Source organism: Homalodisca vitripennis, chromosome 1, assembly GCF_021130785.1.
Source record: "Homalodisca vitripennis isolate AUS2020 chromosome 1, UT_GWSS_2.1, whole genome shotgun sequence".
In the NCBI taxonomy this organism is placed as follows: Eukaryota; Metazoa; Arthropoda; class Insecta; order Hemiptera; family Cicadellidae; genus Homalodisca; species Homalodisca vitripennis.
The window spans coordinates 187975023-188119201 of NC_060207.1; the positions used below are offsets into that span (position 1 = coordinate 187975023).

The following is a 144179-nucleotide window of genomic DNA, read 5'->3' on the forward strand; positions in this document are numbered from 1 at the left end:
ATAGTGACTTCATTATTTTGCTTCAGGATTTCATTATCTAATAGAAAGGTAAACTAATTTTCAAATTCAAAATAGGGATACCATCTTCCAAAACTATCTGTATTTTACTCAGCTAACTCAATACCTTGTACTTATAGTTCTCGATCCTCTCTAGCGACACATATTTCATCTTCAGATTCATTACATTCCTTCAGCCTCCGAGCCTAAAAGGATGTCCTCAGTTTAAATTCTAGTTCTAAGTGGTAATATTTTGGCATTTCCTCGTCACCCATTATTTTACAGTTTTATCATGTAATTAAAAAATTAAAGGAATTAAAGAAAACATATTTTAACACATTCAGTGCTGACGACGCGTAAACTCTGCAGGTAACCGAGTCATGTGCGGGAGACGCGTAAACGTGTTCTTGCGCGCGCACCTGCTTCCTCCTAATTGGTAGCTTAGCTGATTGGTTTATTGTAAATCAGACGTTACGACAGTGAAGATTATAGGTTACCTTACTCGAAAGTTAGTTTCGTTTTTGATTTATGTGATTTTGAAGTGCAGGGTTGCTACAGGAGTCCAATAATGAAATTCCCTGACTTTTCCCCTGATTTCCAGACCAAATTTTTCATTTTTCCCTGACTTTTTTCGACGCAATCCCCAGGGTTTTTGGCAATTAAACGGGTGGAAAAAAGCAGTGTTGAGGCTAACAGGGTGGCAAATATAAAAAAGCAAAAAATAAAGTGAACACAGTTTAATACATACAAAAAGATTGACTTAAATGATCTTTTACAACACAGAAGTAAAATATGCGCCGCGTCGTCTGCAGGCTTGGACTCGGCGCGGCGGCGGCAGTAAGTTTATTTGTGTAAAGGGATTTTATATTTTTCCCTGACCAACGTCGAAATTCCCTGACTTGAGACCGGATTCCCTGACTTTTCCCTGATTTCCAGTCCTGTTTTTTTTCCCCTGACTTTTCCCTGACTTCCCTGACCTGTAGCATCCCTGAAGTGTTTTAACATGAGTGACAAAGATCCAACATATTTTCGTAATCCTGATAATTTAACTATCAGTGAAATCGACAGATATGCTCTTTACGACTCTCAATCTGATGAGTATAGTAGTGGCGATAGTTTTAGGCCGAGTGGAAATGAATCAAGTGATGAAGATGAGTTTGATAACACCACGCTCGAGAACAGTTCTGTCCTTGACATTACTTCAGCCGAGCCCAATAATGCATCACCTGCTGCCAGTGATAACGATCTTGCTATACCTGGTCCTAGCCATATAAACAGTCTACCCTCAGCTAAACCAACTTCTCGTCGAGGGAAAAAAGCTTCTCGTCCTGTTTTGCAATGGAGTGAATTGCCCCAATTAAAAACATTTTTATTTAATGAACCAACGGGTTTAAGAATTCCTCCACCAGGTAATAAACCAATAGATTGGTTTAGACTTATTATTGATGATGTGTTTCTTCAAAGTATTGTCAAAGAAACCAATAGTTACGCAGAAAAGGTGTTCTTATCTGAACAAACTAAAGAAAAGTCACGAATATGTCAATGGAAAGATCTGACTTTGCAGGAATTTAACATATTCCTTGGTCTTTTGTTTCATACTGGAATTGTCCGTTTGCCACAACTACAACATTATTGGAGTACAGACAAGTTATTCAAAACATTTTTTGGTGAGTACATGTCACGAGACCGATTTTTGTTAATTTTAAGATGTTTACTGTGATGAAAATAATGATCGATTACATAAAATAAAACCTGCTGTTGACTATTTCAACAACAAAATGTTGTATATATACTCACCCAGTAAAGAGTTGTCGTTAGATGAGTCTATGGTTCTATTTAGAGGCAGACTTAAGTTTAAACAATACATTAAGAATAAAAGACATAAATATGGAGCAAAGCTATACATTCTTGCTGAACCAAATGGACTAGTAATGAAGTTTGCCGTGTACTCAGGTGCTATGGACATTTTGTCTGGAGAAGGACATGCCGAGAAAGTAGTGTTACACTTGATGGAACCATGGCTTGGAAAAGGGTATTCAATTTTTGCTGACAACTTCTACAACAGTATTTCTCTGACAAAATCTCTTATAGAGAAAAGAACCTACATTACAGGAACCCTACGATCAGACAGAGTAGGTGTATCAAAAGATGTGATAACTAAAAAACTTAAGAAAGGCGAAACGGTGGCAAAATACCATGATGGTATAATGGTAGGGAAGTGGAAGGATGTAAGAGAGGTGGTTTATATTAGTAACCAGTATGAAAATGACATGAATCTGTCCGTGAACCGATGGGGTAAGGAAAAAATTAAGCCCTTACCTATAATAGAATATAATAATTATATGAGTGGAGTGGATAGGAAGGATCAGCTCATGAGCTACTATCCATGTGAGCGGAAGACCATGCGATGGCACAAAAAGCTGCTGATCCACATTTTTACAAATGGGTATCCTCAATGCTTTTATTTTGTATAACAAGTTTGTTATTGGCAAGAAAATGACAGTGCTGGACAAGATTGGATATCGTGAAAAACCTTCTAGGGCCTGACAGGGAACATCAACATGAAGAAGAGGAAGACAACGAGGGGGAAGTGAAGCACCTACCTACAAAGCTGCCTTTGAATGACAAAGGAATCAGAGCAAGAAAAAAGTGTAAAGTGTGTACTCGTAACGGACGAAGAAAGGATACAACATACCAGTGCAAAGCTTGTCCAGAAACACCAGCTTTGTGTCTTCAAGACTGTTTTGCTAGTTATCACGCCTAGAAGAAACGTTCTGTATATAGTGTAAATATTTGTAGTGATGAATTTATTATTGTGTTTCGATCCAGAGATGTAAGTAAAAGAAATTCCATTCTATTATTATTATTAAATCAAGTGCTATTTGTCACTTAAAGCTCCTGGACTCGTTAACGCGTCTTCATCACATAGCGTCAATATGTGATGCTATATATGCTGCCGACGCGTTTACGAGTCCATTATTAATTTTTTTCTAATAAGGTAAAATTCGTAATAAAGTTTATTTTTGTACCCAAGACAAATATTTTTGAGTGTCTACACATCGAAAAGTAAAATTTTTCTTTTCAGCACAGCCCAACTCATAGGTAAAATTAGTCAGCAGTTAATGTGTTAAGAGGAAATTTATTGCTTTGGGGTTGAAAGTAAATGAGGGCTTTAAGTGCTAGGAGGTGTCACAGGACACATATTCAATTCTGATGATATCAACCTTAACTCATTTAATGAGGTCATATACCACATATGTTATTTGTAGAAGGATATGCTTAAATCCTTGTATTATCATTTTCCACTAGTGTTTTGATCCATACAATACTAGTTACTATGAATGTAAATTTCATTTTGGGTAGTATGATCTAGAGTATTTACACTAAGTTATAAAATTTAGGAATAAAATGATTTCTTCCAAATTATTTTCTTTCACAACACAATGCTGTTACATTTGATGTCAGTGACTCAGCACTTAGAAAGTGTTTACACTAACTATGATTGCCAGGACTTGACCTGATTAGTCAAATTTGTTGAACACAGGGGAATCCTCGATCAGAGCATCCTAGGTCCTGGGAGGAGATATTTTTTTTTTTTGTAAGAGTTAAAGCAGTTTAATGAACTTAATTTCTGAATGCAAAAGGTTAGAAGATGCCGGATATTTAAAAAAAGTCATGATTAATTTAAAAGCGTCATTTTTATTTCAACAGCAATGCCGGTATATACATATAAAAATAATAATAGAAACAGATAACAATTACTCTATTGTATATAAATATATACATAACAATTGTAGCATGAGATAAATAAGTTTTTCATGAGTGTGCGTATATGAACATGTGAAGTGTAATAATAATAAAATCTTTAGTTTAGTTGCAGTCAAGACTTGTAAGCCCGTTAAAGTAATACTGAATTCATAAAATTAAAAAGATAACAATCTTGTAAAAACACTCAAAAACATAACATTTAAATTAAAATAAACTAGGAAATCTTTAACCAAAACCTAAACAATAATATAAAGGAAATAACCTAAGTAAGAATAATTAATTAAGTAGTTGATAAATAATCAAGTAGTTACAATATTAAGTATAATACATTGAGGTATAAATTAAGTAAGGTGAACAATGTAGACATATTATTACATAGTACACTCTCAATAAATCAATTCTTAAGATAACACCACAGTTTATTGGTGACATATAATTTGTCTTCTGTATAATTAGTTAGCGTAAAATTTCTTTAATGAGATAAAATGTCACTAAGACGAGCACAGACAGTTGCTATGTAATTCTTTATTCCAACAGTTTTTTTGGAGCACCGAGGCCTAATGGAAGTAATAACAAAACAATTTTGTACCACTACTGGTCTTTAATTTAATCCTGAAACTGGACAGGTCTATTAGTTGAAGTATGTTTTGGAAACATTGTAGATCTTAATTTTCTTTGTATTCACATATATATTATATATAATTGTATTCAGAAAGGTTTCAGAACACTTTTTATATGATATGATAACGAGAAATTTAGACAATATACTTTATTCATAAGCAACAAGTCTATAATGAATAATAAATAGTGATTGTACAAAACACATGGAAGTCTTATTAATTTGTTGTGCGTGTGGTCTCCATTCCATGAACTCCTGAATACTATAGATCTAGTGTTGGAGAAGGCAATATTTTATATAATTCTTGAAGTTTGCTGTAGAAGTTTTCTTCATATAATTTTGAAGGGCGTTAAAATAGACTGCTACTTTGTACAGAGGATTTCTTTTCAACTAAACTGAAATAATGTGTTTCAAGAGTGAAGATGAGTATTTTTTGTGTTGCAGTAGTGATAGTCTCCTTAGTTAGTTCAGTTGTTACAGAATGCACAATTGTTCTAAGGAAATTTATTACTGCTAGAATTTTCAGTTCCCTGAAGACTTTTCTGCCTAGTGGACTTAACCAGCATTAATGCTCTCTGTGGACATGTTCCACTCCAAATAACTAATCCATAAATGGAAGTTACAGAGTGATAAGCTGTTTTAGAAATATATGTATTACTAATTTGTTTAGTATGTAGCCTATCACTCTACACGAGTCCTATTTTAGAAATGGATCAACTATTTGGAGAGTAAACGTCCACAAAGAGTATTAATAACACAAAAGAGAACAGTGCTAGTTGTAGCTGGATTAAGACCATGAGATAGAGAAGTAATTAAGGAACTTGAGAATTTTAATGCCCATTTATGTCACCCATTATAATCCCACTAATATCCACACCTAGATTATTTCACTCTCATTAAGAACTAAAAAATGAAGGTTTTTACATATGTAGGCCTACTGCTGTGGAAAATGAAGAGAACATGCACAGATTTACAAAATCACAGCTTGTCATAAATGTAAATCTTCACCCCCCATAAGATTATCATATCACACAATTGGTCCATAATAAATTCTAAATGAACCTGACATATTAGTTTAAAAAAATTCATTAATTTGAAAATATATTTTTACATTTTTACTATACTTATACCAATTTATATTAATACCAATCATCATGACCTTTCCTATTTCTAAATTGAATTGAATACTAATTTATATTTTAGTAACTTCACAAGGTATTTTAAAACTCAATAAACAAATATTCTGCTGAGTATAAACGTAAAACAAATAATTGTAAACTAAACATTCCTCTATTCGCTAGTAGCGATGCTATTTTATTATATTTTAAATATATAAACTACACATGAAAAAACTATGTTAGACACGATACTGAGCACAGCTATTTATAACACAACAAAAAACCAATATAAGGTGTGCCAGATCCTTGGTTAATAATACAATAAATTTGAAATATTTTGCTTTATCCTTTCAGGCTGGAATAAAAATATTATTTTTACAAAATGTTTAAAAACTATTAGTTACTGACAGTTGATTGTAAGAACAATAATGAGTGTTGCAACTGCATGTATCTTATTTTATAAACAATGTTAGGAGTTACAACAAACTTAAGGAAAACTATAAAAAACAAAAATTAACTGAACAAGGTGATTAAACAAAGTAGATTTCTATTTAACATAAAGTTGTAATAATTTGTTCCATGCTTCACTACAATACTATCATGTTATCCTGTTTTAGATGAACAGGCACTTTTTGAGAATTGAGTATGTTCTGGTTGAATACAGAACATTAATTAAGTTATGTGTTCATATTTATAATAATATCAGACTTATAAGTAGTTTGTTCAGGACCCACATTAAACTGTTTGTCCCTCAGTCTCCCCTTGTCATAGGGCTGTTAAGTAATCATCCTTTACCCGGAGTATACACTATCAGTACATAAGTCGGATGAGAATGGCAATTATTAGGAAATCACATTATATATTCCATAAATCATCAGTATTATTATCAGTCCTATCTAATCCATCTATCAAATTCAGTATTAGTACTTTATTATTTCCATAACATTCTCGTGTCATATTTAAACTAAACAAAGAAGCACCTTTTTGTATAAAAACAAGTTAAAAGCTAAAAAGTTTGATACTGAAAAACCAATCAGATTGTCATTTTCACAAAAGAATTGATTAAAATATAGTGAAGTGAATAGTAATATTTGTCTATTCACTCTACTCTACTGTGTATGCAGCTTAAAACAAAAAATTAACTCCTACCTTAAATCTAGAGAGGGCCCATCACAGAGGTTACCTCCAGGTTGTTTTGTTTTTCTTTAAAAAAGTTACTTTCTGTGTGTTGGCAGCCTGGCATATTCTGTGAGCCTCTTTCTAAGAACTAGAATCAGTCACCCCCACTGCCAACTGTACCTTTACATTAGTCTGAGTCAAGATAATGTTGTGAGCTGGAAGTAGCCTCTGTTTGTGCCCTTCCGTAGTCCTAGGCATTGAATAACTTCCGTGTGCAACATAATTTTTCACGCATCATTTTATTGAAAAAGTCTTTATATGCATATGAGTTAATACTGTACATATATAAAATTTGTGATTGTTAGTATTCTTTTTTATTTAGAAAATGGATGTACTATTGAATATATAAAATATAAAGACGCTGGCAATGACTAAGACAAAAGGTGAAAGTTATTTGATGCCTAGTTATTTTTCAGTAGTATTACTAATTGTACATTACTCAAAATGACTAATTTTGCTTTATTATGACCAAATTTAATTTGATTCATTCTAGTAACAAATAAACCCTTGCGCATGTACATATTTTACTTGTAGGATTTTTTAAACACCTCTTTATATTTAAATGTATAATTAGTACATTGAAAATGATTGAAAAAATGTAAATAATTGTTATTTAAAAACGTAGAGTGCTCTCTCATGTTTAAAATTTGGTGTGTCTTATTAGGACTAATAAAAAGCTTGTTTCAATAGTGTTATAATGATTTCTCAATTAAATAATTGTTCTGGAATAATTTCTTTTGGATTTGTTTAATTATTTACTAAAATACATTGTTTTATGTCATTACAAAGTTAAATATTTATATACTTTCACATTTAACTAAAGTATGATGTTTAATCAATTAAAGAGCCAAGTTGTGTTGTTTTATTATAACCTTTTCTTTAACCCAGATACTGGTGACCATCGCTGTAGTGACTGCTGGAGCTTCTGGATCTACATAGGCAAAGAACTGCCTAACAATATCCACGATGTACTGTTGGCGTACACATGGAATGTTTTAGTAAGCTAGAACACAGATGGAGACCAACTCATTAAGGAAGAAAGAGTAAACCTTCCAGCAATAATGAATCTGATTAGACCTAGTGTAAGATCTCAGTGTCCCTACCTTAACTGCCGAAACTCAGGTTTATCATTGTACATTTTTGTAAATAGATTTTTATAACGATTAGGAATAGGTGTTGACAATACTGAGTGTGTTGTCCGATAATACATGTAGATAAATACATTTTTATTTTTACAACATGAGAAGAAAATTTTAACTTTTGGAGATATAAAGTTTGGTGTGTAAGAAAATTGAAGATTTTCAGGTCTATAAATATGGTGTTTTGCTACATAATTTTGTTCTTGTACTTGTTATTGATAAATTATATGTCAATGCTTCTCTTAATGTGAAATAATACTGTTTATTGCATAGAAAAGAATATGATTGTTGTAATATAAAATTTTACCAGGGTAATGTAAAATAAATTTGATAAAAATGCTCTGTTGTAAGTTTTTCCAAAATATACGCAACAATTTATGAAATAAGTCCATCCAACGACATATTTTTGGAAACTAGTGAAATCTGCAAATAATTTGTATATTTTGACATTTTTATTTAGCAAATATATACCACTTCTGTAGGTACGGTCTCTCCTTGAAAAAAAAAAAATATTTTAAATATTCAAATATTAAAAAATGCTTACTTATAAAAATATGCATAGTAAAAATATAGACTTTTTATGAAAAAATACCTGACAATACATAATCAAATAATTTTGAGTATTTATTTATTATATTTTTATCAAATATCCTTGAAAACCCAGGAAAACTGGTCTTCCAATAGAGGTAATTAAGTTGCCAGTTCTTGAATTAAATTTGACTATAATTTCAAATAAATTAGTGTCAACTGTACTTTAATTGTTGCATGGCATAATCCAGCTTAGTGCCAGTGTAATTAAACTGTTTTCCTATAAAAACAGCAAGTTTGAATGTGGATACAATGGGTTTGATTCTGCACTGTTTACATGAATCCCTTGTTAGTAAAGGATTTAAATAACAAAATGCTGTTAGCGAAATGACCATAAAGGACCAAATTCAAACCGGAAGATTGCACATATTATTAAGAACATTGGTAAACACAGACTAAAACTAAATGGTTAGAGAGGTTCCTACATTGTGAATACAATATACAACACTGAAAGCCTCTTAAATATTGCTTAGTGAGATGTGTTTAAGTTAACACATTGACTTCTGAATAACTTTGAAAGCACATGCAGTGTTACATTAAGGCCGCATTAGAGGAGGTCCCTGTTTGGGGGGTGACAGTGCTTCGATGATCTGTAGGTGAAAGTCAAACAGTTGCATGGTGTTGGCATCAATTACAACATTATGTAGCTTAAGAGAACTTACCTTGACCATCTGAAGAAGATGAATAAAAATCTTCTTAGACCAAAATATTGATTTGTGATCACTAGGGTGGTAGGACAGCAACCCCTTTCATGCTAATTTGCGCAATAGCCAAGGGTTTTTCTCTACACACAATTCGTTGTGAAGACCATGTTGTCGTCAAGTTTCGTAAAGATGTATGACACAATGTTTTAGCCCTCCATTTGGCCACCATGACACCTTCAGCATATCGTGCAATTGTTTCCATTTTTTTCAGTTTTGCCAGTTTTACATCTGGAATGTCTCCTATTCAGTCTGAGGTGCCAGTTTGGTAGGTTTTGTTGAACAGCAGTTTAGAAGCAAGAGAATAAGTTGTCCATGTATAAGGTGTCTTCAGTCCTCCTCTCATCAGATATATTACTACATTGGTAGTGTGATATTTGCCCCCTAAATCCTCTTGACTGTCAGAGTATACAACAAATCAAGAAACTAGTCCCTGAGACTCACATTGAGAGAGTACAATTTAATTCCATGTTTATGGCGTTTTCCCTTTATGTACTGCCGAAACACCAAAATATAGTATTCACAGCATCAATCCCTTGTCAAGAAAAAGTTCCTTACATGGGTAATAAACATCATCAATTTTCTGGTTGAAATACTCAACTGGCATTTCCACTTTGTTTAGCCTACCCTCTGCTTTATCACCATCACATTCCACATTGTTCTTTGAAGCATTTGAGATCAAATATTCGTGATCTTTTCCAGTAGTTCTGGTTCTGACAGATTCTAATTGTTCCCTTATGAAGCACAATACCTATGAACACTTTAAGTCCTGGAACTGTCACATCTTGCCAGGAATTTTCTGTTGGATGGCTTTCAATCCTACAAACCGCACAATTTTTGCCAAGCAATGCTAGCTGGCAACTGATACAATAGTGGTAGGTGGGTTAAAGTGCGAGAAATCCTGCATACCACACCGATATGACTGTTCTGAGCACAGGATTTCCTGCTCGCCGCACTCAATGTGTAAAAAAAAGTTCTTAACAAGTTAAACATAAAGAAGCCCTACTCCAATCTGAATAGAAACAAGACATTTAAGTTGTGAAATATTCCACTGAAGTCTCGAGAGTTTCCAACAATCAAGACAATTAATAGGAGTGTACGACAATTGCGTATCACTATTTTACTCCTTTACTTAATGTCTACAATACCAAGAAATGATTTAAAATTCATTCATAAACTAAAATAATGGTGAAATACATAGCACCACACTTTTTGTGCATTATAAATTAAATTAGAGTTTTAAATGTTTATATCAAATAAACAACATACCTTGGTACTCGTAGACTGTAAAAATTACCACTGTAATACTGAATCACTTAGTGATAGTGCAATCTGATAGCAGCCTTTTGTAATACTATGAAGAAATCCTTCCAGTATGCCATTCTCTATCACAAAGCTGTCACAGCTTCTTCTATCCCATAAAATTTTCTCAGTGTATCATACTCCATTGGGAAAGCCGTATTGTTTGTAAAATATTCTTGCATTTCTGGCAGCTCTTTTCTATGAGTTTCTGGGAGGAAAATGTAGATGAAAATTATAGAACCAAAGGAAACTGCAGCAAAGAACCACTGAACTCCATATTCTCCAAGAAATTCACTGAGGAAAGGATAAATCTTAAGGGCAACAAATAAGACCAAGTTTGCAATAATAGCAAGGAGGCTTTGGGCCAATCCTCGCAGTTCTACAGGGAACAGTTCAGCTGACATAGAGTATGGAATACTCATGAACCCGACAACACCAGCACTTGTGAAAACCAAAATACACATCATTGGATTCCAATATTTTTCCACATGTCCTGAAACAATAATAAACAACATTTAGTTTGTTTTATCATTCGAAAGCTAATAAATCTAGCCTAGTGCAATATGGTTCAAGAAATGTAATATGAAAATTTATTCCTTTATTACGCACAGCCTTTTATTTTTTCATTGATACAAAACCACTAAGTATGAAATAGTAAGTAAAGTACTAGTATAAGTATAGTACTAGTAATAAGTATAGAACTAGTAATAAGTATAGTACTAGTGTATAGTACTAGAATAAGTACAGTACTAGTATAAGTATAGTACTAGTGTATAGTACTAGAATAAGTACAGTACTAGTATAAGTATAGTACTAGTATATGTTTCAAACATATATTTATTGCTTGAATTGCTGTTGATACATTGATAGATGATAGTGGATATGATATTTGTAACACTTATTTATTGAATTTTTGGATTTTGTTGGCATTTATTTTGTTGGATATTTATGTTTCTTGGATATTTATTTAATTATTTATTTGATTGACTATTACAAAATTTATATCATAAATGTATTTATTTATTGTCACATAAATGTCATTATAGTTATTTATTGTCATGTTGGATTATATACATCACTTAGTTATTTATTTATTGTTAGTAATTTATTTCTATGTTATTCTGTTTGTTACTGTACTTTATAGAGGTACGGATATATTACTGTCCTGTAGTCATATGAATGTATAGGTGAAAGTGTGTGTTTGTCTTGTACATAAGTCATATATATTAAAGACAAAGTAAAACTGCAGCCAGCTGAAGGACTCTGATATAAAAATAGGTGTGTAATTTTTTTTCATTTCGCATGTGCCATGTTGGCATATGAAATGTAATAATATATTATGTAAATTCTTAAATAAATACAGATTTTTTTGAACTTGAACTTAAGCATGGGCAATTTGCTTTCCTGCAACCTCAAAGTCTCATATGTCCAGAAATTTATGCAATCTATTATAAATCTATTATAACTGTACATATTGGTACAGTTAACACTCAAGAATACACATTAGCCACAAGTTGCACCAACCTTCAGCTATCTGCTTGGTGTAGTATCCACAAGTGAAGATGGATAAGGCCATCGTGGCACAGCTCAGCATGAATAGTGGTCGGCGACCAAACTTCCTCAGCAGAATTATGGTGACTATTCCCAGCACCACTTTCACCACTCCTACACCAACTGTACAGATGTAGGGGTTTATAGGGGTACCTATATTCTGTGTGAAAAATATCAACAAAATTAATTAAAAAATGCACAGTTTTCAAATTAAAACCTATGTTCCTATGAGTTTGATGTTTTATACTAATGTTTCAAACATTCAAGTCAAATGTAACATTCGTAGAGTTAATAGTTTTGCACGTATCACAGTGTTTACTTTTAACAGCTGGAATGTGCTGAAGGAAACAAGGTGGTTAATATAATTTCACATGTGGAGAAGCATACACATTATTGTCCACTAAATATGTTAGTTCACACTGAATTATTTTACACTATCATCGAGAGAGTTGGATTATTTTTATTTTACAATTTAAATGACTCATCGCTATTAACTCTTTTACTAGTAGACGTTTTTATTGACTTGCAACAAACAACGGGCCAATACTGACTAAAATGTAATGATTTCTACTAAAATAATAGATTCATTATTTTCCATCATAAATTTATAAAGTTGGTCTTGCTGTTTCCTTATAACTTATATTTTGCTGTAAGAAATTACTACACCTTTTCTGTAATTAAAGAAACATATATTTTATTATGAAATCATGATTTAAGATTAAAAGTATTTTTTTCCAGTTTGCACTAAAATAACTAGGTTTAAATATTAAACCATCATAGTAATTATAACCTTTTTGTGTACAATAATTATATATAAACAACCCCAACAAATTCAGGAATATACATAAAATTTAGTCCAGTCAACATTGTTTAAAATATTTTCTTTAAGCATTGATATAATCTTTCATTAGACAATAACCTTTTACTTAATGTGTTGCTAATGGTTGCTAATATTTCTTTTCCAAATATAAATATAACCAAAACACCGGCATGGTCTGACATTATATCCTAATCAATTAATGTAAATGATTCCATATTAATGTTTATAGACACATCATCAAGGGAGGCTGATGATTTACCCAAAATAAACGTACTGATTTAAGGATATTAAAGATACATAGCACCTCAGGCATTTTATGTTTCAATACGTCAAATCTATATTAAATTTTCTAGATTCTTTATAAAAATATTATAATTAGAGCTAGGATTTATATATTCATTTAAAACAACTAAATTATAATCTAAAAGTAAAATTATTTTTGTGAAGCTGAGGCTTCACAAAAATAATCAAGGCAATGTTTTGATACATCCATAAGCTCATATTTTAGGAATATTTTTATTAGTATAGATGAGTCTTCATGAACAAGGGGAGTTTTCCTACTAAAGCAAGATGCTACAATGTACCCTAACAGTATGTATAGACAAATCTTCTTCTAACCAAAGTTCATTAATAATAACTACATCAAAATCATTGAGATTTAAAATTATTTTCCAAAGACTAAATTTTGTCATTCACAAAAATAAACATCTCTTCTATATATCCAGTTATTATTGTATAAATTATCTTAAGACGAAATTTACAAACTCCGAACAAACCTTAAAGAAAGTTGCAGTACAATACAGTACGATGTAAATCCCAGAAAGTCCCTGGAGAGTGAAGATCACAGTAAGAAGTAGGACTGGTTTGTATCCAGTTGGTTTAGTGAAATGGGACAGAAGATGGCCAAAGGTTGACCTCCTGATATCAGACTGAGTTGCTTTGTTATGTTCCTCAAGTAAAGTTGACAGTCTCTGCTCGGCTACACCTCCCTGAAACTGTTTGTTCAACATATTTGTATTAAATTTACTATTAATGGTGTTAGGTTGTAACCTGCGGTTACAAATAGTAATGCTGATATGTAATTTTATACAACAATTCGCCTCGACATCGTGTCCCTTCAGGACTGGAAGACTTATTGCTGGCCAAATACTTATTTATTAGTTCGAAAAATAGTTAATTCTACTCCAGAGCTGTTTCCCTAAACTAAATTACTAATTAAAATCACACCCAGCTTTAATGAGGACCTACAAATAATTGAGAATAATAATCATCGTGTAACTAATTTAGTGCTGGCTGATTCCTGCCGATTCCACATGGCCTGCTAATTTTGAACTGAATAATTGTCAACTACACAACACCTCACCCCCGGGACTCTACCCCTAATTAAAGTGAATAAGAACATGGTATTAATAAGTTACTACAATCTTAAACTAAGGTACTCATCCGTCCGCGATCTGCACACCTCCAGAGATTGTCCCCGACTCCCGACTTTATCGCTATAACCCCCCGCCATTCCTACTCGTGACGTCATTTGTACCTTGTCCTTTTTGGACTTACCGTGGCTCTGCCACAAGGTGGAAAGTATGGAACATTTACGCACTACCCCAAGTGCAGACCCCCTATCACAGCAAATGTGTTGTTAGTTTCCTTTTTCACCTGTCTAAGCAGAGCTTCACATCTGTCTTTACAGGAAAATTCGCTTCCCTAGCAGTACCTATTAAAGAAACATCTATTTCACTAAAAACTGTCCTTAATTTCAAAAACTTGTATATTTTACCAAACTATTAGCATTACCATATTTGAATTTTTATTGGCTGAGTGTTAGTACTAGCATATCACATAAAGGGGCTGGAAAAATTTCACTTCTGTCTGTCTGTCTGCAAAATATCTTCAGAACAAATCAAGCTAAGGATTTGAAATTATGTCTATTTTGATCAATAAGAGAACTGATGCCATTCCTCTTATATCTGTCTGTCTGGTTTCCATATAATATCTACATAATTAACTGAGCATTGGACTTGAATTTTTTTATGTAATTTCATTACTACGTAATGAAAATTGAGTTAGATGATGATGCATGTCCATCCATATGATTTAGGTGGGCATTAACAAAGCCTGCAACTTAGAGGGATACCTCAAGAACTAATCAAATTATATACTTTAAATATAATTTTGTGTGAAACTCATAACAGAGTGGTCGTAAAGACAAATCCTGGTACATAGGTTCGTTCCTAAAATTGGTTAATAAAATAAACATAAGTACGAATGCCTCTCAGTTTTGTAATGGACTAGACTGGTTTGCTTGGGTCTGTTTTACACCACCATCTAGAACTGGCACAACCAAAAAAATTCCAAAATAATAACTTGTCTAGATGAAAAAATCAAGTAAAAGTGAGCCACCCAATCTACAATCTCCTCAGTGTTTGAGTAAGTTTAACCCGGATCTGTCAAACAACTAGTGACTAGTTGCTTCTCCAATATCAAACAACTAGTCACATGTCGTTTTTGCAGTCATCTCTTTAATCAAACTTTTGCTATCAAAAGTCAGATTTAACTAGGCCTAATTGTACATCAAATTAATTATGATGTTTCACAGTATAATTTGATGCATTGTTTATAGAACAAAAACATGTAATAAGTATGCACCGAAATTATAAAGTTGCAATACAAAATGTTGGTTTGCCATTTCTGCTCGCCCACTTTAATAGAACGCAAAATAATGGGATTTCGTCTTCTACTTTTACACGGGAAATTTCGTTCAGGAAAAAGGTTGGCTTGCGGCGAGTGCCGCTACAGTTTTGAATTTGGCGCGCGTTATCCGTCTGTTGCCGCGAACGCTTTAGCCAGCTGCGCCGACCTCTAGCCTTTAGCTCAAACAATAGGAGCCTCCTACCATCCGGAATTCTTCCGGACAGGTTCTGGTAGGATGGTTCCTGCTAGGTTTTCAGGCTGTGACCGGAGGTTGTGCACACAGAGAGTCGTTGTGCAGCTTTCGAGCAGGGTGGACCGGGAGAAGTTAGCGTGGGTGGTCTAGATTATAGTAGTATTTTGTTAGGGAACCTTTCGGAACTATACCCAAATTATTAGTATTTATTTAATCATCAAAGCTGGTTAGGTTTTGGAATAGACGGAATCTAGTGGCGGATCCACGGATTATTCCTCTATAAGGTCCCACCTTCCGGTCGCGACGCCACGAGGTCGCAGATATTGGTAGCGCGAGCCGTCCGCCTCGGATTCCCAACACCATTCCTAACCAGCATTAATTTTAATTTCACGCTTTCCGTCCATTTTTTTGAGTTTTTCGAATAGCAGTGGTAATTTCTCAAACAATGGCGTAAAACACCCCAGGGCAGCGACCGACGCCACGAGGGAAGCAGCGACCTTCACCAACAGAATCAGATAACTAAATTAGTTCTAGTCATTTAAAATAAGCTTAAAGTGTAAACCGTTATTACTTGAATTAATTTAAACATTTATTTTATTGTTCTCAGTTTAACTTTAATAGAATTTCATAGTTCAACCTTAATAATTTATACCGTACTTTTTTGCCCTTTTTATAAAGTATTTCTTAAATATAAATAAATTCTTAAATATTTCTTAAATAGTATTTTTTTAATAACTAATAACAGTAAAGTCTCATTGAAGCTTTAACTAAGCAGAGTTACGACTTGTTTAACCAAGTTCTATAGTTTTCTTTTATACTAGTAACCTGAAGTACACTTTGTATTAGACTGTAACACCATTTTTTTCACTAATTATAGGTGTTATGCAGTATTTTTCTTTGTTAACGTTTATTGACATAACTGTCCATTTATTTATTACAGCCACAATTCCTTTTTCAAGTTTTTCATAAGGATTAAGTCTTTTAAAATTTATTATCACGGAGTTCGTAATTTCCGTCTGTCTGTCTGTTTCAAACAAGAATTTCTCGTTTCGTTTTAAGACAGTTTTAAAATTTAAATTTGTCATTTTTCCTTGTAATTATACTTATAGTTCTAAGCTCGCAATTGTTATAATTATTTTACTTCATATTTTTATCCGAATTAGATCTTCTTATTTTTGGAACTGCAGTAATATTTTTCGACACAAGTTTAGTCAGTTTGCCGTGCAAGCACGTAATTGCGTAAGCAGAGTTCCTCAGATCCGGTTTTTGTATCACTCCGTAGATAACGAAGTCTAATTATTTTAATCTACTTTATAGATTTTACTACTACAGTTAAGTACGAATATCTTATAATTTCCGGTCAATGTTTTAAGGTACTACGTAAGTTATCTTTGTAAGTAAACGGTAATTTGTTTTCGTTTTCACTTAAATAATTTGTAAACCGAATGATTTCTTTAAATTATTTTACGACTTAGCCTTATATACGTTTAGATGTTGGTTATATTAGTTAGTGTTAAACACATAATAATAACTGGTGCTTTTGTTTTGTGTAAATTACAGCTTGCGACGATCATTTGTAACTAACCTTGAGTTACGAATACAGGTAAGGTAGTTGGTGACTTTGTTATTTTTGTTATAGCCAATATTTTACTTTCGGTAGAATCTTAACCTTTGTGTTCTAAATATCACTTCGCTTGGAAATATGTTTAATGTTGGATTCGAGCATTTGTTTCAGGTACTTAAACTGTTGTTACAATAATTATAAGTATAACAATGCAATTTGAATATAATAACTTTTTATTTATTCAAAAGAGATATACAAGCTAATTTACAGAGTAATTATTATAAAAATTAAACTACTTAAACTTTTTTAACTTCAATATAAAACTAATTTATAATTTATTAAAGTAACTACCTGATTTTTTCCCTCCCAGTAGGTGTTGGTTTGCTGTATTTTTCTCAAAGCTAGGTCAGCCCAAGTTGTTTGAAATAATTGTTTTTTACTGTTATTGTTTTCAGACTCCTCTAGTCTAATAATTACAAAAGTAAACTTATTGGTACCAGTTTCCCTTGTTTAGCTTATTGTGTTCTTATTTTCGCTCTCTTTAAATATGAATAAACCAGACACCATCCCCAAAACTGTAGCGTGGATTAAAGAGTTAAAAGCAACTCAGGCCCGGGATCAATGCTCTCTATTGGGCATCACACCAGCAGGTACACTTGAGGGAATGAGAGTTCAGCTTCGTGCTTATATTAAAGAAAAATATAAATTAGGTGAAATCGACTCAGACGAAAATATTAATGAATCCAAATTAGAAACTACAGCAGCCTCGACTGATGTTACACCAACAGTCACACAACAATCTGAGGTACAGTCCAACATAACATACACACCTTCACAAACAATAATAGATCCGAATATACAAAATTTGATAGTGGCTATGCAACAACTTACACAAACGACAGTTGAACGCACTACAGAAGTAGTGTCTTCACAGATTGCCGAGTTATTCTCAAGCCATAATAGAGATAGTGATGCGACATTTCCTTCTGTTGTTCGCGAAATGATTAGAGCCCTGCCTATGACTTCAGGTTCGTCCCTCCCAGACCTCGTACAATTTGTAATTAAAGCTACAGAAATATTCAACTTGAACCTTGTAAGTGACAAACTATTTATTACAAATACTATTCCGCGGACTGAGGGTAGACTTCATGGCATATGGTTAAATGCTATCACGTCTAATCTTAGTTGGCTCTCACTGGTCCAGACTATACGTACTTCACTCTTAACTGATAGAACACTGAGGGAAGCTCAGAATCAGTTCTTGTACCGCCAGCAAACTAACTCAGAGTCCTTAGCTGACTATGTACACAGCATTAGTGCCATGTTTACATTTTTAAACCCTACAGTTGATAATGCAGTTGTCTTTACTACTATTATGGCAGGTCTCAATCCCTCCACTAGAGCCTGCTTATCAGGACTTATAACACCACACTGCATTAATGATCTTTTAAAATTGGCCCCCACAGGAGATGACTTACGTCTTACATATTATGACACTCCAGAAACCAACATACCCCCACCTACATCCCTTCATAGTTCCGTACCATATAATCAAAGTTTTCAACAGAACAACAGATTGTTTTACAACCGAAGTATTGGCCACTCCAACCATACTAACGGTCAACACCACTACCAAAATCACCGGTCACGTAACTTTAATCAATATAAACCTCAAAATAGTCGTAATGGCGGTCATTCACACTTGGAATCAGGGAATAACCATTCAGGCCAATATAGTACACCAAAAAACAACACAAGTCAACGTAACTACCAAAACGGTCAGCAGAATAGGCAAGCTAATTATTCTGGTCAGTCCAATTCCAGGCCGAAACATTTAAACTTCCCAGGGAGGCATTTTTAGACAGGGAAATTGTCTCCCCTAAACCGAAGGTGAATCGCCCTGTCCGCTCTTTGGCACCTTCTTTACCCAAAGTAGATCCCCTTACTATCTGGCTATCCATAAAGGAAATCAAACTTGAAGCACTAATTGATACAGGCTCCATATACTCAATAATATCTGGGTCAGTCTTTAAGGACCTACAGAAAGGTAAAGGGTTTTACGTCAACTCACTTAACACCAGAACTCAAGCCATGACCGAATGGTACTTACATGAATTTCCAAAAACAGATTAAATTGCATTTTAAAATTTTACACCTTTCCTGGACTTTTCCTTTCTTTGTATCAGATAGCCTACCGGTGGCAGTTGTTTTGGGTTTGGACTTTGTAGATCACAGTAAAATGGTGATCAATGCGGCTCAGCGTAGAATAACTTTTTCCTTTGACACAACCTTAATTATTAATCAATTCCAGGATCAGTCAACTCAACCTAACATAGAATCAACTCATACAGCACCAACATTAGGAGAAAACTTGAACACAAAACAAAAACACATTTTAAAAAACCTATTGCAGCAGTACCCGGATACCATAACACCATGCCTTGGCAAAACCAACTTAATATCTTATACCATCCGTATAACAACTAATAAGATCGTCCGCTCAAAACCTTTTCATTATGCTCCTCCCAAACTGAAAGAGCTAAACAGCCATATTAAAGACCTGTTGAGTAAGGGTATTATTCGTCCTAGTGACTCTCCATATTCAAGTCCGGCGTTTTTAGTCCCGAAAAAGAATGGTAAGAGTCGCATGGTGGTAGACTACCGTCTCATAAATAAGATGGTTGAGCTGGAGAACACTCCCATGCCAACGGTGGAGTCAGCATTCCAGTATTTAGGGAAGGCTTCTCATTTTTCCCACCTGGACCTTGTAAGCGCTTATAATCAAATACCTCTTGATGAGAATTCCAAAAAATACACGGCTTTTGTCACAAGCACAGGTTGTTACGAGTACAACTATCTGCCCTTCGGCTTAGCATCCGGTGGCATGGTTTTGGCAAATCTACTTGACAAAGTCTTTGGAGATATAAAATTCAAATCCTTTTTGTTTATTTTGATGACCTAGTTGTCTTCAGTAACAGTTTCAACGAGCATGTACAGCATCTTAAAATAGTTTTAGACAGGCTTAGAGATGCTGGTCTGACTGTTAGTCCTGAAAAAATGGTTGTGGCTTCTCCTAGAATAGAATTCCTGGGTCATATATTTCATAATGGTAAAATCAGTCTAAATCCTGACAGAAGTAAACCTATCGACTCCTACCCAACACCTAAGAATTTAAAACAACTTTCTAGGTTTCTGGGTATGTGCTCATATTACTCGAGATTCATTAAAGGCTTTTCTCAGATTTCGGAACCTTTAAATTCTTTAAAAAGGAAGGGCGTTCCATACTTATGGGGACCTTCTCAGGAGGAGGCATTCAAAACACTTAAAGCAATTTTAGTATCTTCACCTGTTTTGAGGCTACCCGACTTTGAAAAACCCTTCACGTTGCAGACCGATGCCTCTGGCACGGCTGTGGGTGCGGTCTTGTCCCAGGAAACTTTGGATGGCAGCCTAGCACCTGTTGCTTACGCCAGTCGTGCCCTGAACCTCCATGAAAAGAACTACTCAACCTTTGAACTGGAGGCTCTCGCTGTTGTGTTTGCCTTGGAAAAGTTCAGAACTTACTTAGAGCATAGAGAATTTTCTCTTTTTGTGGATAATAGTGCTCTTTCCTGGTTGCTGAACCACCCCAGGCAAATTGGAAAAATAGCACGATGGATTGCCTTAATAAACACATTTAAATTTCAAGTCAGTCACATTAAGGGCAAAGAGAACGTTGTTGCAGACTGCCTCTCTCGTTTGTACGAGGAAGACCCCACAACTCCCCAACAACATGACACAAGTTCAACACTTTCAACAAACAAACCCAAAAATCCTACCTCAAAATGTTTAGTTCTTTTCTCTCTACCAGAAGCCTTCCAAGACATAAGAGAACATCAAGCCCTAGACCCAGAATTAAAAAATATAATTAAGTCAATTAAGTCTGGACAACACCCTCCAAACTATGAAATAATTGATAATGTCTTAGTCTATAAAACCCCTTCCCAGAGCAGACCGCGTGTTGTTGTTCCCAAAAAACTACACCACATGCTATTTGCCATGTATCACACGTCCCCAGTTGGAGCACATTTGGGAATCTCCAAAACACTAAATCGGTTAAAAAGAACATTTTACAGTTCTGATCTTAGTACAACAATAACTAACATGGTTAAATCATGCTTGCAGTGCCAGCGCTGTAAGCAAGCCCCAAACACAAAATATGGTTATCTATCGTCTGATCTAGCTCAAAGACCTTTTGAAAAGATCATGATTGACTATGTTGGTCCTCTCCCTAGAACAAAACGTGGTCACCAGTGGCTACTAACCATTGTAGACGCGTTTAGCAAATTTTCTGTCATGATCCCAACTAAGAATTCAACAGCTTTAACTACAGTAAATGCCCTTAAACGAGGCCTATTTTCCTACTTTGGGTTTCCCCAGTCTATTGTCTCCGATTCTGGCAGTTGTTTCAAATCTCATCAGTTCAAAAACATGTGCGATGAGCTTGGGATTAAACACATTAGGACTTCTCCTTATTACCCGAAAAGTTCGCACGCTGAACGTGTGAACAAAAATATCGGAGTTGCCTTGCGAATTTTCCACCACAAAGACAATACTCAGTGGGATGAAAACCTACATTATTTTCAAACCGCCTTTAATTCTTCTAAGCACGAGAGCACTGGCACTTCACCCTCTGAAATATTTTTGGGATACACTATCCGCACTCCTTTGGAAAATAAATGGAATCTTGACCAACTTCTAGAACCTAATTCTGAACCAAGAAACATGGAACAGAGATGGAGTAAAGCTCTAGACAATCTGATCCGTGCTAAGGATAAAGTATCCAAACAGTATAATAAAGGTCGAGCACAGGTTCCCTTTAGAGTGGGTGATACAGTTATGTATCGACTATTTAACCTGAGTAATGCACCCAAACACATCTCAGCCAAGTTGCAGCCTATGTGGTCTAAACCTTTGGAAATTGAGACCTTTACCTCCCCTGTAACAGTTGCCTTGCGTGACCCAAAAACCAAGAAATTTGTTAGGTCAGCACATGTATCCCATATTAAAAAGTGCATTCTCCCAACTCCACGACAATGATCTGCCACTGGATTTTTCCTCTATTCCGAAAAAGCCATTGTGATATTAGGTTTAATTTGAGTTTATTTTCATTCTTCTTTCTTATTACACCTTACAAATAACATTTCCTTTTCTTTTTCTACTCTTCTTTGGGACCCTGCATTGGTGGCTGTGCCTGACACTGAGGTGGATTTGGCTAAGGAGTTCACCTGCGCGTGCTCTCCTCTTGTTACCTGGTGTTGGGTTTGGCAATTCTGATGTTTGGTCCAAACTGTCTACTATACACTTACACGGGGATGGGTGGTTATGAGATCTGCCATTAAAATTTTTTTTGTTTGAAGTATTTACAGCTTCCTTGATTTAGTATTTATTTATATATTTTTTTCTGTAATCATTAATGGGAGCAGCGACAGTCTCATTGCCTCCTATGCGCAACCCCAAACACACTTCATTAACACATCTTTAACTATCTCTATCCTATTAATTAATTATTTTTGTTGTTGTTAAGTTATAACTTAAGGCATTTAGGGATAGAGAATAATTTGTATCGATAAATGCTTTAGAACCGACATTATTTAGCATTTCCCTTATAGTCGACTGTTCAACAAAGTTTTCTCCTATATACAACTAGGCTAAAGCTTTAGCGAAGCACTCACGCCAGTTAGTCAAACCTTATTTATTGCTATAAATGTTTATCTCTGTGTAATTTAGTGTTTGTGTATGGTTTTTCGTGATAGATATTACTTTGTATTTTCGAGCATGCGTGTTACGACCTTATAATGGTCAGTTATATGTATATTTATTTGTATGTGTTAGTTATATAGAGTGGTTATCCTATCCACATATTAATGGTTATTACCAATCATTTCCTGGCCTACTAACTCTGAGCCAACAGGAGTTTTTTTTTTTCTCTTGAGTTATTGTTTGTTGGCCCATCCTTCTCGATCTGAACACTCCATTTAGGGAAAACTACTCGCCATATGTCACCAAACTATCTTGAAAAACTAATAGGGTAGATAAGTTTAAAGAACTTGTTAGCAGACCAATTCTCCTCTTTCCTTGCCTCTTATGACTGTAGTCACTAGGAGACCTCATCATTTAGATTTGGATTTATTTCTCCAATGGCCATTTCATCTTTTCACCACCTTTCCTATATTTCAAATATTGAAAGAATATGAACAAACTATTAATTGTATATGTTCTTCCAGAGAGGTCATGGGGACCTTTCACTCCCTCTCATTCTGCGTCCGGTAGATTGGCTTGTTGGCAGCAGGCTTGTCTCCCGCTGCGGGAGGGGGGAGGGAAGTAAGGGGAACAGGACTAGGATTATGGCCAGCTACGATGGAAGAAATATTCTATGAGTTACACAAGAATAAAATTTCCTTAACTTCTCCTTTCCTACTTGGCCTATTCTTGGAGGGAAATCTGAGTCTGATGATGGGGCTGAATGAAGGTCGTGATTCTCAGTCAAACACGGTTTCCAGAATACTGATTCCTTTTACCTAGACTATCTTCTATAATTTAATTAAACTTTTTAAAGAAGCCCAACCTTAACCTTGGAAGAGTTAGAAGTATTTAGCAGGTATGTGACATATTGGTGATAGATAGATCTTAGTTGCTTTCCACTTATGGGTTGAAGTTGTCTGTGGTTGAGGACTGGAGCTGTTCAGCGAGAATGGGCGCGGTTTCTGCACCGCCTTTCTGCATGGTAGTGTTATTTGAATATTTTAGTAAACTCTGCGTTCTAGTTTAAGATTTTTGGCTCAATTTAACTTTAACTGGTTCACTTCCAAATAACTTTCCTCTCACCCTTTCTACCACTCTTAATGGCTAAGCCTTCGAACTCCTCGGAGAAGGAGGGGAGGATGCGGCGAGTGCCGCTACAGTTTTGAATTTGGCGCGCGTTATCCGTCTGTTGCCGCGAACGCTTTAGCCAGCTGCGCCGACCTCTAGCCTTTAGCTCAAACAATAGGAGCCTCCTACCATCCGGAATTCTTCCGGACAGGTTCTGGTAGGATGGTTCCTGCTAGGTTTTCAGGCTGTGACCGGAGGTTGTGCACACAGAGAGTCGTTGTGCAGCTTTCGAGCAGGGTGGACCGGGAGAAGTTAGCGTGGGTGGTCTAGATTATAGTAGTATTTTGTTAGGGAACCTTTCGGAACTATACCCAAATTATTAGTATTTATTTAATCATCAAAGCTGGTTAGGTTTTGGAATAGACGGAATCTAGTGGCGGATCCACGGATTATTCCTCTATAAGGTCCCACCTTCCGGTCGCGACGCCACGAGGTCGCAGGCTACATCACTGTATTCAGAACAAGAGCATCAAACATCTGTTCATAACTCTCTTGTCCTTTTCAAACATGGTTAGCAGCATTTCTATAATGTCAAATGAATAGTTTTGATTAGTCACTAGTATTTTGTTATTTTTTATTGTATTATAGAGTTGTGATTGTATCAAGTGACATCAAATGTTTTATCGTGAAGTTTCCCATCAAGTTGTACATAATGGTCCCAGTTTTAAAATATAATAACTATATTGAAATTGTTAAGAGTGTTTGAATGTGAATATGAAGTATTTTTACAAACACAATATTTGACTATTTTTATAAAATTTCAGACAGTTTGTGGAAAGTGGAATTTTTTCAATGTTTTGCGTAAAAACATTTTGTAGACTCTTTGTATATTTTGAACAAATAAACAAAAAACATTTTTTCTTTTTTATGTCTCTACTTTGGAATTTGATTTGTTAATCTTTTAAAGCCAAACTAATCCTAAATTAAAATACAAAAATACACCCAACTGCATATAAATGTTCCTTGTAATGTACTGAAAAGGAAAATATGTACTAGTACTTTACTTCAATAATAAACATTCTTCATATGTTTGAATGATGATATGCACATCTGATAGAATGGTGCCTGACATTATAGGAATTCCAACTGCCAAATTCAGGATTAATATATGCAAAACTCTCCACTACAACTGAGTTCTAAACAAATACCTTGCTATCACTCCTCTGGAGGAATTTCAGAGATGTGAGTGCTAGTTCAGTCTTGCCCTGAGACACCAGCCAGACAGGACTCTCTGGAGACCACCAGTACATCAGCAGGAGAGGCAGGACACAGTAGGAGATGGATATCCAGCAGATGGTTCTCCAGTAAATGAAAGCTGCTTTAGCATACATCACAAGAATACCTGTAAAACTCTGTCAGCTTCATTTGTAACCAACTTTATATACCAAAATTAGCAACCATCATTCAGTTACACAATTAGTTCCCTTTGCAAATTGATTTATAATCAAAATCTTCTGTCAACATTCTTAATCAATACTATTAAATTCTAAAAGCACACAATATTAAATTGAGACTATTGTGAAAGTATAAACCCTCATATGAGGTCAACGAATTACCCAAAGATGCCAGAAAAGGTGATGTACAAATGAGGGCTCCTCTGTGGTCTGGTTTGGCAACTTCTGTGATATATACCACAGCTGGGATACAAGCTAAACCTGCAACAATATTTTGAACCTTCATTAACCCTGGAACTGGCAATCGATATTATAATGTTGACCTGAATTGATTCTGATGTGGCAATCCACATAAAGCCGATTTGACAAGCACCCATTTTGATAGTTCATACAGTACATAAGTCTACACTACCAACATTAATTTTTATATACCATTTCAAACAAAGATAATTGCTGATTTCAATTGTGAAATGTTTTTTGCTGTTTTAGTAACAGTGATGTCACAGTAACATAAACTTTTTTGAAGCATGTATCCAGGCCCGTGTGCATGGGGGGGGGTTTTTTGGGGTTCAACCCCTCCCCCCTTGAAGATTGGGATATATCATATTGTTTCCATATATCAGTTTAATTGTGCTCTATTGCGCCGTCAGTTTACGCGCATGCGCGCGCAAATATTTCCAATCGTTTGAATGCGCGCGCTTTCCGCCTGATTTGTGTTATATACTGTTTAAAAATTGGAGCTCCGACGCGCTACACAATTGGTTGCGCGGGACCAAAAACGGAGCGCGCATGCGCGGACCAGAGCGATAGAGCGACGGAGCGTTCTACCATGAGTGAAAATCGATTGAACGGATTGGCATCACTGAACATTCATCGAGACATTGAAATAGATGTGAACTCAGTATTAGATGAATTTTTTTTCTGTACCTCGACACATCAACTTATTGAAAGAGTAGATCACATATGTTTTTATTTGAAAAAGTTTTTACTTTTAGAATGAGTTACAAATGTATTAAAAGTATGTAGTTTTACAATTTTATAATAAACTCATTTTCCATACGTATTAATTTTTAATCTATTACTTATTTAAGTTTCTTCTTTTTTATTTCATAAAATAAGTATAGAACCCCCCCCCTAAATAAAATTCTGCGCACGGCCCTGCATGTATCAGTCTGTTTTGCTCTTTAGACATAGTCACAAAAGGATTTATTAATTACTTATAAATGAGTTTATTGAGGTTTTTTAATCAATACATAGTGTTTTTGTTAGTAATTTCATGGTTTTATATGTGATAGGTTGTATTTAGTAACCTAAGGTCAATCTAGGCTATTGTGCAGTGCAGTGAAAGTGTTTGGGAGCCACAATATTATATATCTTGACAGTGACACCTAGGTTTCACTTCATGCTTTCTGGAACCCCAAACTAAGCCAATATTTCAGTAAAAGTTAAAAATTAGTATTTATTTATTGTAAAAATAATTAATGAAATATTTACAAATCAAAATTTACTTTTTTAACCCTCCATCTGTTAGACGACTAGTCACTAGTCGCCAAAAAATGTTTCTCCAATGTTGAACGACTAGTCACTTAGTCGTTCATGCAGTCATCTTTTTAATCAAACTTTTCCTTTCGAAAATAAGATTTTAGTAAGACAAATATTATATCACATTAATTTGGAGGTTTCACAGAATAATTTGATGTATAGTTTATTGAATAATAATGCCTAATAAGTGTGCACTGAAATTATAAAGTTGCAATACAAATGTTCGTTTGCCGTGTCTGCTCGCGCCCATCGAGAGAACGGAAAAAAACGGGATTTTTCCCTATACTCTTGACGAGGGAAATGTTGTGTGGGAATGAGCTTGGCTACATCACTGCGTTCGGAATTCCTTTCTTTACAAGAACATCTGCTTCAAACATCTATTTTTAGCTCCACATTGTGAAGAAAGACCTTCGAAGCGACCATTGTTTGCGACATTTCTGTAATGTTAGACGACTAGTTTGACTAGTCGCTAGTATTTTGGTGTATATAATACTATTATTAGTGATGTGTTTATATCAAAGTACATCAAAATTTTTTCGTTGTGAAATTTGCCACCTAGTGATATGAACATCTTCATGGAATTAATCAAGTGTGTGCGTGTATTTGATGAACAAACTTTATAAATTTCGAGGGGACTGTGACCGCCATATTGATTCACCGGCATCACTGACTGTGCATTTGAACTTGTGTTGTAAGTTCTAGGATTTTATTTATACACAGTAAGGTGAAGAATGGTTTTTGTTTTTGTTTCATATATTGCATAATAATTTATTGACATACACAGGTGAGCCTGTAGGCTAAATTTTTAATTATAAAACTTTTATACACAGGAATAGGCCTAGTTTACAAATAGTGTTTATTTTATTTATTTTTATTTATTTATTTTTATTTATCGAACAATATGAGTGACCTAGTAAATAAGTCAGGTGAACTCAGACAATTACTCTTAGATGATGAGTTTCTAACCGACAGTGAAATTGATTGAAACGCCCCCCGTAACATCAACACCAATTCACCCTGGGCCCCAGCACATCTGCAGGGATTTCAAGACTCTCGTCCTCTCTAGGCCTAAGGGAGGTGAATTCCTCCGATATAGAGGTGGCAAATGAATCGGAGAGTGAAAATGGATTCTTTGATGGTCGATGACATCTTTGCCCTGTCTGAAAATGATTTGGATGTGTCGCTCACAGACTTTTCGAGTGGTAGTGGGGACGATTACGAACCACTAGAAGGGGAGGAAGAAAGTTCAAGCGATGATGCCCAGAAACGCCCCAGAAAAAGAAGACGGCGACAGCCTTTGGCATCCCCGCCACCTACTGCGGAATTACCATATTTAGCTTGCTGAGCCACCGGCTGTACAACCCTCACCACCAGCTGCGGATCAACAGGCAGTACAACTCCCATCACCAGCTGCGGAGCCACCGGCTGTACAACCCCCCATCACCAGCTGCGGATCCACCGGCTGTACAACCCCCACCATCAGCTGCGGAGCCCCAACTTCCTCCTGTCCAGCCATTGTGGTTGAGGGCGTATCCTCCTGAGAGGCCAAGACAGGTGAATCTAAATTTAAGGTTAGAGGCCCTGGACCTCGACACACCGAAAGGTGTTCGAAGCCAATAGACTTTTTTTATCTGTTCATGAACAATTTTGTTTGGAACCTGATGGTTCGGGAAACAAACAATTTTGCTCAAAGACACATTGATTCACTACGAGCTAGAGGGAGGCTTCGTCCCAGTTCACGGCTTGCTCTCCTTGGGTCAATGTGACTGTTGAAGAGATAAAGAAGTTTTGGGCTCTACTAATCAGCATGGGGCTTACGAAAAGAAAGACTGTTGAATCATACTGGTCGACCCACCTAGTCTGTTCATACCTTTCTTTTCTAAGGACCATGACATTACGTAGGTTTCAACAGATCCTAGGCATGTTTCATGTATCGAATCGTGAATCTCCAAACAAGGGCCACCCTGGGTATGACCCTTGGGTGAAGGTGCGTGATTTTATCGATCACATGAACGATGCCTTCAGGTCTCACTTTGTGCCAAGCCAGGAAATCTGTATTGATGAAAGTATGATTGGCATGAAGAAACCGTTGTACTTTTATTCAATACATGGCTAATAAACGGCACGCAAGGTTTGGCATAAAGAAATTCGAACTTTGTGATTCTGCGACGGGATATGTCATGCAATCGGCATTATATTCAGGCAAGGACTTTTTGGAAGGTGGATCTGATCCATTTAACCAAAAAGTTGTGGATGACTTGATGACGAATGCTGGCCTATACCGTAAATATTACCACCTGTTTACCGACAATTTTTTACACAAAAGTCCTCTTGCAAAATTTTTATTCACAAGGAAGACCTTTCTTACAGGCACTATCAGTAAAGGAAGCAGATTTATTTCAAATCTTGTAAAAGAATCTAACATATCAGTTGGCGAATCCCTATATTTCAGGAAAAAACAAGGTGCTTATCGTGAAATATAGGGAACGCAAAACTAGAAAACCTGTCATGCTTAATCACTACGGCCTACCATGCAGAGGATCAGGAGGTGGTAAGTCGTAGTGGTAAGCACAGTATCAAACCGGTGGTAATAGCAGGATACAATCAACACATGGGGGGTGTTGATTGCAAAGATAAAAGTATTTTTTCACTTGACCTGCAGCCGCACAACCAAGCGATACTGGAAGAAAATTGTATACAATTTTGTTGATATGGCGCTCCTAAATGCTTATATCTTGTACAGATACCACTCTGAAAAGCCTATGAGCAGAATGGGAGTTTATGAACAACATTGTAGACAGTCTTCTTTTAGTTGCTGCTCCAGTTTCCTCAGGGTGATGCACCTCTACATCAGCGCCCCCTCCCCCCCACCAATCATACCTTGCAATCCTTGCCGGGGAAAAAACAATAGAAAGTGTACAGTGTGTAATAAAAAAACTACAATCTGGTGTGCCGATTGTAAAATTGGAATCCACTACAAGTGCCAACCCAAGTTTGAACACTTACCTCCTTCGTCCTGAACAGAGAAGACGTCGAGTGGTCAACTCGTCGTCTTCCAGCGAGTCCGACTAATTTTTTGGATTAAAAAAATGCCATGGATTTATGTATGTACATATTTTTTATTATTACAATAAATTTTACTTCATTTGAAGCATTTTTCTGTCAGTATATTGTGTGTTTTTATCAACTTTTATTTCCTGGAAAAAAAACAATTCTCAGAATTTACAACAAAATTTTTTACATATAAACATAGAAAATAAGCTAAATAATATATTTTTCTGTTCTAAAATTTTATGCTCTACAACATAGAGAATGTCTAAAAATATAATAAGCATACAGAAAATATCTAAAAATGTTGGAATGTGATTATGTAATTTTTTGTAAAAATACATCGATTCACAATTTACCAAAAATAATGTAAACACTTTTGGGAAAGTGTAATTTTTTTAATGTGTTTTGCATAAAGAACCTTTCTTAGAAGATTTTGTATATCTTGAAAAGTGATAAAAAAATTATTAATATTTTTTATGAGGCTTTACTTTTGGATTTTTTTTTTTTTTTTTTTTTTTTTTTTTTTTTTACTTATAATGAAAAAAAAGTACTAAATAGAAATTAAAAAATTACTCCAACTGCATATACATGTTTCTGGTTTCATACTGAAAAAGAAAATATATAATAGTGTATACTTTACTTCAAAAATAAACATTCTACATAGGTTTGAATGAAGGTGTGCACAACTAGCAAAATAGTGCCTGCCATTATAGGAATTTGAAAACTGCCAGATCCAGGGTTAATCTTCATTTTTGAAAACGATTGTGTCTATAGTAACAAATTTAGGTACATCCTATCAATTTTCAAATATAAATATTAAAAAATAATATATTTGGAAATTGGTTAATTATATTTGAAAATTTGTTATTAATTTTTTTTATTGTTTTGGAGTTAATATAATTCTCTAAATTCTTGTATGTTTTGAGAAAATTTAGTGTAAGATTTGTTTTTTAATTTTTTTTAAAAATAATCGTATGCATAGTAACAAATTTAACCTTTCGTGTACCATTTGAGGGTTTTAAAATATATTCAATTTGTCTTAAAGAGAACCTGGATACCATTATATATTTTCTAAAACTATATAAAATGAAGAATAAATTGGCCATCTCAGATTATGATATTTATTATATTAAAACATTTTACCAGGTGCAGTCCCACTACTTAAAAAAAAGAGAAAACACTTATTTTGGGTAGTCATATATATTTATCTATATTATTATGCAAAACCAATGTATTACACATATAGGTTTATAGTAAAAATGTATTTTTACAACACAGCACACAATTGTGGTACATGGCATATTCAACTAGTGTTTGCTTACCACAAAGATTCAATTTTGCAAATGATAATAAAACCACATACTATCATGACAGTTTTTACTTCCTGCAGTTGGTTGCAGTGACTAATATTACAGAAAATTGTAATTTTTATAACACTGGATATTTTATACTGTAGTACACCAGGTGTAATATTTACTGTATTCATGTGAAATATAATAAGAAATTATACAACTTAGACTTATCATATAGTACTATTTAAAATACTAAGGCAAATAAAATGCACAATAATTCATCTACGCTTACAAACATAATATATGATATTTGTTATGTATTTTATTGCACTTTGCTAATATATTGTGTATTTTAAACTGTTACTGTATGCACTTAAACTATAGCACACTACGTACACTTAAAAGTACCTGTTGAAGAGTGCGGGCGTGCTGACACTTCTACTGTTGCCTGACACAAAGGAGTAAAGTGCTTTTACACTTTCGAATAGTGAAACAAAAACATCACCCAAACAACTCCTTTAAATGATCAATGAAGTCAAAAGTAGTGTTTTTATTATGACGTCTCTTTGATGGCACGGTTATGTGCCGCGTGCCTACAGCACAACACTCTAGCACACAACACTGTCACAGGACTTATTCCCCCAATCGTTCCACTGTTAGGTATACAGTTTATAACCTCTAAATACTGTTTATAATGCCATAACAGAGATAATTATTTATTTACAGTCCTCAAACCTCCAAAAACTAGTTTTTATTAAATTTGTCAAAACTACAAATTATAGACAAAAATGTAAGTTGTCCTGGACAATCACTGCACAAATACGATGTGAGCTTTTTTTTCAATTCATTTTCTGCATAAACCATGCACTTTTTTCTTTTCCGATAATCCTTCTGGTATCGTTCTTCATTTTGGACTAGGTGGTGATGAGAGTTCCCTTGGAAGAGTTCTGACAGGCTATACTGGATTTGGGGAAAAAGAGCATCTACCAATTTGTCTCTAAAATCTAAAAATGTAATTTTTTCCTGCCTGCATTCATGTTCAGAAAGAACACACAATTCACCAAATACATTTGAATAAAATGTACAAATATCTTTTGTACCACCTGATAAGTTTTTTCTTTCTATAGGGTAGTAAGACGTTTAGGGTAGTAATAGGGTAGTTTCTTTCTATCAGTTGGTCTGCTCTGTCCACTTCTTTCATATGGGCATTATAATGTACTATAGGTTTAGGTTTTTCTTTTTGTTTCTCTCTTTCCATAGTATTTTCAAACTGAGTACAGATGTATAGAACATTCTGCTAATCTCTCCATTTTCCCACTAAAACCCCATTTCCATACTGGCAGGTAGTTTCACCCTCATTCAATTTGGCTGTAGCAACGGGTCATAGGTTGAACTTTCGGTCAACCCGTAAGGTGCCCATAGAATAAATTTTGTGGGCAATGAGTTTACTTGCAAGTGTCACGCTGTTGTGAAAATTGTCCATGTAGAGAGCATGACCTTTGTTCAAAAAGTCTTGCATGAGGTGCATTTCAAAATTTCCTGAGTGTCCTTCCTCCCCTCCCTAAATCATACAGACTTTCAGAGTACTACAGAGGGTGTAAAATTTTATCCCATAGTTATGGCGCGTTCCTTCCACATACTGTCTGGGGGGCAAAAACAAACTCAAAATTAATTGAAATTTTTCATGGCTTATTTGTTCTCAAAAAAACTGCAGATCTTATTTCATGTCAGTCTTCCAGTAATATTGAATGCAGTTTATTCTAATTGTTCTAATGTGTATCAGTACACCAATACAAATTATTAATTTAGGAACCTTCAGTTCTACATGTGTATAAGAAAGCTTGGCATGGTTTTTAGGTCACAAAAAAGTTTGATAACATTGGTGTATCAGTAGATTTCTTCCAAAAAAACAATATCTTCAAAATTATTGAACCATTCAATTGTTTCTGGAATAGATATCAGTAGTTTGTTGTCTCCAGTAAAAGGAATATCCCTCATTCCAGGTGCTGAAACATGGCCCCATGCCATGTTTCAGCGCTACATCGAAGGCCAAATCATCACCACTGTCAGGAGAGTCAATGTATTGTCGGTTGAATTATCGTCTGAATCACTCAGTGGATCGTCACAATTGAAGTCATTCTCATTCGCACAAGTAATTTTAGGTATAAACTAAAAGCAAACCGTACAGTCATACACGTGACACGCCGACATACAAACAAAGGAGGTGCTCGCTGAAACCGTGCCACGTAACCAGGGAGAAACCAACACAATTGTAAGGTTATGCTCAATATTAGAACAGAGCACATACATTCAACCTTCTACACTGCAAGCTAAGCTCGCACTGAAGTCATTTGTGTTGAGCGACATGGTGGCATAATTCCATAGCCTGTACCAGACCTGGTGGGAAAGGGTGTGGCACTTAACACCCTTTTTTTCGTATAAAAAAATTTTACTAAACATACTTTTAGCCCTGGAAATGATTACTGACATATAAATATTTATTTCATTAATTACCTCTATCATTCCTAATTTTTAGTGTGTTAACATGATTTGTGTTTTGATTTTAGAACATCATCCCCATTTGGCTTTGATGGAAGCCTGAGGACGACATTCTAATATCGAAAAAACGTATAGCCATGCTAACAAATTTTGAATGTATGACAAAGATAATTAATTAATTTAATATTTATATAAAATACATTTTTTGAGAATCTTAACATACAAATAGAGTTCTTTGACAGGAATAAATGAGTATTAGATAAGTTGACTTTTAAATACATTACATTAATCAAACTAAAAGGCAGTTTAAATGATTTACGTTACACATTTTATAGTTCTCATTTACGTTTTGAAACAATTTTACTTAAGTGAGAGGTAAATTAATAAATGTTTAATATTTTTCCAAACTGAATCTAACTATCTTAATAAAATTAAGAGACAGTTCAATGGTAAACAAACATCCTTTGCAAATCTAACAAAAATTTATAGCTTTAAAACACTCAATTGTGGACAGTGAATTTTAACAAAATGTCAGCCATTCAAGTGTGTTGAGTGTCCACGAATACTCTCATAGTACATGCACTCTCAATCAACATGTGTTCAATTACCAAGATGAAAGTCATGTGTTGTTCTAAAAACTATATCCTTATCCTGCAAGGATGGATATAGTTATGTTAGTTATATAGTTATGGATATAGTTAATGTTATAACAAGTGTCTTTGTACCCATAGAGAAGACAGTGAGGATCCTGCCAACCACGAGAAAGGGAACACCAGTCGCCACTGCTATACAAAACCAGCCTGTTACATAGGGCAAGATGGCAACCCTGATGGTGTTGAGACGTCCGATCTTGTCTATGATACACCCCGCTACCATGGACCCCGCTGGCAACATCAGTGCTACCACACTACCTGAACAAAACCAATGTGTGATAGAGCATCAGAAATACTTTAATGACAATAGATAATATAATTTAGTAGGCTAATAAAATGGTCTTATTACATTATAAAATCTAAACAAAACTAAATAAAAAGTTATCCAAGAACTATAATTTATATAAATAATCCGAATTAATGTAACTTAAAGTATAGCAAATACTATTTACACATCTTTGTAATAAATTATAATTTATTATGTCTTGAAATTTGACAAAAACATTGGTTTTTTTTTATTCTACATTACAAAGACTTAACTCTTTGTTGACAACTGACGGCAGAGAAATTATTGAGTCAGTATTATAACATTTATTATTGTGCATGGGTGAGTCCTTGCTTTCCAAGATCTCTGTAATAAATATAATTATCATACGTTACAATTTAACTACTATCATTTATATACCCAATTTTTTAATAGTACCACACAGTGTGTACTTCAAAATATTAATATCATCATATACTTTTATTTTCAAACCAAAAGTGGTTTTGTAAACTTTTTATTTTATGCAATATTATATTTTAACTCAAATTATTGTTTTGCATGGGTTAATTTTTTTTATTTAAAAAATGTAGGTACATTTTTAATTACTTTCTGAAATAAATATATAAAATTTCAATTTTAAGCCGAATAAATATTATAATTATTTAAATAAACAAGGTATGATAAATATTGTTAAGCTTTCGAATATTTCCCAATGCCAACAGAACAGTTATTTTATTTGTGATTTTGGTCAAACATCCTTTTTTGTGGGACATAAATGTTTTGGATACCGAAAAATAATGTTGGTCTTAAACGAATTAGAGGAATATTTTCTTTGCAAAACACATTCATACTACCACATATATTGTGAAGACATCAGACAGTCCAAATGAGGTATTGTTTTCCAAGTTAGAAATGGACTTAGAACTAATTGGAAATTAATGACTGCAAGTTGACAGAGCAAACTAAAAAATAGCCCTTTCAGCTCAATGGAAAGAAATAGGTAGATTTTGTAACAACTAAAGTATTAATAATAAATTTCTTATGAGAGTTAGTTACATGTAACTAATGTCTCGAAAAAAGGTTTGAAATGCAAAAATTTGTTTATTATACAATGTTTTGGAAATACAAGTATTCTAGAACGCTTTTTCTTTCTCTAGGTCTACACATAACGGAGCTAAGAAGTAAAAAAGTTTAAATGGGCGCCATATTAGAGAGAAATGGCTTATCAAAATGGCCAACAAACTTAGCCAAGAAATTTTAAAGTGTAAATTTGTAGACTACGTTTAAGCTTTTTAGACAGTTATTGTTTCCACAAGCCATGTTACATAACATATATATAACAGCTTATCTAGATTAGGCACCTTCCATAACTATTCAACTAGACACCGTAATCAATTGGCAGCTCCACAGATTAATTTGCAGTTCACAAGGAAAAAACCAATAGTTGCAGGCATTAGATTTTACAATAATTTACCTAAAGATATTTTAGCAATTGACAATTTTCAAAACTTTAAAAATAAGCTAAAGCAGTATTTGATCAGTCGACCACTTTATTCATTTGATGAGTTTTTTGTCTTTAGTTAGTAGCCTTAAGGACTAAAATGTAAAATACACAAGATAATCTTGTACATAATGATAACCGTTATAATGACCGATTTGTCATGGGCCTAGAATATAAATTTTGTAGATTGAGTAGGCATTATGCACCTTGTATTATCTTATGATACCATAGTTATTGTAATGTATGGTATATTGTAAACTGACGCCATTTTATGTTTGTTACATGTTATGTACAAATTATGAATAAAGCGAATTTGTATTGTATATATATATATATATATATATATTATGTATATATATATATATATATATATATATATATATATATATATATATATATATATATATATATTAATGTAATGAAAAGTAACAAAAACCCTTTTAAAAATCTTTTTATTGATACACGTGTTTTGGTTTTTAACCCATTGGCCATGTATCACGGAACGGTTCCGTGACAGCTAGTCTGGGCTCAAAATTTATATCACGGAACCGTTCTGTGACAAGTACAGCGCCATCAAAATAATTTTTTTTAAACTCCTTTTTCAACTAAATGTTAGTATAAATTAGACTAATATTGTTGTAACACATAAGAAAAACTGCAATACTACAGTTAATTGAAATTTAAATGAATAATAAGTTACTATAAGAATATTAGTGTACTACAAGAGAAAAAAATCAATATTCTTGAAATTTTCAGTATTTAGAAAAACATTTATTCTGATAAATTATGCATACACATATTATATATATACACATATTCTAGTATTGCTAGGTAGAGAAATACATTTCAAATAAAATAAAAGCAACAATGGGGTATTTTATTTTATATTATAATATAATATAATTTAAAATTTTAAAAATTCTAAAACTTTTTTAGTTTGTACAGCATTATTATTTTTAAATTATGACCAAATATATCACTATTTATTTATTATTAAAGCCCATTTCATGTTAATCCAAAAAAGATATAAAATATAACCAAATGACTTGAAAAATAAATTTTTTATAAACATATAACAAAACTCTTATGTTTTTAGCATTTTTAATACGATAACTCCAGTTGAGCTGATAGTAAAAATATGTATAAGCCAATGGGTTAACCATCATCAGTGTACATTAACCTCTAAATAAAAAATATTCAGTATATTTATATACTCAATATATATATATATATATATATATATATATATATATATATATATTTATTTATTTATACATATACACTTTGAAATGGGGGATGATTTTGGGCTCTGGGAATGATGTTGGTAAAGTTATGTAGAAAGTTTCCTAAGTGCTGCCATGAGGACAATTTTATTGTATCAGGCAATTTATGCAAAATCTACGTTATAACTGTGAATAACATATCTCACCTAGCCAAGACATGTCTTCTTCAGTCACTCTTATATCTGATTTTGGAGATTCAAGATATGGAATCACTATGTAGGAGAATCCTACAACTGCCCCTACTGCAAAATGTAGAGATGCTGCTGATAAACAAGCAAGTATCTGGAAACAAATTACTACATGTAGTTATCCTTTCACAGTTGTACATCTAAAGGCCAATTAAAAAGATACATGACAATAACAAAGAATTATCTGCTACAACAGATGTTACAGATCTTTGTTACTGTTTACAATTCAAAACTAACTTGTATTTAATTAAGATTACGCAGCTTTAGATTGTCATTAATAAATGTTCATTTTGAATGATCAAGGTTTACATGACATTTTTAATTTCAGATATTCTACATTGAATATTGTGAATTTTAAATAAATGATTAAATATTACAACTATATATCAATCAAAAAAGCAACATTTTTAATCACTTGGTGATAGTTTTTGTTAAACAATTACAGAATAAGGCACAATTTTATTACTTTTTGTTTTGTAATTGATTATACTGTCCTTTGTTCCCACTTGCAAACATGACACTATAAAATAGTGATATATGAAGTGGATTTAAATTTGGATTCCTCTAACAGAATAGCAATTATGTTAGTTCAATATTCTATTAATAATTAATTTCAATGCGTTTTTTACTGATAAGACTAGTGAAGGGTTTTAGCTGAAAAACCATTCCCTCCCGGTCTTTGCAGTAGGTACGATTCCAGCCCTGCCAATTTCATAAAATATTAACTATAAAAATATTTACTTCCTCCTATCATTTTAGAGCTGTAAATTTCAACTACATTAATCAAACCATTCAGTGTACTAAATTAATGTAAACTTATAACTGAATGTTGATTTGTGGTAATTTTGGCAGTCCCACAGCCATGGGTGTAATTTGGGGTCTTAGACTGGAGGTCAGGAAGGAAAATAAATGTGCCTAATTTTCAGAACCCTTGAGTTTATAATATCAAAAACCACTGTTCAATTAAAAAAAAAAAAAAAAAAAAAAAAAACTGTCATTGGTAGTATGAAAAATACCCTTAGGTATCATACTTATATTGCATTCTACTTATTGGTGACAATCTCAACTTTAATAACTGTTGCTTATTGAATCACATTATTAACATAAAGTTGACTGTACCAACAATCAATCAGTGATATATCCAGTGTTTGAGGTGCCCACATCCACCATCTCATACTTCACGGAGAAGAGGGGCAGTGGCGTATATAGAAAATTGTTTCAGGGGGGAGGAGGGGGCTGACACTCTGGGTGGTTTAGGAACTATAAAATACCTCCTAAAAATAGGGGCACGTGAAATTGTTGAACTTTAAGACCTCATACATTTGTTCTAGCTTAAAACAAAATACTGGGCAATTTTAATGTTTGACTTTCAAAATTTCATGGAGACTGGAACCCCTTCCCTCTTATATACACTCATGAGAGGGGATTAGATTGATCTCAGTTTTTAAATTTAAGACTATGTATTGAAGATAGTGTTTTTGGAAAATGTTGATCAACACACAAGAACTCAAATCTCTGTGTTGCAGAGACTAACTAGCAAATTTAATTTCTCTTAATCTTATATTACACAACCCTCTCTATGAATACCTTAGAGTAGAGTTACAACTGCAATCCAAACCCCTAAATGCAATACACATTAATTAATCATGACCATAATCACCTTTATTTCCTCACATTTGAATTTGATAACGTAAGTACAGTATACTTCTTGTGTCTAACTACAATAATAATGTTGTAATAACCAGGAAAATGTAAGAACATGCTTTAAGAAAATAAATAGGACCTCTAAGACAAAGCTTATATAGACAGTCCATCATTGAAAAATGTTATTAGTTTCAGCACCAGAATAACAATTACAACTAAAATTATATAATTGTTTTGCACAATACATCAGTCATCTCAGAATGTAATATAATCATAACAAAACAACACAGAAATAAGTAAAGAAATATGAGATAGCTTGTAGAATTTACAGTTAGGTATATTTTAATTAATATATAAACATTTCCTCATTTATTCCCTTTTCTAACCTGAGGCCAGAAAGAAGACTCCCGCAATTGTGAGTTGACTTCATACACAGCTGACTTGCCTCCAACTGCTGACATCTCAACTGTTTCCTCCAATTCAGCATGCATCTTGATTGTCAGCTGTTCCTACTCCTAAGCACCTATTTAAGATTTCAAACAAATATAATTGAAATAAATCTTGACAATAGTTTGAGATTTTATTAATTTTTTTGTTATTTAACTCTGAGTGACAAGAGCCAATTTAGTTGGATCACAAGTAATTCCAAGAAGTTCCACGGGACAAAGAGGTCAGCCTGCCGGTATTTAAAAAAAGTGGAAAGGACCAACTAGATTTACTTTTTTAATATTTCTTATTCTGGGTTAAGTAAATGTTAAATATGGCATTATAACGTCTAATTTTACAGATAATTAAGCAAATAAAAATAGATTATCTATCTTGATTTGATTTGTTACAGCTGATAAAAGTGATTTGCCAAGTAAAAGAATCGTCTTATATACAAGTGTAAATTTTCAACACTGTGCACTAATATATAAATAATTATAACTCAGTTATAACAGATATTACCAACAGATGTTTGAAGGCTTTTTTAAACTTGGTATATTTGTTCCTATTTACAAAGGAAACAATAAAAAAGGTGTACATACAAATAAATTAAGATTATAAAATTACAATATTTATATTTCAAAACAAGGTTATGACTTATTTAGTGGAATACTACATAAATGCCAAAAGAGTGCTTGGTACTGAGGGATACCACCTGTCATATATTCTTTGAAATAACTGCACCACCCGTTCAATAAGCACTTGGCACTCAAAGAGTTAAGAGACAGGCAGAGATAGGTACCTTACAACTCGACAAACAGCGTCCACTTTATGAAAGACCTAGATATCACTTGAGAAAAATAAACCATAAGAATTTTGGTATCAATCAAGGGGTTTTATTTGTTTTTTAGACGTTAAACTTCAACATTCCAAATTAATTAATTAAATTCGGGTCCGTCACCCCTAAGAGAGGAAGTAAACCTCATTTTGTTTTCTTTGTTAGAAAATTGGTTAATAAATGTTTTTTCCTGTATTTTTGTATTATAAATCATTACAAGGCTTACAAATAATCAGTCATAGCTTATGTTTTTCCAAATATATTTTTGAGACCTCTCCCAAAATGTTATAAATAAAGGATATAAGGTGTATTGTTTCTTGATTACACGATTTTCATACTAAATGTATTATTTTAATAATATCATTCAAAGTGATTCTAACATAATAATTTATATGTAGTATTTTAGATAAGTTGATATTGATTCATAGATCAACGAAACAGCATCGTTATTGTTCTATTGTTGGTGTTATTCAATGTATATTTAACCACTTTAAGGACAAGCGGGCTGTCTAAAGCCTGTCTTTGTTTGAATGTTTATGAGTCAGAAACATTGTAAAATTAAGATTCTCTACACTATGTTCTATGACCTTTCTACAAATATTTTATGATGTCATATTGGTAATATAAGTCATCTACATTTTGTTTATCGCGTCATGGCTGTCCCAACATCACTGTAGCTGTGTTGTTAGACAAGCGATACTGTTGTGTATTGTGTTTTAATCCTTATTTTCCAACAAAACATCAAATTCTGTACTCTTATGAAAAATAGAGTAATAAACTGGAAAGTGTTGTTTCCGACAGTAAAATTATTTTTTGTTCATACGGTAAAGTAACTTTAAAAAAAAAATTAAAACCAAAACACAGTCAAATCTTTTTGTAAGATTTTGTATCTAATGATATTATTATTAAATTGTGTTATATTATACACAAATGCATATGAAAATCTTTTTAATATTATACTTATAATACGTTTGAAATTTTCCTATTTCAACTTTGTCTTTCTAGTACACCCATCAGAAAAAAGTAGTCACTTCAAAAGTATGTACCAAGAAAATTTACAATAATGTTCATCACCCAAAAAGAGTTTTGAAGTGTGACTATTATAATGAGTTATATAAAACCTGGCTCCACTTATCGTACTCAGCTCAGAAAATCAAGTGATAAATTCAGTTGGAAAGAATTTGTGTCGGTAAACTGTAAAAATAAACATCTTAATAGCCTCAGGCTAATACAGGGACAAACAATAATGTTAGGCTAGGTATTAGATTATAACAAAACTTGAGGTCACATGAACTTATAGCCTAGCTGTGTGTAACAAAAATGTAATACATATTTACTATGTTAAAATCTATATTACAGTAGATAATCTTACTTAATTATTTCTGTAAAAATTACCTTTAAATGTATAACCCTTTTAGTGCCAACGTCCTGTTATCCGTACATCTAAAAAAGCTATGCATAGTGCCAACATCCTGTTTACCGGACATCCTACATGCCACGCCTAAAATGCCAACAACCAACAACATGAAAAAAAATCATTAAAGATTAAACATTTCATTTATTTAAAAACGAGTAGACTTTAATAAGCGGCCTTATTCGATTGCTATTATCGAATGGTTCGATTGTTTATATCCTAAGGATAATTCGATGTTACAATTTATTTAAATTATCATATGATTTCATCTTATTAGTCATTTTAACATAAACAATAAATAACAAGAAGTAACTAATACCTTGAGACTTTGAAAATAGCGATGAATATGAGGAGAATATGCAAGATATTTCTCACAAGTGAAGAGATTTGTTTAAGTAGCTTCAACATGTGGGTTTGGCTCCTGGTAACACATGGGGAGAATTCTTTTCTCCATTTCACCAAAGGGGTTACTTATTGATATCAAGCTGGGCAAGTTATAAATATTGTACAGTTTCTTTGATATATAAGTCTAGACCATAGTTGCTTTTGTAATGTAATTGTAAAATTTGTGTATTTAAAATTGTAATGTTATTTACATATTTAACATTACATAACAAGATTCTTCTTGTTACAGTAATTTATTATAATTCCTATTGTGTACAATTTATACATACATCGAAGTTGGATAGTATATCGAATTGTTCGATAATAGCAATCGAATAACGAGTGTAGGTCGCTTATTAAAGACTTTTATGTAAAAAAAAGATTTTACATTAATAAAAAAAACATAATTTAGTAAATATGTATAAGATCTTATTACATTATGTGTAAGACAGTAGGTTTTAGAACAAGAGTCTAGGCCAAATGTGGATGACCTAATAAATATTATACCAAGATGTCCTGCCAGAGGTTCCGAAGAAGATACAAATACTGACATGTACTTTTGAAAAAATCCCAATGATAGGGAGAACTACTGTATTTGTACTGCAGCCAGCACAAAGGCTGGTAGGAAGAGAAGAAAATCAACATTTATGTGCAGAAAACATAAAAAGGATTTACATCCCATGTGTTTTCCTTTTCATCACTGCTGTTTTTGGGTTTTTTATTTTTTTGTAAATGTTATCCCATTTAAGAAAAAACTAGATAACTTTTACTATACATAAATTGATAATTTAGTTTTACTTCTGTTTGATAATTTTATCTGTATTTTTCCTTAAATTTATGTTTTGTGTGAAATAATAAACTGTTCGTAAGACTTCAAAAATGATGTCGTTAGATTTAAAAAAAAATTACATAGACTAATTTTTTTTTATTTGTGAACACTTTACAATTAAATTTCAATTAATGTGTTCATAATAACAGCGAATTTATTGATAGGGCCCAACTATTTTTTTTTACATCACCATGAAACAAAAACTGACAACTTTTTCATTTAAATTTGTTGTAATAAAAAATATTTTAATTTGAGCCAAGTTATGTTTAGTATTTTATTCCAATAGATTGATTTTTTAATCGATAGTTATACTAGATAAAAAAATATTAAATTTGTGTAACAAATGGCAGATACAAATTATTTACCAACACATCGCAAAAAGGGTTAGAAACCTGCTGGCATTGGCAGGTACACACTTCTAATAAATGCTTGGTACTGTTAGAGCACAACTTGAAAATTTCTTTGACATTAAAAGGGTTAATCAAAAGTATTATTAGTAAACCTAATTTCAATAATGGTGTCACCTTATTAATATTATCCAGATTAGTTTTATTTAGTAAACCATTTACTTTACAGATAGTGCGGTCTCCTTATGACCCTTGATTACAAAACCTTATGAGCAAGCGTAAAACATAACCTCACAAATTGAAATAAACAAACTACTTCTTACCATCACACCAACTGATAGAGGAATGTGAAAGTGTAGACTGGACAGAGGACAGTGACAGTTTAGTGTGTTTGTTTTGGCACTGGCGGAGGCTGACTGGCGTCTGGCACTGATATTTTTTATTTTTATAATGTGTTAATCTTATTAGTATTAACTACCAGCCATGAGGTGTGGAACGCACGGGAGACATTTTAGGAGCAACCCAAAGGTGTAATAATAATATTCTTTATTGCAGGAAACAATTAACAATAATTGTATTACAAGCGTCATATAGAACTAAAAGTCCTAATCTAATAACTAAAACAATTTTGATTATAAATAAAAATAATAGATAAGTAAATATAAAATAAAAATTACTTTTTGGGTATGTGACACCTGTCGCCGTTAATCATTCTTTATATCAGAAGAAGAGTTGGACATTTTTTTAATGTTAGTGAAGACTATCCCAGCGACCCATCGCAAACTCGTCAACTGAGTAAAATGCCTTAGACACGAAGAAGTGTTTTAATCGAGATTTAAATTTGTTGTGGTTATTGACGCCTTTGATCTCTTCAGGGAGTCTATTGATTAGCCTTACACCAACCTGAGATGGCAAGCATTCAAAAATAGTAGTTCTGTGCTGTACCATACGAAAGTTGTTCCCCGAAGGCCACTTTACACGACTCTCTTTGATTTAATTTGTAAATGATTCTGACAGCTTTCTTTTACATTCTAAACACTCTATTAAATTTGTATCTAGAACAGCTACCCCACAATCTTAGACAATAAGCTAAATGTGGATTTATTAGGCCAAAGTACGCTGTCTTCAGAATATCCAATGAACAGAATTTTGCCTAATTGCGTAAGACATAAATGCCAGAAGCAACCTTTGAACAGACAATCTTAATGTAATCGTTCCATGTCAGCCCTCGATCAAGGTGCATCCCAAGAAACTTGGTGGATTCTTCTTCTTCTATTATGGTTTCATCCACCATAAATTGGTCGGATTTCGTTTTCATGTTGCCGAAAACATAAACTGATCACGCTTGTTTTTGAACAATTTGTTTTCAAATTGATATTGGAAATGGTCAATGCATGAGTTGAGTTCTTCAAAGGCTTTGATTTCAAGATCTGGTTTGGTTTTTTTATCTAATGCAGAGAGTCGTATCGTCAGCATACTGAATCATCTTTCCGTTATGGATTGATGAACTCAATCTGTTGATGTAGACGAGAAATAGGACAGGCCCTAGAATCGAATCGATCCCTGAGGGACTCCATAGGGCATTTTAACTTTGCCTGAGAGAGTATTCGCGATCTTCACACACTGCTCTATATCATTTAGGTATGACGAGAGCCATTTGTGAGGCAAACCACGAACACCGCTTGACCATAACTGGTGCAACAGTATTTCATGATGCACACAGTCAAAGGCCTTTGATAGGTCGAGAAATGTGCTAAGCACATGTTCTCGCCTCTCCAAACCATCGACAACAGAATCAATGAGACTCGTGACAGCATCAATAGTCGATTTGTTTTTTTCTAAATCCAAATTGTTCATGACAAATAACTTAAAAACGATTGAAGAAATCTTCTAATCGTCGAAGGAAGGCTTTTTCGAAAATTTTACTGAGGACCGGAAGAATGGAAATAGGACGATAGTTACTTGCGACATAAGGATCGTCCTTTTTAAAAATTAGAATGACTTTTGCTGTCTTCAAAGTGGACGGGAAGACGCCTTGGGCGAACGACAGGTTAATCAATTTTGTGAGTGGTACTGAAATGTGCTTAAAGCAGCGCTTAAGTAACCACACAGACATCCCGTTGATGTCACCAGACTTTTTCGGCTTCAGCTCCCGCAGTATACGGACCAACCCCGCTTCGCTCACAGGAGACAGGACCATGGACGAGACCGATCCCGTCAACGAGTCCTCTCGGGTGCTGTTCCCATTAAAACATGGGTCCGGCTCAGCAACCGTGGAGAAAAAGTTGTTAAACTCACTTGCCACTTCAAGCGGATTTTGTAAGATAATATTAGTTGTCTATGATGACGTCTATGCTTTACTTACTAATAGGTTTAATCAAATTAGTCTAAGTATCCAGCTGCAGAGCTTTGTTCCAGTCTGCATCCTCCGAACGATGTAGCTTCTCATCTTTACAATTATATTTTGTGTTGCAATACGCGTATATATTGTGATTACAAATTACCAAACATTCCCTTATATTTAATTAAACTGTGAAATGATGAATAATTTTGGATAAATCTGGTTTTATTTAAAATTAATTACAAATAGTGTTACGCCTACTGATTATTACTATTTTGTCATAATTTGAATTTTATTGTTGTTTTTTACTATCACTGTTTTAATGTTCAATTGAATTAAAGTTCATTTTAAACATTTATTAATATTCAAAAATAATATATTAATATATTAATATTAGTTATTTATTTATTTTATTAGTATTAATTGTTAAAATATACTTGTGCTAAGCTTAAAGCTCATCCAAAGAAGAATACACATAAGACATAATTTAATGTATACATATGATTAAGATAACTAATTTTTGTATTTGATTCATAAATCTGTGTTTATATAAATTATGATATTTTAACTAAACTCAAGGAAACAATAAAAGTGTTTTTTTACGACACACGCGCGCGCGCGCGCGCGCGCGCACACACACACACACACACACACACACACACACACACACACACACAGCTGACAAAAAGCTGTATCGGTAGAATAGTAAATAAATCAAATACATTGGGATAAGTGAGTAAAACCTAGCTAGCACTTGTTACGTCTAAGAAATTTTCAAGCAACTGTTTGGTTTCAAGTGGATAAAAAGCTAGCACTTGCAAAGGGCTAGCAACTGCTAGGACTTTTCCGGAAAACTAGCACTTGCTTACGAATTCAAATGAATAAAGAGAAATTGTCTAGGTCTTAAAGTTAGCAATTGTTAGGATTTTATTAATTCACACTCAGGACATGTTAGCTTTTCGTTAGTGGATAGTTTTACCTCAGATATGGTGGAATTGATGCACGGGCGTTAACCAAAATTGCGAGTACTATACTACAGTGTAGTACTCGTAGAGAAATAAACGAGTGTAAAGAACAGTTATGGTTTTAGATGGAAATCGTCGATTTTTTTAGCCAGAACGTGTTTAAATTCAAGTGATAATCGCGGGGATGGACTTTCTCCTAGGAAACAAATGGAGATATTATTACGTTTTGTGGCCAATCCTGGTTTTCAGATAGGCATTCCGAAGATGTAGGTGTTCATAGATCTGCAGCATGCAAAATTGAAAGCCGTGATAATCTATGATACAATTTTATTGATAGAGCTAACTTCTGAATCTAATTACCAACAACACCAATAAATGTAAACGAAGCAAAAGTTCCGTGGCAGAGAATCACTCGTTTACTTACTGACATTGGTGAACTAGACTGCACGAACGTACAGATTGAGAAGCCTACTGGTGACAATTATGGAATTTGCGCTAAATATTCTGTAATACCTGGTGTCTGAAAATATTAATGCTTCGTCAGTTAAAACAAAATGTTCGTAACCATATGGATGAGAAAATTTAGGACTTTATAGACAACTTTGATCGTTAATTTATAATTGAGGTAAGTTTAGATAAAAATAGCCACTAAAGTAAACACAACTTTACCACCTAAATGTACATTGGTAAGTCAACAAGAAAGGTACAAGTCAATATTAAGTACTTATGAATAAATCTTAAGGCATAAATTAAACGTATTACAAATCACCTGCACTTCAGTCACTCTTGTTGATTGGTTTCCGTCTAAGCTTCTCTGCAATAAAGCCGTTTATGATGTTCTCATGGTTGACCTGTCTCAGAATGTCGTGTTCTATACTAAGCAAGGCCAAAACGTATAGCCTGTCTTCTCACATAGAGGTCCGGAGTCTGTTCTTGATCAGCTTTAGCTTAGAGAATGATCTTTCTGTAGACCAATAGTCACCATCAAGGAAAGATACATTCTTAAAGCCACTTATACATTAGGTAAACAATCTTTTACGTGGTTTTCTAACATAATTTAATACATCTACCTTTGTTTACTAACGTGCTTTTCACTTATCTCAAATCCATTTTGAAACTGTTTGGAAATATTCTTGAATTGTAAAACTTTGTTGCACAATTTTTTGTATAGATCTTCGTTGTAGCTGTCTACTAACGTTTTGCTTGCTGCCAACACCTCATCATTGCGGAGCATGCCAAATTTGTTAAATAACTTAAACCTCGTATCTATAAGTTCGTATGCTGCACCTGCAACTACCAACATGAACCCGTGCTCGCAATCACGCAAGTGCTGCACCCGCTGCCCGCTCCTCGCACTGGTAAAAAGTACTTAAAACGCACGCCACCCGCTGCTCTCCTCCCAATGCCACACTAGCCCTGTACGTAGAAGCATGTACGTATAACGTACTATATACAATAATAAAACATGACCAGTGACATAATTTTGTAATTGTAATCATGGTGCAGGCCTATAGGCGCACTCCTGTGTCACCTATGCTTAAATCCGGCCCTGTCTAGCGGGTAGATGCTAACGAGTAGAGTTTAGGTTTTATTCACTTTACCCAATATCATAGACAAATAATGTAATTTAGCTCCTAGATGTATGTTTTCTTTAGGCTTCACCAGTATTACCATAGATAATAAACATACTCGGATTACTACATTATTAGGCTATTACAGTATTTGTATTAGTAGTATCATAAAACCTTATTATTATAAAACAATATTACTAAGAAGGGTATGTTTTTTCTTTAGTACTAATGACATTGAAGATGCAGGGGTGAGTCAGTAAACTGACAGAATATGTCAAATGTATAAAAAAATATTTGATGTTTTCGAAAACTGATCGTATTGTTACTCTTAAAAGGTAATTTTGATCTTGTGTTGCTTAGTTTAAATTGAAATGCAGATCAAAGCTCAGATCTAAGAGCTCTCAATATTATTTGTTTGGAATGCAAAAATTTAATATTAAATTAATATTATTAACTAACTATATTAAGATTCTAGTTGTTAGCTTGAGAAATATTGATAGTAAATATTGGCAACAGCCAATAGCTTTAGTACCTTATACATTGTGATAGACAAGCACCCATTGCTTAGTATAAGCTTTCTGTCAATACAAACATCTAATTTTAAAACATGTCTGTTGTGGTGAATGCATGATGTGTTTTTGTGGCGCATCTGTGTTGTGCTGGTCTTTTTCATTCTTTTTGTCTTGATGACGCTGGATTTCATATCTAGGGTTTATTGTTTTGATGTAGAACTTTGACTTTGTTGTGTTCATCACATGTGCTGTAAAATTTGACACGTGACAAAGGTAGGAGAAGTCCTCCTCCGTAGACTAGTGGATACAGTCACAGATCTCTAATTAAGAGATCACGGGTTCAAATCTGAGGGAGGTCCAATCATGACAGGATTAATAGCCACAGTGATTTAAAACAAGCCAGCATAGCCTATAAAAGTGGAGGCTTATAAGAGAAGAGATAGCAGAATAATAATTAATTATTAAATGTAGTGTTGTTGTAACATATAATCATGGCAATACTGTCATCATTTCCACAGATGCGATGTCCACACTGTCAATACTGAACATTCTAGAAAAGATAGTGTGACAATGAGAACAGTCATCTTGATTAAACTTAATTTTTTAGTCTAGATGTCTCTTCCATCGAAACAATGTAAAAACTTTCAGATACCAGAAGTTGTCTGAGACACTTGTAAAATATATTAAGTATTTATAGTCATTTTATTTGATTTGTCCTTTAATTTAACATTTTAATAAACAGAACTAAAAATGTGTAGATGAGAGAAAAAGTTTAATTCGTGAGATAAATATTAGGACATTAGTCACTCTTCAAAGTGCAAAAAAATTTAGGGATTATAGATGAGTGTATAATTTCAGACTCTGTACTAAGGGGAAGATGAAAAGGAGCTGAACTCAACATTCACATTAAATCAATTCTTCCCACGATATCTGCGATAGGTGTAGAAAGTCAATTTGTCTTTAGTACAGATTTTCAGTACTTCATTTCTAATGCAATTGGATTACAAAGATTGCCCTGACTTTTGAATTCGACCAAAATATATGTGTATACCATTTTTTTACACAATTTTTTCCTCAGTTTTCCACCCTCACTTGTGCGTAGAGTCATTGCTTGTGTTCTTTCTCATTAACCTGAACTTCATACTATTGGTGTACTAGACAGATCACTTCTTAGTAGGAGTTCAGTGTTGCATTTTCAGTATTTAAGTATTTTGTGCATTAGTATTATTTGACACCTGAATAAGAATGTATTTACATTCTTATTGAAATTTTTCTATCCTCAAAATGTAGTGGTATACTTTTTGTATCATATGTAATGGCAAATGTCCAAAATACTATTATTCTTTAAAAGTGACTTTATAAATACAAAAATGAATGAATAAAATAAATAGCTTGCAATAAAATAAATAAATAATTATTGAGTACAAAAATATTTAAGTTATTTAGTAAAGTCCATTTGGTCAGATGTTTAAAAATAATTTTGACGATGCCACATTTTTACACAAGGTAATGATAACTTTGGGAAATGGAAATAAAAAACATCATTATTTTGAACATTTTTGTTTGCTGACTCTAAGGGCAGAAATTAACATAGTGCTTGGAGATAAAAATGTAACATGATAATATCATTAAATATAACTGTACATAACATAGCTAAATAAAAGGCGGGAGGGGCTGATTCAATATGAATGTTGAGTTTAGCTCCAGTTTACCTTCCTCTTATTGCAGCTTCTGGAATCTGATGCTGGCACAGACTTGACTCCTGGAATCTGGAATTATGTTCATCTGAAGAGATCTAAAAGAAGTCAGCAATGAAGAAGCTCAAAATGAACTATTTAAATCGTTTTGGTTGCTCTACCATTCTTAGAGATTGTGTCTAAAACATCGTAGTGCACTCAATTGTACAACAGATGAGACAATGAGAATATCTCTCCACCTACATTACACTATATTTTGTAGTCTAGGTGTATCTGACGTCAAAACAATGTAAAGACTTTATTTTGAGATTTTCGTCATCAACTTCTTTTGGATCTCTTCAGACAAACATGACTTCTGATCCAGGAGTCAAGTCTAATTCTAAATGATGCAGTAAGGGAAAGTGAATTGGAGCTAAACTTAACATTCACATTCTTCACTATACTAACACCTGACAGTCCCATTATCAGCAGATGGCATCCAGTGTGCGACTAATATTCAGAATTGACACTTGATTATCAACAAACCAGAAGTCTAGGAAAGAAGTTTAAAAAATTTAAGTTTAAAGTTATTGTTAATAATACAATAATCACTGTTAAAATAAAGAAAGAACACTTTATAGCACATTTTAATTACTGATAATATTTTTTCTTTGTCTGATAATAACTAAATGAAAATACACATCAGTCAATAAAAATATACACAGATTAATGATTAATCATTATAAAAGACACCACTGTAATTAGTTTGTAGCAAACAAATGTCTGCAGTTTTGATAGAAAGTTCTTTTACTCTGCTTTAACTTTTGTTCTCATAAGTTAAGAAACTCTGTCCATTCTATATAATATGAAATTATATAAAACTAATTAGATTGTTTGTAGCATACAATTTACTTATTTTATAATAGGAAATCTATTCTTAGCTCTGAAAACAATAATAAAAATCGTCTCTTACACTGTAATAAACTAACCGATTCAATATTTCCAACCAATTATGTGTTATTTATTATTTTAGATCATTATCCATACTCCCATCTCTATTCTTAATCATCGTCTTTTCTTCTCAAAACATAAATAGTATTGTACCTAAAGTACTCTTGGATTTCAGACAGTGTCTTCTTATGGGTTTCAGGAAGGAATAAGAAGACAAACACAACTGTAACTAAGGAGAACACTGCGAAGAACCAGTGCACTGCATACATCCCACCCAAAAAGTCTGTGAGGAATGGGTAAATCTTAAGGGCAGAGAACATGAGGATGTTGGCCATGGAGATGCACAGGCCTTGTGCCATTCCACGGATGTCAAGGCTGAACAGCTCAGCTGTCATCGTCCAAGGGATGGTTAGCAGACCGACGACTCCTAGAGTCATATAAATCAACAGCGTCACCATAGGTAATATAGAGGGCTCCAAATTTCCTGAAAATAATTTTAAAATCAGTTAAGACATAATTTTAAAATTAGTACGCTACATTAAAGTTGAACATGATTATCAATTTCTGCATGTTTAAGTTTTGGAAAGTCTTTTGATTTCCTTTATTTCAAAGATACACCACACTAAAAAAAATATTCTCTTCAATTTGTATGTGATATAACAAAATACTTTCACGTCTAATATAGATTTATGCTTATATAGATTTAGTAGCTTCATAATGGTTGATATATGGATAAAACCTTTATATACCACACTTTATCAATTGTGTGATAATACAATGTCACATTTTCCATAACAGTTTTAAAGTCTATTTTGCTTTTAACTTCTTAAATCGACCACTGACCAATTAACCGTGTGTTGAATATACCACTGAGCTCAGTATGTAGTAATAAATAATTTCAAATGGGTTTTCTCTCATGTTAGCACTAAGCACACTTACTGCACATTACATCCCATCCAGAAAGATAAAACTAGTTATTTTTCAACAATGCATTATATCATGTCCACTCTATTGTGGTATTTTAAAAAGAAGAGTGACTAGCTAAAACAGTGTCCTCAAGTTATTAATTTTGTTTGGCTATTTATTCATTAAATTTTTGAAGTAGGCCACCAATCGGTAATAGGGTTTCCTTTCTTCACAGTGTATCTCTTATGATTGAAAGATTATAACTATTTTATCATGATCAAAGATAGCACAACCCCTAGAGCCCAAAATTAATTCCTGTACATGTTTTATATAATATATAAATACAAGTGAACATAACCTTAAATCATGTGAAATTGAAAATAGTACACTAATACCTGGATATACTCTTGAGGCACATTTCTGTAGAGATAAACAAAAATGGGAGGAGTTGCAATATATGTAGAGGAAGAGCTAAAAAAAATCCCTTTAATATTAATGTTACCCAGTATTGTAAAGAACTCATATGTGAAATGGCTGTGGTAACCTGCATTTACATTATGGGTACATACAAATCACAGTCATCCAACTTAGATGAAACACTTGATATTCTTAAAAAAACAAATTATAACATTAAACTGGAAAACTCAGAGCTTCTAATCGTGGGACATATTAATGTGGACATTTTAAAACCCAACAGAAGAGCAGGTAAATTAAACGAGACCTTGGCTTCTCACAATATCCATGGGCTGGAGCTACCGCCCACTACATGGACCTCCAACACCATCTCATCAATTGATTGGATCTGCACTAACTTACATAGAGAACAACTAACTCCAACGGTGCTTCATTCTGGTCTATCGGATCACACAGCTCAAGTTTGTACAATCAACATAAAACACACAACAGAGAATTTCAGTAGCTCATATCCCAGTTTTAAGCCAGAAAACTTCTATGATCTAAAATTTCTACTTCAACAGGAAAACTGGCACGACATGGAACAAGTTGACACTGCTGAAGAACCCTACGATATTTTTATAAGGACAGTGACAATGGCTTTGTACACATCCTGCCTCAGAAGATTAAAGAAACCTAAAAAGAGACTAAAACCCAAAGCCATGTGGAAAATAATTAACAATGCCTGTGACAAAAATAAGAACTCTGCAGACGACATAATTCTAAACATAAATGGACAACTTTCACACAACCCTCAAGAAATCAACTATCTGAATTTATTTTTTGTCAGTGTGGCAGAAACAACACTAAAAAATCCTAGCAGATGAGAGGAAACCATTGGAACCAGTTGAACCACATGAAACAGCATTAATGGAAACAATAACCGAAACAAGCATCAAAGAGGTTAAAGACATAACCAGGAAACTTAAATAAAAACACTCAGAAGGTATTGATTAAATCTCTTTCGAAGTAATAAAATTCTGTGCTGATGAACTGGCTCTACCATTGGTTACCATATTCAACAAATACTTTAAAGAAGGAAAGTTTCCCTCAAAACTAAAAATTTTACTAAAAAAAGTTATCCCTAAATTTAAAACTGGTTGCAAACATGATGCGAACAATTATAGACAAATTTCACTAATTCCAACATTCTCAAAACTATGTGAAAGAATTGTACTCCAAAGACTCCTTGATCATTGCACGCAGCACAACCTGCTAAATAAAAACCAACACGGATTTACAAAAGTGAAATCAACTACCACGGCATTGATCAGACTAATTGATTCCGTCACAGGTAGCATTGAAGAGGGAGAATTGACCACAGCCTTGTTTCTTGACTTAAGCAAAGCATTCGACTGCCTCAGCCACAACATCATTCTGAAGAAACTAGAACTGCTTGGGATAAAAGGAATAGCAAATGATTGGTTTTGTAGCTACTTCAAGGACCGTACACAACTAGTGGAACTCAACCACTCGTTAAACGGCATTACAAAGGCAATCAGGTCAAAAGCTCTTCCAGTGCTGAGAGGTGTGCCACAAGGCTCCGTATTAGGACCAGTCATTTTCATACTTTTCACTAATGACCTTCCCCAACACTTAGGAAATCATTGCACACCTCTTATGTATGTCGACGACACCACCCTACTCCTGAACCAACTACCTGCAGATAGTCTTGCCATCGCATCTTACATAGCACTCAACATGGCCATCCAGTATTGCTATGGAAATGATCTTGTAGTAAACCCATCAAAGTTAATTAGATTGCTTTTGGAAGAAAAGCACTAGAAGTCCTAGACATTCCTGATGTCAGTATTGAAGGGCAGCTGAAATTTCTTGGCATAACAGTAGATACCGACCTAAATTAGATCAAACATGTAGAAAACCTTAGCAAAAAGCTCAACACCGGGCACTTTGTGGTTAGACAAATTCTTTCTCTCAGTAGCCCAGAAACTGCAAAAATAACCTACTTTTCTCTGTTTGAATTCCACCTCCGTTAGAGTCTAGCTGCTTGGGGCGGAACTACTGCTTCAAATCTTCAACGAATACTAATCATACAAAATAAATGTATTAGGACACTGGCTAGTCTCCAACCTCTTGAAGCTGTAGAGAGGCATTCAAGTCTCTGAAGATTCTCACTGTCATTTCACTTTACATTCAAGATGTAATAATGTATTCTGATGGGGAAAATCTTCCAAGAAACAATGTTGTACACCACTACAATACCAGAAATGCTAAACTCTACAGCCTTCCAACACATTGTCTGAGGCTTTACGAGCGGAAACCTTCATACATGGGTGTGAAGCTCTACAACTGACTACCACCTCACCTGTTGTCCAAAAGAGGAAAGGAATTGAAGACTGCTCTACATGAATGGCTAACAGAACGCCCATTCTACATGCTAGAAGAGTTTCTGCAAAAATCCTTCCCCTAATGTTAATATATTTATGACACTATTTATAATCTCAAAGATTGTAAATAAAGATATTCTCATTATCATTCTCATGCTATATAACGTGGCTTGTGGAAATGATAACTGTCCAAAAAAACCCAAACAAGTTCAATATTTTTACAAAAAATCTTATAAATGTCTCAGTTAAGCTGTTGGAGCATGGTACGCAATTTTGTTTCAAATGATGTGGTGTATAACTTTTTAAAATGCACAACTCCGTTATTTATGAATCTAGACAAAAGACAAAAAACCGTTCTTGAATGTATATGAGAATTACTAAATATCTTGTACGGTTTTAAAAATATTGATTATTTGTCAATCTCATAAGAACTTTTCTATCGCCGAGAATGATCTATAAAAATGCCAAAGCAAGAATAAACTTGGTGCAAAAATTGAATTTTAAATACCTAGACCAAGTTCATTGGCCAGCTTGAGATGTCATTTCTTTCCATTATGATGGGCATTTAAAATTTTAAAAAGTTCACAACTCGTAAACTCATAAAAAGTTATTTATGAACCTAGAGAAAAAACTAAAATTGTTCTGGAATGCTTAGAGCATTTCATACACTTTTTGTTATAAACATTTTTTTGTATCTTGAATGGTTTTCAAGATACTGAGTACATTGAGTTCAATGAAAATAAATAATATTTCAGGTGGCACAAAATCTATCTGCTTCTTCCAAATGAACCAAAGGACTGTTTTAATTTTAATGCTACATGAGCGGGTTTTTAAATTGAGGTATTTGGATATTATATTGACAAATGAAAAGTTTAGTGGTGCCAGTTGTATTAACCAGCATTTATTCAAAGCTAATTTAATTAGGTATTGTTAAAAACTATAGGTATTATTTTTGTTCAATAAGTTCTCAATAATTGTGGAAATAATCAATGAACTACTTCCAAAAGCAGATTTTTGTCCACTTACTTTTACCACTAGTTTACTTGGACATTTTCAATATAACAAAATAGTACGTAAATCGTTTCTAACCTGCAGCCACCTCCTTAGCGAAGTATCCTGAAGCAAACATGGAGACAGCCATTCCCATGCCACTCACCATACAAAGTGGTCTTCGGCCAAACTTACCCATCAAAAGAGCGGTAATTAGTGAGAACACCAGTCTCACAACTCCTAATCCGATGGTACCGATAAACGGATCAACATTGCTTCCCATTTCCTGAAAAATATTTTATTTTTCTGTATTGTCTTTTATATATATATATATATATATATATATATATATATATATATATATATATATATATAATGTCAATAAACATTGAATCACAAAAAGTACTTGCTCCGCCGGCATAAATGGCAATAGCCTTATTTAATGTCAATAAACATTGAATCACAAGGTATAATTGAATAACATTATACAATTTAACGTAAATAAAAGTCATTTGACAGGTATTTGGTCTTCCGATCATATGTTAGTTTGCTTATTTAAACACATATGTGACAGATACGGCCAAATACAAAATAATTGAATCGGAAAAAGTAAGCGCTCTGTGGTGTAATGGTAGCACATTCACCCGGCAAGTGAGAGATCCGGGTTCGACTCCCGGCGGAGCAAGTACTTTTTGTGATTCAATGTTTATTGACATTAAATAAGGCTATTGCCATTTATACAATTTAACGTAAATAAAAGTCATTTGACAGGTATTTGGTCTTCCGATCATATGTTAGTTTGCTTATTTAAACACATATGTGACAGATACGGCCAAATACAAAATAATTGAATCGGAAAAAGTAAGCGCTCTGTGGTGTAATGGTAGCACATTCACCCGGCAAGTGAGAGATCCGGGTTCGACTCCCGGCGGAGCAAGTACTTTTTGTGATTCAATGTTTATTGACATTAAATAAGGCTATTGCCATTTATACAATTTTTATGTATATATATATATATATATATATATATAATATATGTGTGTGTGTGTGTGTGTGTGTGTGTGTGTGTGTGTGTGCAAGTTAGAACTTACTGAAGTGTAATATGTTTATTAATAGACTGCTAAGAAATGGAAGACTTCTTTTTTTTCCTTAGGAAAACTTACCGAAACGAATGAGACAGCATAGAAGAGAGTTATGTACGTGCCACAATACTGTTGTAAAGCAAAGACTGTGGTCAAAATGATCAAAGGTTTATAACCAGTAGGTTTTGCTAAGCCTTGAAACAACTTGCAGATTGCTGAAGATTGCTGCTCTGATTGATCCAGTCTGAAATCAAGTTCTTGGGTCATCTCATATATGTATTGCTCCACAAAGTCTGGCTGAAATCATAGAAAATAAAATAATACTTACTTTTTACTTCCATTGAAAATGAAACGTACAAAATTGATGATTGAGCAAATTGATAAAACTATTACCTCTTTGTTATTTCTCTGCAAATAAGATACAGCCTTCTCAGCATCCCCCAGTCTGTTCTTGGACAAGAGCCAGATGGGGCTCTCCACAGCCCATCGCCACATAAGTAAATTGGGTACCACACAATAGGATAAGGATACCCAGGCCACAGTACGCCAGTGTAGCAACGCACCCATTATGTACATGAGTAACAACCCTGTCACATTCTGTAGTTTCATCAATTATTTAATCTTAAATACTATTAACATAAATTAAACATAAATTGAGATGTACATGGTTAAGGACGCCTCCCCAAGCCGTTGGAGAAAAATAATACACATCAATCATGTTTGCGCAAAAAATGTCCTCAGGCATTTATGTCTTGAGATCCCTTAGCAAAATACCGCCCAAGTCAGGTACTGATAACGGGGTATTATGGCTTAATTTACCCCCATTTGTCTTACGGAGTGGTCCTGTGGGGAGCGTGCGCAAGCTCTCAGTTTCAGAGAGCATTCAAACTCCAAAAAAAAGCTATTCAAATAATTGCAAAAATAAAATTCAGAGAGTCGTGCAGGCAAGCTTTTAAGGAATTACAGCTGTTAACTCTCCCGTGTCTGTACATTTTAGAAACCACTTTGTTTTGTATGTATAAGTGTGCCTTAACCAGAGGCCGGGACATACATACGCATGAGACACGAGGTAGAGAATTACTACGAACTGCTAGCCACAGAACAGTGGTTTTTGAACACCTGCCCTCACAGGCAGGTGTTAATTTTATTAACAGACTGCCAAATTCAATCAAAAAATTCCCTAACGCCCAAGGCGTTCAAAAGTCGCCTTAAACACCTCTTGGTGTCACAAGCATTTTATAATGCAGGGGAGTTTTTAGCATTTAACTGGGAGACCGCCCAATTACACGACTGATTCTGCTGTTTAAAGTGGGATATATTGGCGAAGGATGAAAGGTGCATAAGTGTAAATTTGTATGTGTAAATGAGAATTTTGTGGCATGAATGTAAGAAATTTTAGATTAAAATTTGTGACGTTTGCTATACATTGTAATATTGTCGCTGCAATAAAGCTGATTTGATTTGATTTAATAACCAACTTCCCCAACAAGAATGGATCTAACTAACATTTAATCTAATTGTCCAATTTTAATTTATATTTAGTTTTAAAAACAGACAAAAACAATTAATATATAATGTAAACAGATTAGCACTGCTTATTTTCACCCAATTCAGGATCGGGACAATATTTTAGTTGCAATTGCCATTAGTACAATCATAATACAAATTCGATCCTCAAATCTGCAACCTGCCCATCCAGATAAAATTCTCACTCAAAGTAGTGTATTAGGACTACACTAATGTATCCCCTCTCCCTTTTAAATACATAACAAACTCACAGGTAACAGTACTTTGATCAATTTTATGACACAGTAATTCTAATTTAGACATCAATATGTTTCCCCTGGAAACCCCTACTTTTCTTGTAACTCATATACTTACCGAGACCAGCATAAAAAATAATCATACTCAGAAGAGCTCCTCTTAGGTCTGATCTGGCCACTTCTGTAATGTATATAAACGCAGGATTGCTTCCCATTGCTGCAACATTCAATGAGATGTACATTAATTTAAATATTTTAATCATTTGTGAATTCTAATTAATTCTCATGTGTATGAATAATTGGAAATCTATAACAAGATCGTAACTGTGAGAAGAGAGAATGAGCTGCTCTAAGTGCACTGTCCAGGTAGACAGAAGGGTCGTCAAAGAACCTTCAAATTTACAATTAGAATGCTGTATTCAAATACTGTACTGAGCATATAAATAAAATGACTTTGGTCATCAATTTTTTTTATTGTGGTTATTTTGTTTATAATAACCACAACCATACATATTTTCTAGTAGACTGTGATGGGTGTGACTTTGAAATCTTGTTATTTAGAGGTAGGTAAGATTTTGAGGTTAAGATGTATTTGAACCAACCTTTTTTGTGCCACAAAGACTGCAGTCACCCTTTGAATATTACGAAAGAAAATGAGGTAATCAAACTTATAGGTTGTGAGGAATTGATTGGAATCCCTGATTTCAGATCAGGGATTCCATGCAACCTCTTCCTTTGTGTTTTTTTAGGGTCTTCATTCAAAACTTCAGGATTCCCTAGTTCACATTATTATTTGGTTGTTAATAGTTAATCTTAGGTTGCAAGATCTCATCTACACACTAATGTCTACATCTCTTTTTTCTAGTTTGAAATTCTCTACTCATCATCAATCAAATTTGGTATTGCCTATGATACTCAACCAAACAAATCATGTAAAAATAAACTATACTTGTATACAGATGACTCAAGCCTTGTTATCTCTGTACCATCACACATATAATTAGAACTGATTTAAAATACAGAACTTTTTAAGGTTTAGGAGGTTTTAGAAACAATAATTAGTATAATAGTAAATAAAGAAAAAACTAATTTCATGACTTTTAATTCAAAACCGTGTCCATTATCTTCAAGTCTTGGTATATAAATGATCTGAAGTTGAAAATACAAAAGTTTTAGGACTCTATACAGATAGCAAACTCAGATGCAATGATCACATAGAGCATATGATAAATAAAATAAATTCTGGGATCATATTACGTATGGAATTTGTGTGTATGGAGAAACTACTATAAAAAATATGGAAAACATTTTAATTTTTACAAAAAAGCCATTAGAGCAATGCTTAATTTAAACTATGATGATACTGTAAAAACATTATTCGTTTATTTACAAATATTAACAGTGTATGTACGGTCTTTATATTTTGGAATCTATTTTATATCTATGTCATAGAAACAATAGTAACAATAATTTATATGATACTAGGAACAAAAATAATTAAGATTTTTCAAAACCTATAATTTTTTCAAAAGAAAACTTCTTATGCATGAAAAGTTTAATGATCAAGTTCAAAATTTTATTAAATATATAAATTGCAACAAGAAGTTTAGATGCATGTTAAAAGACTTTCTAACAGAGCTTGGCCTTTTTAAGAATTTAAAGGCCACATTCATCTTGACCACATTTAAAGAATTTTATGACCTGACCAACATTAATGTAACATTAGGTCACTTAGGTTATATTAGTTTTAAGAATCTTTATTACAGTGTAACACTATTCAATGTATAAATTGAACAAAGATATGATTAATTTGATTTATTTTTTTAAGTACTGTGCGTAATTTGGGATCTTGCGTGACGTTATGAAGATACTGTTATTTAATCTCTGTAGGAATAGAATATTCCCAAGGAGATTCACTTGAGTGAAAACGTAACATTATTTTTTATTGTGCTACGGTACTTCTGAAAACCAGTGCTCCAGCTTCTGACTCTTATGTTTTCAGAACCTATGTTAGGTACTCAATAAACCGCAAGTTGTTTGTTTGAACGAGCGGAACTTTTTTGAGATTTTCCGGCCATGTCCTCTTCTTGGTTTGGCTTTTCCTTTTGGATCACTAGGAGTTGCCAGACAGTTCATTTCCTGAGAACAGAAGGATCTCTGACCTTCTATGCTAGGATGGAATGCCAATTCCTTGAAACTCTCCACCTCTTTAGATTTATACATATCTGTAGTTCAATTTTTGCATGTAAAGGCACCTATTCTTAATTGAATACGTACTGCAAAAGATTAATATGTAACTGAGAGAAAAATAGGGTATTTGAGAATTTTACATGATTTCCATACCCAAGACTTCACAGACCAAGACAATGTAAAAACGATTCATTTTGGAAGGAAGGAAGTATAAAATTTATTGGGCTGTTAGGAAAATGATGGCTGAGTACGATAAAAAATATTACCTTCCCCAGTAGTTACAATGGCAGTTAAGAGAGCAGAATACAGTGAAAACCACTATTGTTCCTCCTAACAAATGTATGAAGCAATTGCTATTCTACCCAGAATTTTTCACCCAGATTTAGTTTAGAACCAAACAGCCAGAATTACTGGATTGTTTTATGTTTACTTTGATTTAACAGCATTTATCTTACTTTAGAATACAATTTTATCTCCTCTCTGTAATAAACAATGAAAATTATAAATTAATCCACCTTTTTACTTTTGTTGTTTACATTTAACAAACGTTTAAATTTTTATTTTCTTAATACATTTATAAAAAGTTTGCTTCATTTAAGATAACAGTTCACAAGACATTCTTTAAGCATACCTACAGAAAATCCTGTCAGCACTCGGCCAACCATGAGTAATGGAAAGTTGTTGGCGGTGGCTAAGAAAAGCCAGCCCACAGTATTGGGTATGGTGGCGAACCTGATAGTATGAAGACGCCCAATCCTGTCCACCATGAATCCGGTTATCAGAGATGCCACAGGGATCACCAGAGGTACCACACTAGCTAAAACAAATTATCATTCTCAACCTATGAGAAACAGGCCATATCTATATGATGGTAAAGTTTCAGAGAAAATGCTAAAGTTTTATAAAAACTACTTGTTTTATAAATTATTTGTGGTCGCAAAAGAATTATCCTAGAAGATGAAACCTTTGGTTTCAAAATAAAGAATATTGGAAATGTGTTGTTTTTATAACTATATTCTTTATTTATTTATAACTATCAGTTTTACGTGCATGCAACTTTGTGGAATACAACTATCAAGTATCAAAAGCACAGAAACAAGATTTCCAATTATAGTTATTATATCATATTATGATCATAGTTAGTCAAGAGTACACGGTTTTGATTCAAGATATGTGTAGCCTTTCTATCAGCTCAAGTGATATAACATTGCCTATCAGTATTTCCTAAAAAGTATAAATTTACTTCTCACCATTTGCAGTGTGATTTAACTATTGACATGACATAGCTCCAAACTACTCCTTATCAGCTCAAAATATATGTAGTCAATAATTGTTCAAACAAAGGAAATCATATTTTCAGAATCCTGCTGATAGAGCATTTCGTTGTGTACTTCCATCGAGTTGCTATAGTGAAATAGACAATATTGGCTAAAAAAACTCCCTCAAAAAGACTGACCTGTATTTCAGTTTACTCAAACTCAGCTCAGTCATACAGATGAATTTATAAGTTATATAGCAAGATTAACTGACTTTACCTCCAAGATAGACACAGACATGGGTTCCAGTTTATTGTGTGTGACTAGCAAAAACGTCAAAAGTGCAAATAAAGTAACGAAAATATCTAAAACCATTAATAATTCTGATATATTACGATTCAAAAATATTAAATTGCTGAACCATACTTACTTATCCATGAAATTTCATGTTTGTTGAAATGTATTTCTGAACCAACAGCCTCAATTTGAGGAATCAAAATGGCAGAGAACCCTAGTATAAAACCATTTGCAATGTGGTATGATGCAGCACATAAACAAGCAAGTATCTATGGAACAAAAAATTTAAATATAAATATATTTGGTTGAATTTATATTTCAAACAAACAAGGCATATCAATAAATCACATAAAAATCTATAATTTCAAGTCTATTTATTAGCAAAAAGCAATGCAGCACTTAGTCAATCAAATTTTTCTGAAAAAACTATCATACATTTCATATCATACTCTGACCTATTTTATGCAAGAAGAAATGCAATTATACAGCAATAATTATAATTGTCTCTTCTAGATATTATTTGTATAAAAATAAAGTTAACATATACGTTCTTTCCACAGTAATACATACAGGACGTAGACAAGCTTTCGATAATCGCTGATACAGTTATGTGATGAAGAACGTGTTACCTGAGGCCATACAGAAGCAAATGTATCTTCTTCCTCAAGAGTGAATCTGATTTCTTCAAAAACTGAGGGAAGATCAGGTGCCATACTGAACTTGCTCACACCTTGAGGATATGTGTACAGGCTGACGACAGAAGACATTCTGCTCGGCCTCCCAGCACTGCTTCTAATTATATTAACTTATTAATTTTATGAATTGATAAAGGGCATCTTAAATAGTTTTATTATGATTTATCATTTTCAAAAATGACCAGTGATTCATGCGTTTGATTCAAAGTTGTACTAGGTTTAATCAGTTTATCCCTTAAGAAATTGTAATAAATAATAGACCGATCAAAAATTACAACATTATACTACTTTTATGTTATTAATATTTTATAAATATGACTTTGTATTATCTAAAACAGGACATACATTTAATAAACAATAAGAACATGATAACTTATAAAAGGCATTTTCAACATTGTGTCATTGTAATTGTAACTATGAAATATAAAAATATTTATTGCCCATTTATAATAATGTAATAAATATAATACAACTAGCTGTTTCCCGTGGCTTCGCATGCTTTTCGTAAGCGTTACCTGTGTATGTGCACTTCTGGCTCAAGTAAATTATATTTCCAACGCCGATGTAGAGTTTGCTTTGTTGCCACGATCAAGAAATTATGTATATGTTTATAGCCATTGTACACGTACATGTGTTTTATTATAAAGTGGTCTAACACTCAAGCTTTAAGTTCAACCAGAAATTTATCTTCAAGACAAATATACATCATAACTTAGTGCCTTCAAATAGTGCTTGGCTATTAAATATTCGTAACTGTCTCGTAATTGCAGTTTATAATGTGCAGGCGCTTTGAAAACTATTATCTTTGGCAACGCCACCTGGAGGCAAGTTACATCAATAGACATAGCATAGAAACCTTCTTCGTGGAAAAAATACATATACATACAAATTTTCGTAATGATCGGTCAAATAGTTTACGATTCCATAAAGGATATATATAGAGAGAGAGAGAGAGATTGCTAGGGTGTTTGAAAAGTATGGGTACGGCTTAATATTTTAAAAACCATAGGAGATAACATCTATAAACTTTGCACAGTGTTATATGGCTATGTAAACTATTTTTCCTTGCTATTACCATGACATGCCAACCATGGGGGGACGGCCCACAGAGGAAAAACATGGAAATCTTAAATTGAAGCATGGGTCGAGTGATACCTCATTTGAAAGAGCTCACTTAGTAGAGTTGAATTCCGCAAACCGCATCTCACAAGGTTTATCCAATCAGAAATGGCGGGTTGTTTTAGGTACACATTGTGAAGTACATTATGAGCTGCCATTTCTGACTGGATCGTCGTATTCTGATGCGGTTGGCGGCGTTTCACTCTACTAACCAATGTGTTTGCACCGAATGTTTTTAATTAGCAAATTATGTCGTAAATTTATAACACAATAAATAAAACACAATAAATACCGATGTTTTTTAATTTTATTTAATGTGTTATAAATTTATGACATAATTTGCTAATTAAAAAAAGTCAGTGAAAACACATTGGTTAGTAGAGTGAAACGCCGCCAACCGCATCAGAATACGACGATCCAGTCAGAAATGGCAGCGCATAATGTACTTCACAATGTGTACCTAAAAACAAACCCGCCATTTCTGATTGGATAAACCTTTTGAGATGCGGTTTGCGGAATTCAACTCTACTAAGTGAGCTCTTTCAAATGAGGTATCACTCGACCCATGCTTCAATTTAAGATTTCCATGTTTTCCTCTGTGGGCCGTCCCCCCATGGTTGGCATGTCATGGTAATAGCAAGGAAAAATAGTTTACATAGCCATATAACACTGTGCAAAGTTTATAGATGTTATCTCCTATGGTTTTTAAAATATTAAGCCGTACCCATACTTTTCAAACACCCTGTATATCCTGTGTATGGCTCTTTATAAAATTTAAATGAAAATAATATTTACTGGCTTAAATTATAGTGTAGTACAATAAACTGAAGTTTACAAATATGAATTCCAGTATTTTTTTTATATAAAAGCTAATTTTATTGCCCACAAGTTTAAAGGTGATTAAAAAATCTAACATTTTTGTGGACAAATCAGTCATATCCAAATGCTGATTATGAATATATAAAATGGTAAAGGACACTGTTTTCGGCAAACTAACATGATTTTGTTATTTTTAATTTTTTTTTAAACATGCAATACAAAAATCTCACTTTCAACGAAATAGAATCCACTTCAAATATCCAAGTACATGCTAAATAATATTATCTCTGACACATGGTCAACTCGTAGTTGTAAAGCAGATACATGAAAGCCTAGTTAACATGTTTGAGTGAACAAAAACACTATACAGCAGTACAACAGATGGCAGACTGATAATAAAGGCAAGACAAAAGCACAGGATTCCATATAGATACAATATATAGTCCTGCAACCAGTACCGCATTTCCCTATAGGCCCACTAGGCCCAGGCCTAGGGCGCAAAATTTTAGGGGGCGCATAAATTTTAAAGTACACAAAAAAAAAAGTTGCGGCGGCGGGTGGTGTTGGCGCTCGGCGGGGCGGGTGGCCAAGGTCAACTAGGTCCGGGGTGCGACGTTGACTCATTCATTGGTTCATTGCTTTTATTTATTCAAAACACTCCTATATATATATATATACTATTGTAATTATCTTTTATCAAAATTACGGAATTAAGAAATTTACTGGATTTCTATGTCAGTGTAATCAGAGTCCTCTGGGGGGGCGGGGGGGGCGCTCTTTGGTCTGTAGGCCTAGGGGCGCCGAATTTGTAAATGCGGCCGCCATGTCTCAACCAAAGATTAGTAAAAATCGATCTATGGCTTTCCAGCTAGCTGACTATTGAATACTTTAGGAGGAAACTAAATGTTCCACCAGTAGGGCGGTGGTTTTTTATCAAGATAAAATGTTAAAATGTAAAAAATATGGTGTATGTTAATATACTTACACTCGCAGCGAAACTTTACTTGGACTTACTTCTTCCATAGTTAACCTAAAATTAAAATCAACGTTATCTTCCTATGTTTAAGGCTATCACTGAAGACAATGTTTAAAGTATTTATTGTTTGAATAAAAGTAAATAATTAGTTTCAGAGATCTTAAATTATTAGTTTGGTATGATTTGGAGATTGTAAATTTTATCATTATTTAATTTAATACTAAGTCTTGATTTTCCTGCAAATGTTTTGAGAATAAACCTTACTGTATTTTGTTCAAGAAAACTAAATGTACCGTACATATTGTTTACATAGCAAGGAAGAAAGCAGTTTTGTTATATATGAGTAATTTTTTCATTAACTCGATATTAAGATATCGAATATCAGTATTCCTTCCATTGTAATTTGCATAAGAGATGTGAGTAGTATGTAAAATAATACAGCTTAAATTTGTGTAACTTGTTTAAATTTAAAACACGCAGACATGCATTTACTGTACTGGCCCAATCATAAAGCCATTCTTCATAATACATATTTAACTAATACTTTACTGTAATACTTTAAAAGTATGCATTAGTTACTTCATGTACTGTACAAATAAATTTGTGGAAATATTGATAAAACATGCTTTTGAGACATTAACCCACAAAAGACGTCAACTAATGACAGAATTGGTATCTTTAATGTTATATGCCTTTATGGATTTTTCTTGAGAATGTGGCGTTAACGATTTTCAATGCAACTAAGTTTAATTTACTAGATATATCTGAATAATATATAAGATAATAAACTTTTAGCTCAGATCACGCAAATGTCTTGAATCAGATAGAACTGAAAAATGATAATCTTCTTTGACTCAATATTGCAATAAGTACTCTCTGTACCTGATTTGGTATCTTCAGTCTCAATATTGCATTTACTCTCTGTTCCTGATTTAGGATCTTGTGTCTCAATGTAGCATTCACTCTCTGTCCCTGATTTGGTATCTTCAGTCTCAATGTTGCATTCACTCTCTGTCCCTGATTTCAGATCTCAGCTTCAATATTGCATTCACTCTGTCCCTGATCTGGGTATGTCTACACAAGTATTCAATAAACTAAATATTTTTTAACTAAATGAACATTTAAAAAAAAATACTCAAAAATATAGAATTTACATAGAAAGATAATAGGTAAAGTTAGAGGATGACTTGACAAATGTCTCATTCCTGACAAATTGCATTATGTCTGGCAATGGAACACATCCACACATGAGAGACAGTAGTTTGTTATAAATATTGTGAAAGAAAAATAAATCATTTTAAATGAATAAATGAAAATTGTTAGTAGCTTAATTGGTTTACTATTTGACTTATAATAAATGTTTTACAGGGCTGTAGATTTTCAATTAATTTTGAAAGGATTGTTTGTAATACGTTTACCCTATTGGTCAATGGCCCCTGAGGACGGCAGAATAAGGCTTAAGAGGGCTTCTTCTTAAAAAAAGATCCTTATAATTTTTGAATAGATCTGGTACACTGATTTTCTGCTTAGAATTACCTTTTGTCAACACTTTACACTGACTCCACTACCCATTATGTTAGACATTTTGAAAACGAAATTTGCCAAAATACCTTTGAAATGTAATATTTATGGTTAGTTTGTAAATAACCAGAATTTGGAAGGATCTGTATGGTGGAATTATAAAAACAAGAAATTGTTCCTTTTAAACTTGCCAAATAGATTTATATAATTATAAATATTTTTACCCTATTATTTAATGATCACTGAACTGTGATTTTCTCACACGTTTTGCTTGTAACACAATAAAACCACTATTTAATTACATGATCCAACAGTCTTAGGTTAGGTGCAAACAAAACATAAATAAATAGTAAATCAAGTAAACAAAATGTACCACAAAACCCCACATGTTTACCCAATATGTACTTAACTAAAAACATGTGATACAATAGTTTTAACATAAAAATTCTCTTAAATTTTACAACAAATATTACTTGATTGCTCTTTTGATTTTTATTTTCATTCAGAATTATATTAATATTCAAAATTATGATGCCATACGTATTAAAGAGTGAGAACCTGGACTTCCATGACAGTATTATTTCCTTAAAAGTAATTTAAGAAATCAAAATAGATTTAGAGTCATAAATTTGAATAGTTAAATAAAAAAAAGCAACAAAGATTCTGCAGGAAAGTTGAATTATAAAAAAAATTGTGATAGCCAGTGAGAAACATAACAATGATTGAAAACTTGTAGGAGAACAACTTTATTTTAACAAAGTATTAATGTGAAATTTCCGTTTTATTTGTTCTTCTCAAGTAAAATATTTAATAAGCTATATATAAAATTTCATGGTGGAGTGAATTATATAATCTTTTGGCATTATACCATTATCATTTATTAAGGAGAGTGGTTGGGCAGGTGATTTCACATACTTGCCGACATCACACACAAAAGTGCAGGGGATTAGGATTGGCTGTATTTCATAATGATCAAAGAAATAACCTATTATGTCTTTGCTCGCTGGTATTTCTACCCTGTTAGTCATCTAGTACACTTCCCCAATCAAACCCACATCTTTGTATTTTTAATTTTATCATAAAACTGGCAGGTACTGTAGGGGACTGGTCTCAGTACTCTGCACTCATGAGTGTGGGGGGTTTGTGCATGAGAGGTGACGACTTGGTTCTTCAGCAAATAATATAAATTATGTTGATTGCATGGGTAGATTTAGCTCATGATCTATGGATATGTTATCATAATGGAGGGTCATAGATGTTTCAGTTTTGAATGCAAACATAAAAAAACATGTTAATTTCAGACCAACCACTTTTTATTTATTTTGTTCAGCATTAATTCTATACATTTGAATTATGCCGCATGCATATGCAGTATTAGTATAATCATATAGGTACTTTACCTTTTTTTTTTGTTCTCTTAGGACAAGAAGCTTATAAATTGCACTTAGTCCTGTAAGAACCTTTGCACTGCTTCCGGAGTGACAGGATATTCAGGATGGGTAAGGTTAGGGGGTAGGGACCGCCTCCTATCGAGATCCATGAGGAAGAATTAGGGCACTAATCGCAAAGTCATGCCCCCCGGGAGAAGGGGAGGTCAGCTTTGAACCAGCCTCTCCAGTCAAAGCAGGATATACTTTACCGTAGTACAAGTTGATTTACATGTGTGTCTCACTCCCATGTGTTATAACAAAATTTTATACCAGAAACTGGAAATGTAGCACACATACATGCATCCCCAAAAATCTACCCGTGCCTAATTAAATCATAAATATTGAAAGTGAAGTACATACACAGGGAGTATAATGTGAAGATTATCTAAATTTGAGTCAAAGAAGACTGCAAAAACAAAAAATCAACACTTTCATGAACAAACTATATTGACTGAACCTATACCAGGTGTCTTTCAAGTCCACTGTGCTAACTGGTAAATAATAAGAGATGACATGGCAAAACCAGCTATTGGAATTCCCAGGATTTCCTATTGGGATTCGGCCAGAAAAAACAAAACGTAATAAATGCTATGTTAATCATGGTTGTTGATGTTTGTTGATTCTTGCAATAACATATTTTATGGTTTTGTGTCCTACGTTCTCAAAATAAATAGTGAGTGAATGTTTTATCTGCCTTACAATAACTTTAAATTTAACTTAAACTGTGGGGGTTTATTAAAATTCAAACTTTAATTGGGCACCAAATTTGATAAAGTGACATTAGTTTGTGCCATTCTTCTCCATTTTATAATACCTTTAAAATGAGGTGTGACTTGCTAGGGATTTCTATTTAAAATGTTGACTGACCCCCAAAATACCATATTTGGAGGGGGGGGGAGTCAAACATTTTCATACATAAAAAACTGCTCAGTTGGTCATGTAAACATCCTCCAAAGTAAATCACTCCATCTCTATTTATAAAAAGTTAGGAGGGAGTGGGACTTTTAAAACATATACTTATCAAATTCAATTTTTTATAAATCTAAGTTGATAAAAATAAACTGTGCTTAAGTCATAAACTGATTGAAACATCAATAGCCTAAAGTATAATCTAACTTTTAGTCAACATAAGTTATCATTTATGAAAATCTCGAACTTCACTGTCAATGTTGACTAGCTTTAGCATGGTATCCTGGTTTGTAGGTAGGACCACTGGCCATACAGCTCTACAATGCTTCAGGATTCTCCAGGACCTTTAACCAATAACCAATAACTAGGACATAGTTTAGTAGCTAAGAAACAGTTGGCCTGGTACAATAAGCTATATGGGATATAAATAGTACCTCTAGTCTGGGGTCATCTGGTAGCATAATTTTCATATAGTTTTTGTGAAAGTAATCATTATGTTGCCACATGTCTGAGTAAATATATATGATACCTAAAATCTCAGAATTGAATGACTATGGTAGTATTATAAAGTTTAATAGAGTGAGAACCGGACAAACATACTTAACCCTTTCGAATTTTACCAGCTGATGTTGGAGAGTTGGAACAGGTAGACCAATAAAAAAACATTATTACGTACAAATAAAGTCACTATTTAACTATAAAATATGCATTTTTGAAATAAAACACAACAATAAACATAGGCACAAAAATATTTTATTTTATTACAGTTGAAAATAACATTGAAAAATAATTTTTTGTAATAATACTATCATGATTTATTATTTGATGGCACATCTTTATATACAATCTCGTATAACAGTGGAAAATAAACTGTTTTAAAATGTTAAATTAATATATTAACAATAATAATATTGTACTGAACAAAAGACATGTTTACTAAATACAAATTTTATACAATATAGTAAGTGTCAGGAGTCAAAGGTTGCTGATACAAAAAAGTAATTTTGTTAAGAGACACTTGACATCATCATCATATTCTAAATAAGAATGCAATTTTGAAAAAAAATGTAAAATATGCTTAAATACATAGTATTTCTCATAATAATATAAATGAGAATTATTACCAATAAAACTTGACAATAAATGTGTTTATAAGGATGTTTTGTCTTTTGCACATGACCTATCTGTATATCACAAAACTTTAACTTAATATAACTTTGCTGTACCTGAATTTAGCATAGTTTAACACTTTTGTTCTCAAGGGGCATAATGCCTACTGCCACCATGTGTAGGTTTGGGCTGAGCAAATAGTTGATGTAAACTCTGGGAGTTAATGAGCCAAATGAATAAGGATGTACAATAAATAGCACCACATGTATAAACATTCTACTTGAAGGTTCAGTTTAACCTATAATTTTGGGTTTTGAAGCAAGGGAGAAAAATATAAAAATAATTTTAATAGCTGAGGGAGCTGCTGAGGGAGATTTCCCTCAAAGAAGGAAATTGCTCAAAGAATGTTTTTTAAATCCATTTAATAATAATAATTTATCTGACTTAGAGCAAAGTTTGGTCTTATAGCCCACTCACCCATTTAACCTCTAGAACTGAAATTGTGTAATAAGATAAATAAATAACATATATGAAGAAATAACAAAAAAAAAACAAAAATACAAATTATAATAAAGAAACATTGAGTACGGTTAATTTGGTTATTTTCTTTCTCGTATTTCCTGTACAACTCTGTGTGTGTGTGAGGTCAGATAGTACGTTTGGGGCGATTGAATGTGTGTGTGTTTTTTTTTTTTTTTTATTTCCCCGATACATTGTTAGCTTCTTTTTTTATCTTTCATTAAGAATTATATTGTTAAGTTCACAAGTTATTTTATGTGAATTAAGCAATATTGTTTATATTTTATTATAAAGTGTGTTAACTCGTGTATTCAGTTAATATAAATTTACTGTATATACTACGAGGTTGAGTGATAGAGAAGGCTTTACAGCCCTAACTCCGCCTCTTTAATAAAGGCATTTTTCATTTCGTAACATTTATATAATCTAATGATTTTACAAAATCGATTACTAAGAAAGACTTACTGTATCTTTCCTTAATTGTTTCAACACTAAAATACAAGAATACAAATGTTAGGTACTAAGAACTTTTAACAGGAAAACAGAAATTCACCATACAAGTATACACAAATCTTAATTTTATTTGTAAGAAAATCTAACCTTAAGAATAAATAATTAAAATTGCTGACAAAAACACCTTTAACTTATTAAAGGAAACACATAAACACAAAGGAGGTGCAATTCATTTTCTTAAAGTAGTCTACAAAAAATAAATCACAAGTCACATGTATTACCTTAGAATTTATACAGATATATCTTAAAATATATGTGTATTTTGTTCTGGTACATAGCACCTTTAAGAGATTATTCGTAAGGCAATCAATAACACTTCCTAAAACAGAAATAGAGATAAAGAATCTAAAAATAGTTCTTCATTGACTAAAATTAATATCTTTAACACGTTCTCAGTTTATAATGCAAGATCACAGCTAAAATATGATTTAAACAAAATAGACTAAAGCTATTATCTAGTTGTCATCAAACCTTGTCATTCAGTTTAACCATTTCTTCCCCCAGTTCTTCTGTAACTTTTGCAACCTTTTCTTTCTTTTTACTCAACACGTATACTGTATTGTGAATGAAATAGTCTTGGATTTCAGCCAGCTCCTTTCTGTGGGTCTCAGGGAGGAACAAGAATATGAAGACCACAGAACCCAAGGAAAACCCAGCAAACAGCCACTGGACTGCGTACACACCGCCTACGAAATCAGTGAGGAACGGGAATATCTTCAGGGAGAAAAACATAATTAGGTTGGCCAATGAGAGGATGAGACCTTGGGCTAATCCTCGGATGTCAATGGCAAATAGTTCTGCCGTCATGGTCCACGGGATGCTCAGTAGACCGATGACTCCCAATACCATGTATACCAAGACACACATCACAGGGATTACACTGGGCTCCGCATTTCCTGCAATGAAATTTATAGTGTCATAAACATAATATGGTACTAACTAACTATTCAGATGAAAGTAAATTGGCTACCAGATCCAAGCACTTTGGTTTAAAAGACTGCTCTTGATTTGATCTCGTTGTCACAAGTTTGGCAAAGGTTATCACAATAATACAAAACTTAAACGTTATAATTAAAAAAAATTTAAATGTTTATGCTTTCTTTAATTTTTTAAAGCACCTAGATGTATTAAGAGGCATTTAGAGTAAATAAACGTAATCAAGAAAACCAGAATAAAATATCTGAGGAATGGAGTTATATTGTTAAATACAGTACTATGTAAATGGTAAAATAAAGATATTTGTTAAATATCTTTTGACAGCCATCCCTGCTCCACTCAGCATGTAGAGTAGCCTTCGGCCAAATCTCCCAAGCAGAAGGGAAGTAATCAGTCCAAACACTAGCCTTACTATTTGTATACCAAATGTACATACCTTCTTCCACTTCCTTGGTGATGTACCCTGCGATAAACATGGAGACAGCCATTCCTGCTCCACTCAGCATGTAGAGTGGCCTTCGGCCAAATCTCCCAAGCAGAAGGGAAGTAATCAGTCCAAACACAAGTCTCACTACACCTATACCAATTGAGCAGATGTAGGGGTTAATAGTGGCACCCATGTCCTGAGAAAACACAATACATGTAGAGTTGCTGGAATAAAATTGTATTTCAATCAAAATGTATGTATGGTTGTAATGTATAAGTTAATTTATAGAAAATAATGACCAAAATGACCATAGTGGCAGATTTATTGCATTTGAACTATATTTGGATTAATTTCCTAATTTTGAAATTTTCTTATAAAGGTACTACTGCCAAACACTTATTTATATTTACAAGTTTAGATGTATCATATGACTGAATTGTTTACATATTAGGGCCAAGACTGTATTGAACTGATTAAGTGAAACTGTGATAATTCTAGAAAATCTAATCGGATTTTAATACATTTTATATAATTTTTGTTGTAATAAAATTTAATACTATGTAAATTTTTATAAATCATTCATTATTCTGATTTTGTTCTTCAAACAAGTATCATGTAAAATAAGTTGTAATTTTCACTTTGTTTAATGTTATTGAATAGAATACATAAGTAGATAAGTAGACTAATGCAGTTGTATATATATTTTAAAGTGTCTCTATTTGTCACGGAGAACATTTCAGGGCTAATATTTAGAATGTTTTAAAGAAACTTGAACTATACTAAAGATGTCCTCTTGTTTAAACTAATTTCCTTACATGAACACATAATTAATTAATAAGAACTTTGCAGCATAATAGATAACATTTTTGGGAAATACAAGATTTGAAAATTAAATAATTTATAGTGTAGTGAAATAAGTATAGTAATAATTAAAATTGTTTGAGTATAATGTATTGTTATGATTTTCAATAACTTAAAATATAAAAACGCACTTTGGATAGATGGGAACATTAAAAACACTAACTCTTTTCAGAATTAAAACTTACGTAGTGGCAATTTTTGGAAAAAAAATTCTAAGAATATGGTCATAAAGGATTACACAATTGGAATTACCTCAAAGAAAGTAACAGCATAAAAGATGGTGATGTAAATGCCAGCAAATTGTTGAAAGGCGAAGATTGAAGTCAATATCACAAAAGGTTTATAGCCAGTTGGGCGAGACATTCCTCGCAGCAGTTTACCCAAGGCAGACCCTTGCTGTCCAGGCTGATCTAGCCTGTAGTTATGTTCCTTCACCATCTCTGCCAACTCTAGCTCTGCCATTCCTTCCTGCAATGACAATATTGGAAGTACTGTTGAAATATGATTTCAACACACTATGGCAGAATCACGAAAACAAGCTAAAAAGATTGTTAACATATGTTACCTTTTCATCTTTATTGTGCAGGTACGTGAGCGACTTGAGTGCCATATCAGTTTTTCCCTTGGATACTAGCCATACAGGACTCTCTGGAGACCACATTGACATCATCAGGAGAGGAAGGATACAGTACATTATGGATATCCAGGAAATGGTCCTCCAAGGAAGAAAAGCTCCCATTGTATAAACGACAACCAATCCTGTAAAATATAATCTTGTTTATGGTAGTTTACTACTAGTCTTAGCAGAATAATGAGCAACTTAACAATAATGTTTAATGTATATTGGTTAGTCCTGGTGCACTTCAGTATGATCTAAACATTAAAAAAGAAGTTTAAAGCTTTGTATACTTGAGTGTCTTAAATATCTTGAAATTAAGAAAATGTTTCCTTTCCATTACTCAGAATAATTTTCAAATACTTTTACAAAGAAAAAATAATATAACTGTATTTTACAGTTAAAATGACAAAGATTTACAGTATATCAAACAAGTGAAGAGTTTTGTTTGGTAACAAATTAAGACATCCTGATCCATATAACTTATATGGAATAAATCAATAACAGTTATCAACTAGAAAATATACGTAATTACTGTAACTACTAAATTTACTTTCAATTGTTTTTATAAAGAAAATACAATTTTACAGCTATATTTAAGTAATTGTAAACATATGTGTTGAATTTGTTATGTGAGATAAATTGTAATATAAAAGAACAAATTTAATATTTGTCCAAACACACAATAAATGTAGTCAATTAATTTCGGTACATGACATTTATATGACAATGACTTCATTGTTATACTATAGAGTAGAAAATGAGAAAGCAAATCAAATAAATAAAGACAAGTACAATACTTTATGATTAGGTTTGGAACAAATGTGAAAGCTCGAAAGCATTGTTGTAATATAAAGGCATTTAGAGCGTTTGCGTTGAGAGTAAAAACGAGTTGAATGCTATGGAAAACTAAAGATGTAAAAAGTGTTAAAAACGGGATTAAAAAAAGGAAATTTTAAATTTACAAAAAAAGTTTAACTGCAAACATATTTTCTCAAATAAAAAAAGAATCAGTGAATGATATTGTTTTGATGCATTGGTAAAAAATTGGTATCATTATTTTAATAGTTCATCTTTTACTATGTGTCTCTCACTTTTCTGCATTCATTTGCTCATTTTCAGCAATACAGCCTGTAGAGCATTAACTTGACAAAAATATTATGGCACAGTGTTGATTTACACAAGGTTAACAGAGTATGTACGAGTATGTATAAGACTTGCTTGTAACAAAAACAAAAAGTTAGAGGGATACTGTTGACTAACAACAACTATATACCCAAGGACGCTAAGGCGGGACCCAAGCAGAGGAGGGTTCCACGTAGGTCTGCTCTGGCCACTTCTGTGGTGTAGACAATGGCTGGACTGGTCCCCATCGCTATAACATTCAAAACACATAATAAATACAATACAGTATTTTAGTGTGATATATTACACATAATTGTTACAGTTATAAGATTTATTGTTATTGTGGAAGTTTTGAGTTATAGATGTCACAGACTTCATCTTCCGTAAACAAATACTATTACTAAGGTGAGAAAAGAAAAAAACTGCATCACCACCTACAATTCGAACAATCTCTAACAAACAAGAGAGTTTGAATACTATTACTTCATAAATCAAAGCTATATTTTTTAATATTTTCAAGAGATACTCCCTCAAAAGGAGGTGCCCCAAACTCAATATTTTAAGATGATGATCACCCTTTATGATAAATCGTTAATAAACATCAAACCATAATGTGTTTCAACAATAGCAAACTAGTGTTTACTCACTGACGAAATAGAAAAGCTTCATTTATTCTAGGTGAAACTTCCAAATTTGAGGCCAGCCTATTGCTAGTAACATAGGCTCAGGCCTACGTGATGGACCCAGACTACATTTTGGAATAGAGGAACCAATTCTAGTGTGAATGAAATACATTCTTCCTATATACAATTTTATTTACTAAACTGTTTCTTTATACTGTTATATGTTATTTCATGACATGATACTATAACTTATTATATGATTATCTTAACATCATTTTGTCATATGTCTGTTCTATTTGTAACAGTTTTAAGAGCAAAGCTGTGCTTGATTTCAACCTAATAAGAACACTGTTAAATAGTTTTAAAACCCTTACTTTTTGTACTAGAATCATGGAAGATGCATAATTTTAAAACATCATTAATACATATCACAATGCCTTATGGTTTTTAATCTTTTTATCGTTATTCAGAGAGAGAAAAACTAAAGTTTTTGTATTTTTCAATTATGTTCAAATATTCAATAAGTATAAACTTACAAGAAATATTAAACAGTTTTTGGATGCATATTAGTTACGTATTTAAAAAATGAGACACCTCTTATAATTCTATGAACAAATATAAGGTATAAAGTATTTGGAGGTCAAAATTGTTCTTATATGGAATAAAAGTTGAGGTTGTTTTACTGCAACTGGCTCTTAATATCCTAATAATATTATAAATGTAAAAGTGCCTTTGTTTATTTGTTTACTTTCATGCGTAAATTATTCAACTGATTGCACTGAAATTTTACATCGAGATTCTTACTCTCTGGTATGAATACAGGCTTAATCTTATTTCAAAAATCTCTCTGTGCTATGCCCCACTGGTGTTTAAATAGGCGTCAAATCCCATTTTGGTCTCTAAAGTTGTAAATATCAGTTGAAGAATCTGTCAAATGTAAACAACTGTTCTGTTTAAACATTGTTTTTTGACACCACAACCATATGTTTAATTAATTTAACCACTATTTTTAATTTGTATACATTTATAGTGTGTCAATTTTTACATTAGTTTTTACATTTCAGTGATCAAGTAAGTACTCATCTACCCTATAAAATGTCCTAAAACATAAGATGGTCAGAATTCGGTTCCGAAGACTCCCTTTGAAGCAGTTGCCAAGTACTACACTGGATAAAATTTTGTTGCAGTGTACTTTTGATCTAATATACTAATTCCTACTCTTAACGTTCAAAAATATTAAACATATTTTTCAGTTTATAAAGAAAGAAACATGTAAATTGTTAGTGTACTTTTAACTGTAAAATTTTAGCAAATATTAAGTATTAGATGTAAAAAAACAAAGTTACTATCTAACTTTTACTATAAATTTAAAAACTGTTATAAAACCTATCTTAGTTGTCTTTTTACAAAAGTAGGTTTCTCTAAACTGTGACAAATATTTTCTTTATCGGAAACAGGTCAAAATCAACTATGGAACAAAAATATAATTCACTTGAACAACAGGGTCATACCGTGCAACGCCTACTAAATTGTTTGCAAAGCAGCGTATAACTACTAGTTATACCATATTTCTTTATGTAAAAAACATTTCACAAGCAAAACAAGTTTGATAATGGAATACCAATCTTTATATAGAGGAATACAATTGGTTAAGAAACAAATCTTTAGCTCTTATTTATTGTTCAAAATTAAATTTGGCCAAGTAAATATAATAAGTGCTGAACAAGTTCCAAGTTAGGTCCTGAAGAATTGTTGGTCTCTTGTTAAATGCCCTTTTGAAGAATCATTTGACCCAGCTTTCATTAGAAATTGTTTTATCTAAAAAAAGGCAACAGTGTTTCCTGCTAATCATGTAACTTAATGTCAATAATAAACTAATGTTTCAATACTACCGGAGGCGATGCCAGTTAGAAATCGGCCGATGATGAGGAAGGTGAAGTTATGAGCAGTAGCAATGCAGATCCATCCTGAGATGTAGGGAAGGGCAGCTAGCCTGATAGTGTTGGTTCTGCCAATCCTGTCTATTATAAATCCTGTGAACACTGCTCCTAATGGAACTGCTAGAGCTATGACACTTGCTGGAACAAACACAATAATTGTGATAATGTTTATTATTGTATGCCAAGTATGTGAATGTGATAAGAGTACAGGAAACTATTAATTACATAAAATTCAAATCTTATTCGTTTGCATATGTAATTCTTTCTTCTCTTCCTAATTGCTGTGACTTGTTTCTACCATCCATAGCTTGTCCATAACTTCGTCTTTTTTGATATCATGTTCTAAGTGTTATCATGCTGGTCAATGTAGTATGAAGTTCTTATCCATACATTTATACGCTGTGAAATACTAGTATATGGTTAGTGTAAGGAAGGGTGATTCATTGTAAATTCTGTTTTTCCTTGTGGATTTTGTTTTCAGGGCTCTGAGACTTTAGTTTTATATTGGGAACCAACAAATAAATTCTTTAGACGTTGATAATGACCTCTTGAGTTTGAATGTTGAAGTACAATTTTCAGACAACAATCTGTTGGATACAAAACAACAATACTAGTACACTTGCACTAGGTTTGTGATTTTAATCCAGCCAAGCACACCATTTTTCGTTCTATGTGGGACAACAAAACTAAGGAGATTAAGATAGTATATTATATCGTTTAGCTTTCACATCCACCTTGAGAGTTGGTTTGTGTTTATTCTCCAGGCGTTTATTTCTTTGCTTTCTGGGGAAACCTCTTTTGGGAAATTATTGTGACTTCTGTGTGAGTGTTATTAAGATGGAGTCAAAACTGAAAAATTCACTTCACCTGAACAGACAACAAATGTTATATTGAAACCTAATAAGTAATTTAAAATATCTCGTTACTTAACTGTTCATCATAACATGGACTTGTGTTTCATAAAGCAACCTTAGGAATATTATAATCTTTTAAACTTTCTTGTATGCTTTAGTTGGTGATGGCTTTAACTGGTGTGTGGCTCAAAGCTGTGATTATAGGCTTTTAACACGTTACAACTTTATACAACAATAGACTACACATCTTTTCTCTGGATTTTATCATTCTTGGATTGGAACATGGTGGGCTGAACATTTTTTATAATCCATAAAATCTAGCCATTATAGCATTGTCTCACTTCAAATACTGTAGCTAAAAAATTAATTATTCATGGATGGAACACTATTAATCATGAGATAAGAGAACAGTTATTCATAAACCATTTAATAGTTTGACAGATGGCTTTTTACTTAACGAGAGTAGAAATTTTAACTGCTGCAAAATAAGCTCTTGGAATCCCGGGGTGATAGTATGTTCGATTTGAGTCAATTTGAATTAATCATTAGCGAGTTGCAAGGAACGTGGTGTGAAATTTGGACTGGTTATTTGAGACTGATGAAATAAAAATGAAAAAAAGTAGTGCTTGGCTCACTGTCAAATCATGCAATAAAAATGGAAAAAATACAAGTCATAATAAAAAAAAGAGAACAATAGGCTTATATCTATGACTGGGTTGGACACAAATAACAAATATAAAGTTTTAGCTGATGTACAAGAGACAGAACAATCTTCAGGGACTACACTGGCCTCGACACCAACACAAAGTAACAATAACAGAGCTATGAAAACTGCTAGAATCAAACATAAAAATGAAAAACTTGGGTCAGTAGGGACTAAACTTCTTGAGTTGCCTGAAACTAGGATGATTATTTGTTCTGACAGTCAAGGTAGCAACATTGCTAATAAAGTAGAGGTACTCAGCCATGGGAAAATCAATGCTTTCGGATATAGTAGAGCTAACACAACTCTGATGCAGGTGATAGAGTCGGCATCCTTGGACAATGAGAAACCCTGTTATTCTGTTGGGTGGTACAAATGACAGTCTAAGTGATAACATGCAAGAAATATATGAGTCAGTAGAAAATAAATTAATTACAATAAGTCAAAACAGACCAGTATTTATTACTACAATTCCAATCAGACATGACAAGCCTTTTAATCACCCTACTAACCAGGATATACAGCTAGCTAACAATTATATCAGTGAGATAACAGCTCGAAATGGTAATGTTCATCTCCTTAATCTCAACGGTTTTAGAAGATCTGATTACACCAGACATGGTTTACACCTGAACAATAAAGGCAAGACAAAATTGGCTCACAAAATTATAAAAAGCATTTCTTGGTGGCACTCCTGGACCAGAACTTATGGAATTAGTCAGAACAACATTGAAACATCTCTTAAGCCTGAGGAGGAGCTTTCATTTCCTGTTTCGGAAGGGGAGAAAGTGTGTTCGGGCTCCTGTATTCAGGTGATTGTTGAGAACATGGCAACCGTCATTAAGAAATTCGAAAATGACAAATCGACAGCCTTTGCCCACTGCATATCCTCTGATTTTGGGGAGCCTAGACAAATGAGTGCTGGTGTTGCTGTGGCTTTTAGAAATCGCTTTGGGAAACCTTTACCATCTCAGTGTCCCAGTACACATTTGGCATGTCAGACAATTGAAGATGGAGCTACCATATATAGTTTAATAACCAAACAGAAATATAATTGGAAACCATCAAAAGATGACTATGACTTGGCCTTTAAACAACTAAAATTAAATTTTCAAAACAAGAAACTAAAACGATTAATTTGTTCTCCTCTTGGCTGTGTACGGGATAATATCTCACTGTATCACTTCATCTCAAATGTAAAGGATTTCTGTAAGGCAACGGGGGCACTAGTTCAAATAGTAACATATAAAGAAGAGTCTTCAAGAACCCTAAGAAATGGACTAAATTTTGAAGAATTTATACACAAAATGCGCCTAATGATAAACAAGGAAACTATGCAAACATCTAAATCCCCCAAAACACCAATAACAAATGACAGAATAACATTAATTGGACAACACAAACAAAATTGCTCAAACAACTTGCCATCAGTGAACGAGGACAGATCTCCTAATCCGGCCCAAACTCAACTCTGTGAGCAACCTAAATCGCCTCAATTCAACCACCAGACTATGCAGCCTGGACTTCACTACACAACTGGTCCAGAGGTGATGTCCAGCCAAGAAGCAATGAGAGATAAAAGGTCTAACATCAATCTAGATACAGAACAATCGGCAGTGGAGAGGGCCCCAGCAAGCTTCGTGACCACTGTACGGGGAGCAGCTGAGACCGCAAAAATCGGACTGGTGATGTGTTTGTGGTTCCGGGAGACCTCACATTTTCTGAGGCTCTAAAGCAGAGTAATAGTGGTTTTGGTGAATTATTAATTAGTCATAGTCAGGCAGTACCTGCCTCAATAGTGGGTGGCTCCTTGGTTGTAACAGCTGAAAAAAACTGCCATCCTCCTGTGTCCAGGAGTGTAACCTAGCTGATAGTGATTATAAAATCCATACTTTAAACAGTACTTCTAAAGTCACGAAAATGTTAAGTAAAAAAAATGTAGAAGTAAATAGTTCGTTGACTTTAAACAATACTTTTCTTTATGCTGAAGATATTCTAGTAAATGATGATAGTTTAAATAATTGTAAGGGTATACATGAGGATAAGCATTTAAAAGAAATGTTATATGAACGTAAAACAGGTAACATTCAAAATAAATCAGATAGATTCTCTATTTTGCACCAGAATGTACAGCATCTGCCATCACGTTTGGATATCTTGAAAATAAATCTGGAGGAAGTACATCCGGATATACTAGCATTGTCAGAACACAAAATGTCTGAGGAAGAAATCATGGTATTAAACATTCCAAATCATAAAAAATGCTCCTTCTTTTCAAGATCTAATTCAATTGGTGGAGGGGTTGTCATCATGGTGAGAAAGGATATTAAAAGTAAAACAATCTTAATTCCTGCGGTTCAGAATTTTACTAAATGAAAAAGAATTTGAATGTTGCCTGTCAGAAATAAACTGTTGACAAGTTTTCCTTTATTCTGGTATGTGTGTACAGGTCTCCTAAACAATGTTTTGTAGAATCTTTTTTAGAAAAAATTTGACATCTTATGTACAATATTACATGACAAATTCAAAAATATTATTATAACTGGTGACTTTAATATTAACGTTTTAAACCATGACAAAACATATTTTACATTTGTAAATATTTTAAAATCTTATAATTTGGATTACAAAGTAAACTTCCCGACTAGAATCACTACAGAATCAGAAACTGCAATAGATAACTTTGTTACTAATATAAATAGTAAACCCTTGAAAATATGTGGAATTATAACCCAGATCTCCGATCATGATGCTCAAATGTTGGAAGTTTTGGGATTAAATAAGTTACAAAAAAATGTATACAGAAAGTTCTCTAGAAAATATACACAAAAAAATATAGAATTGTTTTTTGAGATATTTAGGTAGTGAAAGTTGGTCTCAAGTGTACCAAGCTACTGTGGAAAGAAAATATGACATGTTTTGTAATATTTTTTCACACATTTTTGAAATTTGCTTTCCTAAAATTATGGTAACCGATAGAATGTTTGATTTTAATCAGTGGATTTCAGATGACATTAAAATAAAAAAACAAAAAATATTAGAATTAGAAAAAGATTTTTAGAATGTTTAAAGATAAAGAGTTGAACGTAACAATTAGAAGTTTAAAAAAAAGTCTTAGAGTTGAAATAAATAATGTTAAAAAAAACTACTTTCAAGAAAAAATAACAAGTTCGGGAAATAAATCGAAAGCAATTTGGAATATTGTTAGATCTGAAATAAATAACCAAAATAAGTCTGTTAAGAATATAAACATTGAAGACAGTGGTAAAAAAATAACCAACCCTATTGCAGTAAGCAACTGCTTAAATGATTTTTTCGTCAATGCAGTAGACAGGCTTATAGTACCAAACATACATTTTAATCACACAAATAGGGTAAACAGTGAAACCATTCCTAATATTCCTAATGGTTTAACTTTTAGATTTGAACCAATTGATGAGCTTAAATTGGAAAAAATTGTAATGGCCGTTGAAAACAAGTCATCTGCAGGAATTGACGAGGTCCCAATAACAATAATAAAAAAGGCCTTTTATTTAATCTCAAAACCACTCACTCACCTTATTAACTCCTAATTGATTTCTGGTATATTTCCTCAAAAGCTAAAAAAAAATCGCTAAGGTAATTCCAATTTTTAAAAAAGGAAATCTATGTGATCCTGCATCATATAGGCCGGTATCATTGCTCCCTGTATTTTCAAAAATTTACGAAAAAGTAGTTTTTATTCAGCTGTTAAATTATTTAGAAAGGAATCAATTATTGGATGAACAACAATATGGTTTTAGGGTTGGTAGATCAACAATAACAGCAAGTATAAATTTTATTGAAAATATAATTGAGTCAGTGGATAAGCATGATAAAGTAATTGGCATATTTTTAGATCTAACAAGAGCTTTCGATAGCGTTTCACATGACACACTATTAAAATGTCTTAGCAAATAAAAAATAAAAAATAAAGAATTTAATTGGTTTGATTCGTATCTTAAAAACAGGCAACAATGTGTTGAAATACAACATGTAGCTGATGATCCTTTATGCAAATACAAATATATTAAAACATATCGCTCAAAATTGCAAACAATGCAATATGGAGTACCCCAGGGATCGATTCTGGGTCCTCTCCTCTTTCTTTGTTATGTCAGGGGGTTGCCTGGATTGGTGCCTGGGGGTGGCTCTGTCTGTATGTATGCTGACGACGTCAGCATCACTGTCTCAGGCAAATCAAAGGAAAGTATTGAAATATCCTCATTCGTTGGTCTTTCAAGGATACAACAATTTTTAGCAAGTAAAAATTTACTTTTAAATTCAGGAAAGTCTAATTTTATTTCGTTTTCCACAAAACAGGCGAGATCAAAGTTAAACCCTCATATCACTGTTTATAATGAAGAACTGCTTCAAGTGAATAGCAAAAATTTTCTTGGATTACTAATAGATAATAATCTTAGTTCCCCCACCCCCCCCCCCCCCCACCCCCCCCCCCCCCCACCCCCCCCCCCCCCCACCCCCCCCCCCCCCCACCCCCCCCCCCCCCCACCCCCCCCCCCCCACAATTTTAACAGCAATCCACCTGTTTTTAAAGAAAACGGTTAAGTGTTTTACTTTGGTTATACCTATCTAATTTATTAAAATTTATATTTATTAGATGCCCCACCCCTTCCGATATGACTCTTCAATCAGATTCATCCCCTCCTCTAAGAGCAAAGTCCTAGGTTTGCCACTGATCTATAAACTTAGCTTCTATTATGTCGCATACTATTAAATCGGATTATTCCTCCAAAAAGGACTATTCTTGGCAATGGACAAAGCAAAAAAAAATCGTACACTACTAATGTATATGAAACCTTTAATCTTATCACTTGTGAACTGTTTTAAATTGGTAATGAACGCAGATAAATTAACAATATATAGACGAAAACTTAGTTTGTTTATAACAATGTTGTGCACATTTAGAAGCATATAAACATTTAAAAATAAAAACTGGTAAAGATTTCTATGAAAGAGCATACTATGCCTAACACAATAATAAAATAATAGAACATCTATTTTCTTTGACTAATATGCTTATCTATGAAAACCATAAAATAACACTGTTAAGAAATATTTAGCCATCTCAAGTGCTGTAAATTATTAAGAAAAAGAGTAAACACACAGAAATTGAGCATTCTTTACTACTAGATTAAAACACTAATCTCTATTTTTATCTTTTGCTTATCACATACTGTTTCAGGGTAGGAAAATAGGGCTTTGGTCCACTCAAGATTACTATGTTGCAATGTAACACAGGGGTGCTGTCTATGTTAGAGAAAATTACTAAAAAGCTTTTGCTACAAACAAAATACATTGTCACTTACTCGTACCGAGTAATTAACTTAAAATGGACCCACTTGATTCTGAAAATGTAACAAAATTAATACATGATTCCACAAATAATGTAAGGTATTACATTCTTAACCATTAGTTATTTCTATTAACATGTTAACAAGTGCACATGTTATATACCGTGTATTAACACGGCCACGCTCAGCTAGCTGTTTGGCTAATCAAAGACCACTGGGAAGTAAAAGCGGACCCAAAACTTTACATGTAAAATAGATTTGCACATTGCCACTACATACCACCAATCTTCCTAATTTCAAATAGTACTTGTTTTGTTAAAACGTTCGCTTTCAAAAAAATGTTTTTCTAAACTTCATATATATTACATATATTTTGGTAACATATATCCAAGACTTCAAACAAAGCTACATGTGACTGGCAACTGCCGTTCTGTTGAAATAATGAGTTATTGTCTAAAGAACTATTTCCATATCAAGCTTTCAATTGATAAATTAAACATATACGCAGTAAATATTTTACGGTAAACATAGATGGTAGGCCTATCGCACACACACAAAACCATGACCAGAATTGGGGGGGGGTTCCATTTTACACTGCCTGCAGTTCGCTGCATTTGGCAGGAAAGGTTTGGTGGTAGAACAGACAGTCTAATGCTTGATAGGTGAAATGGTTGAATGGCACGAAAGAGGGTAAATTAAGTGATTGCCAGATCAGGTCGGCAGTTGTGTTTTCAAAACAAAATTACAAAAAAATGTTGCTAGTAAAATCTTATCTACACTCTTAATAGATTTATATTTTTAAAATCTAATGTATAGAATAAAACGGCTTCTATTTCACATACAGTAAACAGTAGGGAACAGATTATTTTCCTAAAAAAAGTAATTACTTTGGTGCTGAGATAGATTTAGTTTTCTGTTGATCAGATAATTTTAACATTCTAGTAACATTCATATGTGTACATTTTAGTTCATAGTAATTTTCTCTGAACAATTCTTTTTTAACTGAATATATATTTAAAACTTATTGTAATGGATATTGTTTTATAAAAAAACAAATTGTCTTGAATACATATAGATCGTGAATCATTTAAAACATATAACTGAAGATGGTTCTGAATTATCTAGAACATGAATGGAAAATGAGAAATTAAAAAAAGGAAACTGGAGGTTGAATGACAATTACCTTTTTGTCTCTGCGAGAGAGGTAGGTGAGGGACTTAAGGGCATCCTTGGTCCTGCCCTTGGAGATGAGCCAGACCGGGCTCTCTGGCGACCAGAGAGTCATGAACAGCAAGGGACATATACAGAATGCTATGGACAACCACGCCACCGTGCGCCAGTGTAAGAACGCTCCCATCGTGTAGATGATCACCATACCTGTTACACTGTGTTTATTAGTAAAAAAAGAGAAACACTCTAAAAAGTCAAGTGGTCTAGTCCAAAATTGGTCTCATTTGACTGATTGTTCACAGTTTTTAGATATGAAATTGTTGCATTCCATGAAGGTTTAGAGGACACATTTATAGGACCAAAAGCATTTAAAATTGTAACAAGTTCATTGTAAAAACTTAATACTATATTAACGTGTACAATTTCTGTGTGTCATAATGACTTTAATTTTAATTTTAAACTGAAAAACATGAACCTGTATTATAAAAAACATTGCACTGTGTCACATTGGATGCTCTCTTACACTTTCTTAGCATTTAGGTTTATTGTTATTATTTTATATAATGTCCCTATTTTATATATTGGCTACAGCATAAATAATAATGTATTTTTATAGTCAAGAATGGGAAGTCGAGTTCAAGTAGATCATAACGTGTGTTTTTTTTAGAGGTATAGAACTTTAAGTTGGAAACACTTTTTTAACTGGTGGCCATTTTGTCAGCTGACAAGTGATTTATGTTTAGTTTGGTTTGGCATTTTAACATGAATAGATTGACGCCTGAACAAAGCTTCCAAATTGCGCAAATTTATTTTGAAAATCACGTTTCTGTTCGAAATACATATTGCGCATTACGTCCATCTTATGATCAACATAATTGACCAGAGAAATTAATTCAATTAACCTTGGAATTTTTTCGAACCACGTTTACTCCAAATGATAATACGCATCCACAGAGACGTAAAGAAGAAGTCATTGCTGCTGTAGAGCATAGTGTAGAGGAAGACCCAAATCAGTCTATCTGCCATAGTGCACAGGAATTGGATGTCTCTATCCACTCTATAGAAGATTTGATTTGCGGAAAGATCTTGATTTTCGTGCTTACAAAATTCAACTCATGCAAGAATTCAATTACTTAGCAAGGATCGTAGATTAGGTGAATGGGCCCAAAACAAGATTACTGTTGATCCCAATTTTCATAAGCGAATTTTGTTTAGCTTTTGGTTGAATGTATATTATGTCAATAAACAAAAGCCAAGATTTTGTGGTCAACATCTTTTCAGGGAGCCAACATTCCAAGCCACATAGCTTGCCCAGTGATCTATATAGGAAGGAAGGTAACTTTCCAGTTAACTTAGAAGTATCTTTATTCATAAAATTATTGGAGAAGTTTCCGATACCAGAGAGGAAGTAAGTGTTCTGGTTAGAACTATGTTAATCTATATGAGGCTATGTAAGTCAGTCAGCTATTCCTTCCAGGCAAAGAGTCAGTAACAGGTACCAAAATGTTGTAATACATTATTATTATTAGCCCTAAAAGTCAAAGATTTATTTATTAGTGCACACCTCCTTGTAGTTCGGTATACATTGATTAGACAAGTAGATGAATGGGTCTATTCTAACTCACCAAAAGAGGTCAGGGTAGGTCCCATGCAGATGAGAGCTCCTCGGAGATCAGCTCTGGCCACTTCTGTGACGTAGACAACAGCAGGACTTGGACCCATGGCTACAACAGGTTACTTATTTTTTAAAAACAATTCTTTGCTAAGCTGCAATGAAAATAATAAAAATATATCATTTTTTTTAAGGTAGACAATAGACAATAGACTGTTCACAAATCAAAAGCTCTTAATCGATAAAAAAAGTTTCTCTGATTAGCAGGAATGAAAATCAAATATCTTATTTGTATTTGTATCTGTATGACAGTTACTAATAGTTAAGTTTTTTTAATCTTACAATACTATACTATTATTATTATGAATGGATATGATGATGACTAGAATTAAACGCAAAATTGAAGATCATAGTATTATATTAAGGACTTTGTTAAAAGAAAAAAAAAACAACTATTTATTACTAACTACTTTAAAATATGAGAAAATATAACATTTTTTAAGATTTCAATGTTAGAATAATCTGTAACTTTGTTTGGAAGATATTTAAGGTTACAAAAGTATAGAATATCATCATTGGTATATATAAAATGTTTCCCCTCTAAATTTGAAAGACAAACATAAATTCGTGCATAGTAGTTTGTTTTAAGCTATAACAAATGTATGAGGTCTTAAAACTCAAGAATTCCTCAGGGGTCCACATGTCTCCATTTTTGATGATATTTTATACATCCTAAATCACCCAGAGCGTCAGACCCTTTTGAAATATTTTTTTATATCATGGTCATGAAATATTTAAAAAAATCTTTCTACAAGTACATTAATATAAAAAAATCTGAAAAAATGCTCTTTTATGCCAATAACTCTTTACAACATTTGGAAGATGGCATATTATAGGATCATGGGGAAAAGATCAACTATTAACAAAGGTATTGCATGATTGTTGTTGCAGAGGTATGCATAAGTTTTTTAAATAAGACAAGAACAGTGATAAAAGAAGTCTGATATCTGAAAATCGTGATAAAATTGCAGCTTTTTTTGAGTTTGCTATGGGCACAATCACCACAACTTTTGTATTGACATACACAACATCACAGAAAAGATGAAACACAGAAGTCTAACTGTAACAGCTGTTTACAATGTGATCCGACAGCCAGAACTAATACTTTCATTGACAGGATTTAGTGCAAATCTAGTGAATTCTATTACTTAGTTCTAGTTACCAACTTCAGCGGGACATTTAGTTTTCGATTTTCTTTGCCCAACATTACTTTGTTGTTCATGCATAAGATTAGTCATCTCAGAAACACATGTTGTAATCTGGTCTTATAAAAGGAGTCAAATAATAATCCATTATATTACATTTTAGAGATATTCAATAACATAAACAAAAACTTGGATACAATAGAATTGCACTAGTCAAGGCACTCTTTAAGATTTTGAGATAAAAGTGACGCTTTTAAAACTGTGAGATATCAAAATGTTTCTTCACTACACATGAAATGTTGATTTAGCATTGTTTTTTATTTATGATTTGATTATTAATTTTCTCCTAGACTTAGATCTTTTAGAAGGGACTCTGTAGAATGGCTGTCAGATCCAACTGCAGCACAATGCAAATGGAACATTTTATTAACTGAGGAGTACAAAGGATCCAAGTTTATATTAATGTTTCGATGAAATGTGTCTTCCAAATGTAAAGTCAACTGAACCTTCGTTACAGGTTTCAAGAATTTAGACACAGTCCATTATGAAATCCACATATAACACAATAATAATAACATTATTCCTTCTTCCTACCCCTGTCACACATTTTATTGGTATTTGGAGGTATCAGTGACACTGGCATTATTAATCATACGCTGAAACTCTTTCCCAGTAATCAGTACGTCTGTCTAAGTGAACGTGATTGGTGCGTACCGAGAGCTGATCCTGTGAGACATCTGCCGACCAACAGCATCGTGAGATTCTGCGAGGTGGCTATCAAGACCCAGCCGATGACAAATGGTATCGCTCCCACCTTGATGGTGTTCAGCCGCCCAATCCTGTCCACCAAGTAACCTGTTATGAGGGCCCCCACTGGTACCACCAACACCACCAAACTTGCTGCAACACAAACAATGGTATCATGAATATGTTTATGCCAGAAGCTGGAAATTTTAGGTCTGAAATCTTAGCAATGACAATCAAAGGTAATAATGTAAGGTAAGAAACTCAAACCACAGGATAGGTCACAAACAGGGGAACAAAACAAATTAAACTATTTTTTAAAGTTTGTTATTGACGATGGAAGGTTTGAAAGGATAATAGGATTTTGAACACTTGCCATTGTTTTAGTATACCTTTTATTACCTATATATGACCATTGTTATATCTTTTATAACCTATAACAATGGCAAATGCTCAAAATCTTGTTATCCTTCAAAGTGAAACTTATTGAAGAATCCAGTTACTGAATTTTAGTTATGATATACCATCAATTTTTACTCCCCCTCCCCCCTCCTTTATTTGTCTGTAGCTTTTCTTTATTTAAGCATGAAACTTATCAAGCACATGTAATCATAGTATTAACCTACAACATGGACTTAGTTTAGATATAATTTATAATTTTATATATCGTCATTGTTCTATTATATTAAATATAACTGTTATTTCTGTATGTTTGTTAGTATATTATTGTTGTTACATTTGTTGTGAATTATTGTTGTTGCTGTTATTATTTGTTATTGCCCTTATCATTCTTTATTATAACTATTGTTGTTATATTGATATTATTGCTGCCACTATAAACTGTAATGCTTGTTATCTATGTACACTTGATGATACACTTTATTATAAAATAGCTTTACTGTTAGGAAAATAAATAAGTTTTACAAACCATACAAAAAGTAAACATAACAAAATATGTTACTTCTTCCAGCACTGTGGAAGGAAATTCTCAATTATACAGAACATGAAGCAACACTATTTATATATTAAAACAAAATATTAAAGAGGTATTTAAAATAATTTGAACAGTGTCATAAATCTTCAGTGGTTTGAAATATGACAACAAAGCTTGGTACATGAAATCAAAAATTAAAGAACTGTTTAGCCTACACAACTGAAAAATGTTCTTTTCAGAGTTATATCCCATAACAAGTCTAAGGAGAAGTTGCAAGTATAGATCAAATTACATATTTATTTAAAATCCTTGAACTAGTTACACTAATGATATAAAATAAAAAATAATAACATTTTGATTAAAGTTTAAAACATAGGAGTAAAGTGAAATTGTTATGATAAGATACTCATACTGTGTAAAAAGATATAGATCAAGTTTCTTCATGTGATGTGTTTTTAAAATGATTACTTTGCTTTTAAAACTTCTCAGTAAAGTGTGTTAATATAAACTGAAAGGTTCCAAAAATATCTTTTTCTCTTTGTCCTTCATTTATTTTTGGAACTTGTTTGTCAACCCAATAAGTTATAACACTATATATTTAGCCATTTTTATTGTTACAGCTTAATGGTGATAATATACTGCATAAAAGCATAAAAGATAATGTGTAGTTGACGGAATAATAAATATTTCAATTTTCATAGTAATGTAGTCTACACTAACTAATAACTGAATTGCCAAGTTTTATTCAACCAAGCAATCACAAGTTACCTATCCAAGACGTATCCGTCTTAGTTACTTTGAAATCCGAGTCGGCCGCTTCAAGTTGAGGGATCAGGATTGCAGAGAAAGCTACAACGGCGCCGACTGGGAAGTGGTATGAGATGGCAGAGAGGCACGCAAGCATCTGGAACATATATTCTTTTATTAAAAAAAAAACTGTACTGAATGGCTGCTGCAAGTTGGGGCATCAGGATTGCGGGAAAATCCAGAACAGTGCCGACATTGGAAAATAGTATGTTATGTGGGAAATGGTATGATATCGCAGAAAGGCAGGAAGTGCTATGTGATTGCAGAGGGCTACGCAAACATGCAATCATCTGGAACACACATCAGTATATGTGGACAAAACATAACGTAATTGCTTAAAATATTGTCCAATTTGTGGTGATATAAATTTTCAGACAAATATTACTAACTCCTACCAAGTGTACTTCTCAATTTGTATTGTAAACTCTACATGTAACATATTTTATGATAGGGAATGGTGTAGCCGTAAGGGCCTGACGCCCTCCACAACAACAATAGGCAGTACACCACCAAATACCTTTTATATAGAATCGGCTGCAAGAACGTAGCCAGGAAAAAATGTTGGGGGGAGTCCAGGCAACTGGTATTTCCCAGAAATGGACAGAGAGTAATGCCCCATTTTGTTCCTTAACAATTTCTTGACTAGTTTCTTTGTTCAAAACCATCTCTTAGCGATACGTGTCAGTAATACTGAATGATTTAAATCATAATAATCTTTTACTAAAAAGTAATTAACATTTTTTTTGGGGGGGGGGGAGGAGGTCCTGACTCCTTGGACCTCCTTGTTGGATACGTCCTTGATCGGCTGGCGTTATAAGACGCAAAAGTAATGGCAAGTGTGAGGTAACACCAGCCTACATCATGGTAATACTACTTTCCAGCAGAAATCTCATGCCTCGGAGATGATTGAGAAACTAGGTCCACTTTAACACCACGAATCACCAATAAACTATGTATTACACTCGATTTTAATTGATGAGATTAACCTCGTGGACTATAAAACATAGCTTCATAAATACACCCGCACACAAGTACAATTAATTATTGACTTAATTGTAAGCACCGAGGTGAACAGCTTCATTAGACAGTTCTTAATTGTAAAACAAATTAGAAAGTAACGAGTTGAATTAAATAATCACTTGAGATTAACACGAGAACAGAACATACTGAACGAGTATGTTAGTTGCACTTAAGCTTAACAGAACCAGGCTATTTCAAAATACTGGCTGAAATGCATTTTAGTTAACTTTTGATTTTCGGTCTTTTGACTAAGGTCAAAGCGATCCTTATTTTATTCACAAGCGTTTGCGCCGCTCCTTATCCGGCACCAATCCTTTTCACAACCATATATCCTTGGCTTCTTTACAAACGTCCTGGTTTCTACCAGCGTTGGGTTCCAGCCTCTGACCGTAAACAGCGAAGACTAATCATCAAAAGGGAATTAGTAAATCCGAGTGGAGCCTGCACATTAAATGCCTAAGCTTAAGCTGCACAGCTTTGGAAATCGGTGTGTTGACTACATAGTTCTCGAACACGCTTATAAGCATTTCGGCAATTCCATAGGTTACCGAAGGCACCCGTGGCTGTAAAGAAGCCATCACTCCCCCTATCGACCTTGAACGAATCGCACTCCGCCCGCAAGACCTGACCTACAGGAGACGTCATGGCATGCGACTCCACTGTCCTCAAGCCGAACCAATCCTGATTGACATCCAATCCTCCCTGCCCCTTCCACGAACACTGCCCTGCCGAAATCAGAGTATGCTGAGACCGGCAGGGTACATGCGTATAAGGAGAAGTAACGCATAACCCGTCCAGTAGGAGAACGGGAACGAGCAAGAATAGGACTGGTTTGCTGCGGGCCTCAAGGATAACGAGAGTCTTCGAGGGCTTTAAGAGTTGGCCTGGCACTTTGGACGTCAACCTTCCGTAGGAGATCATAAATAAGTCTATAGTTTCATGAACGACCTGAAGAGACGGGAGCGGCGCCGGGAGAATAAGAAAAATCGAAATAGAATGCAGCAGCAGGTATTGACCACCTTTGTTTTTGTTTTGGTTCCTAACTCGTATTGTTGTAGCTTTTGAAAAGGTCCTTTGAAATTAGCCTACTTCATAAACCAACTTTTTGTAACCAAAAACATTTTAAAAGCGAAGTCCAACCTGAGGCCAGACGGTGTAGTGGGTGACTTCCTCTGTGGGCTTGAAGCTGATGTCGAAGTAACTGGTACCCATGTCGATGGCCGAACCGAAACTACCGATGCCCTCAGGCACGGCTCGGGGCGCCACCTGCCCCTGGAGCCTCGCCGAGTGCTGGGCGATGATGACGGCCCCATCCCGAGGATCTCGCAACCACTTCTCGTTCTCTTCATTCTTCGTCTGCGGCCTGCACAAACACACACGATGGCCTTAGTATCTAAAAGCATCACACTAAAATATTCATATCATTTAACTAATGTCAATATGTAGATTTGTTTTTTTACGAAGAGGAAAGACATGAAACTACCACAGGTATGAAATATTTATTAGACCTAGGAGAATTTGGCTATAAAATGGGATGTACGAATTCTGGGGCATTGGAAATGAATCTTAAATGATTTAAAGGAAATAGGATTTTTCGGAACATTTGCCACCGTCCATTGAAACAAAAATCAGTAACACTACGTTTCGAGATCTGCAATCTGATCTCTTCTTCAGGTAAATAACTAACGTAACAACTAACGTAATACAAATATTTATTATAAATCATATTTAATGTTTTAAGTTCTCAGACGATCACAATATAGACTGTCACTTTCAAATCACCATTACTTAACAAGAACTACTGTAATACAACATGTAAAAGAGTCGACCACATTGAAAAACAAATAAATCCTTGAAAATATAACGAGCACAAGATAACTTTATAGACCAAATAAACATATTCTGGATTCTCAAAATAACCATCTTTTACATGCCTAAGTGAGTTGGGTAAACCACAAACGAGTAATGAGGAAGCGCGTTGCGTGGGAGAAAGTCGACAACGATAACAAACGATAAACATCCGGTAAGCCACGCCCCGCAGTTACACTTACTGCATTAAATTAAGGCGGAAACACGGGAACGTGAACACCATCGTGTTCCACTGTCGTGGATTCCAATGCACCACACACGTCTAGTGTAATCGTGACAACTATTTCTTGGGATCCGCAAATAAGAAAAGTAACGACAACGTGACGGAAGGGACAACCACCTCCCGAGTATCGTACTGCCTAAGTTGCTGAAGTTGGCACAAAACCAACGATTCTCTTCAGCCTATTAATGGCGACTGTCAATAAGTTTTTAAAAAAGTAATAAAAATTTACATTTTCAAAGAGCAAATATCATTGTAGAAATATCATTATTAAGGACTCGATATGGCATTGAAATCGTGCCGTTGTTCGTTTGTTTGTGCGATAACTCTCGTTAGAAAGGTCCTAGAGTCTTGCAACTTTCTACATGGGTTCTCTTCGTCTAAGGAAGAAGAATACCTCTGTTGATTTAAAGACCAAAGGATACAGTTAGTCTGTCTTAATTTTTACCTTAATTTTTAACACCGGTTTAACTGATGAAGAGTAGGCTAGTATTAAGAATGACACATTTTTCTCAGCTGCTGCAACATTTTTTACCTGACTAGTAGGCACACAAATTTTAGTAGAACATGAACAGTTGTCAGGTACAAATATTATAGTACAATATGTGGAGGGAGCCCTGTAAATAGGTTCCTCTCAGTACAATAAAGAGTCCTATTGATTTTAGGGTCAAAAAGCAAAAGGGCAGTCCACCGTCTGTCTGTCCGCCTGTGTAACGCCTCTTTTGTTACGTGATATCTTGTCCTTCGATAATCCGTTGTGTCGACGTATTTATTTCTACAAAAACGTTATTTTGTAGAAAATCGGTTCTTCTTACTTATGAGTTGATGATCATTATTATAAGCCATTATATGCCTAGTAAATTGCCACAAAACTCATTACCAGGAAAATTGAAGTTAACATTTTACAAAAGGTTAGAATTGAGGATTTTAGACGAGAAAGCGATCAACAATAGTAGTAGTTTACAACGCTCAACATTATAAGTGGTAGGAATACTAAAAGTTTGCATAAAGGTTAAAAAATCAATTGAATATATTGTTAGATAAAAATTGAAAACTATCAATGACATAAAATAATGATATGAGTAGCGCAACAAAATTAGTTAACCAGTTTTCTTGTATATGTCATATTTAAAGTTTTTCTAAATTTAATTTTTTACTTTCTTACCAACGCATAAAGATAATAACTGAGTTACAAACTGATTTATTGCATATATAATATGTTACTTTATAGTATGACTGAAAACCACACATTAGTTCTGCAATCTCTCAGCTCGTACAACGCCATATGTACGAGTACGTCAGTGAAACAACTACTGTACGTGCAGCAGCGTCGCGACTGCATAAGTCATTCAAGATTTCAGCGGAGATAAACCATGCATTTAGATAAATTTCTAAATTATTACTGGTAATTGTATCATAAGTTATTATTTATTTATTGCATTTAAACAATAATTTACTTTCTCTATTGCATTAAAAAGGAAATAAATTAATCATTTCTACTTGAAATCAAAGCTGATGGGTACCACAGATAGTTTCAACACCACTATATGTCTGTCTGGAAGCAGGCTTAAAATATAAAAATACTCCATAATCCTATTTATTTTACATATTTCCGTTATCATTCCTTTTTATAACTAAAATATGGACGAAGAACCCTCGACCCCATGGCGAGGTGGCGTGCTGACTCTCATGTCCCCTAAGACTGCTCACTGTCAGCCCAGGGAGCCGTGTGTTCGACAGTCACGCCACGTCTTGGTGCTTGTGTAGCCCACACGAAGGTGAAGAGCCATTCAAGTGTCATTCCACTGTAATATACTCTTCCAGCATGTCTTATCAGATCACATCACCTACAGGACGGCATGAAGGTTGCACACTTCAACGCTCAGTGCTGGCTACACTTTCTGAAGGAAAGGTTAATGACGTGATTAGCATTTTGAGAAACCTACATTATATTTTGAGGCTTTACATTTTCTGACAAATATGACAAACTACTGTCAAATGTGTTGTGTCAGGCCACATTTTTTTTTCTTGTGTAGCCCACACGGAGGTGAAGAGCCATTTAAGTGTCATTCCACTGTAATTTACTCTTCCAGCATGTCTTATCAGATCACATTACCTACAGGACGGCTTGAAGGTTACACAATTTAGTTCTCAGCACTGTCTGAAGGAAAGGTTAATGGCGTGATTAGAATTTTGAGTAATCTACATTCTACTTTGTCGCTTTATATTTTCTGACAAATATGAAAAACTAAATCTCTTGGTGCTTGTGTAGCCCACACGAAGGTGAAGATCCATTCAAGTGTCATTCCACTGTAATATACTCTTCCAGCATGTCTTATCAGATTACTTCACCTGCAGGACGGCTTGAAGGTTGCACACTTCAATGCTCAGTGCTGGCTACACTTTCTGAAGGAAAGGTTAATGGCGCGATTAGCATTTTGAGAATCCTACATAAATTAATGTAGCCACTAGTGCACCAGCACAAGCTGTCTACGATAGCTGAGTGGTTAGCGATTCAGCTTATCACCCCAGGGACACTGATTCGAATTTTCGTTCTGGCATGGCATTTTTTCACGGTAAAAGTCATACGAGTCTAGCCTGATGTAAGGCGATTAAAGGTTCCAGAGTGGACGTTCATATCATAAAAAAATAATAAAGCAATAGTTTGATATAGTACACAAGTAGAGAACAGAATTCCAACTATCCGAAATACAACATATTTGGGGATATTTGATATGTTTAACAAAGCAATTATTAAGAAAGCGATATAGTTATATAACTTCAACGCAACCATTTCATTGTTTTAAGCGTAAACGGAATTCATATTGAATTATTCAATACAAAATGAGTTAGAACCAGAATAGTACAATAACTTTACAAAACTGAGGGAGTTGTACGAAAGTATTTCTTCAAGAAAGTGAGGTATAACAGTTACCAGCTTAAAGTTTTAATTATTCTTGGATGTGAAATTTAGCTTAGATAAAAACAAATCCTGTCTTGAACTACAGAGCATTTCAGTTGGCGGCCTAATTCGTGTTAAGAGAGAGACGGATGGAACTAATAATTTGTTATCAGGTGGCTTGACAGACCGTTTGGCAACTAGCGCAGGGCCAATCCTGAAAGAAAGCAGCTGTGAATTCTTTCCGAGAACACCACAACAACTGATTATACCAAACATCTGTTCTACTGATCTCATCGTGGCCTCTGGAAAGGAAAATTAGTTCTGGAGACGCTAATGGAAATATTTGGCAACTTTCTTAGGCACATTCTGAAGGTCAAAATAAGACTTGTTTGTAATGAAAAAAACTTACAAACACATTCCTTCGGAAGTAGCACTATCCGGTGTGATATGAATATATAATATTGATTCAATGCTAACGATGTATAAACGATATAAAAATGCTGTTTTAATAGGTTTTAGAAGTGCGGAATTCATTTTTAACTTTAGCAATTAATACTTTAAGGATGTTCGAAGAAAATTATCTCTTAAATTTGTTTATATTTTGTGTATCTAACTTAAATATTTGCAACAAATCATAAAAATTGGCTGTAATATTAGACTGTGCACATGAATAAACGTAATATTTCAATTTTTGGCTACGATGAACTATTTTTGAGAACATACAGTTTGTAGGTACGTGTTTTAGTTTACTTACACGATCGGGACTGTCGAAATAACTGGAAAAATAAGGACTCAGTTATGAAGGGTTTCATCCTTCTGCGGCATTTCAGATAAAATGAGGAGGTAACAACCAGAACACAACAACGAAGATACAACCTTTAAGTGATACCAACTAGGATATAAGACGAGAAGATAAATAACCAAAAAGTACCAAATATGAGATAATAACGAGGACGTAACAACTATGATATTAAAACGAGGGGATGAATCCTATTTTATGATTATATGATTGCTTTTACTAGATTCCCTTTGATAAAAACGTAGCTGATAAGAAAAACAATTAAATTTTGAATGGTTCTAACACTATTTATAATAATAAAATTATAACCTATAACAAATTCTCTCATTTTCAAGTATAGAATACATAACAGAAATTTGTGCACTCTGGAATTATCCGGAGGCTACTATTTTTGGAAGTCTTTTTTACTGGAGATTAAAAAACTACATTATCCGAAAAAATGCTTCATTTAAATTACTGTGAAAATTATATGTCATTATGACGATCGTTCTTATTTTCTGCCTCCCAAACGGAAGCGATGTCTGCGAGAAGTGGGCCACTATGTCTATCTACTGCTTGTTATTATGCGTTATAAGTAGGTTTAGATTAGGATAAATATGACACTGGTAGTGCGAAAGTTAAAGATAACCTTTGAAAGTGTTCACGTGATCTAAGCTTGAACTTCGGTGCTATCTCCGTAGGATGTTTTTCTTTTTTTCGCCAAAAGTGTGGGGAGGACGATCTGACATGTGATCTGATGTGGGGAAAGTACCGATCGGAGAAGATCCCTCGAAATAGTACCCAAAGGCAAGCATAAATCACATGAGCGCTCGTAAATGTCGACTTGAACTTTTTATATTTATAATAAGTACGTATGTATAGCCTAATAACAAATAGTAGATAAGGACATAGTGGCCTCCTTTTCGCTGACATCGCTTCCTTTCTTGCGGCAAAAAAACAAGAACCTATCGTCATAATGACATGTAATTTTCATAGTAAGTCCAATTAAGTCTGTTATTTCGAGAAGTGTGTTTTTTTATGTGCTCTGTAGGAAAACTGTAAAGAGATAGTGGCCCTCGATAATACAAAAGTACCACAATTTGATCTACTATAAATTTAATAAACCCATCCTACTAAATTCTATTGCTGTTAAATTGAACTAGTAACTAATAGTAATCGACTATAACCAAACTCGTATTCCCGCATTAGTGAACCGAGGAATGGTAACAATTAATTACCCTAAATTAAAATATTCAATAACTAGAAAACGTATCAATATAACTTAGACTTTAAAGTAAAAATGTATTTTCGATATGCCATATTTTGATATTTTGCTTTAAGGAAAACAACTTGTTTATATTTCTACGTTAATTTGTCAGGTGATATTTAGGAATTTCCGTTCCCAACCGTGTGTGTCGGTTTGACCGTTTTCTGTACTTTTATTATTGACTAACCAGATATTGACTATGTAACAGGTGCAAGAAAAATTAACATTTATAATAGTCTCTTAACTAAGCCAGATACTGTACGACAATTAGTAAATAACTTTAAAGAGTCTTTATAACAGAAGGACTAAGAAACAAAAATAAACAATAGTGTTTACTTTGCAAACAAGGGGAACTACTTGGCTTAAAATACCGCAAGGGCATCAGCAAGTAGTAAAGCCAGCACATAAACATGTCAATGAAGAACATGTGCTCGTAAATACGAGCTTGTATCTCACACTGTTAGGATGATTTACAATTAATTATCATCTGTTGGATCTTTCAAGGTCAAAACGCCAACAGCTGCAAATTGGTGCTAAACGTTTCCTCTCTCATCTTCATGTTTAACTGACTTCCTGATGGCGATCGTAAATATAGCTCTAATAAACTTTCTCGTCACTTTCTACTGTGGTACATGTGTTGTTTAGTCATGAATAATTAGACAGCCGGTTACTGAGGCAGGCTCTGTCTCCGCAGTACAATGTTAAAAACCGATAACACTTTTGTCGTGCAAGATTGTTTTTGTCACGAGGTTTTCTTCTAAGGAATAGCTTATTGCCTCAAGGACCTACTGCTCACCCACGAAATATATAACCAAGTCCTAGCAGTAACAGCAGCCCTACATACCGCTAAAAAGTCTGACCCGGTGAAGACAGTCCAGAAGCTGATGAGGCACGAGGAAGTAAAAGTGCAAAATATGACAAAACAGTCTCTTAGCTAGCATATTACATTTGTAAAGCAAGAGATCCATAGTTTTTTATTGCTAATTACATGGACGATAAGATGGAGATATCCATTATGTGCAACTGTTTCCTCAGATATCAATATCATGTGATTAAGTTCATTACCCAAGAACAAAAACATTTGCTCATGGATACAAGATCAAATTTAACATTGTAAGAAGGTGAATGGAGAACACGCTTACTCATCGGTAAACCTGGTAACACTTCTCATCTTCTAGTGTCTATGAATCCTGTTCGAGTTATGTTTAACCCATTGCCTACCACTGTCATATTTTTAGGACATATTTAAAATATTTTATTTTTTAATATATAAAACTAGGATAATAGATAAAAACCCTCTTGTGTTAATAATTATATACTGAATTAATATTTTTAACACTTTTATTGTCAAATTTTTAGGTTTAAGCCCTATATTTACTGCCTTTAAATAAGTAAAAAAAAACTACTTGCGAACCTTTCATGATACATTTTATATGTACAATAAATGTTACTTATTTTTATTTGAGCTAAACAACACAAATCTCTTATTTATATAGTCATATTTCAATAAAAGTACAACTTTTCATGAAAAAAAGCTTAAACTTAGCTCTCAGTCATGTTTTTTGTAAGCTGTCCTATAAATATGACCAGTGGTAAAATAGCAGTGGCTTACGCAGTATCTGCTCCAGAGACTAGTTACAACCTGATCTCTCCCCACCAGAGTCTCAATGGAGTGCCTGCAGTTTACTTTTGCTGAACGTTGTCTTTACTGTGATGAATCATTTTAGTTCTGTGTTTTTTTTATTGATAAATGTGTATTTTTACTTATAAATAATGGCAAGTACATCACACATGACGATTGAAGAAATACTTCTTTTATTAGATTTAGAAGAAAGTGAAGCTAATGTAGCTAGTGCTAATGTTGTTGTTTTACCGCTACAAAATGTCGATTGTCTTACTGATGAAGAACAGTTTAATGATGATAATACTGAGGATGTGGATATTTCTGAGGTATGTGGTACTTTAGAATTAGAGTTGAAGCAAAATAATGATCTAGACTGTAAAACGTCAAATGAAAGCAAACCTACTAAAGGAAAACCCGAGAACACTAACTCTAGAAAAGTATTGAAAAGAAAGTTTAACAAACCACATAAATCCACTGATAGTAAGAAAAAGAAAGTCAGTAGAACTACCCCTCGGACTTGGAAAAAGTGTCTACCTGAGTATGGTTTTCCAGCTAAAGGAGATGGTTCTTTACAGTGTCTCAATGATTTGAAAGAAAGGTTTCATAGCAAATCACCAGTTGAAATATTTGAAAGCTTACTAACAACAGACATAATGCAAGACATTGTTACTCAAACTATGAAATACGCTTTAGAAATAAAAAATAACCAGTTGTTTGCCTTTTCAGTTGATGAATTGAAGTTGTTTATTGGCATTCTTCTGTTATCCGGGTACAATTGTTTACCTCAAGGTCATTTGCAAAGTTTGGTGTTTTTGAAGATAAACTTGCTGTTGATGAGATGATAATAAAGTATTTTGGTCGCGAAATAATTTAAAGCAGTTCATCAGAGGAAAAACCAGTACGCTTTGGATATAAGTTTTGGGCATTATGTGGTACAAGTGGTTATTGTTACATTTTGATCTGTACTGTGGTAAAGATGAAGGATGTGAAGAAAAATATTGGATTAGGCAGGAGAGTTGTTCAATCTCTTTTGTTTGTTGTTGATGATCCTTTGAGCTACGAATTCTATATTTTGACAACTTCTTTACGAGTATAGAATTGCTTGAAGAACTCTTTGACTTAGGATTTCAGGGCTAGTGGGACTATAAGAGAAAATCGAACACAAAAATGTCCCCTACCGGACAAAAAGGAAATGAATAAACTAGGTAGAGGAGGCTATGATTACACTAGTGATCTGGATAGTGGAATTATGTTGACAAGGGTGGAATGACAATAATATAGTAACAGTTGCAAACCAACTTCGACAGTGTTGAACCCCTGGCCAATGTTACTAGGTACAGTAAGGAAGAAAAGAAAAAAAGTCCCTTTCCCAGTCCCCAAAAGTATTAAAAATTATAGTAGCTTTATGGGGGGAGTGGATCTTCATGACTGGTTGGCATCTAAATATTGTATCAAAATAAAAGGGAAAAAGTGGTATTGGCCATTATTTACCAGAATTATTGACATGACATTAGTAAATGCCTGGATTATCCACAAGCTTACATCAGACAATCCTGTTCCTCTCTTAGACTTCAGGCGTGCTATAGCTGTTCCTTATTTGAAGGCAAGTAATAAACGTCTGCCCATTGGAAGACCTTCAGTAATACCCCCGTAGTCAACCAAGCAGTGCCTTTTGATGACGCAAGATTTGACGGAAGAGATCATCTTTTACACGTTAGAGACAAGCAAAGAAGATGCCAAATGCGACTGTGTACTTCAAAGCCTCTTACGTTTTTGCAAAAAGTGCAATGTGACCCTTTGTAAGAATGTTTTGGCCCTTTACCACTCTAAGTGAGCGTATATAAGCCATAAGTTTTTTAGATTTTAGGTCTTTTTTATCTTTTTTACAATCATTTATGTAATTTTAAAGTAATATTATTTTCATATCTTAAGAGTTACTGACATTAACATTATATTTTGTTAAAAAATTTAGCTTGACATAATGACACTTTACAATACCACTGTCATAATTTTAGGACACCAGGTTATTATACAAAGACACTATGGACTACCACTGTCATATTTATAGGACACCATTTTTTTGTGTTAAAAATTCATTTTTTTATTAAAAAAACGGTTTATAACTATAAATGAAATGTTATTTGGACCCAAAATCCTTAGTTTTATCGATTTTGTAAAAAAAAACTAAAAAGTTGGTAATTAATGGGTTAAAGACTGCACACCCCAAAAATCCACAGAGTGGGAATGAGGCACTGCAGTGTTTGATGCAGACCTCTCACTTCCAAGCCTCGTAGCCTCATCACAACAAACACTAACATTGGTTATCCTACTAGAAAGGAAACGACTTGATAAAAATGTTAGGCAAGTTATGTGTCCAATACGTGCGAATCTTATGCAAAGACAATATAAATAGTCAAAGAGTAAGCCAGCAGACAGACGGTTCACCGACCATTAAAAAGAATTACCACTTTTTCGGTATATCCTGTAGATGTTAATATCTACGTCTGGCCGTAGGATTGCTTTGCAAAGTGAGTACCCCAGTGAGGTATCTATGTTTTATACTTTGTGGTCCGTCGCCTTGAAAGCTGCCGATCTGAATTAAGCGAGATCTGATTATTTCACACGCGAGGTTGTTAGTGATTTTGAACCTTATTTCTTAACTGCTTAGGGATATCGCGACTATTGAGTTCAAAAAGGTAGTTAGATTATTTGCAGCAGATGGAATGGTATGATCACCAGAACTGCGGAATAAAGATGTCCATCCTATTATCCCAAGTTTGCTATGAGTAACATAGAATTTTACACCATCCGCAAAATTATCCCCTTCTTGTAGCTGATAATTGGAAAAAAACTTTGACTCACGTAATATGGAGTTCCACAAGATCCACACTCTGACACATTTTTTAGTAATCGTGTGAATTTTGGATTTACTTCCAAATCTTAAACTCACATATTATTGATAAGTCTACTGCTCTACTTTTTTATCAAAGAATTAGTTGTGTTATAATGAACACTAGCTTGAAGTACCTGAAACCACAATTGGTGGGCTCAATGATCCAATAACGGGAAACAATGTTCCCAGATCACGCAACCAAACGCTCCGGGGCCCCAACCCGTTAGTACCACACTTACGTACATTAACATTAAATCATCGTCCCTATGAGATTGCACTTAAAGAACTAACTGTTAAATGAATTTCTTGAAAGTTATTGTAATTGGAGTGGAGAGTTAACATTATGATTAACTGACACAACATTTTATTTTGTCAACATTCTATATTTTGAATAATTACAAAATAATGAACCTGATTTGAATTAAATAAAAGTCTACAATATACATACAAACCTACATACAAACGTAGTCTACAAGACATCATACGTTATCTTATTCTCATACATCTGGTAAATTATAACAAAATAATCTAAGCCATTGGTGCAATCAGATTATCTCAGGTTGACTGAAATTAGTGGTCAACTTGTGCCCTAAATTGAACGATGAGTACACATAATTTATGAGGTATATCTACGATGTAATTCTGTTTAGGTAGAAGGGTTATGTAAGAGTTACGGCGAGTAACTGAAAGGAAATGAATTATTTTTAAAACTAACCATTTTGGATCCAAGACTCACAAAATTAATATTGAATTTCACAAATTTGTATGAAAAGGAACTACTTGATCTGCCTCTCCTCCTGCTTTATTTTTGCATATATAAACTCTCAATGCCGATTAAGAAAACAAACTAAAATGTCGCAAAAGTGGACAGAGAATACGAAGAATACGAACTGCAGCAAATAGCTGTGTCGCAAGTGACGAAGGCCACGCGACCAGAAGTAGGTGCAGCACAGTCACTGTCAGCTCTAATTGCTCAAATTGTCTCCTGTACGCCACCTGTTGCCCATTCTAGAGATTCGGACTATGGATGAAATAGGTGCAGCACAGTCACTGTCAGCTCTAATTGTTCAAATTGCCTCCTGTACGTCACCTGTTACTAAATCCAAACATTCTGACTATGGATGAAATAGGTGCAGCACAGTCACTGTCAGCTCTAATTGCTCAAATTGCCTCCTGTACGTCACCTGTTACTAAATCCAAACATTCTGACTATGGATGAAATAGGTGCAGCACAGTCACTGTCAGCTCTAATTGCTCAAATTGCCTCCTGTACGTCACCTGTTACTAAATCCAAACATTCTGACTATGGATGAAATAGGTGCAGCACAGTCACTGTCAGCTCTAATTGTTCAAATTGCCTCCTGTACGTCACCTGTTACTAAATCCAAACATTCTGACTATGGATGAAATAGGTGCAGCACAGTCACTGTCAGCTCTAATTGCTCAAATTGCCTCCTGTACGTCACCTGTTACTAAATCCAAACATTCTGACTATGGATGAAATAGGTGCAGCACAGTCACTGTCAGCTCTAATTGCTCAAATTGCCTCCTGTACGTCACCTGTTACTAAATCCAAACATTCTGACTATGCATGAAGTAGGTGCAGCACAGTCACTGTCAGCTCTAATTGTTCAAATTGCCTCCTGTACGTCACCTGTTACTAAATCCAAACATTCAGAGTAAGGATGAAATAGGTGCAGCACAGTCACTGTCAGCTCTAATTGCTCAAATTGCCTCCTGTACGCCACCTGACGCTAAATACAAAGATTCTGACTGTGGGTGAAGTAGGTGCAGCACAGTCACTGTCAGCTCTAATTGCTCAAATTGCCTCCTTTACGCCACCTGTTGCCCATTCTAGAGATTCTGACTGTGGATGAAGTAGGTGCAGCACAGTCACTGTCAGCTCTAATTGTTCAAATGGCATTCTGTACGCCACCTGACGCTAAATACAAAGATTCTGACTGTGGGTGAAGTAGGTGCAGCACAGTCACTGTCAGATCTAATTGTTCAAATGGCATTCTGTACGCCACCTGACGCTAAATACAAAGATTCTGACTGTGGGTGAAGTAGGTGCAGCACAGTCACTGTCAGCTCTAATTGCTCAAATTGCCTCCTTTACGCCACCTGTTGCCCATTCTAGAGATTCTGACTGTGGATGAAGTAGGTGCAGCACAGTCACTGTCAGCTCTAATTGTTCAAATTACCTCCTGTACGTCACCTGTTACTAAATCCAAACATTCTGACTATGGATGAAGTAGGTGCAGCACAGTCACTGTCAGCTCTAATTGCTCAAATTGCCTCCTTTACGCCACCTGTTACTAAATCCAAACATTCTGACTATGGATGAAATAGGTGCAGCACAGTCACTGTCAGCTTTAATTGCTCAAATTGCCTCCTTTACGCCACCTGTTGCCCATTCTAGAGATTCTGACTGTGGATGAAGTAGGTGCAGCACAGTCACTGTCAGCTCTAATTGTTCAAATTGCCTCCTGTACGTCACCTGTTACTAAATCCAAACATTCTAACTATGGATGAAATAGGTGCAGCACAGTCACTGTCAGCTCCAATTGCTCAAATTGCCTCCTTTACGCCACCTGTTACTAAATCCAAACATTCTGACTATGGATGAAATAGGTGCAGCACAGTCACTGTCAGCTTTAATTGCTCAAATTGCCTCCTTTACGCCACCTGTTGCCCATTCTAGAGATTCTGACTGTGGATGAAGTAGGTGCAGCACAGTCACTGTCAGCTCTAATTGTTCAAATTGCCTCCTGTACGTCACCTGTTACTAAATCCAAACATTCTAACTATGGATGAAATAGGTGCAGCACAGTCACTGTCAGCTCCAATTGCTCAAATTGCCTCCTTTACGCCACCTGTTACTAAATCCAAACATTCTGACTATGGATGAAATAGGTGCAGCACAGTCACTGTCAGCTCTAATTGTTCAAATTGCCTCCTTTACGCCACCTGTTACTAAATCCAAACATTCTGACTATGGATGAAATAGGTGCAGCACAGTCACTGTCAGCTCTAATTGTTCAAATTGCCTCCTTTACGCCACCTGTTGCCCATTCTAGAGATTCTGTCTGTGGATGAAGTAGGTGCAGCACAGTCACTGTCAGCTCTAATTGTTCAAATTGCCTCCTGTACGTCACCTGTTACTAAATCCAAACATTCTGACTGTGGGTGAAGTAGGTGCAGCACAGTCACTGTCAGCTCTAATTACCTCCTGTACGCCACCTGTTTCTCATTCTAGAGATTGTGACTGTGGATGAAGTAGTTGCAGCACAGTCACTGTCAGCTCTAATTACCTCCTCTACGCTACCTGTTTCTCATTCTAGAGATTGCGACTGTGGATGAAGTAGTTGCAGCACAGTCACTGTCAGCTCTAATTACCTCCTGTACGCTACCTGTTTCTCATTCTAGAGATTGCGACTGTGGATGAAGTAGTTGTAGCACAGTCACTGTCAGCTCTAATTGCTCAACTTGGTTCCTGCACGGCACCTATTGTTAGATTTAGACATTTTTACAGCTACCCTAAAACAATACCGTAGATCATTCTTATTCTGTTATAATGAAAATGTAGCAGACGTGATCAAATAGTATTATGTTGAAAGTGAGAGTCAGCCTACTTAGCTACATAAGGTGAGGGCGAACAAAGTCAGACTAATTGAGTTAAGCAATTGCGTGGAGAAAAACTAATCCGTTTCCTTGTCAATTACAGTAGAACAGCGCTGATGTTGGCCATGTGTGGGGGAGGGCTGTTAGTAGTAGGCGAGCTGTTGTTGCTGAACCTCTCAGATATTCCTTTATACGATCCAATCCAAATATTGTTTGTTGGTAATAATGAAAACGGATATTTTGACGTGTAACTTAAAAATTAAACGTATGAGTATAAAAAAGTGTTGTACAAAGTTGTTTGGAACCAAACAAAAAGCGTTATGGCTCTAAAACCAATGTTTATAGTTATTTAATAACATCAGATATGATTTTAATAAAACTGCTAAGATTACTTACTTACCCCTTAGATGTTATCCAACCATTAGATTACTCTCTCTATTCAATTGTACTTCATAATAAACTATTCTCAAGCTTAACGACAAGGAAGTAAGTCTATACAATGAGTATAGTACACACACATTTATATAATTGAACGATCTAAATACGTACAAAGGATTTTAATAGACTAGACAACGATATATATTAACCATCTATAATGAAACAATCACCTCCAATTATGAAAAGTAGCACCATTTGTATTCTTTAATAAACTTCACAAGTTTTCTATTAACGTATATTGTACTATGTAACTTATAAACCATTGGAAAACTATTTTTGGACTCGGATAATACAATTTTTAACAAAGTTGTCCGTATATTATCACCTTAAATTAAAAACACCCCACTTAAAAAAAACCATGATTTGAGGTAAATAGTTAATGTGAAGTTCCAGAAGGTTCATAATTTCACTTATTGTACTCTAAAATCACGTTACATGTAAAGACGGACAACTACGACCGGCACGTTCGAATGAAGTGAGGCCGCTAAGTTTAGTTGACTTATTATTCATTACGTGCCACCTATGTTTGTGCTTGGTCGATATATTACTTCAACACTTTCCTGGTATTCGAACTTTGTGACACAACCATTACAAACATTGAATGACAATGATGCAAAAACCTGATTCTTATTAGATTAAATCAGGAATTACAATGTGTCGTCACCCGCCAGCAATAGTCTACTAAAGTGAGTGACTACTATTGTGCAGCATTAGTAAATAGTGGGAGTCGAGGATGCGAGTGAAATGGGCCTTGTGGAAGCGATCACGATGCACATCCTTCGGTTATCTTGCGTGCTTCAGACCCGCCAGCATTAGTCTACTAAACTGAGTGACTACTGATAGTGCAGCATTAGTAAGCGGAAGGTGTGGAGGATGCGAGTGAAGTGGACCTTGTGGAAGCGATTGCGATGCAATATTCGGTTATATTGCGTGTCTGAGACCAGCCAGTATTAGTCTACTAAACTGAGTGACTACTTTAGTGCAGCATTAGTAAGCAGAGGGTGTGGAGGATGCGAGTGAAGTAGACCTTGTGCAAGCGATCGCGATGCAATATTCGATTATATTGCGTGTCTGAAACCAGCTAGCATCAGTGTACTAAACTGAGTGACTACTACTGTCCAGTATTAGTAAGCAGAAGGTGTGGAGGATGCGATTGAAGTGGACCTTGTGGAAGCGATCGCGATGCAATATTCGGTTATATTGCGTGTCTGAGACCAGCCAGCATTAGTCTACTAAACTGAGTGACTACTGATAGTGCAGCATTAGTAAGCAGAAGGTGTGGAGGATGCGAGTGAAGTGGACCTTGTGGAAGCGATCACGATGCACATCCTTCGGTTATCTTGCGTGCTTAAGACCCGCCAGCATTAGTCTACTAAACTGAGTGACTACTGATAGTGCAGCATTAGTAAGCAGAAGGTGTGGAGGATGCGAGAGTGAAGTGGACCTTGTGGAAGCGATCACGATGCAATAGACCTCCGGTTGCGCCAATGCCACATACATATATAACTGCTGTTTGTGATATATGGAGTGTGAATAACACTCTTGACCCTTTCGCTATCGAACATTTAATCGGTGCCGAATTCCTAAACAACAGAATGCTATTCTGCAATGTTAATTTAGTGTATACAATTTTGAAAGGAAATACGGCGACGATGAAATGTTGCCATGTGAAATATAATTTTATAATGGTACAATAGCGCACTAGTAATACAAATATCCTTTAAATATTTTATGGGCAAAGGAACATGCAATTTAAATGAAAGCATGATGACTAGAACTAACTGACAGTTCTGTATGGCCTTCTTGCTTTTTAATGAGACTGATTCTGATAAACATAATCTTTTAAGGCGAAGCAATCTAAACAATGTCAAGAACAAAAAACGTAGTGTATTTACATTCTTAAATTTAGTAAAACAGATGTTGCATTTATTAAAGCAATAATGAACTAACATCTTACTTTTGGGCACTAGTGGGGATATAACAACTAATATCCCGGCAGTATCATGAACAATATATTTTTATAGGCTAGGCAATCAAAATAGTTGTTCTGTATAGTAAATAACTAATCAATTTCTTCACGATAGCAAAATACCAACTATTTCAATATGGTTGAACAACCGAATGTGTGTGACGGGGTACCCAAAGACCTGTATAGCACACATATGATTCTAATACTTCCATTGCAAATAGCCGTCAGATAAATAATTAAAAAATAACCAAAGGGGCTAATAAAACCGAAAATAGGAAAAAAATCTCTAAATGCCTGTTAAAATGTCAATATTGTGAGACGGACATTGTGACAAAACGTCAAAACCAGGTACAATTTAGCAAATCGGGCTTGCGGGTTCTTGGATGGTAATTACTAGCAAAATGCCACTACTGGGACGTCGTCATATAACTATACAGATTTCGGTGTCTTCTTAGGAAGTTGAAACAGATTTTTTTTACTCTACCTTTTGTAAAATTACTATATCTTCGTTGTTTACGATAAAAAAAAAAAAATAAATAAAAATTTTTAAAATACTGGATATTTAACAGAATAGAATATATACGTGTTGCAAATTTGCATTACTTGGTCTTAGTTCTTAAGATTACGCGACCTGTGGTTAATCTAATATTTTACGTTACTAACCGCGCCAAAACACGATTATTAACGCTGTGAAGAACTATCATTTTTTTGGTTTTACATATTTTGAACGAAGCTGGCTTTCCACGGAGAGGTAAAAAAACTCAAAATAATAATTGAGTTGGCAATGTTTTAATGCGGTGCAAACCGAAAAAAATAGAAAAACCATCAGTTCAGTACCTAACGCTTGGAAAGAACGACATGAAGTACTTCAGAGCAGCCTGAATTGCCACAACAATAGACCGTTACTAATGTGGCAAGTGACGTGATACCTTATCTACCAGTACAATGTCGGTTAATGTGACACAGCTGCGCCTGTGCGTGGGCGGGAGTGCCGTCTGTTATATCTACACGCGACCTAGCTCCTCAGTCAACGCCCAGACGCATCAATTGAGATAGGACAATCACCGTGTCGTGACACTTCAAACTGCGATTGTGCACTTTTGCGCCAAAACGTCGATTAATATTGCAACGTTTCTGATATCAACTGCAATAATAAAAAATAACATTATATCGGTCGGCAAGTTCATTTAAACATATTTTGTTGGAGTATTATATTTCGCACCTAATACTTAATGTAGGAGTGAAATGAATTCAAGCACCATTTCCATCTCCAAATAATCCTCTATCCTTTGTCTATTCCTTTCTCCCCAATTTACGACTATATTATTTGATATTAATAGCTGAGAGTTAGCGAAATATATCACTCAGGGGCTGGTAACCCAATACGAGATCACTTCTGTTTGCAAAAAGGTAGCCAAGAAAGAATTTAGGGGTGGGGCTCAACACAACAGATATTTTCCCGTAGGGGACTGAGAGTAAGGCATCATTTTGTTCCTTAAAAATATCTTGAACATTTTCTTTGTTGAGAACGATCTTTCAGCAGTACTTGTCAGTAATACTGATTAATTTAAATAATAATAATGGTTTACTAAAAATTTAATTGATAAAATTGGGGGGTGGGGGGGTTTATTTATTAAGGGGGCCCAAACCGCTTGAACCTCCTCTGGCACTCCTCTCGCAGGCTACGTCCTTGTCCGTTTGCCTACCTGTATGTCAGGCTATTTCATGAATAAATTGAGCTCAAAGTTTATAAGCTTGATTTCTTTATAGGAAACACCGAATACAATAAATTACGGTCCATGCCTCTCCATAAGATTTGGTTGGGCTGAACTATTTCGGGAAAGAATGGGGTTATATTATTGACGTTTTCCACATTGTGCTATCCATAAGTAGGCTTACAAAATTATAACGGTAAGTCATTCGTGGGATATCTTGAGACCCAATTGAGCTGTAGTCTTTAAAGTTTGCAAGAAACTTCATACTGGTGCATGCCTTATCTACTATTTCTAGAATGAATTGAGTTATAGAAATTTTACATACTATGCCAATACTTATTAGGCTTTCAAAATTATGTATATTGGTGTATATTGCTGTTGACATTAATGGCTTATCACTTCTGTCTGTTTGTCAGTAAGATATCTCGAGAGAAAATTGAGCTAAAACTTTGCCCTAACTTGATTTTTTGATAGCCAACATCAAGTCCGATCATGGTTCATGTCCTCAATGACATGTGGTTGTGATTAACTATTTTGAGAACGGATTGAATTATAGACTTGAACATTCCCATACAGTGCAATGCCTAAGTAGACTTACAAAATTATACGGGTGGGTTTTCCGTGGGATATTTCAAGACCCAATGGAGCTGGTCTTAAAATTCTGCATGAAACATCATAGAGGAGCATGTCCGAATGACCGATCGTGGGATTTAGCTAACCAGGATATTTCGGAAACATTGAGCTATAGGTTTGGGATTTAGCATGAAATTTCACTTCTACAAAGGCAAAATGGGATTTATTGAAGCTTATCAATCAAAGGGTTGGCAAAATTTCTCTCAGTTCGTCCGCATTGACTCAGATAGCGTTCTACACTATTTCCAAAATGCGATTGTGTCATTAAGATGAAAAAATCCAGTAACAATAAGGTGTACTTTGGTGTGGATATTTTTCAATAGATTGTTCAAAGAAAAGGGTTATTCAGTGTTATTACGATAATGGCTTGAAAAAGAAACAATGTCTACCGACCTTAGACTGGGCTAAAACCTAATCCATTTAGAGATAATCAAAGAGGGCAGTGGCAGGGCTGAAGTAGCTGTACCAGCATCAATAACACTAAGTCGATGGCACCAATTGTCACAGATGAAGACTAACCGCCGTAAATACTGTAGGGGAGGAAGTACGAAGCGGATCAACAAGCTGTGACAAGTCTGCCTTCAGTTGTGATGCATTTAATGTTGACCGTAATACCTACTCGACAGTTTTAACACGTTCATGTAAAAACCTTCATACATGTGTGTAAATTACCGCCATATAGTAATCATACAGTAAATAATACTAAAGGTATGTAAGACAAAGTACCTCATATAAAAACGTTATTCTACAGTGCCACGCTACGAAAATAGAATTTGATTTAATAAAGAACGAACAAGTTTTAATATTGTAGCCTAGCAGTAGTTTTGAATGTGTTTAAAAATAGTTTCTTGTGCTAGAAACACGTGTGAAGTAGGAATATACGTTTTCAGGAATCCATACGAGGAACTCATAATTAAAACTATTCCTACTATTATACCAAGAAAAAAAGGAATGGAATCACGTTTAAAAAAAAATATTTTGTAACAAAATTTACCTGTGCAAAGATCCCACAATTAAAAATCTTACAAACAGTATAGTATTATGTGACCTACTAAAACAAATAAGCACATAAATTAATTAATTACTTGTTGTAACAATGTAATAAACCGATTAAGGCCGAAGAGCAGAGATTAATTAGTATCAACCCGATTGTTGAAAGGCCAAGGACCGCCTGGCGAGATAAGTTTTTTGAGAGAGCTGGTTTTATTCAAACATAATTAAAATTACTTAAGTGCTGAACGATACTAAGTTTGTATGGTTTGATAATTATTGGGCAGTGAACATTTGTGCGTAGTAATAAACATAATATTATTATAATTAAATAAACTAATACAGCGAAGTATTGAAGGATTAGGCAGATCGTACCTTCAAACTTCTTTATTTACACAGTACAACTTTACAGTGTTGTGCAAGTCGTTACATAAAAAATATACATCGATAATAAAATAATACAATTTAAGCATTTATACAATATGCATTTATATTAATTTTAATGGTAATACAAACGAAATCACAGTCTATAAAATGAATTACAAAGACAAGTGCCTGCTGACTTCAGGTCGTTTGTACCTCAAGTTTCCCCTCAAGGTCCTACCAATGTGTTACTTGCCACATGATAAAATGTCATATGATTGTACTCGGTTTTTTACACATTTGTATATTCTGAAGGTTTCTCGTTGACTTTCTGTTGCCCATTAGACCAATTTAAAATGTTTTAATTATAATTCAGACTTAACTTTGACCTTTTGATTCCAAAATCGATAAACTCCTGCCTTGGACCAATAGGAACCTACGTACCAAGTTTAAAATCGTGTTAGGACCGGTTACACAATTTTAAGACCCTGTCGGGTTCTTGCTAAACTATGCATTACTTATAAACTTTGTTTGTCTGAATGATTAGAGTGATAGGAACAAGAAAACACTGGGCATATTTCAATCTTACCCATACATTTTGAAATTCGTTAAAAATTTAAATGGAATATAATACCGTATATACCTAAAGATGCTATTTGTGTAATATTGACATAAGTAGCGTTTATTGAATCTTATATAAATAAATCACTTTAACTCAAAATGTATATTAAGACTAACCATAAACTAAGAATCTCAAATGAGAAGGCTTCTTGCAAAACTACTTTTACACATTTTACGGCGACGGAGTGATTTAAAGAGAGTAAAAATGTCTCTAGAAAATCCCACTCGTGTCTTGTTAAATTCCAGCTCATAGCATTTCTAGCTCTGTCTTACTGTGATTGTTTTGTAGAACATTGTCGAACTTTCTCAGAAACCATATGCCTCTGTTCATTTACACAACTTGATAACACTAAATTGCGGCCACTAGTATGCGAATTATCAAAATTTTAATTACCGCTTACTCTAGATCTTCGTGCCATAAAAATCTTCAAAACCATACACAGCCTGGCCTGTGCCTGGATATAAGATCACTTCTGTACCGAAAAGATGAAAAGAACAGCTTGTTGCGTCAAAAAATAATTTTAGGTTCTTTGGTGGATTTACTTTTGTAAATTGAACCATGGTTGAAATGTTTTGTACACTTATGAGTTTGTTTATTTCACACCAGTGGCATTACAACACATGTATATGTACAAACATTTCCCCTTGTACTTGAAGTACCAACATTAAGGAATTATTTATGGCTTGGGATAATCACGTGTCTCGGAACATTTGCAATAAATCATACTATTCAAAGAAAACCAATCTTACAACATTTAACTGTAGTTTTTATAACTTTAACACGTTTAGTACAATGTAATTGTACGTATAAACTTAACATACTGGTAATTTATCTGTTACAAAATAAAAGAAGGCTGGCAGTTTATGTGATCTGGGTGTTCAAAGCATTTTCGGCCTCAGAGTTGCCTAATTTAACGCTATACAAGAGAGGTACTCTAAAATTACAAACCAAATATGAAAACCATTCACATTTATTAATAGGAAGCAGTTATAATGCAGACTGGTTTGAACAAGCTAACATCGCAAAGAGTGTACATCGATGTAGCAATTAAGCTTTGTATAAACTAGTTGTTATATAGTTTTGGTAACAACACACTACACTATACGGTAAATAATTGAAAGATAAACTCGATCTGAAAAAAAAATATTCTGAGCGGAGATAAAAAATTTAATTTTAATTTCATTCCATTATCTGTTCCTAAAACATAACCATTTCCTACTCTATTTTAAATACTGAGATAGAAATGAAAACAAAGAAACGCAGTCTTTAAGATTGTTTCCACAAGATTAGAAAGTATTTCTACCTTCCGAACTGTTATCTTATCGAAATGTTCATATGGGGCAGTGCAACTAATTAACTCTTAACAGTTTTAAAGGTAATCCTACTAGGCCAAGGTGTCCGCAATGACGACGAGTGTTGCCGACAAACAGGTTCTATTACGATCTACAGTCACAATAAACATTGTTCACGACTAAAACGTACAACAGTAAGCGAGCGGACTGCCTGTAGAAGTGTACAATCACAGGTCTCGGGACGATGCAGTGTTGACACGGTTGTCCTATCTCAACAGCCGTGACTGGGCGTTGTCTGAGGGGCAAGGCCGCGTATTGATATCAGAGACGGCACACCCGCCCGCGCGCACAGACACGCCTGTTAAGTGCCTACTGGCATCTTACGTTTATACCACGGTGTTTCGTCACTTTCGCCATTTTAGTTCAAGTACAAGGCATTTGAGTTTAATTACTTAAAAAACGTCCAACATAATAATTTAGGGTCAACAATATCAATATTAATTATTGCTAAATATAAAACTATCAACACAGGAGCTTCGGAGTTTTCGTAAACCTGTAACTCTTTAGTTTTTAGTTTGGACTAGTGGATTGGAATTTGAAAATGTTTTCATGAGGAATTTACGACAACACTGCTACTATATTAGACGACAAACCTCCAAATACGCTCCCTCAAGGTAATAAGAAACCCCGTCTTAGACTAGAGCAGTAAAACACGAAAAAGTGCTGAGATTGGGATTGGATTTCCCTAAATGACCTATGGTCATGTCCCCGGGTTTCAAATGATGGTCCACTAGAAACGTTTCAAAAATAATCTTAGAAAACATATGGAATACGCGGGGATGGAGTTTACTAGTAACGATTATGACTTACTACTGGTTTTCTAAGGAATTATTCATTGTTTGTCAGAGTTCAAAGAAACATCCTGTTGGAGGCGATGTTGAAATCTATCCTGGAGAAGATATACAATACGGTGCAGAGTTAAAATGACAGCCTTTAATGATTACAGGGATAACTTGCTCATAAATAAGTAAGATCATTATCCATTTTGGAAGGCCCATTTAATTAATTTTGAAGAACCCAAACTACTAATCAGTATGATAAGAAGAAAACTTTTCGATTCACTACGATAATACATAACGATAAAACTTCTTTTAGAGTATTTCTTTATGTATGAACGACTTCCCATTGTCATGCAACGGGAAATTTGACTTATTTTGTAAGAATAATAGTACGACTAAATTACAATACAACTGTTAATTTGCTTTTACCACAAAATTAGATTACTCTTAAAAATAAATAATATTTTATGAATTTTAAAATTACAGTTCGTTCTCACTCTTTTCACTGTTATGAAATTATGAAATGAGTGCCTATATTGGAGAATATAAAACTGATTAAATATACAGATTACAAATTCGTATTGAAATTATACCTTAAATGTAACACTACTTTTGTAATTTCAAGAAAAGGCAAGGTTGTAGTTAAATTATATAGCAGCCTACATAGTCTAGAAGTATAAAACTAATTAACACTGAGACATCAGAAGATTGACAGAAGACATAAATATTAATCAGAACATGTCGATGTCAAGAACAGAGTTAAGATCATGGAGAAAACAAATACAGTTCAAGTAAACATCTAAAGAGTAAATAGATTTAACTGGAGCAATGTGACAAAGCTGTAACATAAATCATCTAAGCCTGACAATTGTAATAACCCGATTAAAGTTGAAGGCCAGAGATAATTATCAACCCAATTGTTGAAAGGGCAAAGGGCGTCTGGCAAGATACTTGTTTTTGAGTACGCTATTTTTAATCAGATACAACCAACATCACTTTGGCTTTGATCTACCCACTAAAAACTGTTATTATGAAAAACTAATTATAGCAACTTTCTGAATTTCCTGTTACATTTACAGTTTACTTTAAACCTCAACCATTTTGTAACGGATAGAACTTTTGATGTGCGGTTAGCAGCATACCTTTTTGATTGACTAGCCCTTTTAAATGATGGGCATGTCATCCTATGCTTACATTAAAAATGTTCTACTGACTCCTCGTGGACCGTTCCCATAGAAGAATAGCAGGATACTGAATACAACTTAAAGTAGGTGTTTGTGTACAAGAAACACCATGCGTGAGGTTTTGTAGCTACTAGTTAAGATCTTATAATAGTATGAAGTAAACTTATGATTTTCTTTTCACTTTAGATTTTCCACCGTCTCATTAAGGGCCATCCCCCTGAGGTGGTGAAGAGCTACTAATAGCATCAAAAAGTTTAATTTCAAGCCATATGTCACTGTACAAAGTTTTATGTGTGTACGTTCACGAATACAGAAGATAATAATAATAATATATTTTATTGCTGCCAGACAATCACAATGAATTATTGTAAGGTCAATTATTAATTGAAAATAAGCTAAAATTTATCACTCACTCTTCCAATCAAACATACAAAAGCGCATTCATTCAGCTTCCATCCGCTCGTCAATTATTTCCCTCTTCGTCGCCAGGTTATTACGTTACTTCGAAATCATTGTATGCCAAATGACCAGGTCTTCCAATGTATGCTTGGAACTTGCCCACGCTATAAAAAGCCTTTGAGGCCAGAATTCGTTTGAGGCGAGTCTTGCATGTCTTGGACATTTCTTGAATTTGAGTGAGTTTGGCAGATTATTGAATAGTACACCTGCTTGCGAGGGCAAGTGCTCGAAGGCTACCGTCCTGTGTCGGCCAGTATGAAGATTATTATTCCTGCCTCTGGTGCTGTGACTCTGTATGTAGGTATTAGACCGTTTCAAGACTTTTGAGCACCCCCGTATAAACGTTAAACTAAACTTCACACATAATCGAACAGCCTGCAGGACTGCCATCAGATCAGTCTTTACTCCTGCTGAAGGAATGATCGGCGAAAATCTCGAAAACAACGAAAGGAAACGAAATGTTAAGAATAATTTTAACCAAAACTAAAAAACGACTGGATAGTAAGATTTCGGACATTTGACACCATTAGAATTGAAATATTTCCTCTTCTTCGGGTAGAAGAGAAAAGATTTCAATTCCTTTTGTCTTAAGGTACAAGGTTAGCAAAACGAACACATTCAAAAAATAAAAAATATAGCAATGGACACGCCCAAGTGAAATTAAAAAACAGAACAAGTTGTACGCAGTCTTTCTATAATTTTATTAATTTTTTGTACGTGTTTAACTGCCATAAGGTTCACCTGATAATAAACAGTGCATTTTTACATAAAACTATTTTCACATAGTTTAGCTGCACGAGAGAGGCAGAATATGACTTCTACCTAATCACGCATAATTGACGAAACCACATTTCCACGTTATCAATTTTAGTTACAACAGGCATACATTTGTCTAATTATTGTAGGTAAATTGCAGATACCTTATGTGGGCACTGTATTCCATAAGCATATGCTCGCCGATAAATTTGGCAAAATCGTCCTAATTTTAATTGGCGCCGTTATCTATATTAGTTGGCATTCACTGTTTCGTTTAAACATATCGACATTTTTTATCGCGAGAAATTTTGACCTCAATAATTTGAAAATGCCACATATTTTGTATGTTTAAAAAATTAAAAACAAATACAAAATACACATCTTCATAAATATAACATAATTTTTATTCATTGAGAACTATTAAACATGCAAGCAACTCGGTATTTATGTACTTATTTATGTCGTAAAAGTATTATTAAAATACAATTTGAGAGCTAAATTAAAATTTAAAATCATACCCTTTCAGAAAATTTAGTAACATTTCGTAACATAAAAAGTATGCTAAAATGGTCTTTAAGGAACACATTAAATAAATAAAAACTATAAAAACAAAAACTATTAAATAAGTAATAGTAAATAAGTTATTGGTTTTAACATTTTGTAATATTCATAAGACATTGAAATTTGTGTCAAAATCATATATAATTTTTGACATAAAGAACTGCTCTACGCAATCAAACATAGTGTATACAACTAATTGAATAAATCTGCAAAAAGTATAAATCCTTATATAACACCATAAATCAATGTAAAAATAAAATATAAAAGTATATTGTTGTCAGAAAATTATAAAAAGCGCCTTAAGTTTTGGAAGTAATGTATTCAAATTTATATCAAACCTTGAAAATCGCATACTATATAAAAACAGGACCTTCAATATAAATTTTTCAAAACTTTAAACCAGCATAATTTTCTTAAGAGTGAACCTTTTCAATCCGGATTTGCCGCATTGTGCTCTACTAATGAGACCTTTAATTTGATGTACTACTCGACCTATGCTCCCATTTAAGATTTCCTTCTGACTCCTTGCTGGCCACCTCCCTGACGTGACAACAAATGGTAGTTACTTCAAAAAGTACATTTATTGGTGCAGTAAGGCCAAGTTTTATTGCTTTACATGTCATCATTCGGGAATTATAAAGCCCGTGCAACACTTTCTACACCCAGTATATAATTAAATATCTCCTGACTGCAGCACCGTAGATGACGTGTATGTTAGGCCTGCGCACTCCAAGGTCCTCCTGACTGTCGGCTTGGCAGGCGAGCGGTGCACAGTTGCCAAAATCTCGCTATATCTGTGCGGGCCAACAAGGAGAACATTGCGTGCAGTGAGAGTTTTGTGATTGTCTCCGTCTAAACGTTATGGAGTAAAAATATACTGTATGTGATACAGTACTGTACACGCAATGTTAAAGAGTCCGTTGGGAAAAAAATGCAAATGTTACTTTTTTAGATAGGTATTTATTTATAGCACTGATTAAGGTTGTATTAAATCACCTGCAATATTACAAAACATATAAAACTGTTTAATTACGACCGTATGTGGCTTGATGATAATTAATTTCTCAGTATTAAATTTTATACTCGTGTTGGCAATTTATCAATTACACTAAAGTTTTATTACTGAACCTGAACACAACACCAATGGTCCACTTCAAAATAACATTATTTTGTTATTTATACACTTTAAATTACTCACATAACGGTTTTTAACCATGTCAAATTGCATTGCGAGTATTTTTTAAACACTTAGCTCTAAACAAACAATGAAAACTTCGATTGATAAAATTGTTTTTAAATTTTATTTTGCATTGAAAACTGCAAGAAAAAATAAGGTTTACAATAAAAAAATCTAAATGGCGGCCAAACTGTGAAAGCTCTAAATTCATAGTTTAGATTGTCACTAAAAATGAGATGATGCATTCCTTTTCAAACTGTCCCGTAAATTTAGTACTTTTGTAGTACCATTGGTGGCACAGGTAAAGGAACATTCCACATAATAGTCTTTCTAAGTATATAATACATAAAATTCCTGATGAAGATATCCTAAATGTTTTTTAACACTCTATAAGAAAGTTACAATATTTATAAACCATATTTACAGCATTATATTAAATACACAATATGTGAATTATTTTCGTTCCATTTTCAGTTAATTGAAGTGCACTGTTAAGAAGGTCAGAAAACCTCTTCGTAGACCTAACGTTATTTAAAGTACACTATTGGACAAGATATCATGTTGGCCTATAACATTGTGATATTCAAAAATTTGCAATTATCTTATGATATCTGTTAAAATATGTGTAGAAAATGTATGTGAAAGGTAATGAGGGTTTGTTCTTAATAACATCAAGTTAAAACTTCAGATTTAAATATTCTTCTTAATAATGTTAATAAAATAATACACTTTTTATTGTTGTAGTTTCTAATTTTATTTGTTACGAGACTTGATTAAACCAAATAACAGCGTTTTTAGCACGTTTTATTAATATCCTTTTGATAAAATTTACTATCAAAAACATTAGAACAGTGTGTATCAATAATTAACAAGACGTAATTAATAATTTAACTATTTACACAATAACATAATTTTGTCTAGTCTATAAACGTATAGTTTGCAAACAGCATATCTTGGGAGATCATACATCGTAAAACATATTTAATGTATTTAGTAAACAATGATACAGTATTTAGAATTCCTGCGTAAAAAGGATTTTAAAAGAGCAGTACGCTTTTGATTTTATTATACTTGTCTATGCAATAATTTGTTTTAGTTATGTAAACTATCAAAATAAATCAGACAATGAAAAGCTAGTATTTTACATCATCAATTTTACATCGCAATTAAAAGATTGTATTTAACTTCTTCTTTACGACTTGAAAGGGAAACAAAACATCACTTTAATTTAGAGATAATAGGTATTTTATTTATATGTTACAGTACTATAACACTAGGTTCGTTTGAAGGATTGAAATCTAACATCTTCCTTAGGGAAAAGCTCACAAACAAAAACTTAAAACTTAGAAGTACGGCAAACTTTTCACACACAACACTTTGGTTAATTGACGCAATTTTGTTGATTGTTTTGTGCGTGTTTAACACTATATATTAAGCCCCGTTTACACTGCCCGAGCATTCGTCGCAAACAGGAGTGACGAACGATCATTCGTTCGAGGCTCAGGCAATGTAAACAGTTTCGGCGAGCCGAGCAAGGTCGAATCGAATGCTCGTTCGTGCTCGAGCCTGATCCGCCCGATGTCGGTTTTTCCGGCGAATCATCAAAGGGATGCTCGTTCGCCGCTCGCTCAGTGTAAACACCTCGGGTTTCTTCGAACAGCGTTCACCGAATTCTGTTCTTGCCTACTGGCTGTCGAGTTCACACGTCTCCCATTTCGAGTGTGGAATTCCTTCTTTAGTTTATTCTGTGTAGTAATTTTTCGTGAAAGCAGCATGGAGTGGGAGAATGAAAAGTGCCTCCTTTTAGTTTCTCTTTATGAGGGGCACCCAGAGCTGTGGCAGCCGAACCACAAGCTGTACTTCAACAAAATTAAAAAAAAATGACGCTATAGCGACGCAGTTGGAGACGACATACGACACCGTCAAAAGCAAAATAACCTCCTTGTTGGCTTCCTTCAGGAGGGAGAAGAACAAGGAAGAAACTTCAAAAGGGACTGGAAAAGGTAAGTCAGCCTTCTTCTAGCAAATTTATAGCTTTTTCCGGTGAAATTCATAATTTTTTCAACCAAATTCATAAATCTTTCAACCAATTTCATACACTTTGAATACACCAATTGACAATATTATTTTCAAGAAATCATAAATAATAATAAAAATAGAAGGTGATCATCTCTTAATATATAAAAAGTTAAGTATCTTTATTATCGTTATTGTAATATAGAAAATAAAAGGTGGAATGGAAATAAGATGTTGTGATTTGCAGCCAGACGGTGCATTGTTCTCTGAATAGTACACCTATGTTTTCGGTTCAACGAATTGATAATTAAATGTACCTATTTTTTATCAGGTGCAGACGAGATCTACAGGAGCAAATGGTTTGCTTACGAAGCTTTTGGGTTTTTGAAGGATAAGAACAAGTGCAAGGAAACCATCAACTCATGTACTTCACAAAACGCTTCAAAGGAGAATGATTCACAGGTAAGCTCACGAATTACACTTTTTTACCTGCATGGCTTATTAGAGATTCATTTTTATGTACTTAAGCTTGAAATGCCTCCTAATAGATTCAGGTATAATATGCCTCCTAGGTAGTACAATAAATAGGTAATGAATCAGAATCAGAAAATTTATTGTGGTAAACATTTTCACAAATGCGACACAACGTCATGCTTAGGCTTAATGATTATTTGACTAATTACTAAGTCTATCTACCTGACTTATCAAACTAACAAACTCTTCAATATTGTAACAGCAGAAATCCAACAACAAACATTTAATTTTCAATTTAAAAGGTCTTAAGCTAAGTTGTTGGATATGGTTTGGTAACAAATTATACGGTTTTTTGCCTATTTCTAAAAAGTTTGATTTAGTGGAATGATAGTTGTACTTATCTAATCTAAGCATATTACAGTTTCTTGTGAAATAACCATGTACAGAACTATTAGTTGGCACAGAATTTAAATGAGTTTTTACATACAACAAACATTCCAATATAAAAATAGAATAAACAGTTAAAATCTTAAGCTGTCTAAAATATGGTTTACAGTGAGTTCTATTCCCCACCTGACATATAACTCTCACAGCCCTTTTTTGTAATACAAGTACCCTTTTTACATTCCCATCATTACCCCATACTAAAATTCCATAGGTTAAATGGCTATGTATGTGGGCATAATAAATAGCTATTAACACTTCTCTATTAACAATTGATCTTAACCTACACAACATAAAAATTCCTCTTGCCATCTTTTTACATAACATTTCAATATGAACATTCCATTTAATATTAGACTGTACATAAACACCAAGAAATTTAATATTATATATGTCAACATCATTTCTTAAACTAAACATAAGATTTTGGGTTTTACTCTGGTTCAAACATAAAGAATTTGCTGCACACCAAGCCAGATAGAAATAACCAGAACATTCTCTTAACAGTCTTCAAAGGAACGCTGCCCTTTGATTCCAAAGATCCATAAATAACCCTATTTCTTGTACTTGACTTCAAGACTTTACTATAACTATCCTTAGGGCTATCTTCAGTGTTGATAACTTGAGGTTTAGACGCAATCAGAATGCTATCAAGCGTAATCGTTTTGCCATGATACGGCTCCATTTGTCATGAAGTATGTTGCAAAGGCCTCGCGGATATCTTTAGCAGTAGAATTTGATCTCCTGGGTACTTTTTTCAAACCAAGAAGGGATGCCGGAGCCACCTCATTTCTCCAGGTACCAGGTGTAACCTCTCCATTTTCCTCGGTATCCAAAGCACCCACTGGGCAATATAGACGTGACGAACTTGCACTTCTACGTAGAAAATTGTGGAGGTAAACGCAGGCCATTACAACCCACTTGGCGTTCTCAGTTTCCAAAAGCAAAGGTTTCCTTATCACACGAAACACAGAAGCTAAAATGCCAAAAGCATTCTCTACCACCCTTCTGGCCCGGCTCAATCGGTAATTGTAAATTCTTTCTGGGGACCCTTGTGGATGATAACCAGAGTACGGTTTCATCAAACTGTCACTCAATGCAAAAGCATCGTCCCCCCAAAATGACGTACGGGCTGGGGATACTCGAATTCGGCAGTGGAGATGGTCGGGGAAGTTTCAAGTTGCCCTTTTCAATATTGTCGTACAACTGAGAATTTTTGAAAACTCCACCATCTGAAATCCTGCCTTGACATCCAACGTCCACAAACATGAAGTTATAATCAGCGTCGACAAGCGCAAATAATACAAAACTGAAAAAGGACTTGTAGTTCAAGTATTCGCTCCCGCTTTTGGGCGGACATTGTATTGCTACATGCTTTCCGTCGATGGCTCCAACAGCATGGGGGAAGTCCCACTTCTCTTCAAATTTCTTGGATTCGCATAGCCACTGTTCTTCATTTTCGGGCATCTGAAATGAACAATATTTCTTATTACGTACACCCATAGCGTCAAAATTAAATTATATACCTACACACTATTAAATAACTACAATTAAATTTTTATAGCGGAACCAATAGTTTGTAATAAAACCCTCAAGTATTTTAGTTAATTTGCTAATTCATTTCTTCATTTTTAAGGTTGAGCTCATTCAGGAAGAGGACGACAATACAAGTAAATCTGCTTCCCAAATTACTCAAACCCTCCCTCATCAGCAATCTCAAGAGATAGCCTACGATCGGCTTCCAGTCAAACGGCACTGGGTTTTGCAAAGCCTACTCCAATGAAGCGCAAAAGAACGCCAGCCTCTCCACGGTCTCAAGTTGACGAGGTGGTCGGCATACTGCATAATGCTGTGAGGCGTGATGCTTGTGATGTGTATGGTGAGCATGTTGCGATGAAATTAAAATCTTACTCCAAGAGGACACAAGCGTTTGTCCAGCACCACGTCAACAACATTCTTTTCGAAGCCGACATGGGCCGCTATGACGAACTTCCTCATCAAAATCGCCGGTTTTATCTCATCAGTTTCGCCGAATTATTCAGCCTCTCCGTCCCCTGCTACTACGTTTTCGTCAGCGAATTCTGGCCCACCTTCTCCGGCTATTTTACTACATCCACAACAGAATACACCAGAGTATAGTGGGGACTCTACTTCACCTCTGTCCTCTCTTCCTACATACCACCATCTAGAACCTCAACCCCCCACCACAGACCATTCACATCAATCAAGCAGTGATGATGCATATCCGCTCGCCTCCGTATTTGCCTCGGATCCTGGAACTGGGGTACCCTCAGAAGCAGGAACATTCTTTTCCTCGTTCTGTTAAAATATTCACACGTTTGCACTTTATTCAATAGTTCCGTTCAACGTTTTTCATGTACTTATTCCAAATATACATATTTCCAAAAATAAAATTATATTATACATTTTTGTTCTTACCTTGACATACTCCTGTAGTGCTTCTACGATGGCCCGACAGACTTCAGGAACAAGTAAAGAAATTGTAGGCTTTGAAACCCTGAAGAGATACATGAGGCTACCGTACGAGTCACCACTTGCTAAAAATCGAAGAGTTATCGCCAACCGGACTGATGCAGGAACGCACTCTCGGAAGTTGGTGTCGGTTTTGGCAATTTTCCCTTCTATCCTTCCCAATATGATGGCGAAATCGTCTAACGACATTCGGCTGAAGTTTTTGAAGAGCCCTCCGTGGTCTTCTTTCAAATCTCTCAGCAAAATAGTGGGGTTCCTCTTTTTCAAAAATGAAGACTCCCACACGCGTCGCCTTTTCCTTCCTCGCGTTTCCTCCTGTAACAGGATGAGGACGGCCCGCAGCGGAAACCGCAAGTTTTGACAGTCCGGGTGCCATCATCAATATTCACTGCAAACGCTCACGAGAAACTGATCGACACAAATGCTCGAGCAGTGTAAACAGAGGGCTCGTTTGCGTTCGTGCTCGTTGAAAACCGGCGAGCTACGATCACGAATGCACGATGCTCGGGGATGTTTGGGCAGTGTAAATGGGGCTTTAGGGTTTCTTGACACCAGAGGAAGGGGGTTTCAATCCTCTAACTAATATTCGAAATCCCATTATTCTATCAAATCATCTCTCTTCAATAACAAAATTTAAACAAAGAATTTAATTTTCGGTTGGAGAACGTTGTGCAATTATGTGCAGTGCGTCGACGTTCTGGCGTTATCGCGTGGAACAGGAAATGAGGCGGGAGACGATGTTGTGGCGTTATCAAATCTGACAGCTGAGTGAGCCTGTTCTCCTTTCTGGCTGACTTGCACATTTTGTCGTGCAAAAAATTAGCCAGTTTACATTCACTTAGTTTTTGTTTTAATAACAATGATGATAATTATAATAACATTTTATTTCACCGAACTGCCATTATTTTCTAAAACTAGGTGTTTGTCTACACAAACAGAATTTCAACAATCATCCACATCTTTTGGAATCAGATTGGTGACGAGTCAATATAATTGACAAAAAGTAATGAAGCCATTTAGACATATAAGAAAACATTGTGTATGTGGTTATTTAATTTTTCCATGAAGTTTAATTTCTTAGTTTTTAGATTAAGTGAAAATACACAATAAACAATAAAAAATATGAGGAGTAAAAAATGGTTTTCTTTTTACAAAATTTAAATTCTTATACATTTTTATTGCTTGGTTAAAATATTGTAAATATCGTTTGACTTTTCAACTTAAATGAGGTTATATTTGATACAAATGAACGATTCATATTTATATCAATTAATTTTCTTAGCGCTAACAGACGCTTGTCAATCGTACCATGGGTTTTGAATTTTTTTAAATAGCCTGTACAATATTATTGTATTTACATTCAGACGTGATAATGCCTATAAAATACATTTAAGGCGAGAAGAAAAGGCTCTGAATGGAAAAGAGACTCATAGCGTGTATAGTGAAGTTAACGTGTGTATACATAAATTATCGTACAGTTATTACCTTGCAAAGTAAACATAATAATTATTTTACGAGGCTTTACGAACCATAATTATACCAAACTGGTTTACTATACTGTAATCAGAAATTAATTTACGAAACAAGATTAGCTATCTAGAATTCGTTGTAATTTAAACTATGTAAACTCTGATTAGTATTATAATAACTGTGCAAATTATTGGTTTGAATACATTTTTTCTCTTGTAACAACGTTGGTTTTTATGAACTCGATTCAAAATGTTGGGTATTTTTATCATAGTCGTAGTTTACTTGAGTAAACTGCGACTATGATAAAATATACCAAAACTTTCAATATATATAACACATCGAGTGACTGTTTCTTTCGTTTCCTGCTAGGTAGCATGTAACCACATTTTTAATATGTGGCATTTAATACCATAAACTGTTGTTCAACTTAATTTAGTTGATATTTATTTAAACCCAATATATACAATTTAATACGAATTAAAAATTTCATTTCGTATTACATTATTATATAAATATATTTAGAGTACCTATATCTGAAAATTAAAAGATTTCATTTTCCAAAACCTATCGGCGCGGCGTATTACGTTAACTTTTGCAAGGCGCCGAGTATAATCCAGTGTTAATTAATAACCAGAGGAGTAACCATAGTATTGATGGTACCAAGACCAAGTACGAATTGGATAGGGTGTTTGTCTATTAGCGAAACATAACCTCTATGTTTGTCCTTGACATGTGCCCGATCACTGGAGAACTAAAGTGGCTCAGCTGGACGTCTACACTACACAATCCCAGCGTGAAGTCGCTACTGTAGACTACTGCGTGACAATACACACTCAGTCCGTCCTTGACATGTGCCCGATCACTGGAGAACTAAAGTGGCTCAGCTGGACGTCTGCACTACACAGTCGCAGCGTGAATTCGCTACTGTAGACTACTGCGTGACAATACACACACCCAGTACGTCCTTGACATGTGCCCGATCACTGGAGAACTAAAGTGGCTCAGCTGGACATCTGCACTACACAGTCGCAGCGTGAAGTCGCTACTGTAGACTACTGCGTGACAATACACACACCCAGTACGTCCTTGACATGTGCCCGATCACTGGAGAACTAAAGTGGCTCAGCTGGACATCTGCACTACACAGTCGCAGCGTGAAGTCGCTACTGTAGACTACTGAGTGACAATACACACACTCAGTCCGTCCTTGACATGTGCCCGATCACTGGAGAACTACAGTGGCTCAGCTGGACGTCTACACTACACAATCCCAGCGTGAAGTCGCTACTGTAGACTACTGCATGACAATACACACACCCAGTCCGTCCTTGACATGTGCCCGATCACTGGAGAACTAAAGTGGCTCAGCTGGACGTCTACACTACACAGTCGCAGCGTGAAGTCGCTACTGTAGACAACTGCGTGACAATACACACTCAGTCCGTCCTTGACATGTGCCCGATCACTGGAGAACTAAAGTGGCTCAGCTGGACGTCTACACTACACAGTCGCAGCGTGAAGTCGCTACTGTAGACTACTGCGTGACAATACACACTCAGTCCGTCCCTTGACATGTGCCCGATCACTGGAGAACTAAAGTGGCTCAGCTGGACGTCTACACTACACAATCCCAGCGTGAAGTCGCTACTGTAGACTACTGCGTGACAATACACACTCAGTCCGTCCTTGACATGTGCCCGATCACTGGAGAACTAAAGTGGCTCAGCTGGACGTCTACACTACACAATCCCAGCGTGAAGTCGCTACTGTAGACTACTGCGTGACAATACACACTCAGTCCGTCCTTGACATGTGCCCGATCACTGGAGAACTAAAGTGGCTCAGCTGGACGTCTACACTACACAATCCCAGCGTGAAGTCGCTACTGTAGACTACTGCGTGACAATACCGGCGACCACAGAATAATATAGACAAGGCAAGTGCGTCAGTGAGTGAAGCTGGTCGTAGACAGCAGACCGAACAAAGATGGCGCGGCAATGCATGAGCTATGCCAGTCCCTCGCGCCGCGCTCAAACGCAGTATTGCGGGGTAATTACCCCAGTAAAATCAGGCAGAATGAAATAAATATAAGTTATGAACTCTTCTACACCTGGATGTAGAACATTAAACCAGTAAGAGCTAGCAATTTTGGTAGCTAATGAGGATGACGGAAGAAGTAGATTTCTTTTACTTTTTAGGCTCAACATCTTAAAATTACCTGTGATTTAATCGAGTACTTAGCAGGTTACGTAGTTAGATCACTTACGTCTAAAATAATCTGTGAGTGATGTGTCAATCTTATGAAAAGTAGACATCTCAGAAACATCGTTTGATTAATTGTAAAAACAGGAGTGGACTGATCCAACCATCTCACGGTGTAACTAAACTCTGCTTGCTTTTTGAATCTGCTGTCAGTAATTCGTTGCAACTGGTTCCATATCTTCAAAAATATATTTGACAAACTAATGCTAAGTGTGCTCAGAAAATGTGTTGGCGTCAATTTGTTCTATGATAAGCACTGTTTCGATCAGGAACCGGAAAAAATCATTTCATGCTCATTTCATAAAGGCTAAACATTTTACCATAAAGTGGACAACACAAAATGTGTTAACGAAGGTTAGTACAATAAAGAATGGAAGACATCGCTTAACAAAAGTGGTCACATTTTTAGGATAGCAGGGTCAAATTTTGTAACCTATTGTAATTTTTTTCACTGAAATATTTTTTATCAAACTATGTATTACAAAAAATCTTATTTTATTATTGTAAAGTAGTAATCGTTGTATGGAGATTACAAATAGTTCTGTGTGCTATATCTGTATTGTTTGGTGCCAGATTTAGTTTCAAAAAAATACTTATCGTTGACTGTACAATTCGTAATATTTTACCTTGCTGATGATATTCATTTCTCATGTAAATCAAATTCTTTATTGTAGTTTTAAATATTACGAAATCATACTAAAAAAAACTTAGGAATTAATCTTTTCAGAACTACCAACTAGCAACCCGGCAGGCAACAACGATTGAAGCAGCGGGATTTACAAAACCGAGACTTCAACCTACTGTAAAATTAAAAGTAGTTAAAAGCATACAAAAATAAAACATGTTCTGTAAACTTCAACTCATTACTTTAAACTCTCTCGCTTACACTTCGTTTCTATCCTAAAACCGAAAAGAAACCTCAAAGAACAACTTTTCATGTCTCAATCGTAAATTTAATTGAAAACACAAACTTTGTTTAATTTTTTTAACTTTAAAATTATTTATAATTAACACATGTTACACCACCGTCATTATCCTAATGTAATCCTCTTTCACTGAGTAAAAAATCAAAGCAATCGATGAATGTTAAGTATTTGAAACAACAGTGTAATTGAAATACGCGCACTGAAATTTAAATTCTTCAGCTGTGCGGGCCTCTTATACTGATCCAAGATGGCGGACCCGACTTCATGTCTCATATTATATGGGTGCGTACAATGTCCTGTCTATGTTATTCTGTGGTCGCTGGATAAAACACACACACACACACTCCGCTCTTGACCACGTCCGTTACTGTCAACTCAGACATCACGAAGTAAAGCATGGCGCACACTGCAGACGCGCCGCGCCGCGCCGAACCGCGCCGCCTTTTGGAAAGTTCCACTGACCGTCGCACTTACTGGGCGCGCTGGGCGCGCCGAACTCCTTCCCTCACCACAGCTGCAGTGCTATGTGCAGTCGTATGGTTATGTTGTGTCGTTTTGTTTAATAATTTACACGATGAGCAGCTCTGAAAATGAAGATCTGTTTTTATTTTGTCTTCTTCAATCAGAAGAGGAGAAGAGACAAAAAACAATGTGGGTTCATCCTATAAATCAGAAAAGGAAAAAATACGGGGAATTTCACCACCTTTTCCCCGATTTATTAAAGGACAAACGGAAATGTTTCCAATATTTCACAATGTCCCCCGAAAAGTTTTTATGAACTATTGAACATGCTTAGGCCTTTAATTGAAAAACAAGACACATATTTTAGAAGACCAGTTTCACCTCAAGAAAGGCTTGCGGTTTGTTTAAGGTAAGTTATTAACTAAGTCTTTACTAAATACCAAAATATGGATAAACTTACAATAAAGTAGTTTTTATTAAATGTATGCAAATAATGTTTTGTAAATTTTAATATCTTCAGAAACCACAATTTACTCATTAAATTTTGTTTCTTCTTCGGTTAGAAAACATAACATCAAATGTGTTTTCAGCAATAAATTATTATTTAACAATGTATCCCTGTTCAGGGCTTTTTTAATAAGCAATAGGCTATTTGTTTCAAAAATGTAATGTATTTTATCTGTAAGAAAGCAAAGTTTTAAAAATAACACACAAATTATGCATACAGTACTTCCTACATATTACAATAAGTTTTATCATGTGCCGTTGTATCACTTGACCCTGCTGAGTTTGAGGTGTATGAATAGTTACTGGATCCATCAGGTGAAACAGCAAACCGTCCCTCTTGTGCCATCTGACCAATAGGAGATGGTAGTTGCGGCATATATTGGGTTGTCTGAAAAGGAACTGCTGTGGGTGTAGGATCTGCGCGTAGAAATGAATGAGCGGTGTTATATGACCCAGAAATGGCCTCTAGCTCTGCAACATGAATTATTCTGGAAATGTTACATTTTTACGTCGACTGCTATACCTCACCGACGATGGCCGAGGTAGTACGAAGACACCCGAAGGTAACCGCGGCTAAGAAACGGTTCCGCTGCCTACGCACACTGTATCAGAATCAGAATCAGAATCAGAAATAATTTATTTCGTTAATAACATAAAGTTACATGAAATAAGTCATAGATAAAATAGTACGTATATAAATATAACAATAACCATTAAATAAAATCAACAATCAAATAGTCAACATAGGTTATTTCACATGTTTGTGCAATATGACAGGAATTCTTGAACAGAATATGGGCATTTTTCAAGCAAAATAGTTTTAATGTTTTTTAGAAAAATTTGTGAGCTGGTTATGTTTTTCAGGTGCCGAGGCAGCGCGTTATAGAGCCGTAGAGCTGAATAGTGCATGCCCCTTTCGAAAATTGTCAATCTATGGATCGGGTAGACCATATTACCCCTGTGGCGGGTATCGTACTGATGATTAAAAGTGTTCTCTGCAAAAAGATGTGGGTTATTTTTGAAGAAAGTCAAAACTTCAAGTATATAGATGCTTGGAAGAGTGAGGAGATTCAGTTGCTGAAAAAAAGGCTTACAGTGAGCACGATTACCTGCTGCAGACATAATGCGAACAATTCTTTTTTGGAATCTAAATACCCTTAAAATTTCACTAGAAGATCCCCAGAATCCAATAGCATATTTCAGTCTACTGTATACATAAGCATAGTAAATTTGAACGATAGTTTCTTTACCAACTGCAGGCATTAAAACTCGAAAAGCAAAGGTAATTGAAGACAGCTTTGAGCATAGCGTATCTATATGTTTAGACCAGTTGAGCTTGTAATCAATGACAACACCAAGAAGAGAGGCAGACTCTGATGGGTTGATACCATTTACGCTGAAACCCGCTATATCACGAGAAGTTGGTGAGAAAAACCATGATTTTAGTTTTTTTCTTCATTCAATAGGAGACCATTAGACTCAAACCACTTATTCAAGCTGACATACGACTGATTCATAATAATTTCGAGGCTGTGAATATCACGACAAGAAGATAGAGCAGTTGTGTCATCCGCATAGCAAACAATGTCTGATTTCATATTGGAAGGAAGGTCGTTTATATATATAGAAAATAAAAAAGGACCAAGTACGGAGCCTTGAGGCACTCCTGAGCTGGTCCTCAACCAACCTCTTTGAAGTTGTCCTTTATTTGTTACAGAAACTGTCTGCTTTCTCTCAGAGAGATATGAGGAAAGGAGTGAGAGAGCTGCACCGTTCAAGCCATATCTTTCAAGTTTACCCAAAAGAACAGAATGGTTGACACAGTCGAAAGCCTTGGACAGATCACAGTATATCGCACCGACACACTGCGACCCATCCAAGGCTCCCAACACGGCACCAATGACATCATTGACAGCGCTAGAAGTTGAAAACCCTTTTCTGAAACCAAACTGAGATGCAGTCAAGAGAGTATTAGAGTCAAAGTAACATTGAAGTCTTGCCAGAATGATCATCTCAAACACCTTAGCAAAAGAAGAGAGCAGACTGATTGGCCTGTAATTAGAAATCTCAGTTTTTTGGCCTTTTTTATGGATTGGACGTATGACAGACAGCTTTAGATTTTCTGGAAAAATTCCCTCAGAAAAAGATCGATTAATTATGTGTACCAGAGGAAAAGCTATAAGATATGCGCACTTCTTAAGAACTTCAGATGTAACCCCATCCCACCCACTCGACTTCGAGTTTCCCAGCTTTGAAATCGAGCTTAGAACCTCAGCCATAGTGGTTGGTTCAAACAAAAAAAGAGAAGGTTTATCTAATTGTTGAAGAGCTGGGACATTTGCAACATACTCGAGAGCCGAATCAAAAGAAGCCAGCTGTGATAGTTGATTACCAACTGAAACAAAATATTCGTTAAACTTTCTTTCTACATCAGCTTGGGTTCTGATAGCTACATCACCATCGGTGAGGATAATAGGGTTGTTTGAAGATTTTGAATTACCAAGCTCATCATTCACAACTTTCCAAGTTGCCCTACTCAGATTACTGCTTTTTTTAATGTAATCAATGTTGAAATTCTTTTTCGCCTGAAGTATTACCCTACGAAGAATAGATTTATACCTTCTAAAATAAGACATGAAATCTGTGGAAAAATTGCTCTTACTTACAACATAAAGCTCCCGTTTTCGCGCACAAGAGGTTCTTATTCCTGACGTTATCCAAGGCTTTTTCCCAGGACCTTTAAGTTTTTTTGAGCGTTTCAGGACAAGCATGGTTAAACAAACGAAGGAAGGTATTTAAAAATTACTTAAATGCCGTATTACAATCAGGAGCTTCAATGACATCCACCCAACTTTCATGCTAGAGACAGGAATTAAGAGTGTGAATGTTTTCATTACACACGCCGCGCCGCGCCGCCCCAGCGGAACAAATTCCGCTCGACTTCTCCCAAGAGTTCTGGCAGCGGAATTATTCCGCGGCGGACGCGGCTGCGCGGCGCGGCGCGCTCTAGTGTGCGCACTCCCATTTGAACACATGCAAACTATTAAGCCGGAATTATTTCCAAAAGGCGGCGCGGTTCGGCGCGGCGCGGGCGCGTCTACAGTGTGCGCCATGCTTAAATCAGGAATTGAGGTCAATGTGTAATTGTGTTGATTAATTATGTACGAACAATGTACCGGTACGGTCATATGTTAGAAATAAAAAAGTAATATTTTTTTGGAAACATTTTATATATGTCTTTAATTGAAATCATTAAATTCAAAATAAATTGGTTATTTTTAAAGCAACATGTAGTAGAAACCATTTGGAGACGCGTTACGTTAGTTCCAGTATGAGCCTGGTCTACCATCCGGTATGGTCCTGGTCCTCCTTTCCGTTTGGGTTTGGTCTACCTTCTGATTTGGGTTTGATCCTTCTGGTATGGGCCTGGTCCTCCTTCCGGTTTTGTGCTACCTCTGGTGAGGATTCATTAAGGGCAAATATCACCTTCAATAACTATGCCAGATTTCCTCGCTAGAACACATCGGACTCTGTTTGTCTCGTATTTGGCATAAAAATGCCAAATCCCCAGCATATCCACCTCCCAAATCTTATATTTCAGCACAATCCACGATTTATTCTATAAATTGGACAACTGAGTGTTATTGAGAGCTGTAAACCAATGAAAATACAAGTGCAAGAAATGTTTAATAAGTTTCTACTAGATTCAGTTATAGCGCACACCCACAGTGTTACAGAATCAGTCAGGTTTTCACTGGAAACCCACACCGGTGAATTTTACTGTCCTCATAAAGCATAAATATAACAATAAGTATGTCTTTATAACAGAAATCGCGATTTATTCATCAATCTTAATATTATGTAAAATCTAAAATGTAAATTAGTAACCAAAGGAATGTTGCAATTAATTAAGTGGATCAAAATTTACGAGAGAGTAAACTTTCTATAATTACTTATCTCTGTTTACAAATAGTTTTCAGGATCAATTATCTTATCTGACAAATTAGACGAAACAACACAAGGTTGAGTCAGTCAAGTACTGAGATATGACAGTGTTTTTACTATGATAAAACACAAGATTGTTTCATTGTGCAAATTCATATAAAAAAAAAAATTAAAAAAAAAAAAAACCCTATTAAATACTGAATTTGCAATATGTTACTTGAAGTAGTGTGCAAGTAACAATTTTTTTATATGAACAGTTAAGAAGTAATTTTGCAGATCTGATAAGATCATCAGGCTTAATTATTTGTGTATGTTGGTTGAAATACAAGCTCCATTTCATCTTCTACTTGGTGCATCGACTGAAATCTGACACTGTCACCCACTAATCAAGTTAAAATAAAGTAAAACTACAATTCAATTAAGTGTACTGGCAAAAGAGTATCCCAAGGACCCAAATAAGTTAGGGTAACGAAAGGTTTAAACTGATCACATTTGATTGATTTACTAAACTTTTCTCCTTAGCCATCATTGGATACCCATCAGAACAAATTTTAAAAATTTTACGAGTTTCATTAGCTTACACTATAATAATTGATATTTGGACCCAACAAAATCAATAAATTTCTTCCATTGCCCTAAAGAAAATATTTTATCAAAGAGTGAAGTCCTGAGGCGATTTCTATCAAGAATTATAACGGACAGACAATGAGAAGATTTTAAGAATGACCTGACGCCTCCTTATGATAGTACAGTGTGAGACCATTCACGAAGTTATACAAGCTTGGGGATCAGGAGTACAATTAATTGAGAGATCGCAATTAATGACGGAGGTTGTGCGGCAAAATAAGGTCAACTTCACACTCAACAGCCTTAATCGCGGTTTGGCCTCAGCGAGTGTTCAGGGTTACTGGACTTGCACGATCAGCTGTTAATACAGAACAACACATTGCCCTCCTCATTTCCTTTCCTGACTCCTAGGAGTTAACTCCTTGCATCGTAAATATTACGTTATCTCTGAACAAAACTGTTGAATTAAATACTGCACTATAATATCATATCGATTTTAGACAATAATGGATGATTACGCGAAGGTGAATGAGGTGATTTCAGCCTCTCTTGATGGAACAAGGATACGTTGCATGTAAAGTTCAAGCTTATAGCTCGCTTGTTATGCTTGCTAAATGTGTTACTATGTCTCATTTTAAAATATAATTTTGCAAATTTCTTGCTGCGATCGTGGTTACCTATAAGACAGACGTAAAGATGTTCAACGTCAACCAAATCCCATGGAGTAACATGTAGCATCAGCGAACTCGATCTTGCCTATATAAAAATGTAGCTTCATGAAAAATGCAAAAGGTCAGTTCGTCCTGGAGATATCTTGTGGATAGACAGGACAGAAGGAAATAAAAATTGTGCATCTCTTCGAATGATGCCAACGCTAAGTCAATTAATAAACCAACGAAATCATGAAGCAATAAAGCAGAAATAAACGATTAGGCAGAATTTGAAAAAAGAAGTAGTATCCAAGTATCAAAATGAAACTTAAATTATAAGTAAGATTATGATTCATTATTCCGCAAATCCACAATATAACAAACAACAATAATAATTATGACATCTACTGGAACTATAGTACCACAATATATTGAAAAAGGTAAAATAAAACCAATTTATAATTATAGTAAGAACATTATAAACACAAATACCTAGACTAGGTACAATTAAGCAACCTTAATATAGCAAGTTAGCTTTCAACACATCACTTATACATTTAGCATAATTTAAAACATTATCAGGGTCATCAATCTAATTTATTTTCTTAATATTAGTTTTCTTGGTGCTATTACCTGAAATGTTATTTACTGCCATTATTTGCCATTGCATTTTTACGTTACATTTATTTCTCTCAAATAAATGTGAGTATCAATTTTCTTGTTGAACCTGCATGTTATATTTTTAAACGCTCTCAATAAATTCTAACACGAATTTCACATCATTTTATCGCTTTTTTTAACTTCTCTATTCTATACATCTGTCTTTTGCATGTATTGTGCGTCATCCATGGTTTAAAAAATTATGACTGTTACTAATCTTAAAATCCAATATTAAACGTCATTAATATTATCTTTTAATTTGTAAAAAAAAACTATTAAACGCAATATTTACATCATTCATCTCGAACAATCAACTAATTCTAGATTACTGTTTAATAAATCATAATTAATCTTTTTAAATGAATATCAGGTAGATTTAAACACACAGGGCCGAATGAATACTTATATCATTATCATTGCGACCTGAATAGGTAACAGTTGAATTAAAAGTGCATAAATTGGCTTTATCTCTATTAAATATTATGGTCGATACAGCTAACACTATCACCATCTATTCTTGTTGGTGAATTAATTAATTCGTAAAAACTATAACTAGTCAAAAGGGATCGATATTCAAAAGTACTTGAAGAGTATTTAAGGGTACATAAATTTATACCAATAAAACCTAAACTATCATGCTTCACCGAAGCAAGTATATTATTCAATTCATTTAGAAACTCTGAAACAGGAAAATCTCGTAATCTATAAGCAGCGATAACAGTAAGCGAAATATCCTCACTGTGGCCTTGATGGTGTCGCACATGTTCATAATGATGTGCCATTGCATTATCTACGGATAATACATCTACCGACTCGCAATACAAAAGATTACTTCGCCGCTCTATAGTTTTCGTTACACTTGGCAAATTGGTGGAACCCCTTTATTTTGTAACTTTTTAATTCTGATTCATCGATCCACATTTCAGTCAAGAGTATCAAAACAAAAAGTCTACTTAAAGAATTTAAAAAATTATTAAAATTTTCCACTAGGCTTCGTATATTTGTAATCATAATAATAAAACCCCCCCCCCCCCCCCCACCCCCCCCTCCCCCCTCCCCCTCCATGTTTACTAACCCCCCCACCCCCCCCCCCCCCCACCCCTCATTTAACCCCAGGAAGTTCCCCCTCCCCCCCCCCCCCCCACCCCTTGTTTAAGTGAATTTCGGATCTTTTTCTACAACAGTTTATATTTTTTAAAGTAACTTTTACAGTAAATTGGTTTCAAACCAACAATACAGTGTATGAACATTGCTAAATCTCAATCAGTTGGTATAATCTAAAAACTGTTTATTTATGTGCTCACCCTCCCCTGATTTATAGGCCTGCAAACTCTGTGTATTATTAAGCTGGATGGATTAAACGTGTCTTGAATCTAACATTAATACATGCCGAAATGTTAATAAAGCAGTTCTTGGAATTGCTTTGCATAGTAGTAATTCTCTGCATACTTCATTCGAGGATTATTTTTAACAGGGGAGGATTCTTTTCGGCGATAGGTCACAGTATAATATTTCACAGCTTCTATAATTCATATAACTATTTTGTCAAGAAACCAGGCTTTTTACTGTTTATATACTTACTATTCAATGTAGATTACTATTTTTTTAACACAACGACAGATATTAGTTACTTATTTTAGGCTTGAAAGTTACGGTTTCCGCGGATTTACAATAAAAAAATAACATGTCAATGTGAAAACAAATTAAATCAATTTCTCTCCGCTGACACACACAATACGTTTTATCACTTACGATTAATCGTTTTGATGTTATAACACCGTTCCAACGTACCAATCGATATTGATTATAGCACTGATCGATTTCTTTCCTTAGGACATTCTCTTGGTTTAATTATATTATATTGTAGTTACATATCCGGTTTGCTTTAAACACATGCTGTATTATTATTAAAATTGCTTTGCAAATTAATGAACACGAACAAAGTATTAGTTATACTAACTGATAAATATTGTGATTTCAGATATTTCGCGAAATTTATATTGAATTGTGTTAGTAATATAATAATAAATAAATTGTGATCTTTTATTAATGTAAGACGTTATTGTACTGTAAGAGATATTCGTGTAAGACATTACTGAATCATTACATGTTCTTCTGGTATTTTAAATTACTTCTATTCAAAATATCGTTAAGACCATTTTGAAAGCCCATGTATTTCACGGTGAAATTAGATTAATGAAACAACTAATAGGATTAGATTTTGCAACTAAAAGGGTTTATACTTTCTAAAGAAATATTAATGGTACATTAACTACAATAGAATCACAGTGTTATTATTAACGTACTTTTGTGGAAAATCAACATCTTTCTCTATTATCTGGTTTTTATAGTTATGTGTCTTCGTTCATTCTTCTTTGTTTATTGTTCCCATATTTGTCATGGTAGATGAGTAATTATTATTGTTCTCCGTTGTAGTGATAAGAAAATTTACCTTTCACTCGTACAACTCGAGAGTTTCTTCACGATTAGTTTTCAAAAACCCTTTTCTCAATGAATTTAGTCTTATCGAGCATAGTCGTAGGTTTTTGTAGAACCGTATGAAAATCGAAGTCCTCCCCAATCCAAATAGTATAAGTATGGTATAAACTACTGGTATGGAATGTAATCGAATTGGCTTTATGCTCATCATAATTTACAAAATTTTAGTTCAAAATATATACCACTAGCCTACAATTAGTTATTTATATTTAATCTTGAGATAAATTGTTAAATCTTGTGATTAATTTTTGCCTTTTGAAATTGTTATTTTTTAATAAAGATAAAATAATTTTAGAATTAATAGAGAATTATGAAAAAATAATAGATATTGCAGAAAGGAATAAAAAGAAAAATAATAAAACATTAATAAATAATAATTTCTTCTTGAAACAACCCTTTACGCAGCATATATCCATTAGATACATCGCCCTAACTGTGTCTAGAATCGAATGTGTGAAATATTTACTGTTAAGTAAAGACTGGAACTTGCTAGCACACATAACGTAGCTATGGAGGGAAGGGGTTTCATTCAGAGTGAATGTTTAGCTCAAGTTCACCTTTCGCGTAGTGCAGCATCTGGAGTCTGACGTCGCAAACTGGTCTTGGAATCTGGAATCGTACCCGTCTGAAGAGTTGCAACAAATAATCGGTGACGACAGAGCTCAAACTCTTTGTATCGTTGCGATATTAGAGATACCTAGACTACAAACTCGTATGTAATCTAGGTGCAGATGGGGTCACAATGTCTCATCAGGTGCACAATTGATAATTAGCACAGTTAACAGAACTCGACAAAGAATCATATTTCTAGTTATTATACTCTAATGGTAAATCGTAGTAAAACTACATTCTCTTTAGTTCCAGTTTACACAGTTTAACTACACCAGCTATGCTGAATAGCTGAGTTTGTAAATAAAATAAAATGGCTAGTGAGTTTATTAATTGAATATTGTCAGCTGGAGTATTAAACCCAGAGTTGCCACAGAAATTAGATAGACTTTTTGAGATGTTTGAAGAACTTGATAGATTAACAAGAGTTGTGTCATAAAACACACCCACTGTTAGTATATCCCAAGTTTTATGTTTGGATAACCGAAACCTACTATCCCAAATATAATGGGGAGAGGATAAGTTACATTGCTCCATTGTTGTTTAATAATAAGTTATATATTATCTAAGCTTTGTCTCCAAAATAATGTAAAACAACAGATTGGTAAATACCTTAATTTTAGTATATTTTCTAATTATGGATTTTCATTAATACTGAATTTATATATTTTATGTTTTCATTATCTGCTTATGAAAGAACCTATTTATTCTCTACAAACTAGACAAAGTCTTATTTTACTTTTAGAAAATGAATAGCAAAACATCGTTGATCTACTAAAACTTTAGTGATTTTAGTTCACGTTTAACTTAAAATGTATAACAATTAAAAACGTGTGATTATTAAGGAAATAACTAGCCTATGACAATGAATGCTTTCATTTTACCTCATAAGAACATTATTAAACCTCAAACATTTTTATACTCCTATTTTTCGCTGTGGAGTTGTCGTCTCATTTTAAATATATAATAAAAACTTATCCAAGCGTCTTTCAAATGTTCCTGTGTAGTTTATGCCTTAAATCGAATATTTAAACGATAGATTACTAAACAGATTTAGTTTTTACCCTGATTACCCGAGAAAAAATATCAATACAAACTAAAAATCATTAGTTTGCGTTAGGTTATTCTTAAGGACTTCAAATTCAAAATTCAAAAACACCATCAATCACGCATTTGCAAAACCAAAAGGGCGCCATGAAAAGACTCTATTACGTCTTAATGAAATAATTAATTGATAATTAGATAATTAATCGTGCAATGTACTCTCTCTACGTATTGTCAATTGGAGAAACGTAACCCCTATGTTCGTCCTTGACATGTGCCCGATCACTGGAGAACTTAAGTGGCTCAGCTGGACGTCTGCACTACACAGTCGCAGCGTGCAGTCGCTACTGTAGACTACTGCGTGACAATACACACACCCAGTCCGTCCTTGACCACGTCTGCTTTTGTCGTCTCAAACATCACAATGAGCTCTCGGCTTGAAGGCATTGTTTAATATGCTTTTGTAAATTAATTGTTCGTGTAGAAGTTCAAATAAGTTTGCTTTCCCCCTTTTTAAACTTTCGTCATAGTGTTTTTGTACTGACTGATGTGTTTTATAAACCTTATTGGCTGAGCGTCAGCGAAGCCTATTACTCGTGGGGCTGGAAAATGTTCTGTCTATCTATCTCTCCGCATGGTATCTCGAAAACGAAGTGGCCTATAGGCTTGAAATTTCGCTTGAAGCTTCACTTATATATTAGGAACACCGAGTTCAATGATTGGTCCATGTTACTCCATGGAATTTTGACATTGGTCTTATATGGATAACTATGATGGCAACGACATAATTTTAGGATAAATAAATTTGTAAGCAAGTAGAGTAAATATACGAGGTTTTAACATGTGACATATAAACAATATTGTAGATTATTCATACAGTGAAATGAAATACTAATCCAGTGAAAATCGACATGAAAAGTCAGTGAGACTCGTGGTGTAGCGTGCTCCTACCTTGTATTTGGTGATAATTGGATTTTGTATGGACGTTATTCGTGTTTGTTGGGCAAAAGCGAAACGTGTCAACTGATGATATAGCTTTGACACTCCATTAGCCGCATGCTAACTGGTCGCTGGGAGTTAAGGATTTAGAAGCAATTTCATAACAAGCAATTATGCAATTATAATAATTTTATTATGTTATAGCTAAATATAAATTTGTGTAGTAAATAATTTACTATCGTGTTTTTGCAACAATATTATTTATAACGTATCCAAATTAGATGTAATTGTAAATCCTAATTTAATGCTTACTTTATTTCAGCAATGAAGTCCAATCGAACTCCACGGCAAAAACTCACTTTTTCACACAAAAATCAGAACTTTGATTTTTTTTTAATGGACTTTAACGAAGCTTGACGTAGAAATTTTACACGTTTATCCCAAGATCAAAATCTGGTTTCATTCAAATACGATATTGGAATGCAATATCCTTGGATGGTGAAAAGCAGTGATTTGAGGGGGT

At 34.3% G+C, this 144179-nt stretch overlaps 3 protein-coding genes across 8 annotated transcripts; all 3 read right to left on the bottom strand.

Annotated features, from left to right (window-relative positions):
* Positions 1-5315: 5315 nt before the first annotated feature.
* LOC124352929 (facilitated trehalose transporter Tret1-like) lies at positions 5316-44113 on the bottom strand. Of its 6 annotated transcripts, none has more exons than XR_006921552.1 (11): positions 44016-44103; positions 42114-42219; positions 39841-39977; positions 37769-37904; positions 34646-34831; positions 25699-25797; positions 25291-25484; positions 13559-13777; positions 11936-12122; positions 10379-10904; positions 5316-7684 (listed from the first exon to the last, which is right to left on the bottom strand). XR_006921552.1 is itself a non-coding variant. In XM_046802663.1 (10 exons), the coding sequence occupies exons 3-10, from the start codon at positions 39943-39945 to the stop codon at positions 10498-10500; spliced, it is 1506 nt and encodes a 501-aa protein (XP_046658619.1). In that variant the 5' UTR covers positions 39946-39977; positions 42114-42219; positions 44016-44103; the 3' UTR covers positions 5316-10497. The 6 variants fall into 6 exon arrangements, 4 of the variants coding, with proteins under 4 accessions (XP_046658619.1, XP_046658617.1, XP_046658618.1 ...); XR_006921553.1 differs by having other exon boundaries at positions 9071-10904; XM_046802663.1 differs by having other exon boundaries at positions 5316-10904; positions 25291-25457.
* Positions 44114-51300: 7187 nt separating this feature from the next.
* LOC124354273 lies at positions 51301-95606 on the bottom strand. Its single transcript, XM_046804609.1, has 21 exons — positions 95566-95606; positions 94655-94877; positions 92456-92591; positions 90724-90909; positions 88818-88916; positions 87206-87399; positions 79085-79346; positions 76721-76819; positions 75394-75587; positions 75081-75296; positions 73977-74163; positions 73076-73500; positions 66612-66682; positions 63623-63785; positions 63127-63262; positions 62072-62257; positions 59369-59467; positions 57881-58074; positions 57569-57784; positions 56505-56691; positions 51301-52192 (listed from the first exon to the last, which is right to left on the bottom strand). The coding sequence occupies exons 1-21, from the start codon at positions 95604-95606 to the stop codon at positions 51819-51821; spliced, it is 3888 nt and encodes a 1295-aa protein (XP_046660565.1). The 3' UTR covers positions 51301-51818.
* A 30106-nt stretch (positions 95607-125712) lies between these two features.
* On the bottom strand, positions 125713-126090 carry LOC124354282. Its single transcript, XM_046804622.1, has one exon. It carries the CDS (start codon positions 126088-126090, stop codon positions 125713-125715), a length of 378 nt encoding a protein of 125 aa, XP_046660578.1.
* Between the last annotated feature and the right edge of the window lie 18089 nt (positions 126091-144179).

Excerpts from the sequence above, each read along its gene's own strand:
- LOC124352929 (XM_046802662.1), bottom strand. The coding sequence starts at position 39,945 with ATGCATGCTGAATTGGAGGAAACAGTTGAGATGTCAGCAGTTGGAGGC. Across the intron at positions 37,905-39,840 it reads AGTCTTCTTTCTGGCCTCAG|ATACTTGCTTGTTTATCAGC; the intron begins GTTAGAAAAGGG and ends ATTTGTTTCCAG. Across the intron at positions 25,798-34,645 it reads CCTCACTGTCTTCTCTATGG|GTTTAGCTTGTATCCCAGCT; the intron begins GTACAAAGACAC and ends ATATTGTTGCAG.
- LOC124354273 (XM_046804609.1), bottom strand. The coding sequence starts at position 95,606 with ATGGTGTTCACGTTCCCGTGTTTCCGCCTTAATTTAATGCA. Across the intron at positions 94,878-95,565 it reads TTCCGCCTTAATTTAATGCA|GCCGCAGACGAAGAATGAAG; the intron begins GTAAGTGTAACT and ends GTGTTTGTGCAG. Across the intron at positions 90,910-92,455 it reads GACGGATACGTCTTGGATAG|CAAGTTTGGTGGTGTTGGTG; the intron begins GTAACTTGTGAT and ends TTTGTGTTGCAG.
- LOC124354282 (XM_046804622.1), bottom strand. The coding sequence starts at position 126,090 with ATGCCCGAAAATGAAGAACAGTGGCTATGCGAATCCAAGAAATTTGAA.